Source organism: Mytilus galloprovincialis, chromosome 7 (assembly GCF_965363235.1).
Source record: "Mytilus galloprovincialis chromosome 7, xbMytGall1.hap1.1, whole genome shotgun sequence".
Classification (NCBI taxonomy): Eukaryota; Metazoa; Mollusca; class Bivalvia; order Mytilida; family Mytilidae; genus Mytilus; species Mytilus galloprovincialis.
In genome coordinates, this window is record NC_134844.1 from 77,634,998 (window position 1) to 77,756,026 (window position 121,029).

A 121,029-nucleotide genomic window follows, 5' to 3' on the forward strand; every position below is an offset into this window, starting at 1 on the left:
TTATAAACAAACTTCTGAATATCATAAACAATTATGTTTATTTGTAACTTGTGCCAATTAGTAGTAAATGGATATTAGTCTCAAACGATTATTTGATCTAGGACTCACCTGACAAGACTAAGCATACGATTTGATTATCCCTTTTTTCATTCTTCATGATTCAGTATGTTATTGTTGTGTACTAACTACTAAGCAGATTATATATAAAAAAAAAAAAAAAACAGGACGGTGTAAAGTGACATCCTCCTTGAAGTAGTTTTTTCAGCATACTGATTTTTATTTAAAACAAGAAACAAAAATAATATAGTCAAATGCGCAAATTTTAACGGGTATAAATTTAAGCTCCTCTTTTAAATGATATGTATACACTTATGCATTAAAATAACATATAACAAGCAATGAACTATATAGCGGTCATGTTTAAATTAAATCTTACCAATAAAAGTGATTGCTTGTTTGGCCACTCCTTCCATTTCTGGCCTGTTGAAAACGAAGATGTCCATACTTTCGATACAAAAGAGGCAAAATATGGAAACAGAACTATTAACAGAGTAACCGATCTCCTGCAAATATATATATAAATATAATAATCATAGTAGCAGTGCAAAAACAATAATAAGCTTTAATTTACACTAGTACATTTTCGTAATTATTGACGATTAACGATCGCAATGTGATCCAACATTATTACATCGACGGTGAAACCATAATATTTGATTTATAAATATCCTTAGGAATATTTGTTTACTTAATTTGAGTTTGACCAACAATAACTTTCCTACTTTGTTCGCCCAATCTAATACAATTATTTTTGCAAAAAGTAAAATAATCCTGGTATCTATGATAAGTTTATTTACAACCACTGGGTGGATGCCACTGCTGGTGGAGATTTATTTCCCCGAGGGTATCAGAAGCCCGGTAGTCAGTTCTGTGTTGACTTGAATTGTAATTGATATGTTCATAATTATGAATTTACCGCTCACAAAATTTAGAATTTTTGAAATACTAAGGCTTTTCTACCTCAGGAATAGATAACCTTAGCTGTATTTGGCAAAACTGTTAGGAATTGATGGTCCTCAATGCTCTTCAATTTCGTACTTCATTTGACTTTTTAACATTTTTTTATTCGAGCGACACTGATGAGTCTTCTTATGAAGACGAAACGCGCGTCTGTCGTAAATATAAAATTCTAATCCTGGTATCTATGATGAGTTTATTTATAAATAACTATGGAATGAAATGAAAATTCCAGACGGAAAGTCCTTTATTATGGTAAAATCAAAGCCCAAACACATCAAACGAATTGAAAACAATTGGCATGTTCCTGTTTTAGTACAGTTATTCCCTTATATAGAACATGATTACTGAACATGGTTTTATATTACAAATGTCCAACACTGTAGTGTAAACCTAAATTGGTCTTTTTTATCTTCATAATAATTTTAGAGCCTTACCATTCATTGTTTGATTGCAATTCCTTTTGACTAAATAATAAAACTAAGGATCCCTGGTGAACACAGAAGACAATACAAATCAGGCTGAACAGAATACATTGAAGTAATATTTTAAAGCTCATCCTTGTACCTAAAAATATATTCATTGAGTATTATATGACAATTCAATGTAGACTGCTAGAGACACACAGAAATAGATAAACATGCATACTAGTAGATATTTTTAAAACAGTTTGTTTAACTTCAATCATATGCATGCACTAACGCTTGAGAAATTTTACAATTTAAAAACAAACTCAGCATGATTATGATAAAAAAAAAAAAAACACCAGCAAAACGAACCTGTTTGGAATGTCGGCTCAATCTGATAATTCGAGTTTAGAATTCAAAGAACATGATTCAGTAACGGCGTTTGAAATGAAGTTGTCAAATTGTAGGCCTGGGTAATTATTTTTTTCTGATTTTTTTTCGAATTCTTCAAATCGTCATTAATTTTTCGCTCATTTTTTTGTTTTCTATTACACATGGAGGTATGTGTTGTTTTAATTGAGCAGATTGAAAATGTTCTTAGTTTAATGATTCTTCAAGTTAAACGATTTGCCTGTTGATTATTTCAAGATTAGTTTGTAACGTTTCCCATTATAATAAACAAATCATCACTCACTTGTTATTGCATACTACATGTATGCAAGTGTAATTTAGAGCATATAGATAATTGTTTGCAATGTAAGCAACACAAAATCACATATGGTTGATCAGTATTGATGATCAATATTTATGATATCTTACTGACAGCAAAACAAATGCTGGTTGTATATTATAATAGATACTGAAATTAACAACATATGCTAACATATTTGATCACAAACATACATGTAGTTTTGTATCTATAAAACATATAGCATAATTTTAATTTCGTATTTCGGATTCTTTAATAACCAATAACATTTTGGCTGTTATAATGCTTTTAGGATTAACACTCAGACGGGCCAAAATATGTTTAGGTTTTTCTAGCGTGGTCAAGTAAAAATACAACTCACCAATATATAAAGCTTTGTTATTTGATGTGATTTATGGATTATTTGACAAAACCTAGACATGTTGCGTGACGTCTGTGTTTTAACATCTAGAAATGAGTTTTATATTACATTTCAAATGAAATCCAATAATTGTTTTAAAAAAATGTACAAAACAAATTTATTCATATTTGATATCTTGACAATACGATATATGTAGATTGTATTATAATGTGAAATGTTAATTTTTATTTTATTTTTAACTAGTCAGTATATAAATGTGTATTTCTTTTCAGACAGACAGACGTTACTGCCTATAATTAAACTATATCAACATATTAAACAATTTTTTCCATAAACTTGTCTTATATTTTACTAAAATGAATTATTCAGCACTTTTTGCATTATACATATTCAATTTTTTTACCAAATTGGGAATCAAATTCATCAGATGAAATATTTTGTTGTTTTAAAGGCACATCTTCTTCCTGCAGTAATGTAGACGTGTATTATAATATTTCAAACCATTAATCTCCAAAAATTTTATCATTTTTGTAGTTATCGATTCTGTATTTTGTAAAATGATGTTTGTCTTTTTTGCATTTTTCATTTAACATATCTCCGATATCCTTTGCTGATGTATGTTAATGGATATAAAATTACTACAACCTAGTTAATAATCTTTGTAGATCATATCGTTTGTATCTATAAAAAATATATATTAACGAAAACATTGCAAGAAAATAATCATTGACTACGCCATATGAAATACAAAGGATAAGTTTGGCAGAAATTTGGCTTTAATCGACTTATGTACATACATACCATCATTATCTTTTGGCCAGTAAATTATTTATCATTTTTATTCGAATATCTTTCAATATCATAGTTTTATTTGTATTTGTAATGATTTATTCTTGATGGATGTGCCGAGAATAGAAACATTCGATTTGAAACATAATTACTCTAAATCAACCAAATTACTTCCATAATGCCAATTAAAATACGTGACGCAAGAGCTGACCGGATCGTAGAATAAAACAAAGAAAAATAAGTTTTTTTTTTTAAAAAATCCACCAAATGATCGAATTGACGCACAAGATGACCACTTACACTAAATAGAATTATTTTAAGGACGATATTAAATATAATTCGAAATAACCGTGACGTGACATACCCAAAAACACCACTTTTTGTGTATTACGAGAGTGTCGTTTTATCATTTTGATCACTTTAGATAAATTGATAATTAAAAGACTTCAGTTTGTCAATCCTACTTTCAATAATTTTATCAATATTTTACAGGATGACAATCCAAATGTGTAAACTAATTATACAATAGATATAAGGATTCATATAAAACACGTGAAGGTTTTGACCATGTCTTTTATCTTTATGACTGGTATTTGCTTCTCCGCTGCAGCAGAAATCAGCCAAAAGCCTTATATCGTAAGTAACACTTTTATCTTTATTTTGTGGAGTTGTTTCCTTGGTTTGAAACATTTTATATTTTATCGATTATGTTTCTTTGTTTTGATGTTTACACACATTTTGATAATGCGTCAATTAGTAAAACGGCAACACATTGGAGTGTTTTTGGTAAGCTGTTGTGTCAATGTGTAGATTGAACCATTTATATAACATGACATTTTTCTTTACACACGCTGTTTTTGTTCCATCCTAGCTATCTGATGAATTTAACATTAAGATGATATTGTTCATTTGTCTATGTTTTCATACAGACGATGATATATTGATCCGAACTCTACATCGATTTTTGGACGTCATCACGCGACTTTTGTGTGTAAAAAAGAAATCGGACCTGGTCAACCGGAATATCTCTGAAATCAAACATATTTACCGGAAGACACGTAGATTTATAATTTCAAGCAGTCTCAAACTATAAACAGAGCATGTGTTAAGCAACCACTTCCTAAAAAATATTTCAAAGAATCGGGAAATACTTACACGTATCCACTTTTACCTACATTTTCAACTTGAGTAGCATAAGCATTTTCATTAGTCTCTAAAGAAGCAATTATGTCGGCAAGAAACATGAACAATTTCGTTTTGTTATCATCTACACAGAGAAAACTTCTCCAAACCCTTGGCATTCTACCAAAACCAACAACTTTCCGTCTAGCACCAGTACTTTGCCTTTTGTTTTCGTCCCAGCCATTAAATAATTAATTTAGTAAACAACAAATCGATGTCTACTCTTGGATACTTATCGAAGGAAGATTTATGTAAGGCAGTATGATATCATTTACATAATCATCAAATAGGTTTGCCCCAAGTGGTCGCAATAAATTAACCACTGCTGCCCCACTAACGATAAATGCGTCAGAATTTGAATCAGTTGATGGCAAATCGCAGAATGTTTCAAGTATACCAATTTCCTGCGATTTAATACCACATCCTGACACATAGACGGAGGAGCAGTTTGGTTTTAATGGCTAAAGAAGAAATAAAAAATCTAGAAAATATATCGCAATCAGTGTTCAGGTTGTACATTTTGTTCTAAAGCTTTGTTTTTTGACAAAGAAATTTCTAGTTTCATTTGACGGCTCTTATATGGAAATGTTTTTTTTTCTTCATCTGGTTAAAAAAAGCAGATTCTCTTTCGTTTTCTATTTGCTTCAAAAGATCGTGCTGTTCGGACCCAATATCTTGGAGTTTATATACATATCTTACCTACTTCTGAATCAAAAATATCCTTAAAAGAGTAAATTTTGTACAAATCTGACGAATCTTCTAGAAATGGATTATCAAACTTGTTCATCACTTTAGAAAGCCTTTAAAGTTTTTCGAGGAAATCCTTTTGTGTTTTCGTCGAGTCTTCATGAGGTCGTTCTTCTGTTGTAGAAGGACTCAAACCACTAAATCTTTCAAATTCATCTACCAGTCTACTGACTTCTGGTCCAGCTACCATCTATCGTCTCGAAGGGATCTTCGATTAAACGTATGGTACCATCATCGCCGTTTACGACTTATTATTCTGTGTTTGTGTCTGATCAATTGTAATATAAGAAATCAACTAGCTGGTCTTACGTACAGTAAAAATACCATTTGCAAAATGCATTTCCATATGTGGGGGATGTTGTTGAATGGAAGCCATATCTTTGAGATGGATGGGTATCCATCGAGCATGATTTACACGACGAAGACCAACATTGGTATCATGCTTGATAAGGACTGTTTGTAAATTATGATATCTGACTCGTGAAATGAGCGTACTACCGAAGGAACATGAAGTTCTTTATTCTCAATTAAACACCAGACATTAAACTGTGGTCGATATGACTCTCTTTCCTTACACCCGTTGATCACAGTCATACTTGAACGTCACAGAGTCATGAACTATATGTTCTGTGTTAACGCTTTCATAACGGCTGGCATTATCAATTCAAGCAAACCACATATGCAGTTATCTGATGCGCGTGTCTATTCCTAATTACATTTGAACATACATGAAAAGCATCTGCTATTCTAGGTGTTGCAATATCGGCTTCAGGTGGAACACATGTCTATCCACTATCACGCGATATATCACTCAGAATTTTTAAATAGTCACCAAAGGCTCCAGGATTATAATTTAATACGCCAGACGCGCGTTTCGTCTACATAATACTTATCAGTGACGCTCATATCAAAACAGCTATAAAAGTTAAACAAGTACAAAGTTAAAGAGCATTGAGAAACCAAGATTCCAAAAAGTTGTGCCAAATACGGGTAAGGTAATCTACTCCTGGGATAAGAAAATCCTTAATTTTTGGAAAAATTAAAAGTTTGGTAAACAGGAAATTTGAAGCAACACTTTATACCCGAACAGAACCTAGATGCTTAGAGGAATGAATGACGATCAAGACATGTTTAAGAAATTTAAATTCTAATTTGTTAGATGAACTACGATTTCCATCATTGTGCCCTTGCAGTGCGTGTAATTCGTTCTTTATTAATAAATAGTTTGTGCATGCACAAAATTGTTAAACGCATGTGTATCATAACCTTAAAAAATGTCACCAAACAAATTCATAACATCATTAAAAATTCAAAAGCGCTTAGCAAATAATAAATAATTCATATGTTTGTGTGTGATTTTTGTAACATTTTCACGCATACGCAAACAAAGAACATGTCAAATAATTTTAAGTATAAAAGTCACATGTAAAGAAGGTATCCACCAAACCTGGTAATATTTTTTACTCAGAGAAGGTAAAAGAAAACGTTTTCCAGAAAAGTAAGTATTTCAATCTGGAAAAAATCAGCCATTTTAGAAAAGGTGGTGGCCATCTTGAAAAAATGAAATGTTCTTATGGCCAGCAGTTTTTTCTTAAAAAATATATTATAATGATGCTTCATGCTAATTTTCATGCTTGTATCATCATTTGCACAATGCCCTTGATTTTGCTTGCTAATATCTTCCACTATCGTTGGTTGTATGAAGGTCATTTGTTCGTTTTCTTGTTTGAAGATATATTTTATTTATGTAGTTTCTGACATCAAATAACTTAATATAGTCGGTATTTGTTTTGCTCAATTATAAGAACCCTATTGATATATATAAAAAGTTTTAAAAAAAATACCGTACTCCGAGAAATTCAAAACGGAAAGTCTCTAATCAAATGGCAAAATCAAAAGCTCAAACACATCACACTAATGTACAACAACGGTCATATTCCTGAAATGTAACAAGCATTTTCGTAACTAGAACAAGGTTGATAAGATCTGGTTTTATAGCTAGCTAAACCTCTAAGTTGAATGACAGTTGCATAAAAATCCATTCTATTGACAACGATGTGCAAACAAAGCAAACAGTAATAATAGTTAAAAATATCAAAAAAGGGGTACAGCAGTCAACATTGCTTAACTATCTAAATTACTTAAATTATAATAAACTATAAAACTTAATGGGCGCAGCCATTTTATGAGCATAACATAGCATATAGACTGGAGAGTATTGCTAATCCTGATATGTTGATATGTTCGCCCGTTATATTTTGGAATTAGAGATTTCGGGCAGTCTGCATTATACAAAAGGCCAAATACATTATTTTTCTTACCTCTAACGGAACTGAGATGTCTTTTAAACGCTAGAAGGAAACACGTATGTTAAAGTGCAAAATTGATAGGCATGGGAGATAAGTACAAATTTCGCTAAGAAAAGCAACGCGACTCTATATTCTTTGGACCAAACATTATGTTCTTATAACTTGTTTTTAATTCTAGCAAGGGTTTGTTAGATAAATCAACTTTCTAAAGTCTGTATCTCGATAAAGGCTATTATTATCGCCTATGGGGAAAATAATGGTTTATTTTAATCTATAAAAACACTCAAATATGTAAACAAACATTGACACAATAATACAATGACGGGATGTACAAGTACAGAGCAAGTCATCCATCATACAAAGAAACACAAAAAGAGATATAGAAAAACCATATAAGCAAAAATAAGATATAACGATTATCGTTGAAAATAACGTAGTGACGGGATGTATAAGTACAGGGCCACGTCATATGTAATAAGGAAAAAAAAAGAAAACAAAAAGCATATAGACAGAGCATATTAGCAAAAATGAATAACATAACATACATATTTTGGTAAAGAACGTTTTGTACGTGTACATTGAAAGAACCCTCAGATGCATAATGTATGTATTTGTAATATTTACAATTACTTAATATCTACTTCTACATATAGGTTATTACAATGGACATTTCGAAACTGCAGAAGGCTTGTCAGTTGCGATTGTATTTGGAAGTTACACATATGGAGCTGCTTTATACCCATCGGATGCATGGATATTGGTAACGGGTCCTGTCTACTTGTTTTTTATTCCATTTATGTATATTTTATTACCCCTCTACGCAATCTGTAACATTGTGGATCAATCACGGGGTAAAAGTGATAAGGTAAGTAGTGACTGTTTGATAAAAATTGAATATGAGACATATTTCAAAATTTTTAAGTCTGACAAAAAAGATATGTTATAAAATTGAGAATGGAAATTGGGAATGTGTCAAAGAGACAACAACCCAACAATAGAACAGACAACAGCAGAAAGTCACCAAGAGGTCTTATGATTGTCAACAAGGCAACTATCTAACAGATACAAAATTCAGTTGATAAAAGCAACTTTAGTCTTCGTAGATATTATTAAGCAATAACAAAAATGCATCAAGATCTATAAAAGGCAATATACGACAAAGAAAAATTGACAACTAGATATTCGCTAAAATGATAACATGGAAATGATACAAACAGCAATCAACCACAGCCACTGAATCATAAACATGACAACATCTAGGGGAAATAATAATACAGGCAATCAGCTATGTTTTATTATAGAACAACTTAGAAACATATTTGACATTGTTGTATTTCCTCCTTGTTATAAACCACATATTCATATGAAAACCGACTATATTGGATCTTTAAATGCTTATTATTATACAACATTTTCTTCAGCAACCAAACATCCAACAGAACACGCAGAATGAAGCTGAATCGCAACAAGGTACATTACAAAATATCACTTTAAAATATAATTAATCACTAAAACTAACAGTAATTGCATATGAACTATATCCTGTTGTTTCATTTGTATTCCTGCTTGTCTGCTTTGCTGTACTTTTAATTATTCATTCCATTTATGTAATCCCTATTTATAAAATCAGAAGTAGATATTGGCTAAAGTTTGACATAGAAATTTCAATAACGTGTATTCTATACTGACACACAAATATAGTATAAAATACACTTTACTTGATGTTTGAATCACTCAAGTGCAATTTTGCTGTATTAGCCATCCAGAATGATAATGACATCTGTAATGTTGCAAAATGCTTTATCTATTGCACCTGTAAACCATCTAACTGGAACCAATTACAATGTATATATGCTATTGCTTTTTTTTTTAAATTAATGTACACCGTGTTAAACCTTATAACCTGATATATAATACATTTTGTTGATACGGGCGGGATATTGAAATAAGCATATGCAAAAGTAAAATAACAGAAATACCGAACTCAGTAAAAAATTCTAAAAAGAAAGTCCCTAGGCTAGTAGCAAAATCAGTAGATCAAATACACCATACGAATAGATTGCAACTGTCATATTCTGTACTTGGTACAGGCATTTTCGTATGTAAAAAATGGTGCATTAAGCCTGGTTTTATAGCTAGCTAAACATGTCGCTAGTATGACAGTCGCATACAATTCTATTATATTGACAATGATGTGTGAACAAACAAGCAGATATAATGGGTAAGAATGTCAAAATTAGGGGTACATGATATTCCCTATATATATTGCTTACATTTAATTCTTTTTTGAGGAATTTGATAACAAAATAAGTTAGAATCATATGTTACACATTACTGGAAAGACAATTTCTACGAGAATAGCGATCTCGCTTCTTTTTGCGCAAAGTATTATGGTGTAAACATATTGTCATTCAAAGACATCTCTCATCAAACGGTGACAACTGTTTATAAAATAGATTTGATCTTTTTTACCTCTGAATAAAAAGAACTCGTACGTTGCCGATCAGATTTGAATGTCTCATAGAGAAAATCATTTTTGTTACACGTCTAACAACTCCGAAACTAACTATCTTAAATTACTACTGTATGGAAGTTAAAAAAAATTCGGACATTCGTTTTGTTAATACAATGTATTATCTATATATGATCAAACATCGTTCAATGGACTTTTTATTGAAATCGTCCATGTAATATAGCATTTGGATGTTGAATGCATAGGAATGTTTGCTTGTATTTCAAACCTGCGACGTAACGATATATCTATAATACTAAAATTACGAGGTCCAATTTGTCAGCCGTCATCACGTAAAAACGACGAATCAAAGAATTCAACTTTATATACAACTAATATAGTACAAAGGTGTAGATATAAAATTACACCACTCCAGGCCCTTTTGTTTTCCACGTAATTGATATTGCCAATAATTAGGAAGTTCCGGGTCGAGTCCGGTACCGATACCAATAGTATAATCACCTGTTACCTTTTACCTTATCTGTACGTTCCGCATCTGACAGGCGCACCACCAAACGGTGTATTCAGGATTAATATGCTATATACACGGGTCATAATCACAGGGTTGACACTACTAAATTGTCAAATTGTTACCTATTGTAGTATTTTAATCCGTAAGACTTTCTAAGATAACAATACGAATACTAAAAATCTGAACTAAAAATAAGTTTCAATTTGTTAGCGGGCATGACGTAAAACAGCGAATCAAAGAATTCAACTTTATTTATAACTGATATAGGACAATGCTGTTGATTAAAAAATACTCCATTCCAGGACCTTTTGTTTTCCAAATAATTAATATTACCAATAATTGATAAGTTCCAGTTCGACGGGTTCAAACAGAAAGATTTGAAAGCAGAGAAAATTGTGTATCTTATAATCGGCATGTATTTATCAGATGACAGTACTAATACTAAGATAAGGCTTGCGCATAGTTATATACTTTAATTCAGTCACGGACCCGCGTTATCATGGGTGTGTTCTAGTTGAAATGAAAACGATATCATGATGTGCCTTGGATATTCATGCCGTCAATGAATATTTACTTTTATAAATTGTGACTTGAATGTAGAGTTTTCTCATGGGTACTCATACAACATCTTCTTATATATATTCATATTTATAAACTAGTTGTATATATTGCAATTTCATCTTTTTCTTGTTTTTTATATTTTATTCAAACAATTGGAAACATTGTAGCAAACCATTTTTTTGTAGCTGAAACAACTTTTCTTAGTAGTTTGAGAACATCATCGCTCAATTTGAGTGACTTCAACCTAGATGAATTCAATTTCTGGGAAGGACTTGTGTTCAACGTTGTAGGATCGTCGGTACCAAATCGATTATCAAACGAAGACATAAAAATAGGATTGAAATTATTCAGAAAGAAGGCGTTAGTATTCGTTCTTAGTGCTTATCTGATGTGCATGGTTGCACTAAAAGGATTTTATGCCTTTCCAATGCATATTTTTGATAGTAAATCCATGTATTGCATTGTAATGGGAGTTATGCTAGGGTTACCACCCCTGATTCAAATATCAGGTAGTACTGTGTACAGAATTGGTGATATTTTAAATCGTATATGTCGATGGATAAATAACATAACGTGATTATGATTATAAATACATAATAATACAAAAATGTATATAGCAGTACGATTGATATTATGTAGTAAATAATAATAATACAATAATGTTTATAGCAGTACGATTGATATTCTGGAGTCAATATTTGTAATAAAATTATATGTATATAGCGATACGATTGATATTATGTAGTCAATATCAAATCAGTTAGGGTGTTAATGTTACTGCATGTTGACCTTTAAGAGTTAGTTGAAAGATGCCCTTAGAACAATTAGGCTAATAAGTCGAAAACAAACTGATAAATTACATAAATTATGCCGTTAGTTTCTCGTTTGAATTGTTTACATTGTCATTTCATAGCTGACTATACTGTATAGGCTTTGTTGAAGACCGTACGGTGACCTATGTGTCATTTGGTCTCTTCGGGAGAGTGGTCTCATTAGCAATCATACCACATCTTCTTTTTTATATTGATTCCGTTGCAAAAAAAAAACCAACTGAAACCCGACTTAAAGACAAAACAGTTCACGAAACACAACATTAAAAAACTATAGACTGAGCTTCATTCATATTGAGATTACAAATCCTCGAGGGTGTCATCAGCTCAGTACTGACATGATTTAACAAACTTTACTAAAATTGTCCGTTTATAAAAAATAAAAATAAAAAGTAAAATCACAAAAATACTGAACTCAGAGGAGAATCCAATCGGAAAGTCCATAATCACATGACAAAATCAAATGACAAAACACATAAAAAAACGAATGGACAAGAACTGTCATATTCCTGACTTGTTTATAAATTTTAAAATTATTAAGAAACTAAAGTTTCAACTCCCTCAGGCAAAGTTGGCTTTAGATGAATTTGGCTATATATTTTATGTATTTTTGACATATAGGTCAACAACGGTTTCGGTTCTTATACATCTTTAGATTTCAAATGTTTGACTTTTGGCGTTCCTGATGAAGGTAAATCCAGAAAAGCGCTTCGGCCGCAAGAAATTATTAAACGTGTCGTTTTCAATTTTTTTCCATCTTTCTCGAAAACTTCTTAATAAGTATCAGTTACTTTTACTAGAGGTGCACATATATATTCAAAATATGAACGACTACAAACTACATTCAGTGGTTGTCCTCTGCAGACCGATAAACGAGTACTTTAAATAGGACCAGTTTACTGTTGCGATTCGTGAAGGGAATGCAAATACTAAAGAGTTTTTTACACATAATATGAAGATTTTGATGCAAAATTAGATAGGAGCAATGTGGTTTGACTGTCAATGAGACAATTTTCAATAAATTACTGTGAACAGCAACACCTATAGGTAACCGTTAGGCTTTCGCCACAGATCATGTGAGCTTGCTCGATATTTGAAATAATAAAGACAGCATAGATATAAGCAACAGTAGTATACCGATGTTTGAAATCACAAATCGATCGAGGGAAAACAAATCCGGGTAGCAAACTTAATCCGAGGGAGACACATCAACTATAAGAGGAAAACAACAGAAACTAAAAAACAAACATGCAATTAATCTATAAGTCGCGGATGTTAAAAAACACACATGAATTCAACATTTAGATTATCGTTCGGCACTGCAAACGTCATATTCTGCTTCGCACCTGAAATGAAACTTACGATAATAATAAACCTTATAAAATCATTTTAAAAACTCCCGCCATTACCACTAGATGATTTTAAACACATGAGAATCGTCATAACAGATCAATATTTACCTCTTGTTTATCTTCCTGTTACATGGTAGGAAGAAATGAAAATGTTTACTTCTTATATTACAAATTTAACAGTGTGAATTAGTATGCATGGTATGAAATAATATTTATTTTGATCACCACATAAGATATTATATTTCGATTATTGTTATGAGTGTTTTAAAGCTGAAATGAAAGGGCGACAATCGTGACTCAAAATCAACTTGTTACTTATAAATGTACCTATGCTGTTTAGTGGAAAATTGATTAAATTGACGACATCTAGTTAGAGGATGTGCTTTTGTAATGGACATATTAAAAGAACATATATCAATCTATGTTATGAATTGATAGAAAGGCGTATTTGGTTTAAAAACAAAGTAACACTTGACACATTATATACTCCTTATATATATTTAGTACGTATGCTATGTAATTGTATATAATTTGTTATCTTGGTGTAATCAGGGGTGCACAGAGTTTCACACCGTTCTTGAAAATTCATACACCCTGAGGTGCAGCCGAATGGGTGTATGAATTTTAAACAAGGGTGTAAAATTTCGTACACCCCCAATTACAGCAAGATAATAAATTTATTACTGATGAACATTTTTTCAACGTCGATGTTGCTGCCCATTGTCAAATATTTGTTTTCTTTATATTATGGGAAATTCAGAAATTTTATTGTTGTTTTGAATATTCGGGGGGAAAATTATAAATATTTTTTCTTTCAATTTTTGACCTCAAATTTTTTTTAAAACATTTTTTTGTTGTTGTTTACATTTAGGAAAAATTATATTTGTTTAAATTGTTTCGCAAAATTGTATTTATCCTGGGGTTAACAAGGGTGGGATGTTATTTACACCGGGGTAATTAACCAATAAGATTGCCGGATTTCTGCTGCATAAGAAATAAGTATATTAACCAATAGAGGTAGTTATATTATAATAAACATATTTATAGATTTTCTTCTGTTGAAATAAGAAATTCAGGTTTGCAATGGAGGGGCGACAATCCTGGCTGAATTAAAACTAGTTAAATGTCATCTTGATTAGTGGTCACAAAATTGAAATCTGTTGACTTTTTCGTGCTAATTAATGCTTTTAAATGGTGTTATTTTGTAATCTACATTAGAAAATATATCGTTATCTCGAATGAACTTACTCTGAACCTTTACAGGAATTTTCATCAAGATAACAAAACTAAATGAATCGTGGCTAATGAATATTTTTTTTAGTCTTCAAAAAAACCTTTGAGTGTCGATAAATAACATAATGCACATTAAAAAGAAACACGTAGAGTTTGGTCTTAATTATTTAAACCTTTGAAAACGCGTGGGAGGGCTGGGCTGTATCTGTTCAGTCATGCTTGAGACTAACATAAACAATCAAACTAAACAAATGTGTTATTCCAGTCATGCACTAAGAGCTAACCATGAAGGAGGTACATCCCTTACTTCAAAGGATTTACTAGTGTCATTTCTTATCTTTGTGAAAAAATCTTTCAGCTCTTTGGTCAGGTTGTTGTCTCTTTAATCGGGTTGTTGTCTTTTTGGTCGGGTTGTTGTCTCTTTGGCACATTCCACATGACCATTCTCAATTGTATTTCGTAAAACATTATTAGACTGCAATCTAAAAAATATGTTGGACTCAAGTTTTTTCCTGTACAGAACCCGCTAGTTACACCATTTTCAGTGAATTCTAATGTTCAGATTCGTTTTTTCCCGGATTTTTTATCAATACAGCAGAGACCATATTTCCGATATGTAAATTATGTGTATATATAAGTAATAATGATACTAAAAATAATCAAATCAAAATATTCGGTAATCAAAATAAAAAATCATAAAATAAAGTAAAAAAACAAAACATCAATATATTTGTATTATTTTCTAATTTTATTGCTGGAAAAAGTCAATGAAATAGTTGAATGCCTGAAGAACATTGCGAAAATCAAAAGACAGATCTTAAGACATTTATACCTACGAAGGAGTTAGAAAAAAGAAGTTTCAAACAAAGTACAATCCATGAACATATGTAATCCATGTCCGAAACTGCAGATTTTAAAGAAACAAATCTCATGAATCTGTCGTATCAATAATACCGCCATCAAGTTTCATCACCGAGACTCAAAGTTTAGAGGAGTTTTTAATTGAGACAAAACCATGTGATATTGTCTTCACAAAGATGGATTACAAACAAGCACAAATGGTGCTTCAGCACAGGTAATCAAGGTCAGTTGAACATACCAATCTAAATTAGATATCACTTTAGATAATACGGGATTCTACAAATGGGGTTGTTGCATGTTACCCGATGGTAGATTTGCATTTACGGAGACCTTAAACAATCTTGTCAGAGTATTTAACATTGACGGATCAATAGATTTTGAAGTGGTAACAAAATATAGGGCATTCGATATAGCATACATCAATGAAGACAACACACTAGCTGTAACATCAGGTACTATGGGAAGGTGCATTACCATTATAGAACTACAGAACAAACAAATTAAGAAAGAAATATATGATGATTCACATTATCACGGTTTAGCAGTAATGGACCACCAATTCATCTGCTCGGTAGATAAAGACGGAATACAGAGGTTTAATCCTAACGACAACTCAAACAGCGTTATAGTCCAACAGGAATTTCCTACAATGTGTTACATTGCTACATTTGATGACAAAATATACCACACAAATAACAAAACCAACTCCGTTATATGTTTTGATTTACATGGCACCGTGCAATGGACATTTGAGAAGGAAAGTGTTCTAAAAAGACCGTTTGGGATCTCTGTAGACAACGATGGTAAAGTATACGTGGTAGGGAGGTTATCTACCAATGTAATAGTCATATCTTCTAATGGACAATACTACAAAGAAATACTTACATCCAGTGAAGGTCTTTTTGAACACCTGTCTTTGTTTTATAATAGAAGTACCAATCAGTTACTGGTTGCAAATAATAACCAGAGAGCAATTTTTTTTCTTTAATTTGAATAAACACTAGTATTTATTACACTGACGTTATTATAGTTTTTGTCAAGCCTGCGACTTCTGTCGAGGAAAAATAAGACAAAGAAATATTGATAAGGCAGTGGCGACTTTGGGGAAAACGACGGCGTTAAACGTACTACTTAAAAGCTTTATATTTCAGAAGGTAGAATGCCTACTTTGTATATATATGCCTTATGTTATGAAGTTTCCGTCTGACGGATTGTGTTCATTGTCCTTGACCTCAATTGTATGGTTCATTGACAACTTCTTAATTCTTTTAATAATGAGTAATATAATAACTATACTTGGTACGTGCGTAACTTGCAACTTTTCGTGATCAATTCCATATATTAGATATTATAACCAATAGGTCTACTATATTTGGTGTATGGGATTATTGTAAGGTGTATGTGTCGAACTGTCAGGTGTCATCTGACCTTGACCAAATATTCATGGTCTAGTGGTTAAAGTTTAATTTTGGTGTTTCGGACTGCTTTTCTAATACTCTATGCAATAGGTCAACTTTATGTGTATGGAAATATTTTACGATGTGCATGCCAGTCTGAGAGGATTTATTTGACCTTGACCTCATTTGAACGATTCATTGATTAATGTTATTTTTTTCTTAAACTTTAAGCAATAAGTCCTATGTATGTTATGTATAGAATGATTTGAAGGTGTATAGGTCTGTCTTACAATTATCATCCGATCTTGACTTCATTTTCATGGTTCATTGGTCAACATACAGTTTTCATGTTTTGGTCTCTTTCTGCACCTTATGTCATCAGAAACATGCGTTTTGTGTCATCTCTTTGACAGTTGTAGAGATTTTAAATGATGTTAATAATTTTTTTTTAATATAATTCGGTATTATTCCCTAATAGCAAGTGATTATAATGGATTTTCTTGATTATAAACATTCTACAAATGTGAGCCTCGTCTTTGTTCACATGGTAGTTGTGCTCTTACATTTCCCAAGGTTACCAATCGAATTACAGAATAAGTCGGAACATTTCACTCTAGTAATATATATGCATTTAACCTTCAATTTGAAATACATTTGTTATACAAAATCAAAAGTATGCATACATAGATATTGAAATTAACACTCAATGGTTGTTAATGGTCAAAAGAGTCACCCTGATGTTGCAATAATGACCTAAACATATCACTAGTTAACCGATATTGAACTGAAACGGCAATTTTTTAAAAAAATCTGATCATTTCTTAATAAAACAAAAAATACATTTTAAGCGTTAAATATTATGCCATTTTAAGACAAGCAGAACGTATTATGAGTAAACACTTTTTTCATTAATGTTGATGAAATGATAATGATCGAGTTGATAATGATGATGTTAAAAGTCGGGAGGTAGACATGCAATCTTACATAAATGGTATTTTATCGATTTTTATAAATAAAAATCAACAGCAAGCATAAAAAGTGATTGGTGATTGTTTTTTTTTTTTTTTTTTTTTAACCCAAACGACAATGATATAGTTGCAAATTGTTCACGTATATTTACGATAACAATAAGTTAACGTTAAATCAAACAAAGGACATGCAAAGTAAACTACTATAAAAGTAATACGGAATGAAATGTAAAACATTTGTAACAACATTGAAAAATAAGGTAATTTTGAAATGAAGCATAAACCACAAGCTAATGATATATTACATGTATTAACAACCTTTTCTTAATGAAGCACAATTTCCCTTTTTCATTTTAGTTTGCATTTTCTACTTTATTCGACGATGATTTTAGTAAGTGATGAAAAGATTGTCGAGAATGTTTTATAGAATAATCGATACAAGTGTTAACTCTTCAAATGCTGCATGCAGATATGTGATGTATGTCTTCTGTATTGTGTCATTATTGTGTTTACACTGTATCGTATCTATAGCTTGTGTTTACCTAGTTACATTGTAGACATTGCTATGTTGACAATAACGAGTCAACATCGTGTTTATATTGCATAACAAGTCTATACCTTTGTGTTTACATCGTAGACATCGCGATGTTGACAATAGCGAGTCAACATTGTGTTTCTATTGAAATAAAGATCATTTCTTTCTTTATTTTATTTATTTCTACATCGTTCACACTGTAGACAATAAGATAATACCTTTCAGTTTACATCGTTTACATCGAAGCCATTGACAATATTGTTTCAATACCCTGTTTATATTGTATACCGATACTTTATGTTTACACCGTTCACATCGTCAACATCGCGATATTAACGATGTCAACGATATAAACAGCATATACGAGTTCTTATAATGTTAACTATGTTGACACAATATCGTGTTAACATTGTTACATCACGATGTAAACGATTTAAACACGATATAGTTGCTACATTGTATACATCGCGATGTTATTGATATAAACGATGAATACAGTATATAACAGTTCTTACAATGTCAACGATGTTGACACGATATCGTTTTAGCATTGTGCATATCGCATTTGTTGTTACAATGTGCACTGGACATGAATCAGTTGTTTTGTTGTTTTATTTAATTGTTAATTAAAACTCATCTGTTCAAGGGATAGGAAAAGCTTCAAATCGTACACTGAAACTGAATTTTAGTCTTAAAGGGTCATTTGGTCTTAACATCATCTGAAAAAAAATCTTAAAAATGATTAGTCTTTTTGAGAGTTTAAGCTATTGTTTTTAGATATTTCCAAATTGTAAATTTTAAATCAGAATCAGCTTAAAAGTATCATGACCTGCTTAATCGCGGAGTAACTGAAATACCCCTATCTTATGACCAGGTTCTTCTTTATTTTTTCTATGCAATGTTTTGTGTACATTATTACTGAGGGCCGATATTTGTCCCTTTTCACTCAAAAGTAAAATTCATGACCCGTTTATTACAAGACTAGTAATATAATAGAATAAAAAAGCCAACATACAGACGAAACTGCACAAACGAAGAAACCACTTTGTCAAATAGTGTTTTAATAGACATAGTCTTCTTATTTTATGACTATTATAGTCTTCTTATTTTATGACTATTGGATTATTGTCTTGAGTTCAACAAACCTTATTACAGTTTTTTTTTAAACTTTTCATCTTTTATCATCACCCTCATAGGAACAGTTTAACAAAACTAAATGTTTGTTATTTAATTATTTTAATTATTTGCTTATAAGCCTTGACAACAAAACACAATTCTAACAGTAGAAACTACTGAATATTCTTTAAAACAAAGATTATAGTTTGTTTTTAAAACACAAGTCTAAGATGCCATTATTGAAAATAAAGTATTGAATTATTGAAAGAATAATGGGGAGCTTTGATGAATAATTCATTAGGAGTTAAGTTATAAATGTCTGTGCAGCTGTGTAACGAGCACTAGACATATTGAGTGTTAAATATCGAGGCGAGAGATAAAAACGTAAGCGGACTCTTAAACACCAAGTAGACCTAAATTAAGTATTAAGTTCTGTGGTTTTATTAAGACATTCGTAAATTTTGGAAAATTTGCGATCTCAAATCAAATGGATATGATTGAGTGAAGGACATAAATTTTAACACGAAAACTAACATTCATCTCTAGATTGTTATTGAAAAACTAATAACATGTGTTGAGTGTGTTGTTTTTCGAGGGATTCTAAAATTCTGTAAATCAAAAGTTTTGTAGACTTATATAAGCATCACCTGTTAGCCAATGAACAAAAATAAACATACCTGACTGTATAGTAGAATGAAAGTTAAAGGAATTATATCAGTTTTGTTGGTTTTAATATCTCCCCTACTATATGCTGATATTGTTTCTTACATTGCCACACAGCAGTTGTATTTACAAAATTGGTTAATAGATGCAAATACAATAGTGTTGAGAAATCAAAGTTTGATTAAATGTACGTTGCAGTGCGGTATTTTGGATGAATGCATGTCTATTTTCTACCACAAAGGATCAAAGGAATGTATTGGGGTTACCATTGGTTACACATTCAAACATACCTCACTAGGATATACCAATGTTGGATGGAGTTATTTTCTTGTGCTTGATGGTAAGCTTAGTACGAAAAACTTACTTCTATTTACACTATTATTGTGTTATTTTCCAAAATTATGTTGTTGAACATTTTTGTAACTTTCGATATATATGCTGTGAAGTGGCAGATAAACACAACTGCATCTAATTGTTCTCCCAAAATATTTTAGAATTTTTCTTTGAAAAGAGCTTATTATAACAACATAAAAAGACGTAAGAGGCAAAAATAAATGGGAATATCTAAATTTAACATGTTTAAACAATAACATAAGATTCTGAAAACTGTTATCACTTTAATATTCATGTAGCATATCATGATAATTTTAAAATCTAATGTATCTAGTTGGCTCTTCAAATATGAACGGCCAGAAGAAGTTGTTATGCAAAGAAACTCATTTCTTGTTAAGTTTTAAATTGCATATTTTTATAAAGTGATATTCAATCAATGAGTATTAATCTCTATTGGATTCTGAAGAAAAACAGTCGTGCAAGAACAAATATTGAACTTCCCTTTTTTGTAACTAAAAGAAATGTTAACTTACTGCGATTTGTCATAAGGCGTCCATTGAGTTTAATGTGACAAAGTGGGTAAATAAACAAAGGTATGATCGGAATAATGTGCCTTAAAGACAACATTGAAGCATTCGATTTTTGCACCACTACATTTGTATTAAAGCCGTTTGAATACAAATATTGCCTTTTTCATTCACTCACTCGTATGACAGTTGCATTAAATTTCATTTTATTGACAACGATGCGTGAACAAAACAAACAGACATAATCGGTTAAAAAGTCAAAATTAAGGTTACAGCAGTGAACATTGTGTTATAATCTTAATCACAACAAAAACAAACAAAAAATTTAACAAAGAAGCACAAAAGAACATATCAAATTTAACAACTTCATTCATCGCTTTCTAATTTTTGTATTTTGTTTATGTTTGTTAAATCCTCTCATAAAGGATAGAAACATTTTAAGTACTGGGACTGAATGGTTTAGATTAACAAAAACTCTGACGTTGAATCGCGCGTTTGACTACTGAATGTCACCTTCACACAGGTAGAAATATAAAATAATTTAGTCGTTCCAAATATGAAAAGAATATAGTCTATAGTTATTTTAGGTACAATGTATATCCTCTGAAGAATGTAAATTAGAAGTTGTGTCCTCCTTCTAAAAAAGAGCCACGTCATTATATGTCAAAGAAACACAAACGGGCATATAGATAAAGACTACAACAAGCGAATATTAGAGACAAGAATACAAACATTATAATAGAACAATAACACAATGGCGGGATGTTTAAGTACAGAGCCACGTCATATGTATCAATGATACACAAAAAGTCACACGGACAAAGCACACCAGCAACTTGAAAGATAATACAAACAACACAATGACGGGGTGCATAAGTACAAAGCCACGTAAATTGGATATTACCACAAACAGACCAAACGGTAAAAGTAACATTAATAAAGAAAAATAAACGAACACTATAACACGTTACTAAGATGTTAAACAAAATAAAATGGCTGCACATGATTTGGAAACTAAGTGACTTGATTGGGATGCTAGACAAAATGTAGGAGTAATTTAAAGAATATTACTGGTTCTTTGTCGAATTACGTTTTGGAAGTTGCCTAGGGCAATCATGTACACTGCTTATGTTTTATTTACCATGTTTAATGTTGTGAGTATGTTTGCCTTTTTCTATAGGCCGTGGACTAGCAAGTTTGTTTTCAATGCACACTTCGTATTTTTTTCATTTTATTCAAAATCATAATGGGTTGACCCATCAACATGATCAATGAAAACGATTACTCGTTATTCAATATTCTTATAGACACTATTTTTACACTCGAGGGTAGTACGGATTCTGAAAAAAAGTACCCTTAATATAAAGAGTCTGATCTTGAAAACCTCAATTAAATGATTTGACGAAAAGAAGTACAACTATTTTTTTCTGGAACTATGCTTATTAATTACGGCCCAAGTTTCTTGTCCTGATTTTACTGAATATATTGTTACAATTTTAACAGTAATAGCAGCATTTTTGTTGTTTTAATATTTTAGTATGTGTATATGATTTATAACACATATATTTCACTCTAAAATATTGATTGGTGTAATTGTATATATATATATATGAAAAAAAATCAATCCACATTTAACCCTATTATGTTTAAATAGGTATATCTTTAGCGAAACGACAAACAATGTATGTGAATGTCTTTAAATGTTAAAGCGGTAGGCATAACATAAAACTTTATATACTGTTGATTCATTAATATTCGTTGGATACTAATTTTTCTGGAACCACGAATTTAAATGTTGAACGAATTACAAATTTTCTAAAGGAATGCATGCTTATCTCTTATGATTGACATTTTCCTAATTTCGTAGAAAGATGCCCGGATGTTACTGGTTATGTATTTAGTAAAGCATTCAACAGTTGCTATAAAGTCCATGTATATGATACTACCTTGAGGTACGATGATTACAGCCAAATATGTAAATCAGAAGGTGGAGAACTCATGAAAATTGATTCCGACGAAAAACAACAACACATTGTCATATTTCTAGGTTTGTATGTTTTCTTAAATATCGCATATGCAGTTTTGGTCAAGGTTAATATATGTTATAATTGATTCAAATAATCATTAATATTTCATTTGCAATCACCATATTGCATCGCCTATTTCGTCTGTTGAATTTTTAACATTTTTATGCTATATGTTTATAATGCAGACACAAAAACTATAGCATTTTTTAATAAGGAAAATACATTGGGTTGTAAACAATAGAAATCATACAAATATGATCGCGCACCACATATTGACATCAGTTGTTTTATTTACACAAATGTATTTCACATCATAACATTAACGGTACCAATTGCTAATTTCACAAATGTCTCTTAATTGAGTGATGCTTGGGGACAAATGTAAAAGTGCTGATAAAACCATAAAGGATCTTATGTATAGACAAACCTGTTCCCCGTTCACCGAGAAGGATAATGCTTTGTATTTTCCTATGCATTGTCTAAAAAGAGGTGGAAAGTTCAAATTTGAAGTAGACAAAAAAAAAAAACACCTCCTAGATCGATGAAAAACTGTCTTTACAAAAAAATTACCACAAATTAAAGACAGGGCACTACTATACATAGAAAACTGACGACTGATCAATACGTACCGAATAGAAAAATACGGGTGATATCAGGTGCTCCGTAAGGGTTCTACTAATCGTCTTTTGTCTGAGTAAAGATGCTGCATAAGTCGATAGGGCACTGTGTGATTTTAATAAATTCAGGTATAATAACTTGGTCAAATTACATACACGGTATAAGAGAAGCTATATTTGAGTAACTGCTTTTAATTTATAATTGAGGATTGGTCTGCTAACCAGACGTTCAATGATTTTTTTCATTAATTAAAATGAATCAATTGGCAAGTTTTTGTCTCGTACAACATAAATTATCACTGATGTTCTAACGCCTACGTGGTTATTTCCTGTCGTTTGTCTATACTTTCCGCGAGTTTTATATATTCTTGAATTTGAAAACTTCTCGAAACGCTAAAATAATTTAAAGACACGATTGGGATTTTGTAGAACGGTTTTTAAATCTGTATTATAGTTAACCACGGATACGTTTCAATTGTCAAACACAGATATCGAATGTTACCCCTTATTGCATTTTTAATGAGCATAAGTGGAGCCGGAACTGCTTATCTATCTTGAAAACACAAGTTTAACACAGATTTTGGCGGGGTTATTTGAGCTAAATTTTCAGCTTTCGTTTTTTTGGATGTTTTTTTTTTTTATCAATATGTGTACATTTTAATTGTACAGCAACCAGTCGACTTATATACACAAAAAGACATGTAAAGAGCTACATACTGTTTGCCAACAAAGACAGGTGTTTATAATATGTTTATCGGTAAAGTAATTAATCTTAATATGTTAAATTTATTATCATATGTGTGCGAATCTTTTTCAGACCAGTTTGACATTTCTCAGTGGATATTCTTCCAGGGAACCCATCTCCTGTCAGAGCCAACATGGCGATATGATGATGGTTCTGTAATATCATATTTCAACTGGTATGCATCACAACCAGATTCATCAAGACAAGACACAGCAGAATATTTGTGCATGAGAAGGTCAGACCAATATCAATGGCATGACTGTTGGAAATCAATGACAGGTGCATTCATATGTGAAATACAAATTATCTAAACTCGTGTTTTGAAATCTTTTGCAATATAAGAACTAAATTTTTAATATATAAAGGATATTTTTTCTCTCCATTATTTCTTGATGTTAACCTTTGTTTAATTACAAACATAAAATAATGATATGATATTGTGTACCAGTTACTTCTTTGACGTTTTATATATAAGGTAAGTTACTTTCCAGATGAAAGACGACATGCACGTGATATCTACATATACTGCTCATTTCAGTATAGAACAGATATAGTATTGAGAAATTATTATCTTTAGATGTGTTGTACAACCGTGATTCTCGTTGGAATTACCGACGTGCGATGAAATAATATATGTGATTTTACTTTTGATCGTTTTGTGAACCAGGATTATGTCAAAGAATGTCATTTCCTTTTTCCTAAAAAGTTTATCGGAAGATACCAAGACGTTGTTTATAAATATTCAGTATCAACTTCACAAATATTGCATGATGGTCTTGAAGTATAGATTCTAGGTACTGTCGTTTTTTATCATTTTAATAACGTGTTATATATAGTGTCCTTTGTAAATTATACAAAGTGTAAAATATTATGAAATTTTATGCGACTGTCATGCAAGTGACAGGTTTAGATAGCAATAAAATCAGGTTTTATCCACCATTTTCTACTTAGGAAAATGCCAGTAGCAAGTCAGGAATATGACAGTTGCTTTCCATGCGTTTGATGTGTTTGAGCTTTTGGTTTTGCTATTTGATGAAGGAGTTTCCGATTTGAATTTTCCTTGGAGCTCGGTATTTTTGTTATTTTACCTTTAATGTCTGTAACCGTGATCGTTTCGAACACAGTTCTTATTGAACATTGATTGACTATAAGTTTTAAAAGTAAAATAAAATCAGGTTGTTCGTCTATTCATCTGTCTGTTTGTTCTTCAGGGTAAAATTGAGAAAATTGGAAATGCGAATGTGTCAAAGAGACAACACTCAGACCAAAACGCAGAAAAAAGGCGAAGGCCACCAATTGGTTTTCAACACAGCGAGAAAATCCCGCACCCGGAGGCGTGCTTCAGCTGGGCCATAAATAAACATTATAATAGTTCGGTGAAAATGACGTCACACTAAACTCCAAAACATATAAATGAACTAAAATTAAGAAAAAAAAAAAACATACGAGACTAACAGAGGCTTCTGAATTTGGACAGGATCGAAAAAGAGACGGGGTTAAACATGTTTTGTGAGATCTCAACCCTCCTCATATACCACTAGCCATTGTAGAATAAACGAGCAAAAACGTGCCTGTTAGACCAAGCTCGTCCTAAACGTTCTGATTGTTATACATAAAGCTTAACATGTTTTTCATTTCATTTGTGTATACCTCACATAACTGAGGTCTACAAAAGACTAATCAGTGACACTCCAAACAAAAGGTTGAAAAGGCATAATAAAGTATCCACTTTATTTTGTTTATATTAAAATTGTCGATAGAAGCAAAGACTATCTCATGTTGTCTGATACATTTTTATGAGAAAAAATCGTGTTTGTCTCTCGGCAAGATGCAAGCAACGTCTTATATAAATTGTTTTGTGTTCAGGACCTCGAAGTAATGGAATTACCATATATTTTATTATGTATGCATACAGTTTCCTTTACATGACTTGGTGAAAAAATAATTAATTAAACCATCAATGGAATAATTATTTCGATGTCCGTTTTAATTTGAATTTTTAATTCTAAAATTTAAATCCAATCTTCAAATATTACAAACTGTAAGAATAGATGACAATTACTTAAATTGAAATGTAGATTAGTTGATTTTCAACGGATTTGTATTAATGCTTAGTCGGAAATGGTTTTGTTAGAACTTTTTTTTTTATTTCACTGAACATACATTTGTATTTTTTCTTTTTATATATTCGGTAGATACGGATGTTATAATTGAACATTCTTGCTAATGAAAAAAAACCAAGATTGATTAAATTTAAAAGCTATCATATGTAGTGAATGGGTCTTTAAAATAAAAGCTGCTATGATCATGATGAGTCTTTATTGCAAAATCTATTATGTTCAAAGAGATTTTTCAATATTAAGCGATGGTTTATGTAATCGTTAACCGTTAAACAAAGGAATCACAGTGGTATTTATTAATAAAACTTATTATTCGAAACATCCCATGATTGGCATTTAGCTCTGCGGCTAAGCGAAATGTTTTGTCCTAAATATGCTTCAAATAACCATAATTTTTGTCAAGCCTGCAAGTTTTGTCGCAGAATGCTCGACATACGGGTAGTGATCTGGCGGCGGTGGTGGCGTAGGCTAACTTATTTAAAGCTTTATTTTTAGAAGGTGGACGACCTGGATGCTTTATACACTACAAATAAATTCCTCATGCTACGAAGTTTCCGTCAGTCACATGTTTAATGCCCTTGGTCTCATTTTCATCGTCCAGTGACCACTTGAAAAAAAACTAAAATATTTTGTAATGTTAAATTCTCTATAATCATAAGTAAAAAGATAACTATATTTTTTTATAAGTGCATACCTTGCAAGGTCCTCGTGCCTTTCAGACAATTTTAACTTGATCTCGACCTCATTTTATGGATAAGGAAACACGGTTAAGTGTTGGTGGTCAAGTTCATATCTAAGATACTATAAGCACTAGGTCTAGTATATTTGGTGTAAGGAAGGACTGTAAGGTGTACAAGTCCAACTGGCAGGTGTACTCTGTCCTTGACCTTATTTGCATGGTTCAGTGGTCAAAGATTAGTTTTTGAGTTGTGATCTTTCTTTCTAATACTATATGCAATAGGTCATCTATATTTGGTGTATTGAAACATTTGATAATCTACATGTCAGTCGTGAAGGTTTTAGTTAACCTTGACCTCATTTTTACGGTTCATTGCTCAGTGTTTAGTTTTTGTGTTTGTGTCTGTTTTTCATAAACTATAAGCTTAGGGTCAACTATATACATGTACATACTCATTTGTTCTAAAAGGGGTGATCTGAGCCGGATCACCCCTACCAGATCACTACAGTTTGAGTTTATTTGTTATGAATGCTTTCCTTTGTTCTGTAACATTTTGGCAGGAATTTCAAATGCACTATAAAACTTATAATTAATTATACTGTAGAGACTATCTATCAAAATTCACGTAGAAAAAATCCAGTGTATATGCTGGAATTCGAACTCAAGACCTTTAGCATATCAAGCCACGACACATACCACTGCACCTGGACAACTGGATACGAACTAACAGTAATTTAACATACTTAAAGGAAGCAAGATCTTTTTATAAGTGGGTCGAGTTGGCAGACCTTTATTCAGTAGGGTTTAAACCTTTTTAGTTAATAAGTGAGTTCTCAGACTGATTGTTCAATTTGATTTTACACTTTTTCAACAGTGGGGCGAGTCGGTAAACAAGACTGGGGCGATTTGTTTTATAAAGTGGCGATATAATGTGGGCCGATTGGCAAGTGGGGCGAGTTGACATTGTTTGATATCTACTCATCGTATTCGGGGGTCAAAAAGGGTATACATTATATAATAATATATTATAAAATATATTATAATGGTTGTATGGCGTTCTAAACTAGATCTTATGAATTGTAAATGGTTTTTCGTCTAATCTAAAACAGCTGGGATGTAAAATAGTTCTCGCTACATTGAAGACCCATTGGTTGCCTTCGGCTGTTGTTTGCTCTATGGTCGGGTGGTTGTCGCTTTGACATATTCACCATTTCCTTTCTCAATTTTATCCAACTCGGACTTGGTGTGTCAGTGTACATGGTGGCCGGAGGCCAGAGGGTGATCTTACACTGACACACCGCGTCCTTGTGGGATAACTATTAAAGAAGGCGAGATATTTCAGCGTGTGCACTCTTGTTGTTTATATTAAACATATAAATCAAAATATTTGTTTGCTAGAAAATCAAGAATTCCCTTAATATAAATAAAGGCAACAGTAGTATACCGCTGTTCAAAACTCGTAAATCTATGGACAAAAAACAAAAATGGGGTAACAAACTAATACTGAGGGAAACGCATTAAATGTAAGAGGAGAACAACCACACAACATTAAAATGTAACACACACAGCAACGGACAAAGCATTAGACAAAATCCGATGAGAATAACCAATATAACATCAAAACCATGTATAGAAAAGTAATGCGGACATTTACCCAAAGGAACTAAAATGTGATGCATATCGATAAAAGATATAAAGAGCTTTACTCTAAAACGTTTAAAAACGCCACTCAAATTCGAACTTTATTTGTATTTTGTGGAATTGATCATCATGTATCAGTTTCGAATAAAGTAACCCAGCAGGCACACAACGTTGATTTAACATTGAATCAATGTTTATTTTCTATGTTGAATCAATGTTGAATTATTATTAGATTTTGCAAATTTGTATCAATGTTGAAATCCTATGTTGAATCAACGTTGATGTTCAACATTGACTCTATATAGAATAATGGTTGCTTCAACATTGTTTCAACCAATAGCTTAATTTGAATTCAAATTGAATTCAGGGTGAATACAATACTAGTATTCAACACGGAATCAAAATTGGTTTGTGGTTGTGTTCAACTGTGTTTCCATCTAAACTATAAATAAGTTTCATTCATCCGGTATTTTCTTTGGCTTGCAGTTCATAATTTTATACTGTAGCAATATTCAAGCTATTGTCTTCTCAAGGCGCTCAACATGCAAAATACCATAGCAACATTCTGCCACAGGAAACCTGATCCAATAACTGCTCTATTAGACCCAAGTTTGAAAAATAATCTCAAAACAAAATTGATTAACTTTAAATAAAGTTATTGTCTGGTTATATTTGATATGGTGTGGGCTTTAGCTCACTGTTGAAGACTGTATGGTGACCCAAAGATATATAAATAATGTTCTTTGGTTGATGGTTGTCTTGTTAACAATAGGTACAACAATAAAAAGTGTTTGGGTGCACAAAACTTTTAATAGATACCGTTGACTGCAAATTACTTGTAAAATATCAGTAATTTTCAACAATAAAACTGAGTGACCACATTCTTGTGATGAGAGCACGACTTGACCATGATAACAACTAATCAACTGCATAACAAATATGTGTGTTGAGGGCTTTCCTACGAACCATAATTTAACCAAGATTTTTTTTAACATTTAACGATATGCATATAACAACACAAATTATCATCCAAGAGAAATATTGATTTCGAAAGCACACAACCCTTAATACACAAATTTTGCTCAAAATCTATTTGAAATATCTGAGTGATCAAAATATAAACAAAGTTTGCTGTTCGGACACTTTCTACCCCATGCATTCTAATGTTTAACCACTGATTATAGAGAAATATTCAATACGATAAAATTAAAATAAATTTATTTATTAATAGTGAAAATTCAACTTCTTTTTTCTCACACCTTGTCTTTTTGGAACCCATTTTAGAAAGTTCATAGTTTTGTCAGACACTTGAATTGCTGTTCCGTGATTCCATCTAGGTCTTCATGATGACATCTACAAAATCAAAAGTTGTAACATTGTCAAGTTTAATTCTGTTCAACACATTCATAATAATATTACTTTAAAGTATAAATCAAAAGCATAAGAACCGGTGAAAACTAAAGTAAATGACAGACCAATTGCTAGAAATAAAACGCCAAAACAAGAAAACACATGAAATAAAAAGGCCATAAATGCAAAAACTTTTTACCAACCTCATATACCATTTATTTTTTTATTACCTTGTCGAAACTCTACTTCAAATTTGACAGTAAAATATTAAAGGTCCAACTTGGTGAATAATATATAGCTTCTGACCTTTCCATCCCAAATTTGTAAACAAGCCCCCCTTTTTATGCGATTAAAATTTCTTTTTACTTTTGATTCAATCATATGATTTCAAATAGTCAATGATAAAAATTCATGAGACGTTGTAAGATATCTTGGGAATGGTAACATGCTATCCTGATCCCGATCCTAAGGTAAATCCTTATATTGTCCTAAACATCCCCCTTTTTCACGTGTATAATTTCAACTTTTCAGTACAGTTTTCAGATCTTTTCATAACAACATGATATGCTCACATTTCTAAAATACGATAACGTAATCACAACAATTAATATAAATACTTACGATAAAAATGTTAAAGCTGTATACGAGATAAAAACTCTGCAGAAATCACTTGTGGTCTCGTTAATAGCGGATATTCAAACTTTGGCAACAAAAACAACTGCGCATGCGCATATCTGAATAGTCTTAAAATAGAAATGTTACAATGCCGCGAAAATTTAAATCGTTATTTAAATAGATCTATCCGTTGTTTATATTACAAGTTGTCAACCATTGTTTATGTACTGATGTATAGACGTCTTTCTCTTTAAATTGAAAAAAAAAAGAATGCAAAAAAAAGAAATGAAATGAAAACAAGATATTTGACATCAGAAGTCAAGGAAAAAGGGGGAGGGATCTTTTAAGGGGAAGGGGTTATTCACAAATATTTTATTTTATATTTACTGTATGATCCTGTATACACGCTGCTTCTATTATTATGTTTTGGGGTGGGGTGAAATTTTGGAATTTTCTATTATTTCAATATTTGGGGTGCGAAGTTCATGATTAATCAGTAATTAATGGTTATATATACACTGCGACTGTTTTATGTGTTATTTTATAATCACCACAACAATTGGTGATAAATCTACTTAATATTTTTATTAAATGTGAATATCGTTGTCAGTTTAAAAATAATTGTGATGTGTCCAATACAGTACTTCTTTTTTGACAATTCTGGTGATCCACAACTACTGGCCACGGTTTTATATATTGTTTAGCCAAAGTTGATTCAGTGTTGGTATTTCAACACAATGTTAATTCAACGTTGAAACAATGTTCCAATTTCAACGTTGCATTGTCAACGTTGAATCAATGTTGAATATTTGTTGATCATTTATAACCTAAAATCAACAAAGATTCAACGTTGATTCAACAAAGTGTGCCTGCAGGGTAAACAGTAGTATATCATATATCGCCGTTCAAAAGTCATAGATCAATTAAGAGAAAACAAATCCAGGTTACAAACTATAGCTCTCATCGACTTAAACCCATCAACTATAAGCGGAAAAAAAATGTATAAATATAAACAATGAACTGTAACAAAAACAAACATCAACATACATACATTTTGTAAAACGGACTATACGATACCAATTGACATATTCCTGACTTGGTATCAGTCATTTTGAGAAGAACAAATTGTAGGTTGAACCCAGTTTTTATGGCTAGTCAGACGTTTCGCATGTACAGCGGTGTTGACAAATACCACTAGAATGACTATAATTCGTGGGAAGACATTTGTTTGAAGCAATCTAAAAAGAGAGAATTTAGGACGTTCGTACATTTATATAAGAAGAAGGATTACACTTCTTTATCGTTTAGATAAATAATTGTGTCTTCATGCTTCGATTTAGAGTAGAGCAAGATTGCTTCAAATATTAGAACTACTATCAACAGATTTTTATAAAGACATGCAATTGTTGTGTCGTGCTATAATTGTATGAAAGTAATAAACGGATGCATTTATTACTTTTTATTCTAATAATCATAGGTATTGGAAGACAATATGTGTTATTTCATTTTCATAGTAGATATGGAAAATATAAAAAGAGAGGTAAAAAAACCACTTATGTGATTTGGCAGAATAAGCAAATCCTGCTTAACTTTATCGTGCAAGTACAACCCATTTATTATTTCTAATGCTGTCCCGGTCTGAAACATATTGAGTTTAAACATTTTCATTTCTAATAACTGTGCCTTTAAAAGTATGTATAACATTAAATCCGTCTTTTTCGGTGAATGTTGAATTTCCCCTATTAAAACATAGATTGGAAATAGGGAATATTTCAAAAAGACAACAACCCGACCAAAGGACAGACAACAGCCGAATGCCACCTATGGGTAGCATAGTATAGCGAGAAAATCAGGAACCCGGTGGCGTGCTTCAGATTCACTTACAATTCCTTCTAATTAAGAATAGGTTTTCATCTTGAAAAAACATTAACACAATAGTTTACGTTATAGATACAATGGATAAGCGTTGATAAATGAAAAACAAACCATTCGACCTCCGGACTCATGGTTTCTTTTTCAAAAATCAACGCTTATCCATTGTATCTATATCACTTAACCATGGTTTTATAGCTTCCATGTTTATTATTAAACCAGTGATTATAATAGGAAATGTAATGCTATACTTAAACTCAGCTGGGAATTTGCTTGAAAGAAATTCAAAGTTCACAATCGAAAAGTTTTCATTTAAAGTTCGACCGACTCTTTTTGTAACTACTAAATAAACCTCAAGATACAAAGCAGTATTATATGTATCTTTTGTATCCTACATTTCATGTTTGATGTGATGAATGCAGTCTAGATTGGCACCAAACGTTGAATTATTTTTATTAGAAAACATGATATATGCTAAGAAATGTGAAGCCAAATGATATTGCTGGCCTTTTCTCATTCTTTAAAAAAAGTATCTGTATTAATTCAACATCCTTATGTATAAAGAAATAAGTTGGTCGGGAGAGGAGCATGATTGGTTTACATTTACAGAGCATGGGCTAAGCGAGAAGAAGTTGAACTGGACACTTTGTCAGAATGGGTTAAATCTATCAGGTCTGGGATAAAACGTCGCATTCACAAGTTGAAAAACTGTGTGAACGATCGACCAAAGTCCGTTTTCAGAGACAAAGAGGCCATGAAATGTCTATCATCTCTTCATGATAAGTATGTTGTTGTTCCTGCGGACAAAGCTTCAAATAATATTGTCTGAATGTAAATCGTATTACTACGAGTGTCTTGTAAAAGAATTATGTATAAATGAGCACTCAGGTAATCCCACATACAAAGACATATCATTTGACAAGGATGAGATTTTAGCAAATCATAAGTCCTAACATTACATTGAACATCAAATCGGAAGACTTTTGATTTCTCAACCCTGTATACCACCATTCCCCATGTGTAATTAAAAAATCGCCTAAAAGAAATAATCCACAATGCCATTCATCATAAAAATGGTAGCATACGCTATAAATTTATTACTTTGGTATTTCATAGGGCATATTTCGTTAATAGTGACAAACAAAAAGGTAAAACATGCTACACAGAAGAACAAGTGGTCAGCATGATGGAGTTTCTTATCGACAACATATTTGTTGAGTTTGGAGGAAGACTTTTCCAACAAATTGTCGGCATTCCTATGGGAACTAACTGTGCGCCTCTTCTTGCCGACATCTTTTTATTTTAATATGAATCGGAGTTCCTTAAGACACTTGTCAAAACAAGAGGATCAAAGAAGCCAGATTATTTAATTCCACTTACAGATATATGGATGATGTTCTTTCCATAAACAATCCGAACTTTTCTGATTGGGTTCCATTAATATATCCCTCAGAACTAGAAATTAAAGAAACAATAGACACGGCTTCTTCCGCCTCATTTTTAGACTTATATCTCGAATTTGAGTAGCCATATACCAACTTCACCTGCATATGGAATATATATTTCCAAACTTTTTCGATATTCAAGAGCTTGCAGCTTCTTTTCAGACTTTGTAAAATGTCATCAGTGTCTGGGTAGAAAGTTGATTAACCAGGGGTATGTCAAAGAACGTCTCGTTCTTTTTCTAAAAAAGTTCATCGGAAGGTACCAAGACCTTGTTGATAAATATTTCGTATCAACTTCACAAATAATACGTGATGGTCTTGATGTATAGATTCTGCGTACTGATGTTGTTTATCATCTTAACAACGTGTGTTATTGTTCTTTCATTTGTCTTTGTTCTATTATTCATATTACTTTCACTGTTTGATTGTTTTATGTGATATCCATTTGGCGTGGCTCGGTACTAAAACATCCCGTCAATGTGTTTGTATTGTCTTTCATTTTTTGCTGGTGTGTTTTGTATATGCGACCTTTTGTATTTCTTTGGTTCTTATAACGTGACTCTGTACTTTAAAAGATCCCGTCAGTATGATACTGTTCTATTTTATGTCATGATATATGTCAATTTGAATTACAAAACGTCATAATTATTCAATCGCGTAGTGGAATGAAATATTTGTGGATTTTTATAAACTCTATATAACTTTGGTACTATTTTAAATCTCGGTCTGTTTCTGAAATAAATTCTTACATACTTATGATTTTTTAACCCTGTATGCTAACATTGCCTATGTGAAATTCTAAAATTGTTTGTATATACATTGAACGACAAATATCTGTGACGTTTAAACTTTTCTGACGTCAGACACGCGAATCAATGAATGTGTTTGTAGATAGGTGTTTTTGTGTTCTGTTAATTGTTCCTTTTAAAATTGTTACACGATGATGACTGCTGTACCCATATTTTGACTACTTTATTTATTATGTCTCTTTAGTTCACGAATTATTGTGAATATAACGGAATTTGATGAGACTGTCATCATAGTGAGAGGGCTAGCGCTATAAAACCAGGTCTAATCCACCGTTTTCTACATTTGAAAATGCCTGTACCAAGTCAGGAATATGACAGTTCTTGTCCATTCTTTTTTTATGTGTTTTGTTATTTGATTTTGCCATGTGATTATAGACTTTCCGATTAGATTTTCCTCGAAGTTCAGTATTTTTGTTATTTTACTTTTTACAATGCCGCTTATTTGTCAAACATCCAACACTCCAACGTAACAAAAAAATAAAAAAATAAAACCACCATAACAATGCAAGCCCCAGATTATGGCTTCATGAAAGTGATTTTTTTTAGATTTATCCATGATTGCTTAAATGTTTTTTTGAAACAAAGCAAAAAGTTAAATCACAAAACTCTAAGGAAAATTCAAAACAGAAAATCCTTAATTAAATGGCAAAATCATATCATAAAACAGATCAAACGAATGGACAACAAGTTTTATATTTCTGACTTGAAACAGGCGTTTTCAAATGTAGAAAATTATTGATTTTGTTTTGTTTTCAAATGGGCATTCATATTGTTGGGTACATTTTGATCTCTCTTGTATCTGTTGTTGGTATCAATTATTATATAATCAATTTAATCAATCAACAATGCATAACTTTTTTGTGTTGTTCTGTATTGTGTTTTGTTTTGGTGGTTTGTTTCCACAAATTTCAAGTCGTTCTGTAAGTTAGAATATATTCATGATTTTATTTTGGCCGGATTCTATGACCTTTTACGTTTACAATTATCTTAAGAATTTTATTATTGCTTTGCTTACTTCCTAAGATGCAATTACCTTGAAGAAGTATGTTGCTTCAATGATATGAGAAGAATTATTCAATAGTTTTCAAATTATCCAATGATTCGGAACATACGCGTTTTTTTTAATTACATAGTTGTTTAACAAGTCAGAGAAGTTAATTTATAGTTTTCTGTTGCATTTAATGTTGATATAATTCTATTGAAAAATTTATATTGTAGAAGAAGGTAATATAAACGAAATTTGATAATTCATTTAACAAGTTTAATGAGAATCATTTATTACTGTTTGTTTAATTGCATTAAATTAAAATCAATTTTATAAACACTTGAATTTAAATTCTCTTTCAAATTGTAATTGGTGAAAAGTTATTGCTATTATTATTACTTTTAGATTGTTATCTCACAAACATATTCATCTGTTACTACACGATTCAAAGATTGTTTAAAAGAAAATAATACACATCGCATCAAATATTCTTTAGAAATAATACAACTTTTAAATTATAAGAGGAGGAAGTTATCCATCAAAATTAGTTATTCTTGAATCTTTCAATACTTTGTTTGGTAAAATTAAAGCCTTACGTTTTACGAGAACTAATTTCTATAATTTAAAACTTGACTTCAGTGAAGTGTGTTAAATTGCTCGGTACTTTATGATTAGAGCTGACAATATACTACGTGACACGAATTCACAGTCAATGTGTCCCATTAACAAGAAATGATCTAATTGAAAGATAAGAAGAAAACATACTAATACAAAAAAAAAGAAAAATATATAGAAAAGTTTTTTTTTTCGTATGATACATAATTTTAATTAATGAAATTAACATCAATTGTTGATTTAATTGCTTCTCCTTACAATGCTTGTTGTCAAAGTACACATATTTATGAATTTTATATTTTCAGTATTGATAGGATAATGAATTCGCCGTTCCAATTTAAATTGCATTCTGAAATATTTTTTTCAAAATCAAAGACAAAACGCTGTGATTTGGCTAATAAATCCCAACACAATTTCAATTCAACCAATGACCTGACGTCGTTTTTAATTGTCTGGTTATGAAGTATAACATTACAACGAATGCATTAAAATCAATGGCACATTTGTGGAGGATACGTGAATGAGATAAATATTCTTATCAAAGTTTTTTTATTTTCTTTTACGAGTTCTTTGGAGTAAGTTTGGCCGTGATTAGGTCTTTTCACCTTTCCGTGGAAAGACCTTTATATTTTGTTCTGATTATTATTTTTTTTCTTCCGCTTTATTTTTTTTCTAGCGTAATATTGATGTTTCAAAAGATTGACAACGGTGTAACCAAATACGTCACGTTGTAAGAGTTATCTCCCAAAAAACTGTTTTTCTTGTGGCCACTCCTCCTTCGCAATGGTAAAAGATTACGACAAAATTATTTTACCAAATTGCTCGTTACATCTTCAGGATTAGGATTTTTATTATGACCGAAGCTATCCAGAGACTCCATATGAGAGTTATTCCCCCTTATATATTTGATATAGGTGATATGCGTTTCTAACTGGTTAACCATAAGTAATAGAGACCTAGGGTCTCTTGATTTAAGATCCTTGGTCCAAAAAATGAAAATGAGGTCAAGGTCAAAGGTCAAGGTCATATTCTAAATTTTTAATTTCAGCTTATTTTCAGTTATTTTCAAAAACCTTAAAAGATATCGACAAATTATTTTTATTAAATTGTTAGTTGCAACAAAAGACTAAAATTTGATTGCGAGGGTACGTTGACCTTAAATGGGAGTTTTCTCCACTTTGATATTTAGAATAATGCGTAAAGTGATGTAAATCATTATCCATACATAATACAGACCTAGGGTCTTTTGATTTGAAGACCTAGGTTTACGACCTTGAAATTGAGGTCAAGGTCATAATCAAATTCAACGTTGTAGATTTTGATCTTTGCCCTAAATTCATATTTGTACAACATAATGCCATAGGAATTGACTTTTATTGACTGAATATAAATGTTTTCATATCAAAATATATTGTTAGTGGTGGAAAGACCTTCAATTGTTCACTGAACAATTGGTTTCTAATTTTCCATTGTTTTCATCGTGTCTGAGCTAGTTGAGTTTTTTTGTTTTGTTTGTGTTTATCACGGCCGAAATAGTAGCCAACAATGTGGTGGTGGTATGCCGTAAATACTACACGGACGTTCTTAAGAATGAAATTTTAGATTTATATGCATTCATGTCCATGCGCTTCACAGAGAGTCATATAGTAAAAAAAAACATATCATAACCACATCAAACAGTACAAGGCCTCAAGTAAGAGTACTACAACTAATATTTCAGTGCTTTTAACAAGTTCCTAAACTACTATCAAAGAGCTTATCATAAGCTATTGTATAAAAATATATGAAAATAGTGGAATTAACTATTTTGGAGTGTAAAAAATTCGTTGATTATTTAGGATAAATTACGTGCTTTTGATGGTCCTTTTGATTCTGTTGACAATTTGACTTTTCTACTCTTTACACTACACTTCCACACTATCTTATCAAACAAAAGTTTTACTATTTAAATAAATGGTTGTTTGGTAAATCTGAATGCAAATATATTTGCTGCAACTCATTCAAAGCCCTTTTCTCTAATGAGAAAAGTAAATATACAAGATATACTTACTTATAAGATGATTAAAGCTGTTTTTCTCCTTGATAATATTGTTATAAATACAGTTTATCGACAGCTGTGTGTATTCCTATGACTACTAATTGCGCCGCTTTAATAGTAGACTTGTTTATGGACTGTTATGAATTGAGGTGTATGGCCAAACTCAGTAAAGACTCGTCTACATTGCATTTAATTGATAAATTCAACAATACTTACCGTTTTCTTGATGATATTGTACGTTAAATAATCAAAAGTTTTGTAAGTAAACTGCCGAAACTCACTCAAAAGAACTTACTTTAAATGAATCAAATTTAAACGGTAATAACTGTCCTTTCCTAGATCTACGTATTGCGATTTTAAACGGGAATCTCAACACTAAAATGTACGACAAAAGGGACGATTGTCGTTCCCTATTGTTGATTTTCACTTTTTGGATGGTGGTATTCCTTTGGCACCATCTTACAGTGTTTATATTTCACAACTCGTTCGCTATGCCCGAATCTGTTGTCACGGTTTTGATTTTAACTAACGTAATATATGTATATTACTAGTAAATTATTAATCTAGGGATTTTATTACCACAAGTTACTTAAAACCGTTATCAAATTCGTCCATAAATATAAAGATATGGTTTTGATGTTTGGTTGTTTACCATGCCCAGAAATTTAGAAACGAGCATGTTAAACTTATCGATATTTTAAATAATTTTATACCAAAAGGTTACCAATTCAACAACGTAATTAGATCATTGAATATTGTTTTTATTGGTATTAATATTGATTTTGTTATCAGTAAATTAAAAGCAAACTAAATATTATTGTTATATACATATACACATTCATAGAATTTGTCGTAACATGTATCTTTGCAAGGTTATGTGTTTCTCTGATTGTTTATGACGTCATTACACTAAATCCATTAGATGTTGACTGTGTTCTGAATGATAATCAAGTCTTATATGCATGACTTTTTTATTAATTGTTAGTGGCTTTGAACTAGCTGTTAATACCTGATAGTTTTCTCATATCTGTACGTAGAGTCGTTTTGTTGTAAGATATGTACAAATACCTGGCCACGTCCACTTGTATTTGTAGTATATTTATCTATCTGATGAATTAAGCCTTTTTTAACTGATTTGTTTAGTCGGTTCTTATATTGTACTGTTACACCACTGTCCCAATTTAGGGGGAGGGTTGTGTTTAAACCCGCCATATTCTGTATGTGTGCACCTGTCTCAAGTCAGGAGCCTGTAATTCAGTGGTTGTCGTTTGTTAATGTGTCACATATCTTTCAGTAGCTTATGTCCTGTTGGTTATTCAATTATGTATAGCTTTACAACAGCAAAACTGATGCTTAGTTTCAGTCCTAATTAATAAACATGCTTTAATTTCTTAATAGTCATGACATATGGATGCTTTGTTTTCTTTATAAACATGTTACGTGTCTAATGGATATCTCATCAAATTAGATTTAAAATTGAAATTTGACTATAATTCGTTGAGATTTGTACTTTAAAACACATAGTAATTGAGATATTAACATTATGATATGCTCATGAATAATTTGGATGAAGGGTTTTGAATACCAAGGGGTTTGTGTTTTTTCTATCTTCACTTACACCATTAAAAGATATATTATCAGTGTAAGATCTTTGAAAATCACAGATTGGTATAAATATTTAATTGTTGATTTTAAGTGTTTCGTATGAAGGTTAAGCAGGAGTCCACCGAGGACGCCGTTAAATATTATTTACATCTTTTGCAAATTTAAATCATCTTAAAACGACCTTCAGTATTTAATACTCCTCTTTTCGTGAACACATTTGCTATATTTTTAATGGTAGACGTACTACAGCAGTTTATAAAGATTGAACTTTTTTTATTGTATAAAATGTATATTAGCCGTATTCCGTTACTTTGGAGTGTCTTTTTTGTCAGATAAAAAGAAAAAAGTTTCATTAGCCTCTTACATATGTCGCAGTTTCCAATTTTATCTCCATCCAGAATAAACAATCCGTAGCACAATAAAGAGAAAACCTTCCATAGTATCCCCATATAATTCACTACGAACGATATGTAATAATCTTGTTAAAAAAAATAATATACTAATTAAAACCATTTCCAAAGCTGGTACAATAAGAGGATGTTTCAGAAACCATGTATTGTTTGTTTTCGAAAAAGGATAAATTGTTCTGTCAATCAAAAATTCTTTTTTCGCATAAAAATGCACCTTTATGACTCAACCATAAATCATGCCATTTATATCCATATTTCTTCTTCATACCAACGACTTCCTTCTGACCTGGCTTACCAGTTGAATCAGGTTGTGATGAATGCCAATTGAAGTAAGTAAAGATTGATCCATCATTGTATCGCCAATGCTCTTCTGCGATTAGATGCGATCCTTGAAACAGTATCCAATTTGTAACGTCAAAATGATCTACAAATATTTTACAAATATTTAGATGGATTTTTCAAAAAATTCTCGGTTCAATTGACGATTGGTATTTGGTTTTTTTTATTGATATTTGAAAGCGGGTCTGATTGTATATAAGCTGGCTTCTAAAGAACACACGACAAAATAAAATTATTACATGTCACCAAAACTCGTCCTGTTTAGAAACAGTAGGTAATTTAAGTTTAATCTGCAGAAATATAGTTTGTTTTACAGTATGAAGTGACAGATCGAGGTAACATTAAAACGTCAATGAATAGAAATCACCTCTAAACAAATCGAAGTTAAAGTTTTATACTTTGAAATTGTAACAAAAATGATGTGTCAGGAGCCCGTGAAGAATGTCAAATACTGTAAATGCTACCTAAATCTGTCACTGTAATGGACTCGCCAAATTATATTGAATTGTGTGCCTTGTGTACCTAGTGTCATTAAGTTAGAATTAGCTAATAAACTGTTTTCTGTTCACTAATGGAATTTATTTTTGTAAATTGTATATGCATTCACTGGGAATTGAACCCTTCCGTGAAATCTGTTTTGTGAGACTGAAATCAATACATCAACGAAAACTCTCGGCTACCAATGAGTTACAATTTATATATCTATTTTATATATATAAATGAACATGTTATACACATCGGTTTATAAAGGACACTCAGGCTTGTACCTTTTGGTACCGTTTGGTACCTTTATGTATACATTCCAGGCAATTGAACATGTTTGCTTAATTGACGTCATAAGAAATTTCTACGGAAACACATTGACAACGTTCTGTCCAAGGCGATATAACCCCAGTCACTGTATATTGCCAAAATATATACGGTCAATGCAATTTGACTGCGCATTTAGTATAGCTGCAGTATAATATTTAGCGTCTAAAGTAGATTTTTTTCTCGGATTGATTTACCACTATTAAGAATTAATACACAACATGTACATTATTGTTATTAACTGTTTTCGTTGGAGTTTTTCTGAAGTTCTTTTTTTCTAAAGAGGCGCCAAATTGATAACGATTTTTTGTTTCATAATAATATAGTAAAGGACTAAAACGTTAAAAAATTCTAATTAAAAAAATCTGTCAGGTGAACAACAAAAATTACGAACTCTATCAAGGTCAATGAAATGTACTTTGCAAGAGGCATTTGATACAAATAAGTACTATACCCATCCTTGACAAAATATATTTACCAAGAAATGTAACAATAACAAGTTGCTTCTCTTCGGAATCTATTCTCATCAGTTCAGCTCCTTCGAGACCACATTTTGCTTCATAGTCTGCATACTGCAGTGACGTATTTAAACCATGAATCTTATAACAACTCTGAATCATTTCACTATAGACGTAACCATTTCTGTTTGGACATCGACCTACAATTCAAAAAAAAAATGTGTTATTCAAGATGTAGAAATTAGTTATTTACAAAACAATTCAGTCGTGTTCATACTGATTTATGAATAAAAATCATTGCTTGCTATCAAGCTGACATAATAAGTTTGAAACACGAAATACATACATACATGTAGCTTTGTGTAAGTTTGTAAATGTTTTTTTTTTATTTCGCAAACAATTTTATTCTTAAGACTTACGCGAGTATTAAAACAAAAGCAATGGTTACAAATACTTCAAACAAAGATAGTCTTTTCTAAGAATATAGTTATATAGTCGTTTACAACATACCTAACTTCAGTAAGCGTGATCTCAATTTACAAAAGTCATTCATTTAAATACGAAAAGAAAAAGAGTTGATACGGCTTTATTAAATAAAAAAAAGGTAAACGAAGATACAAGTATCTAGTATGCTATATCGCAAAAATCTGAAACAGAACTTAATGATTCCAAATAGGCTGACTTTGTCGAACTCATCAAATTTTAAACAAAATCAAAGATGCAAGAATACTTTTAAGATTTCCGCTTCCAAATTCCAAATTTCTTTGTAGCAAAATTTCAGCAGCGTCTGCATATGGACTTTATATAATAAACAATTGATATTATGCAGATCTTGTATAAACTAACATGATTTCCCTGATAAAGAGTTGTTCCTCAATAGGAAGTTACTCACTAGGAAGCACATAGTATGTCGATTGATATGTTCAAATCGTCATAATCACAATTGCGACCACCTTCTTACCTTATGCGACTTATTTGTGGATCAGAATACAGGAACAACACTACGAGTACGACGAATCTACATTTTGTACTTGCCCTTCTGAAGTAAAAAGTCAAACCACAAATATACTGAACTCCGACCAAATTCAAATCACAAAGTCCCTAATCAAATGGCAAACTCGAAAGCCCAAACACATCAACAACAAAACAAACAGATATAATAGGTTAAAATGTCTCAAAAAAGGGTACAGCAGTCACCATTGTGTTATAATCTTAATCACTATAAAACAAACAAATATTTAACAAAGAAGCACAGAAAGGCATACAGACAAAGTACATCAGCAAAAATGAAAGACAAGAATACAAAAATGTACCTTAGCACAATAACAAAATGAAGGATGTATAAGTACAGAGTCCACGTCATATGTAACAAAAAGGCATCAAAAGTATATAGGCAAAGCACATGAGCAAACATGAAAGACAAAATTACAAAAATCCGCCAAAACAGACTAAATAGTAAACGTAATACCATAAAGTCAAATAACATATTACTAAAACACGTTATTAAGATGTTAAACAACATAAGTATCCAGATTCTATACTGCAAGACCATCGTGTATTAGTTGTGAAGTTGATACAGAATACTTATATCCATATATAAAAACCGGGTTTTTTTTGTGTGCTCTATCTTTTTTCTGAATGTTATATATACTGTTGATGATGTTGTTAGTCTTTTTGGGGTGTTTTTTTTTTTTTTGTTTCTTTTGTGATAATTTTTTACTTATAACTTAACATGTCCCTTAGGCTTAGGAATATCTTGCCACTCTTTTTGTCTTTTCAATTTTCAATTCTAATTATGATAATAATCCTTAATCCATCCACTGCACAATGCTATACGCATCATACACATCAATATTGAGTTGATATTCGTGTAAATCATGCACATGCTCATCATGTAAAAATATTTTAAAATCTTAAAACCATTTTTGAAATCGGTGAAATGATCCTTAAAAAACAGATTGCAAAATTGCTTTTCCCGTAGCATTTTGATCGATATGATGATTATTGCAATATTCCAAAGGTGACATGTGAAACATATAAAAAGCAATGTTTTAAGGTAGCTTATGGAGATATATTCCATTTGTTTTGTGTTGGAATAAGTGTAAATGTTAAACATGTAAGTTTTCGAGTTCCATAGAAAGAAATGTTTTTTTAAGAGAAAAAAATGAAATTAACACAATTGATTAAGAATATACCCGATGAAAACATAAGTTGCAAGTTATTACATTAAATGTCACAGAATAGTTGAAATAAAAACGTTAAAATAAGTAGATCGATAAAAAAAATAAAATAACATTGCTCGCTCGCACATTTCGAAGGTAGTTTTACAACGATACAAAAAAATATAGGATACATGCATACATGTAGGCTGATTTCTACTTTGATCTAGTTGTTGTCTCCGTGACACATTTCCCATTTCCATAATCAATGGTATGTACATGTAGCTATCGTAACAATAATGTCAATGATTATAAGTTTCTTATGATGTATTTCATGTTTTTGAATAAAAGTATGGAAAAAGTAAAAAAAAATACATATAATATTTGCAAATATATGTTATGTTTATTGTATCACCCATATGAAAATTTCGAGTGATACACTGCTTTTCCACCGTTTTGTTTTCTTTATTTTTCTTATAACTATTAGTCCGCTTTTTTTGTCATGAGACTACTGGACTTATGTTGATGAAACCGTCTAGGTATATTGAAAAGCACCATATACAGATGTACAAGGTAAATGTTTCCGTACCTATGGAAATTAAACCAAAAGTAACAAACTTATTTTGGGATTGCTCTTATTTTCTTAGTTTGCCTTAACTAAATTTAAATCATTACATTTTAATATACTGTAGTTGTGTACAGAACTTGGATGATTTTGGAACCACTACATGTATGTTGTCATGAAAACTACAACAAAAGTAAACAAAAAATAAAATTGAAAAGGCTCCAAACGTAATAAAACTAATTATAGTATAAACTGGCATGTGTGCATGTGGAATTTAGAATTGGAATTTTAAAGGTGCTGTCGTAACAATGCGAATCATGCAAGATATGACAAAACGCTCATAAAACAGGATTTCCTATATTAGAATGATCGGTCAAAACAACGATAATTTGATGGTAATACCATGTTCCCTTTAAGGGAGCCTTGTTGCATATGTAATTTAAATTTTGGAAATGGTCACACCGTTACCGTGGAAACAGCAAAAAATGTCAAAAATGTCAGAATACTCACAACAGTTAAAAATAGTTTTTTTATTGGAAAGTAAAGAGGAAACTTTGACTTCAGAATTTCCCAAATGAACGCCATCGCCTAGAAACAGCAATAACGTGAAAAATTTGAAATTCCTCGAAACTTAACAATTCTATACAGACATGATAACTGGTATATAAATATTTTGCCCTTGACTTTAGAATTTTTTAAATGTATAGGAGCGATTGCAGATATAATGACTGGTCGTTTAATATACTTGGGATCATATGGTTAAGGTGCAATCATTTGCAAAATATTCAAACATCAATAGATAGAAAATAATATAACAAGTAAAACTTATTATTATATTTGTAACATAGCCTCTTACTGTCTAAAACTAAATGATAGCTCCACCCATCACTGTGGTATCCTTTGGTAGACTTCATACCATTTACATATCCAGCACTTAATCCTTGACACTCATTAGATGTATGAGAATGTGAAACTGACATACATTCTGTCATGTGAGTACACTGCATTACACATTCTAAAATGCTCCTGTTAATTTTGAATATCACGTTCTCATTGAAATAAATGTTGTTTAGTTCAGATACATTCTCGGTAAATCCGACTTTCTTTTTACATGCAACTACTTGATATGATATCAAAATATATAGAATTTCATGCAAAAACATCATAACTTTTCCAAAATTTTTTAAGGTTATTTATCAGATACGAGCCAGTACAACTTCATGAATTGTTGATGTATAAGTGATATGTACACTTGCCGAGTGTACCTAAACATATGATATCGATATTTTCCCACAACATCCAATTATTTCTCTGCTATACTTTACATTTTAAATAACTGCTTATCAAAACATTTAGCGGAACCAACTATTATATCATGTATAGTAACAATATATTTTGCATGTATCATGTGTATATGCTTAAAATACAGGTCCAGGTAATAGTTATATTATAAATAGCTAGGGGAAATATTTTATGGTTTAATTTTGATAAAAGAAAGAAACAGAACATTTAAAAAAAATGCAACTCCAATGTATGAAAAAAATAGCTGTTAACTTATATTTTGTAATTCAAACACTCCTTGTCTGTTGTGACAAAGTCAAACTGAAGGTAATCAGTATGCCTATACTCTTAGTGATTTTAATAATGTGCATGGTTAGTTTAACATAAATAGAAACAGCCTCCAATCGAACAAATATTGGATTATAAACAGAGATGATACATTACATGTTTTTTATCTAGATTTTAAGATATAATAAAATAAAAATTTGGTGGGCAATAAATAAACTCATCATAAATACCAGGATTAAATTTTGTATTTACGCCTGACACGCGTTTCGTCTACAAAAGACTCATCAGTGACGCTCGAATCCCCTAAAAGTTAAAATAAAAAAGGCCGAATAAAGTACGAAGTTGAAGAGCATTGATGACCAAAACTCCTTAAAGTGTTGCCAAATACAGCTAAGGTAAATTCTATTTCGGAGGTAGAAAAGCTTTAGTTATTGAAAAATTCAAATTTTAGTAAACAATTAATTTATAAATATCACCATATCAATGATAATTCATGTCAGCACAGAAGTGCTAACTTCTGGGCTGGTGATTTCCTTGGATTTTCTAAAAGGACTTTTGAAAATATATGTAATACAATTCTGGAAAGAATCGAAAAATGGGGTTGGAAACAGGAAACAAGAGGGTATATTTCGCCTTTGATTTTTGTCTGATTCTAGTGTCCACGACGAGTATTTCATTGACAAAATACATGGTGCTCAGAATAAAATCATCCTGACTACCTGAAATGTTGATTTATGATTTTTGAAAAATATGTTCTAAAATCATGGAAAAAGAGCGGTTTCATGCGCAAAATATCTTTATGCAATACATGGATAAATCTATAAGGTTCTGAATATCTGACAAAAAAAGTAAAAAAACAAGGGTCACCCCCGATAAATTCATTGTGTTACATAAAATATAATTGTTTGTGCTTTCACAGAACAGACAAGTCTTATATTTCACTTGTTCTGTCCCTGTATTCCAAAATGTATCATTACAATATTATGTAACTAAATTGCCAAGTTAAAACTTAATGTCAAAATTTATTTTGTGTTTAAAAACTGACGCAGTTAAACATGTGTACTGACTTAGATATCAGGATGAAAGGTATTCTCACGGTGAGACATATTTACATTAGCAAAATAAAACAATGTGTAGTCGTCAATTATGATATTGATAAAAGGACATTATGGTAAACTACGAATAGAGCTATATTATTGCCGGTTGATAGTGATTTTCCAATATAAACTCCATATAATGCATTAATTTTGTTCAATTATTAATTTACTTAAGTCGGGTTTTATACATTTTCAATGAAATATAGCTCCAAGAGCTTTTAAGAACATTTATAACAATCATTTTATGAGAGATAGTATAACGAAGTACGGAATTCAAATGCTTCTGCTTTAGAATTCAAAGTCATCATTAAGTTATGAAAAAACAAGGTGAACCTAACATGGGAATAAGTGCTATTGATTAAGCTTTAAACCAAATTGGTTAATGTATATAGATATAGGAAGATGTGGTGTGGGTGCCAATGAGACAACTCTCCATCCAAATAACAATTTTTAAAAAAGTAACCCATTATAGGTCAATGTACGGCCTTCAACACGGAGCCTTGGCTGACACCGAACAACAAGCTATAAAGGGCCCCAAAACTACTAGACTAAGTGTAAAACCATTCAAACGGGAAAACCAACGGTTTAATCTATATAAAATAAAAAAAACGTGAAACGAGAAACACGTGTTTAGATTGAGACTTGTGTTGTCAGCAGGAACATGATCAAAGTATAGACATGTTAAAAGTACGATAATAATAAACACATGAGACCAATGAAAGTGTAAATATATCTTTGTCCCTTTTGGTTTATAATGTAGCTTTTAATCTTTTTAATAGTCTTTGTAATTAGATTATTTTTGCCTCGAGCATCCCTGAAGAGACATTGATTGTAGCAATGCGCATCTAGTGCAGAAATATTGGTACCGTTTATGTTGAAGAAATTATTGATGCAAGCTATTGTAGTTTTAACGTGGATAGGAATTATATTCATGATAATTTTTGCCCGAGCGATATTGCATTAATATTTCGATTCTGATTAGGACAATTAAGGTAATTTCTATGTTTGATTTGTATAAAAGAGGGACGAAAGATACCAGATGGACAGTCAAACTCATAGACAGTTAAACTCATAGGATTTTCAAAAAAGGGTAATACAATTATGGAAAGAATCGAAAAGTTGTGCTTGGAAACAGAGGAATAAACAAGAGGGTATATTGGCATAATGTGCATATAACTTTGGTGAATTGTTTATATTTTTTGACGTTAGCTTCCTTTCTTTGTTTTTTTAAAAGTTTTAGAATTTACTTTTCTGAGTTTATTCTTAAGAAAAGGGGGATTTTCCAGTTTTTACACTATAACTCAAAATGCTTTCAGCAGTTTTCATGAACATTTGTGAATTGTTTATAATTAGTGATGTAAGCTGCTGCCTTCAGAATTAAATTTTACATTTTACATTTCCAAATTACATGAGTTATGAGGTTTTATATATTAAAAAGGGGGGGGGGATTATCCAGTTTTGGTCAATGTTTTCAGCAATTATCATTACACTTTGTAAATTGTTTATATCTATTGATATAAGCTCCCTTTTTTATTTTCATCAATTTCTATCTAATATATATGGCATTGAGAAGTAATTGAACTTTATTTATATTTATTGTAAATGTTACGAGCGTATCATGTGCTGGTGGCTGAGCTGTTTATTAAAGGTGATATCATACTATGCACATGGTTTTTGACTATAATTTCTTAATTACATTTATGTTATTTGAATTTAAGGGATAGTTTTAATTTATATAAACAAATCCCACGTCGATGTATAATATGTACAACAATCCATCATCAACCCGCGCCAATTTGGATATAATTGAAAGACATCTAGAGGTTAATAAACAGTCTTGATCGCCATCAAAAGACAAAATAATGAAAAATATAGCGATGTTTTTAGAAGAATTATTATTACATGTATTTGTAATAATTAAACTATATCTTTTAAATTGTTTTGACTTTTAGGTTGCACCTACCATTTTAGAAAAAGTGGTATTTCATTGCGGCTAGTCTGTTAGAGGGGTATTTCATTTGCTGCAGATATGGAATCTTATTCTTATCTTAACATGAAGTCAGAATGATTTCAAAACAAATTCAATGAAGGTGGAGTACGACTGAATGGTATACATATATTATTAATCCAATGGTGATAGTATAAATAGACCCTTACAAGTCTTAGATAACATTTTGTAGTGTTGAATGTTTCTTAACTAAAATAAGGAGGTATTCACTTTTATCGTGCTTCCCCACGCCTATATCACCCTGCTCTGTTGTTGTTCATGAAGAACCTGTAGTACAAAGTATATCAATGGATTGAGATCTTTGTCTAAGTGTATTATTAAAGTGCTTTGCTTTCAGCTCAGTTCACTGTTATGCAATTCATTCTTTGTGGAATAAAGATTTGACAGACAACGATCATGTAAAAGGAATTGTCAAAGGAGTATCCATTCTATATACAATTTAAGTAATAGAGAGATAAAAGCATTTTTTTTTTTAGATTTGAACCAAATATATTTTTGTGTATTAGCCAAATTAAAAAAAAAACACAAATTTACCAAAGAATGTTACTCGCGCTACTAGCAGTTTGACACTAGGTTGTTTTGTTACACTTTATATACATCTGTATTACCAATGTTATTTCAACTGATCGGGCGGAGCTTAAACTTTAATTTGCCTCCATGTAAGAATATTTGAAGATGTATGTGATGGTGACCGTTAAAATTATAATTTATTTCTTATCACCTATCAGTGTCACCAAACTTATATACAAATGGACTGAGTATACGATACGCGACGAATAACTGGACACTTCATTGATGAGTTTATCCCGAAACACCTGTCTATAGATGGACTGAACCGGTTAAACTCCGCCCAGTCAAGTGAGATTAATCAAGTAACAGAAGTACGACATACTGACATTTATCATTCGTTTGTTTATTTTTAAATTTGTGTGAATTAACAGTTGATATTAATTACTACGTATACTTCCATATCACAGCAAAACTGCCTTACTTTATATGTATCACTTATATTTGATATTCAAAATAAGAAATAAATTAAAAAAAGAAGATTTTTGCAATACCTTTTTTCATATTGAATCCTATTTTTTTTTTAGCTTTTTATACATATAAAGTAGATGTTAATGATATTCACTTGAAATTTTATCAGATGACTTCTTTAAATTTGATGTTATGTTCATACTGGTCTAATCGTTTTTATTGCTTTGGCCAGCTTTGGAGGAGATATTTTCAAAGAATTGATAAAAAAGAATACTAGTAACACAGAAGTTTACTTTCTAGCTCATCTGCCCCAAGCATCATGTCAGGCATTGTCATTACTAAAAACTATTAATATCTCGACATTTAAACGAAATCGTTTACTTATGATTATGATGAACCCTCACAAATTAATATAAATAGAACCATACAAAAAGTAAGCAAATACATGTTCTCAGATACCATCTCCAATATAAAAAAAATCTCATTATTAAAAAAATTAACCTATTATGTGTTCCTCTCCTAGCTACAAAATGTATCCAAAATCAAAGATGTGGAACATATGCTATCATAATCATTCGGTAATTAATGCAATTAGTGTCTCTTCCATGCCCATCTTTAACATAAAAAACTAAATATCAAATTAAATCTTATTTTCTCAAACAGTAAATGTTAAATATTTTTTTTTGTGAAAAACTCTTAATCATAGATTTTCATATACACCAAAAAGAACCCACATAAACAATTCTGTATTTAATGTTATAAATGATTACAAGTTTCCACAAACATGTGACTGTATACGTCTTTTTTATTATTTCGATTTTAATTATTTTTCTATTCTTTTTTTTTAGTTTTACTTTACAAAAAAGTGGATTGATTTTGTATTTTTCGTTTAAGACTATCTTTTCATATGTTAACAACATGCTTTATATTTAACAGGATAGAAATATTGACGACAGATAAAATTTTGGAAAAATGTTTTGTGGAAATTCAAGTTTTATAAATCATTACTGACAAGAAGAGTATTGAAAAAGATTATGTTTTTTGAAAATCGTGATTTAAACAAAAATTATGCAGTTTCCAAACTGCTCTCTATAGAATTTCATAGAAAAAAACTAAACTATAATTTCGAAATAAATATATGAACTATAAAGGAAAACTAAAAGGAAAACAGTAGATTCATACCACTGCATAGATAAAAATAAATAACTTTAAGCACAAGTTTGACTTAAATTGTTAAACAAATGGCGAAAAGAAAACTGATATTATCGTGAAAAAAAAGGATGAAAAAGTTAAAAACTGGAACACATTGAAGATAAAATGATGCACAGTCGTGCATCGAAAATATGTTAAGTGAAAACAACACTTGTGAACTTTCCATTTCTATGTAGCAACATTCCTGTAACACCTGCATACGGAGTATATATCTCTAAATTGATACGATTTCCCCTTGCTGGGGTGTCCTATCATGATTTCTTTGATAGAGAGAGGGTTGCTACCCACAAGAAAGCTATTAAACCAAGAGTTCCAAATTTTACGGAGTTGGTTGACCGCTTTGGAATATCTGTTTCATAGATGATATCGGATATGTTTCTAACGTCGTAACTACAATCCTCTCCCTTTTTTATGAATGTGACCTACCGAGTTAGACCATTTACCGGGCTTGTAATAATATGAGCAACACAACAGGTGCCACGTGTGGAGCAGGTTCTGCTTACTCTTCCGGAGCACCTGAGATCGCACCCAGTTTTTGGTGGTGTTCATGTTGCTTAGTATTTAGTTTTCTATGCTGTTTTTGTGTACTATTATTTGTCAGTTTGTCTTTTTTATTTTTAGCCATGCTGTTGTCAGTTTATTTTCGATTTAGGAGTTTGACTGTTTCTCTGGTATCTTTCGTCCTTCGTTTATAACCCTTAAACGGTCCTGGAGTTTTAATTAAAGGCAAACATACGGAGTTAACAGGAGTGGCATCCGTACGTAAAGAGAGCATATTATTTAGTGATAATGAAACAAAAGCAAATATACTAAATGAACAATTTGCATCGGTTTTCTCGTCAGAACTAGGAGAAGTACCAACAAAAGGCAACAGTTCTTACTCATTCATACTAGAATGTAATGTGCAACAGGCTAGAGTTTACAAACTACTTAAAAAACCACCAACAATAATAAAGCAACTAGTCCTGACACAATACCAGGGAAACTACTGAAACTAAAAAAAGGCAAATAACAAGATCAATAGAAAGAGGCTAAAACAGGAAGAAGGCATCAACGTGTCATCCTATATCCATGTCGTCGATTTGTAGCAAGATGATGGAACATATACTGCATAGTAACATCATCATTCATCTTTGGGCTGAAAATCAACTCGGTTTCCGCAAAAATAGATATGAAGCCAGTTTGATTTTAATTTACAAGATCTAGCAGATAGACTAAACAGTGGGGATCATGTATTATGTAATGGTATACTTTCAAAAAGCATTTGACTATGTTCCACATCAAATGCAGCTACTGTGGTTTACGAGGGAATGCACTTCAATGGATAAATAGATTCCTTTCAGTGCCGAACACAACATGTTGTTTTAAATAGAAAGAAGTCAGAAACATCGAACGTTACATCTGGAGTTTCCCAAAAGGAACAGTAATGTGAACTCTTCTCTTTCTAATATTCATAAATGACCTGCTAAGTAAATTTGATGTGGAACGTTGTCAAATGCTTTTTAAAAGTCTGCCAATACGTCTAAAGCTAGATTATTCACAGATTAATGTTAACTGTACAGAAAGATATGTAAAAAGGAGGATACCATCTTAATCCAGAAAGACCCTGACAATTTACAGAAATAGGTTGTGTCTCATCCTGACAAATACGAGGTACTACGGGTAACAAACAAAAGATATCCAATTCCTTAGAACTACGTCATATACTGAAAGACATAACAGGTAGTAAAGAACACAAAATAGTTGGGCCTTAATATCAGGCACAAAAGTGGGACGAAAAATACCAGAGGGAAAGTCAAACTCATAAATCGAAAATAAACTGACATCAACATGGCTAACCAGATGCTCCGCAGGGCGTAGCTTTATACGACCGCAGAGGTTGAACCCTGAACGGTTGGGGCAAGTATGGACACAACATTCAAGCTGGATTCAGCTCTAAATTTTGATTGTGATTAAATAGTTGACACAGCATAGGTTTCTGACACAGAATGAATGTGGTCTAATGAACTTAAATTTTTTTTTACCTTTGAGCAATTCACTATGCTGTTGAATATTAATCCTCTCAAAAAAATGTTTGAAGAAATTTTCTTTTTATTTATGAAATCTGAAATGAGAAAAATTCAACCCCCCCCCCCCCCCCCCATTCCATTTTCACATCCCCCTTTCCCTTTTTCCAAAACTGATTTCAATTCAAATTTCTAATGGAGTTTGCAACAATAACTACTCATTTAAATACATCATAAAATATCAAAATGTAAAATAAAGTGCTTGTTATCACTGAATGGTAAAGATTGTTTTAAATTATCAGTTGATAGTAAAAGTGAATATAAAACCTTAAAAAAGACTTATTAAGAAGGGATATGGTTACGATACTATTGTCAGGTCATTAAAGATTGCATATTTTGGCGTTAATATTGATTCACTTATAGGGTCTTTGCATCGGAACTAAACACATTTATTTTTAATAAACCAGTTTTTGGCATGACACGGGTTATGTTCTTCTCATATTTGTTTTGATGGTATGATACTAAACCCCTCAGGGGGAGGATTGTGCCTGATATTCATATGATGAAGACATAATTTTTCAATCAGTTTAATTGAGGTTCGGAGCTGGCATGTCAGTTAACTGCTAGTAGTCTGATGTTATTTATGTATTATTGTAATTTTGTTTATTTTCTTTGGTTACACCTTCTGACATCAGACTTGGACTTCTCTTGAACTGAATTTTAATGTGCGTATTGTTATGCGTTTACTTTTCTGCATTGGCTAGAGGTATAGGGGGGAGTTTGATGAGATCTCACACACATGTTTAACCCCGCCGCATTTTTGCGCCTGTCCCAAGTCAGGAGCCTCTGGCCTTTGTTAGTCTTGTATTATTTTAACTTTAGTTTCTTGTGTATAATTTGGAGTTTAGTATGGGGTTCATTATCACTGAACCGGTATATATTTGTTTAGGGGCCAGCTGAAGAACGCCTCCGGGTGCTAGAATTTCTCGATTATTGAAGATCTGTTGGTGACCTTCTGATGGTGTCTGCTCTATGGTCGGGTTGTTGTCTCTTTGGCACATTCCCCATTTCCATTCTCAATTTTAAACATTGTATATTGTATAAAACAATGATTTAAGTTGATTCAACTACTATTCTGGACAATGAAAGATAACTCCAATTGAAAATTTCTTGTTATTGCACAATATTATGCAATTAGATATTTCTTGCTATTGCGCAATACTGTGCAATTGAAAATATTTGCTATTGAACATTACTGTGCAATTGAAGATTTCTTGCCATTGCGCAATGCTGTGCAATTGAAAATTTCTTGCTATTGCTGAATACTGTGCAATTGAAAATTTCTTGCTATTGCACAATACTTAATATAATAATTTTGGATCCTGATTTGAACCAATTTGAAAACTGGACCCATAATCAAAAATCTAAGTACATGTTTAGATTCAGCATATCAAAAAGACCAAGAATTCAGTTTTTGTTAAAATCAAACTTAGTTTAATTTTGGACCCTTTGGACTTTAATGTAGACAATTTGAAAACGGGACCAAAAATTAAGAATCTACATACACATTTAGATTTGGCATATCAAAGAACCCCAATTATTCAATTTTTGATGAAATCAAACAAACTTTAATTTTGGACCCCGATTTGGACCAACTTGAAAACTGGGCCAATAATAAAAAATCTAAGTACATTTTTAGATTTAGCATATCAAAGAACCCCAAGGATTCATTTTTTGTTAAAATCAAACCAAGTTTAATTTTGGACCCTTTGGACCTTAATGTAGACCAATTTGAAAACGGGACCAAAAATTAAGAATCTACATACACAGTTAGATTCGGAATATCAAAGAACCCCGATTATTCATTTTTTGATGAAATCAAACAAAGTTCAATTTTGGACCCTTTGGGCCCCTTATTCCTAAACTGTTGGGACCAAAACTCCCACAATTAATCCCAACCTTCATTTTGTGGTCATAAACCTTGTGTTTAAATTTCATTGATTTCTATTTACTTATACTAAAGTTATTGTGCGAAAACCAAGAATAATGCTTATTTGGGCCCTTTTTTGGCCCATAATTCCTAAACTGTTGGAACTAAAACTCCCAAAATCAATCTCAACCTTCCTTTTGTGGTCATAAACCTTGTGTCAAAATTTCATAGATTTTTATTTATTTAAACTAAAGTTATAGTGCGAAAACAAAGAAAATGCCTATTTGGGCCCTTTTTGGCCCCTAATTCCAAAAATGTTGGGACTAAAACGCCCAAAATCAATCCCAACCTTCTTTTTGTGGTCATAAATCTTGTGTTAAAATTTAATAGATTTCTATTCACTTTTACTAAAGTTAGAGTGCGAAACTAAAAGTATTCGGACGACGACGACACCGACGACGCAGACGACGACGCCAACGTGATACCAATATACGACCAAAAAATTTTCAATTTTTGCGGTCGTATAAAAATGAAAAAGACAAATAGACAAACAATAGTACACATGCCACAACATAGAAAACTAAAGAATAAACAACACGAATCCCACCAAAAACAATAGGTGTTGCTTATGTGATAACAAATCCGGTAAATAGTCTAATTCGGTAGGTCAATTCATGAAAGGGAACGGGATTGTAGTTACGACGTAAGGAACATATTCGATATCAATAACGGTTAACCAACTCGTGATTCCGTCCGTAAAATTTACGAGTTGATGATTCGAACTTCACCATCATGGAACCATTACATATGCACATTAACCAAGAAAGTGACAACATCAATTCTTTCTTGAGAGGAAATATCAGCTTCTACCAAAATGCGATCATAGCACAATGCGACACCACACTAGTAAGATCAACTATGGATTATGCTTCTTTCATTTTGGATCCAACAACTCAGAAAAAAACAATCAGACAATTAGAAACGGCTACTTTATAACCACCAGTAGATTAACCTAGATGCCAGAAGCCCTGCAATGGTTTAAAAAACAAGGATGCAGGCAGAGAATAAAGACCACCAAGCTCTACTACATAATACACCATCTAGTTGATATTCCACCGGAACACTACCTAATACCAAGAAGAGTGGCTTAACACTAAAAGAACATGACACCAGATTCCTATTACCCTACTCGAGAAACAAAACCACCAGCCATCATTTTCAATCTGTAATACGTCTATGGAATGAACAACCATCATCTGCTGTTGTCACAGCTTCAATATTGAACGGATGTTTAGACTCTTGCTTCGTGTTAGATTTTTCATTTTTAATTGTATAAAGCACCATGATGGCTTTTAACCGGATTTAAGTACATAATATGTTGGGAAGATGTTCCCTTTGGTCATGTGTAAATACAAAAATGTAGTTATTTCCGATGATACACCAGAGACGGAATGCAAATTAATGGAAGAAGAACCAAAAAAAGATTGTAGTAGATGGACTAGTTTTTCGAAGACAAAAATATTTATAAAGTAGAAATTTACTCTGCAACATAAAACTACATCGTCCAACACAAAAATAAAAACATCGCCAAAATCGAATTTATAACACATATAGAAGACAAAGAAATATACAACAAACGATATAATTTCAAATTCCTATAGATTAAAACCTAGAAAGTTCGATATGCTCACGTTTCAACTTTACTATGTAAATATACAATTCGATGTTGTAACTAAAATACAGCAGAAAAAAAATAATGTTTTGTATATTTTGTTTTTTGTTTCGGTCTAACTGAACTACGTCTAAGTTATTTGTAGCTGACGAAGCAATCAGATTCATATATCCATTTAAAGGAGATAAGTAATATAATTCTGTTACATAATTTGAATATGAGACCATGATATTTTGGGGAATTTGTTATTTAAAATATTAAGGTATGACTATTGTATTTAATTAGACATGTGGTACCTTAGAGACAGCATTTTCAGGAAAAATATGTGAAATTGATCACTATATAAATTGGAAATTAATATATGATGGCAGACTAGTCAAACAATAGATTATAAAAGACCTAATTTCATACCTAAATAAACTGATCCCATTGAGTGGAAATTCCCAGAGATCAAGTCGACAACAGATAAATAAGCTATCAATAGAATGCTCGTTATTATAAATGTAAATTGTCTGGCTGATAATGAAAATAAATTTAATTTCAAGAACAGCTTTGCACATCTAATTTTTAATTCACCTCGAAAGATTAACACTAAATTCCTAATTTCAGTTTGCATTTAAAGTAGGTCTTTTGCTCGTGTATTGTTTGATTTTAATTTATACCAGAGAGGTCTGTCCTTTGTCACCTATATTGCTACACAGATATCCAAATGAGGCATGTTGTTCACAATAAAAAAAAAGTATGCATTCTTTTTTTTCTTCAATTTTACAAACAGCAAGCTGATGATATTTTGTATATATCCAAATAAACATGAGATAAAGGCAACACTAAAATACCGTTGTATCGATTGAGAGAAAACAAATCTGGGTTACAAACTAAAACATAGGGAAACACATAAACTATACAAGAACAACAGAACAGCAGAAACAATTAAGTGCAATAACAATAAACGACAATGCAATAACAATAAACGACAATGCAATAACCATAAACGACAATGCAATAAAAATAAACGACAATGCAACATACATAGAAACGAACTATTAGATAACAACTGCCATATTCCTGAATTGGTACATTTTAAGAAAACAAAGGTATGTTGAACCTAGTGTTGTGGTTCCAATTTTTCCAAATTATAAAAATCAGAATCAGTCTAACGGTTAGTACATGTCTCGCCAAGCGCGAGGTTCGTCTGAAAAAGACAAATCAGTTACGCTCGAGTCAAAAAAAAAAAAAAAATGAAAAGACAAAACAAAGTACAAAGTTGAAGAGCATTGAGAACCAAAATTCCTAAAAGTTTTGCCAAATACGGCTAGGATAATCAAATTCCTGAGGTAGAAAAGCCCTACTATTTTAAAAACTCAAAAGTTTACGTTATGTCAGAGTTATACATTTTTAATGATCAAACAATTTAGATTTTTTTTTCATATTATGCATATTTCGTCTCGTTTAACATAGACACACCTACAAAAACTTGTTTGTTGGTAGAGACACGCAAGTTGTAAATTAACAACATAGTTTGTCTACGTGTTTTGCTTAAATGAACCATATAGATATAGCTATCATAGAGATAATAAAAATTTGCAATAAAATTGAGAATGTAAATGCGGACTGTATCAATGAGACAACAACTCGACCTAAAGGCATAAACAGCTGAAGGTGACTGGTGGTTCTGTTCTACATTACCTAGCTAGACAATCTCTCACCTAGTTACATGTACTGATTTTCCAGCCTCAGACCTCAAACTGATTGGAAGATTTTGCCGTCATCGTAGGAAAATAAAGCACAAAAACTCCCCATATGGAGTTAAGTAGCATACCATCCTACGTTATACGAGAAGAACATAACCCGTGTCATACCAACAACTGGTTTTAGAAAAAAATTGTATTGCTCGTGCACAGACTCTATGAGTGAATCAATCAAAATTTACACCAAATGATGCCAGTTTGATGACAGGACAGCGGTATCGTAACTCAATACCATCTAGATAAGTCTGTTTAAAGGTTTGGTTAACTTTGAGGTGAATGCCGACTATTTTTGCTTTGTAAAAAAATTAACCATAGAAAATTGGATGTGAAATACCTAAACCTGTTGATTTGTGTGTACGAATGATGTACTTGTATTATATATAATATGTACATGAATGATTAAACGACGACTTGAAAAATTGTTCATCAAACTATTTATGTAACAAACATATTCATAATGAAAATGATTAGGATATATATATGGTATTTGATAGCAGAAAGCGATAAAGCATTTGAAGAACCAAGTTTAGGAGCCAATTTAGTTGCTTTAGTGCTAGATGGAAGAGATGTAATAATTGTAGGCGTTGATTTGATCGATTCATAAGTCTTTTCTCTGCGTTTTGTCGAATATATTTTGTGATTTCTAGATGCAGATCTTTCATCATCGAAAATGGTTGAAGCAGGCGTAACCATGGAAATCGGGCTTGTTTGATGAGGTTTTGTTTCCGTTTTTTCCTGTTTGACATCAAATTGTATATTAAAGTGTGCAACGTTATGTTTCTTAATAGTACGTCTGGTGCCGGTTACAGTTGTTGATATAGTAGTTATTGGTAAGGAAATGATAGATGTGTGCTTCGGTGTTGAAAGCGTTGACGAAAGTGTAGAGGTAATAACTGATTTTGAATGACTAACTGCTGGATTTGAGAAAAATGTAGATGCAGTATTAGAATTACCGTTTCCCCCTGCAAATGTAGTATTGTATGCTTTGGTAGTAGTAACGACATTTGAATTGATACTTCCGATATCCGTTACGTTTTTCCGTTTAAAATTTACTTCTTCGTTAGATGATTTAACATTACAATTTACAATTGACGTTTGTACAGTTGTAACGTAATCTATATCACCGGATGAATTAAAACCATCATCTATACCGACGGGTGAAAGTAAATCCTCATTTATAACTGATGTTTCATCATTTGTAACACTGGAAGTTGAATTATCTGACGTGATGCTATATATCGTAGGAAGCTTACTTGTACCATCTTTTGTCTGTATCCCTAACTCGGTTGAGGTTTTCAAATAATTCTTTTCTCCAGGAGATGTAAAATGTTCGGATAATATACTGTGTAGTAGAGTTGATTGTTTTATTTCTGATATAATCTGAGTTTTGACCTTTGTTTCAAGTGTAGTTTGGTCAAAACTTTCTTCTTTTTTGGACTTTGTAATTTTAATATTTTTCTCAAAAAATGGAGCACTCGTGATTTCTTGTGTATGTTCCAAGCTTGTTGTAACTTTCGTAGATGTTTTGGTGTCTCTCAATAGTTCATTTTTCGTCCCTATAGGTGTTGTGTTACTGTTGGAAGGACTATTACTAGTGTCATCGTTCTTGTTTCTTCCTAACGTGGCGGTCAATTTGAAATTTCCCAATTTCTCAGAAGACGTAAAATGTTCGTATGGGTGATTTGGAGTAACAGTTGATTGTTTGATTTCTGATCTAGTCTGAGTTTCAACGTTTGTTTCGAATGTAGTTTGATCAAAGCTTTCTTCATTTTCGGATTTTTTAATTTCAGTATTTTGCTCTAAAAATGGAACAATCGTGTTTTCTTGTGTATGTTCCAAGCTTGTTGTAACTCTTATGGGTGTCTTGGTGTCGCTAAATAATTCAATATTCGTTCCCATTGGTGTCGTTTTACTACTGGAAGGACTATTACTCGTGTCATCCTTCTTGTGTCTTTCTAACGTGGCGGTAAATTTGAAATTACCCATTTCTCCAGAAGACGTGAAGTGTTCGTATGGTAGATTTGGAAGTACAGTTGATTGTTTGATTTCTGATCTAGTCTGAGTTTCAACGTTTGTTTCGAATGTAGTTTGATCAAAGATTTCTTCATTTTCGGATTTTTTAATTTCAGTATTTTGCTCTAAAAATGGAATAATCGTGTTTTCTTGTGTATGTTCCAAGCTTGTTGTAACTCTTATGGGTGTCTTGGTGTCGCTAAATAATTCAATATTCGTTCCCATTGGTGTCGTTTTACTACTGGAAGGACTATTACTCGTGTCATCCTTCTTGTGTCTTTCTAACGTGGCGGTAAATTTGAAATTACCCATTTCTCCAGAAGACGTGAAGTGTTCGTATGGTAGATTTGGAAGTACAGTTGATTGTATTTCCGATCTATTTAGTAGTTCGACGTTTGTTTTGAATGTGGTTTGATCAATGATTTCTTCATTACCGAATATTTTATTTTTAGTATTTTGCTCTAAAAATGAAACACTTGTTTCGTGCTGTGTGTGTTCAAAACTTGTTGTTTCTACCATGGATGGTTTGATGTTGCTCAAAAGTACATTATGCGTCCCCATGGGTGTGGTGTTGTAACTGGAAAGCATAGTCATCGTATCATCGTTCTTATTTATTACTAACGTTGCTATGGTTTTAAAATTTCCCTTTTCTTCAGAAGACGTGACTTGTTTGGGTAATGTACTTGGTAGTAGAGATGATTTTGTTATTTCCCATTTAGTTTGAATTTCTTTGTTTATTTCGAGTGTAGTTTGCTTAAAGTGTTCTTCATTTTCGGAATTTTTTACTTTTCTTTCTTGTTCCGAAAATGGAACACTTGAATCATCTGGTGCTTCTTCAAAGTTTGTAGTAACTCCTATGGACTTCTTGGTTGGAAATTCGCTAAATGATTCCATATTCGAATATCTTGTCGTCTCAATAGGGTTGTTACTATCAGTGAAAGGCTTATTAATCGCAGCGTCGTTCGGGTTTCTTACAAACGTGTCTTTAGATTTAATACTTGTCCTTTCACCAGAAAATGTGACAGTTTCTAACAATGTACTGGTAACTCCAAGTTTAGTCGATTCTGTCATTTTGGTTTTTGTCGTAGTTTCAATGATTGTTGCTGGGGTAGTTGGACTAACATTTTGTACATTTTTGTTCTTTTGTTGCTTCAAATCTGTAACAGTCATATTTGGTTGTGCAACAAACGGGTCCTGAGTTGGCACGATGTTAGTTTTTCGTAACGAGTCATCCGTCAAAAAGAGCGTCGTTATCTCATTTAGTTTGTTGAAAGCATGTACATTGGTTGTTGAGATTGTGGGCTTGATAATTTTTACATTTGATGTCGACTTAAGATCAGTTTTGGACATTGTGGACCTTTCACTGATATTGTTTGTATTGTGTGGATGACTTTTGGAATACGGTGTACGAGCTGTTGATATTGTTGAATTATTATTTTTTCCTTGTTTGTCATTATTATGGTGCTGATCAGGCGCTAGTGGGATAAATACTTTGTTAGTTGCATGTGCAGTTTCTAATGAAACGTTTGGTGTATTTACACTGGACAATGGTGACTCTGTCTTCCCCTTCTTTGATATTTTATCTATTCCATCCTTGAAAGTAGAAGTAGGTCGGATTGGCATTCCATTCAGATTTGCTGTATGTGTTGTAGTAGTTTGATAAGATTTTGTGCTCACTATATAATAAAAATAATAAAATTAAGCAACTATAAATATCGTATCATGTTTATTATTGAGACATGCAAATACTTAATGTGTGCCATGTGTATGAATCAGACATGACATCACGTAAATTATAGTAAGTTTATGACTGATATTAAACAATACTTTCTTTATTTTATGTGTATTATTAAAACATGAAAATAATTAAACCTATATTATGTTTTTGATTAATACGTGACGATTATAAATAAGGCTCCGTGTTTAAGGCCGTACATTGACCTATAATGGTTTATTTTTTTTTTTAAATTGATATTTGGATGGAGAGTTGTCTCATTGGCACTCACACCACATCTTCCTATATCTAATTACGTTATGTTTATGACTAGGATATGATACTATTCACAATTAAGGAATGACTGTAATATTTTTTCCATCTATGAAGAAATTTATAACATAAACTAGAGGCTCTAAAGAGCCTGTGTCGCCCACCTTGGTCTATGTGAATATTAAAGGAAGCAGATGGATTCATGACAAAATTGTGTTTTGATGATGGTGATGTGTTTGTACATCTTACTTTACTGAACATTCTTGCTGCTTAAAATTATCTCGATCTATAATGAACTTGGCCCATTAGTTTCAGTGGAAAATGTTAGTAAAAATTTACAAATTTTATGAAAATTGTTAAAAATTGACTATAAAGAACAATAACTCCTAAGGGGGTCAATTGACCATTTCGGTCATGTTGACTTATTTGTAAATCTTACTTTGCTGAACATTATTGTTGTTTACAGTTTATCTCTATCAAAAATAATATTCAAGATAATGACCAAAAACAGCAAAATTTCCTAAAAACTAACAATTCAGGGTCAGCAACCCAACAACGGGTTGTCCGATTCATCTAAAAATTTCAGAGCAGATAAATGTTGACCTGATAAACAATTTTACCCCTGTCAGATTTGTTCTAAATGTTTTGGGTTTTGAGTTATAAGCCAAAAACTGCATTTTACCCCATGTTTTATTTTTAGCCATGGTGGCCATCTTGGTTTGATGGCCGGGTCACCGGACACATTTTTCAAACAACTAACCCAAAAGATGATTGTGGCCAAGTTTGGATTAATTTGGCCAAGTAGTTTCAGAGGAGAAGATTTTTCTAAAATATTACTAAGATTTACGAAAAATGGTTAAAAATTGACTATTAAGGGCAATAACCCCTAAAGGGGTCAACTGACCATTTCAGTCATGTTGACTTATTTGTAAATCTTACTTTGCTGAACATTATTGCTGTTTACTGTTTATCTCTTTCTATAATAATATTCAAGACAATAACCAAAAACAGCAAAATTTCCTTAAAATTGCTAATTCAGGGGCAGCAACCCAATAACGGGTTATCCGATTCATCTGAAAATTTCAGGGCAGATAGACCTTCACCTGTTTAACAATTCTACCACATGTCAGATTTGCTCTAAATGCTTTGGTTTTTGAGTTATAAGCCAAAAACTGCATTTTACCCCTATGTTCTATTTTTAGCCATGGCGGCCATCTTGGATGGTTGGCCGGGTCACCGGACACATTTTTTAAACTAGATACCCTAATGATGATTGTGGCCAAGTTTGGTTTAATTTGGCCCAGTAGTTTCAGAGGAGAAGATTTTTGTAAAAGTTAACGACGACGACGGACGACGGACGACGGACGACGGACGCCGGACGCCAAGTGATGAGAAAAGCTCACTTGGCCTTTTAGGCCAGGTGAGCTAAAAATGTGATGCACACTGAATAACGTGCGTAGCGGGTTTTTTAACAGTATGCACAACATTTTTTATGTTATCTCGAATAGACTGACAAAATATTACTGTAACAGTTATTTCTTATAATTTAATTCTAAATTCAATTTTTTAAACCGGCCTAATTCATAAAAAATTTTGATGAACATGGTCACATGACACAATTGTGTCTATGATATGATAAACAAAACGACGTCAGCCAATTAGAAGACGCGTTACATCATAAATTAAATTATTATGTTATGTTCATGATTCTGGTATTCATCGTAATGTTTTAAAATCTAAAGATATGATGGATACTTATGTTATGTTTATGATTAACACACAAATGCACTAAACTTATGTCATGTTTATGAATATCACAAGACTGTACTGACTTTATGTTATGTTTATGATTAGGACATGACGATACAAATCTCATGTAATGTTTATAATACGGACATGACAGTACCAAACTTATCTTAATATGTTTATAATTGACACATGGCGTTACAAATTTTAGTTATTAAACACTGACGATACTAAACTTGTGCTATGTTATTGATTTATGAATGACGATACCAAACATATCTTATGTTACAGCGGATTTCATTGAGTGTGTAGCCAACGGTAATATCTTTGGTTAGCATGCTTGTTAGCTAAACCGTGAAGTCATTGTTAGGTTAGGTAAACTACCCTACTTTAAGAGTAGACTAGTGCGACGGAAAACAATCTATATGTCTGTTGGACTATGCTACGGTACTTCGATAGGAGGGTAGTATACCTGACCGTATAATGACTTCACTGTTCAGCTGACTAGCAAGCTAACCAAAGATATTACCGTTGGCTACACACTCAATGAAATCGGCTGTTATGATAAAAACAAATCTGTACTAAACATATGTTTTATCTATGATTAAGACATGACGATACTAATCTAATGGTAAATATCATACAATGTAATGTCGAAAACACAATGTAGCTATTTGACCGCACATGGCTTTAATCATTTGTTATTCCTTAACAACTGCTAAAGTATAAAAAAAACTGCTGGATAGAATAATTTCCATATTGCTAAACAAATTTCACATACAATATATATAACTATCTTATTGGATTATTTTGAAACGCCAAAAGAAATCAATTTCACATGTTCACTTTTTTATATAACAGAGAAGTGAATTGTATTAATTTTGTGTCTTGAAAACAGTTCATAATTTTCCAAGTATTTGTTCTGCTAGCCAAAAGAATAGTGCTGTTAGTATTTGTACGTCTATCCGGAACAATAACACTGTGAATATTTGTCCGGATACCCAAATTATCAGTGGTGGGATTTTTTTTTAAGCTATCCACTTGAATATTGATGCATTCAGGTGTCATGATAAACCAACAATTATAATGGTTAGTGTTTTCATTATAGCTTTGTGTAACAGATTATTACATAATTATTCTGAATATTGCTTTTTTGTAAAACAAAATATCATGTAATGTCCATAACCCTCAATAGACATGCTAGAGACCAAATCACATAAATCTATTACAAACATCAAAAATCTATTACAAACCAGAAAAATATTAACAACATTGGTTTTGAAAAGAACCATTTTGTGAGAATGACGGAAGAGGAATAAGAAGAAAGAGAACTGGGCAAACCAATAATTCTCCAAAATTTGTATGGGGTACTTAAATGAATTATTTATTTTATTTACATAGGATTCTTTCCTGATTAACGGAAGAGGAACTCAGGAGCCTGTAATTCAGTGGTTGTCGTTTGTTTATGTACGTGTAACATATTTGTTTTTCGTCCATTTTTTTTTTACATAAATGAGGCCGTTAGTTTCTCGATTGAATTGTTTTACATTGTCTTATCGGGGCCTTTTATAGCTGACTATGCGGTATGGGCTTTGCTCGTTGTTGAAGGCTGTACGGTGACCTATAATTGTTAATGTCTGTGTCATTTTGGTCTTTTGTGGATAGTTGTCTCATTGGCAATCATACCACATCCTCTTTTCTATAACACAGAAAAATTGATAAATTTAGTGTTGATTATATCTTAAATATTTTATTCAATAACTACTTTCCTTTACAATACATCATTAGGAAACGATAACAAAAAGGGAGAGGTGCAATTCAATGTTAATTTACCGTTAAAACATATTGATAAATTTTTAAAAACGACTGAAAACAAATTTCTTTCAGATTTTGGTTTTATAAAATTTATTAATTGAAAGCATGAACATATGAGATAGTTTACCGTTATATGTAAGGACCGAAAATGTGAAAAGAATAAAACTGTGAAATTTCGATCTCGAATGTCACGAAAGTCTAGGGACACTATATTAGGTGTTTGATTTATTTTATATTCCCTGAATTTGATTAATATGCTGAATACATACATTGTCCCAACTTATACATACTAAATCCAAAATAATTGTATTTGTAAAAAAAACCAATACTTTCGATCCTTTGTTATCTAACTAAATAATTTAGATTATAAAATATCATGATTTGCAGTTATATTGTCCATGAATGTGTTGAAGAGAGATAAACAGACAAAACTCATTTTAATTAATGTACTCAATTAAAGTTAATATGTTCTCATTTAAAAAAAAAATTAATCATGTTTATTCATAGTGGATTGGGAAACAAGTTTTGCAACTTATAGTAATCCCTTTCCACTGTTCGGGTGCGAGTGATGCCTTGTAGCGGCATTAGCCTGCTCTTTTTCGAAATCTACAAGGGTGTCTTTAACGTGCAAGACGCAAGAGATATAGCTCTCTCTTAACACGGGTCAGCCATGATTTATCGTCCCCTTCCGACGGACTATCATCATTTCCTCGAGACCATACTCGCAAATTGTACTCATTTTAAGTTAATATGTACTAATTTTAAATTAATATCATTTTAAGTATTGTATTCGTTTTAAATAATGTACTCACCAACCTCTCCTGCACTCTGTAGGAATTTTGAGCAGACGAACAAAATGGCTACACAGTTCCATAAGCCTACAACCTGTTGGAAAATAATGATAAGAAATACGTAAAATAACATTATTGATAATAGACAGTGAAAAACTTCGTGCAATTTACGAAAATCGGTCAAGATAAAATATTATAAAGATAAAGTTTTCGAAGCGGCTTTTTAAGTTCTTTCTATTTTGTAATAATATATGATATTTAAAGGAATTTTATTATTGTGTAAAGTTTGACACTCTTCAAAATCTAAGAATTCACAAATTTCAAATCTTAAGTACTCTATGCTCAAAGCCATTGAACTACTGGCACTTCAATTCACTTGGTTAAGATCAAAAGTACCATGAATAAGTCCAAAACAATGCACTGTTATAACATTAAAGGTACCAATCCTACTGCACCAGATGCACATTTTGCCAATAAAAGTCTTTTCAGATATTTTGGAGGCCACTATATGTTCTACATCTATGTCCTCATAAGCACTATCAGTTCTAACTATTTTACCCGTGTACGATTTAGGAACCCAAAAATGCCGGCATGGGTTTATTTCATATGTGTATGAAAGATTGGACAGGGGAGAGCATATTTCACATTTCCTTACCAATTACTCCCACTACTCTTCATTGTCTTCCCCTAAAATGTAATTTCCTTACTCCCACTTCCTGCCTTATATGTTCTCCAAAAAGAAAAGGCCTGAGAATACAGTTGTGTCGACGTCGTATTGCACTTCTTTTAGACAAATAAGGCAAATAAAAAAAAATCGCTCCTGCTCTATCCAAAAAAGTTTTCTACAGTGAAGTATACTTCATATGATGAAGACATACTTTTTCAATCAGTTTAATTGAGGTCTGGAGCTGATTGCGTCAGTAAATGCCAGTAGTCCCTGTTAATTTTGTTTAGTTTCTTTTGTTACCTATTCTGGCATCGGACTCGGATTTCTCTTAAACTGAGTTTTACTATGCGTATTGTTGTGCGTTTGTTTTTTTCTACATTGGCTAGAGGTATGAAAGGGGTGGAGAAATCTCAAAAAACATGTTTAATCACTGCGCATTTTGCACCTGTCCTAAGTCAGGAGCCTTTTGTCTTTGTTAGTATTGTATGATTTTTAATTTAAGTTTCTTCTGTATAATTCGGAGTTTAGTATGACGTCGATCATCAATGAAATAGTAACAGATATATTTGTTCAGGGGCCAGCTGAAGGACTCCTCCGAGTGCGGGAGTTTCTCGCTGCATTGAAAACCCATTGGTGGCCTTCATCTGTTGTAAACTCTATGATCGGGTTATTCTCCCCTTGACACATTCGCCATTTCCATTCTCAATGTTACAATGTATACTACTTTTGGACAAATTATTAGAAATTATAGAAAAGTTTATCGGCTCTAACTCAAAATATGGATAATTTTATTTTAAAGGGGTCAGTTATTCAGTTTGACAGCTTCAGGCATACTAATTTTTGACCTTTCAAACTGGATCAAAACGGTACTTTATCTAAAAATTCAGGACCAAATGTTTAAAGTTTATTTGTATATAAATTCTTCCCACTCTTACAATTTTATGCGTTAAATATAAATGAATAAATGGGGGAAAATGTATGAAAAAATGCAGGTATTACACTGCTCACACTAGGGACTGTATTTGTAGACAACGAAAGGCAAAGAACGATAACTGTGTCCCGGGACCAAAGTCGCTCAATTGTTTCTAAGGATATGCTTTTTTTTCACTCATCCTTTTCCTCCGGTTTCCGCGAGACCTCAGTTCCGCCATTCCCATAATCAATCCCCTCTAACAAGTATCGAGAATGTGTTAATTGATTGTGGCCGACAGGAACTTCTTTGTCTTAGAAGGGAGTTAACTCTGTAAACTGCATTTTCGTTTTCTTATCTAAAAATGTGTCTTAAAAAAAAAAATTAAGACAATCGAACTTAAAAATGATACAACACATGTAATTGCAAAAGAAAGAAAAAATGTTTTAAAACTACGATATTTTTTCGTGTTTGCATTTGTTGAATCTATTAATTACTTTTCTAACATTCTTGAAAATGTAAGCTTGGTATATTGTATAGACACTTGTTGAGAACCTATCTTAACCTCCACTAATCGTAAATCAGTCAGTATTAGTGTGTATTGATTCAACCCAACGTACCGTTTTTTTTTACTTTTTAAATAAATGCCTATGCAACTTTTTTTTTTTTTTTTTTTTTTTTTTTTATTATTCTTCAATTGCAAGATTTCGTATAAATTTATTGAGATACCTTATATATAAATACTTCCTAAACCGAAATAATATATCGGATTATCTTAATAAAATATCTTAACATAAGGTTTATAATATAGTGTTATTAACTGGATGCTTCTGTATTGGCACTGGTATAGAATCAGGGTTTGCTGTGTTGGCATCCGTAGGGTCGAAGGCCAATACAGCTGTCCGAGAATCTATACAAGTGTCAATACAGAAATAGCCAGTTTATAACGCTTTTATTGAATAATCCAACTTTTTTAATACAAACTTGTTCTGAATTCTGTATTGCATACATCAAATGTGAATATAGGGCTAATATTTCCAATACGGACTGGCAATGATGCTAATATATAGGGCCAGTATTTCCAATAAGGACTGGCAATGATGTGAATATAGGGCCAATATTTCCAATACGGACTGGCAATGAATCCTGAATTACATGCACAATTTATGTGTACATGTAATTCAGGATTCATTACCAGTCCGTATTGGAAATATTGGACCGGGCCGAAAAGCAATATAGATCATGTGATTTATATGACCAGGACGACGTCATCAGTATGACACATGCCGTTCTGGTAGTATTAGGGCTGTTTTAAACCAATAATCCTATTGTTGAATAACATATATTATAATAAACTATATGAGATTTCTTGACAATGGAATAAATGTGAAACTCACGGGCAAATCGTGCAGACAGAACTACTGCGGGAAAACGTATTTCGCCCAGTTAATAAGGGGCAGAAATATTTGCCATAGATATGATCCGATGGTTAAAGAGACAAGTATCTATCAGACAATAGTTGACGAGAGTTTACGCAACTGAATGTCATCGTACGGCCTTCCATACATGTACATATTGTATTACAGTGCTCTTTAAAATTATCCGGCTTGACAAAATTTAAAACAATTCAAACAACCAATCGGACACCTATCCATAGCCAGGGTTTTCCTGCCCGAATGGATAAATTCAAAGAATATCACTGTGGGGTAACTAGAAATAACCCATGTATATCGCTTCCTTACTCAGCAGTCACAAAATAGTAAAGAAGAGGGAATGATATCAACTCTTATCGTCATTCCCTTCGCCTATATATCCCTGCATTGTTTGTACCACGGCTTTGTGACATAAGCAGACATCATTAACGACATCACCATGAATAAACGTAATCAGCGACGTTACAATGTGTGAGGGGAGACGTTATCAAGCTTTTTTCCGTCATGTTAAAACAGTCTAAGCGAGGTGGTGGTAGGAAGCGGCGGGAAATATCAGTAATAGAACAATAAACAGATTATCTGTTGATCGATATAATATTTTTGCTCGTTTGCCGCTTCATTCTCCAAAAAGGTGCGCAGTGGGGCTTGCGCGGTAGAGATTTTACAGAATCAATGTTGTATCTTAATATATACAATATATATCTAAATTCATATAGCTTGTCAACATGTGCTACCTGAAGTCCCTCCTCACAAGGAGAACAAAAACAAAACGGAAGAAAATATAATTAGAGTTAAATGTTTATGTACCACTGTGTGGCACTTGAGAATTGTAACGAATTTTATGAAAAAGGAATGGGTTAAAAATATCCTGTTAGATTTTTAGTACATAATAAATTGTGCTTTTAGATACAATAATATTTTATGTTAATTTTGACAATACGTATCTGTAGAAAATAAATGACAAATTGAGTTATAAACTAAAAAATAATTTTTTAAATGCATTTCACATAGTATCAAAGTGCTCTTGTCTCTTATTTTTGACTGCCATTTTTTTTTTTATCTAAATTGTAAAGTCAATATGTTTTATTTTATTCATTTTGACTAAGATTTAATAAGAAAAAAGTTAAATCTCGCTCAGGATATTGAAAAATTCCATGGTTATAAAATTCAGTGGGTAAGATTTGAATTCACTTGTTTTCACGGACACAAAAATCAAGAATCATTATTATACATGTTCCGGACCATATGAGTATTTGGACCATATGCGTATAGTCATGACCATATGGGTTTATACTCATATGGTCCGACCGTACGCGTATGGTCGGGGTAATTAACAATCTGTTACAGTTTACTTTTAATACTTCTAAAGTCTTCATATGGTATGACCGTTCATTAAAAAGACGCTATCATATAGGTAATAATTTATATTATAATAAAAAAAATAGCTAAATAAAAATTAGAAGTTTCGCATAGTTAATTTTACTTACTTGTCAAAATTATAATAAACAAATTTTATAATATGAATATCAAGAAAGATAAACTTAAAGTAAACATTAAATTCTAGCTCAATATAAAATTAAGAAGATGTTCCTATTGAAAATGATAAGAGAGAGTAAAGCTTACACCGTGTCATGTATAAAAACAAAATATTTTTTTTAACTTTTAAATTCTAACGGTATTGTTTCTTCGTTTTTGATGACACATTAACCGCGAGAAAATGTGAATACGATATGAAGGAAACGAATGCTGCAAATAGATTTTTGAATAAACAGTCTCAATGTAAAAATAAGATAGAATAAAATTCATTTTTTAAAGATACAATTAGCATTTTTTATAATACTGCACAAAAATACTCACGCTTGCCATCGTTCAAGTTTACAGACTATGGTTTTAAAATTACTAAACAATATCAATTTTATATAAATGTTCGAATACGCGGAAAAGGATTTTAAACAATTTTATGCTACCAATTGATAAGGTTACATTTTCCTTGTTAGATATTTATCTTCTATGCAAACTTATCCGATGGCCAAGTGCATATTATTTTAATCCCTTTATAACGAGTTCCAAAGTGCATGTACTTAAAAGTACAATTATGTCTGACGTTAAATCGTATAAACAAGTATGCTGGTAATTGGTTTCTTCCTTCTGACATTTTCGGTATTTTTAAGATTTCTTGTATTCATTTCCTTTTAAACACTATGGTTGCGCTAATATAAGTCGAAAAAACTAAATATAACATTCATAATCTCTATACAAAAAGAAATGAAAAATAATTCGCTTTGAGAACAGTTACTTTTGAATCAAAGTACTGACTAACTGTTTACTCCCAATCTGATTATATAAACATATGATTACTTACTAATGTATGGTAAACAATTTCATCTCCTTCTTGACCCTATGAAGCAACATGCACTTAGTTGTTAAAACACGTTCAATGTCAAACATTACAGTTTTATGAATTTTCTTTTTTGAAACAATCAGTTAGGTTCTATTGTGGACATTGGGTTGAAAAGTAAGAAAGGTACGAGGAACCCTATAAAGTCAGCATAAATAATAAACTGGTTCTCTGTCCTTTATCTGTTTGGCTCTGACATACCCGTATGATGCAAGGGAGAGGACTATCCTACATAATTATATAAGTGAAAGTTTGCATCTGATCGTACGTGACTGTGTATAAGACAGTCAAACAGATATTCTCCTCGCACGTGTCTTCCTACTATTATAAGTGGTTTGAATAGACTGTTTTAACAAAGAGATGATTTATAGTATCCTATTATTGTTCGCTAAGCTAAGTTAGTGGTGGAAACAAGAAATAATAAAAAGGGGGGCGCGTAGTAACATGTGTCTCTGGATAGTGGGGAGGGGTCATACCTAATTATTCACTCATATGTATTCGATATGAAAACAATGGACATGTGAATCCCAAATCTTTGGTTGTACAGGTATATTTATTGACTAGAACTACAACGGTAAAACGAAAACGGAAGGTTACAAGTTTATGTTTCATGCAAATCATCTAGTCTTGTAAGTGAATTGGCCGTTTCAGAATCTAAAGGACTAATTTCATTGTTTGTACCCAAAAATAAGAATAACGTCACGACATTGGTTGAATATCCATTGTTTTGGACGTTTTCAACAAATCACGACGTTTTGGTGTACACTTTTGAAAATATTACCCAGTGTGCATTAGATTCTGAAACGGCGAATTGGATGCATGTATACCACAACCATTTTGCCTAAACCAAAAATATATAATAAAATTATATAACAAAATTATACAATTAGGTAACGTGCCACCATTTACGAAAATCTATAGATCATAAGTATAAACTGTTTGAGACAGAATTTTCCTATAATTTGCCAAAATTAAGATTTTACTATACTTTTTTCAAAAATATAATAAAAAGTATAGGTCACCGTGTTATTTTTTAAGTTATAAGTCGTTGAAAATTGCCTAAATTTGGTTAGTTTGTTCATGAAAAACCCAATTAGTGTGCATAAAAAAATTCTATGGGATAGAATTTTGAAATAAATTGTGAGAAGATAGGTTTCATAATATGTTTTAAGAAAATAAACAGAAAACATGGTGTCACAGAACTTGTTTACTTGTTACAAGTAAAAATAAAAAAAATCTCTATTAGCCCAGTATAAATTTTGTACTAAAAGAGTTATCTCCTCTTAAATGGCTCATTTGAAAAAAAAATGATTTTAAAAACACATTTTTTTTATATTTTTTAAAATATGAATAATATAATAAAATACAAAGTTTATTTATATAAAAAAAAACCAGTTTAATCATTAAATTGCAACTCTGTCTCAAAATTTGCAGATTTGGGCAAAAAACTTGACCAGTTTTGTACTGTGATCGTCCAATCCAAGATGGCGGTATACCATGAATCTACCTTACAATTTTGTACAAGAGATGACCTCATTTTGTGTGTTGCTTCTCTTCCTTCCACAATAAACTAATCATCATGCCTCTATGTCCTCTAGGTACCATGCATAGTCACATTTGTCACCCATTCTTATGATTATTCAGTTTGGGTAATTTTTTGAGAAAACGAAAATAAAGGCGTTCGGATATTGTTTCTGTCATCGACCGACTTTTAAGTCATAGACAAGACTTCCTGTTTTAAACGTACCCATATTTTTCATAAGTACTCAGAGACAGGACAATTATTAAAGAAATAATTCTTTCATGACATGCTCTATGCTCATTTTAACATGGGTAGGGGTACATGTATTAAATGTTTACAAATATAATGCCTACCCATGTTAAATGAGCATAGAGCATGGCATGATAGAATCTAATAGGAATATTTTGAACTTTTGTACTTTGAAGCGGACCTATAGCAGACGCTCGAAATGTCGCCATTTTCATTTGATGAACAAAAACGTCTTACAAAAACCAGCAGTTTATCAATAAAAAAGAACAGAAACATTTAAACTTACTTTTAGAATGTTTTTATTAATTTCCTATCGTGCAACACCAACAAAAATGTCCATTTTGATCTCTGGCGTTGTTCAAAATTCATCTGACGTTGCAATTTCAATTTCAATTGTGACGTCAATCTTATCGCGTGCAGTCCATGTTCTATTTTGAATTAGAACATGGCTTTGTACCCAAAGCTAAAGAAGAACGTCGTATTAGAATTTCGCGTTAATCTGTGGCATACTAAATTATAATCTCGGTACATTTGATAACTTTTTACACCACTGGGTTGATGCCACTGCTGGTGGACGTTTCGGCCCGAAGGTATCACCAGCCCAGTAGTCAACATTTCGGTGTTGACATGAATATCAATAATGTGGTCATTTTTAGAAATTTCCTGTTTACAAAACTTTGAATTTTTCGAAAAACTAATGATTTTCTTATCCCAGGCATATATTACCTTTAAGTTAGCCGTATTTAGCACAACTTTTTTTAAATTTTGGATCCTCCTTGCTCTTTAACTTTGCACTTGTTTGGCTTTATAAATATGTTGATATGAGCGTCACTGGTGAGTCTTATGTAGACGAAACGCGACGGCGTACTAAATTATAATCCTGGCACCTTTGATAACTATTATCTGCATGTATACTATGATTATACTACTATAATAATACATGTATATATAGAGACTCTCTATATGCAGTGATCGCCGTGGAGAAGGAACTAGGAATTGATAGATGATAGCAAACACACTTTATTTATCAAAATTAAATCAAATAATAATTTTATTGGTGTAAATTCCTATACAGAATTGATACCAGCTGACATTTACAAAATACAAATACAAAAATAGACAACAATTAACAAATTTTATTTTTTTATACAAATAAGGCTGTTAGTTTCCTCGTTTGAATTGTTTCACATTGTCATATTGGGGCCATTTATAGCTGACTATGCGGTATGGGCTTTGCTCATTGTTGAAGGCCGTACGGTGACTTATAGTTTTTAATGTATGTGTCATTTTGGTCTCTTGTGGATAGTTGTCTCATTGGCAATCATACCACATCTTCTTTTTTTTTATATATAAAAACAAGTATACAGAGACATATTTCCAATGAGAAGAGACACATATTTAATATATACATTGCGTGGAATGTGCTATTCATACTCTGTTATGTATCGTAGTATAACTACGTATGTAAAATGTACATAATGTAGTATACAGAAACGCAAAAATAATGGAATTTGACTGAAAACAAAATAAATAACGGACTTTGGAGAAAAGGGAGAGTGCTTTGAAAAATTGTACTGTCTCCAAGTATCTATGACTTTTGATACCTTTTCTGAAATTCTCCAGACATAAAATCTTTTAAAAAAAAATCATCCTTCAATAGTTAACATACTTTCAACTAAGCTCTAGATGCCCGCAATTTTGCAGGTATGTTCTAGTATATTTTTTAGTACATTCTGGTGGCTCTCACAATATATTTACACTTTCAATTAAAAACAAATCTCGAAAATCGAAGTTGTCTTACATGTTTGCTCTCAAGTTTGAATTCGTATGTAAAAAGTACAAGATGTTTTTTAGAAAAAAAGGCAATTCCTTTGATGGGAAGATATACAAATACATATGACATTTGTTTAGCGATTTGCCAGTTATTTTTATATATATTTTTTATTGTTTATACGGCAGGGGATATCGAAATAAATACAGGTCCAACGCCCGACTCATCAGATAACTGCTTGCATAATGATAGTTCAACTGATATGTTGGATTTTCATCGACGTTATAAAGATCTTTTGACTTTTTCATGTTTAAATATACAAAACCTTCTCCCTAAAAAATCAATAGTTGAAGCTGAGCTGGGGGACAGGGACATAATCTTACTTACCGAAACATGGCTTAAGTCCGATATTGCTGAAAGCCAATAAAAATTAGATAATTTTAAAACTCCATATCGAAAAGATCGGGATGGTGACAAAATTGGTGGTGGGTCCTAGTTTATGTAAAAGAAAATATACCCCCTTTCAGTTTGCTAGTAAATAAATATATAGAAGACGATAATGAAAAATCAAACGCATTTAATCTCTTCTTTTGTAAGCAAGCGACCGTTGATGATTCTAAAGCGTCTTTTCCTAATACCCCCCTGTCCGATGATATACCAATCTTAAACAATATTATAATAACCGAAGAGGAAGTGTTTGATTACTTGTCTACATTAAATATCACTAAAGCGACGGACCCTGGTGAAATTAGCGGTAGTCTTCTGAAGTATGCTGCTCGAGAGTTAAGTAGGCCCCTGGCTAAGCTATTCAATAAATCTTTAGCAAGCGTTATACAAGTTTTCAAAAGTGCTGATAGAGAACTGGTGTCAAACTATAGGCCGATATCACTTTTGTCTATCATTGTTAAAAGTATGGAACGTTGTGTTTTTTAACCAATTCTTTAACTTTTTGACAAAAATTTATATAATGACAAGTAATTACAACTTTAAAAAAAATGCAGGACAACATTTTTCATCCCCCCCCCCCCCCCATAAAAATCAAATGGTAGCTCCCTTAGTGACGATGCTCGGAGTATTTATGAGGTCGCTTTCGTTAGTATGGTATTTTATGAAATTTTATGCGACTGATGACAATTGTTATCCATTCGTTTGATATGTTTGAGCTTTTGATTTTGCCATTTGAATACGGCCTTTCCGTTTTTAATTTTCCTCGGAGTTCGGTATTTTTGTTATTTTACTTTTATTAGCACTTTCTTGAAGCTTTTTATTAACTAATTTGATATGATAATTGTTTTCCAGCTTAATTTTAATAATTTTCATATACATTTTTGTGTCCCTTTTCTACCCTTTTTCCCCTTTCTCCTGCCCCTTCTCTCTTTTCTCCCGCCCCCTCTTCTTTCTCTCACCCCCTCTCTCCCTGTCTCCCTTTACCCTGTCCGCCCCCTCATATATGGATATTGATTTTGTTTAGTATACCTGTTTTTTTTTACATGTTTGTCTTTATTCTAAGTTTTGTTCACATATCATAATTCAATTTGACAGATGAAAAATAAGCCATATCGAGTAAAAGTCAGTGGGTCAGCAAATTATCACAAACAGTTCACCGACATAGAAACAGGTCCCAGGTAAGGGGAGTGCTGGCGCCTTCAAACTAGTTTAACCCCGCCACGTTCTATATGTGCCTGTCCTAAATCAGGAGCCTGTAATTCAGTGGATGAGGTTTGTTGCTGGACAAAATGTATATCATATTTGTTTTTCGTTCATTATTTTGTACATCAATCAGGTCGTTAATTTCTCGTTTCAATTGTTTTACATTTGAAATTTCGGGGCCTTTTATAGCTGACTATGCGGTATGAGTTTAACTTATTGTTGAAAGACGTACGGTGACCTATAATTGTTAATTTTTGGGTCATTTGGTCTCTTGTGAAGAGTTGTTTTATTGTCAATCATACCACATCTTCTTATTTTTATATAGACTAGAAGATGCCCGCGAAATCGCGGTACAATTGGGCAAGTGTTGAAACAAAGAGTGTGGACACAGTAATAAGGTGGACACAGTAAGTATTTAGACACGGTTACTGCATTTAATTCTATTGAAAATGAGGAACATAATGCAAAAGACCCCATTCATCTCGGTTGGAAAATAAAGATATTAAATACCCTAGTAAAAAAAGTGTGGCTAAGTGTGATTTTCAGTAGTTATTTACTCTTAACAAATGTTTAACTTAATAACCTTATGAGCTACGTAAAATGCGTTGACATTATCGAAGGGATCAAAATTTGGATTTCGTGGGCAGTACGTCGACTGAGCATGCGCGAAAGCGTATCAGACACGGATCGATAACGGTCTCCGAATTTGGATATTTTCTCGAAAATTGCCGTTTTCTGTGGAAAAAAAGATTGTTTCCAAGACAAATTTAGGAAGTAAAAAACACTACATTTATATGTCATATCACAAATATTTCTGACTTTGTATGGTTTCAGAGGAGTGGCGGCTCAATGAAATCGGTCTCTTCCTTTAGTAGCATAGAAATCTATTTCCTATTAATTTTGCAAAATTGAAAATTCAAAACCTTACCTTTTTAATTATCCCTTTTGCTGTTTTCTTCTTTAAACCGCCAATGTATTCATACGTGTAAAACATATTTTCACATTGGTTGTATTTTAATAACGTGATTTTTCAGTAGAATTTGCTTTGCGAAGTAAACACGATAAGTTGTAGATCTGAAAGATACTGAAGGGACATTCATACTCATAAGGCCGTGTCTGTTTTTTTCTTTGTTTTGCGTCAACTGATTCTGAGAAAACCTACCAGACAGCAAGGAAAAAAAACACACACAAAGAAAATAACACAAGAGTCTGCTTAAGTTCTGGACTGATTAACAGTGACTTTAGATCAATACTGTCATATCTAAGTGAAAGAGCAAACATGACAAACAGGAAATTTAGCAATGTACAAACTTGATATGACTATATTCTGAGAAATGGCCTTGGTATTTCAAACATTTCCCATTTATACTGAAGCCTTTGAGAAGAGACATGTTTTGATCTGAGATGTGTCATGTTGTATTAAAACCTAATATGTATAATCAATAATTCCCTGTATCAAATCAATAATGCTTTAAGCATGAATTATCTCCCATTTGCAGAGTTATCTTCCTATAATTGGAATACTTTATGTAAACTTTTTGGCAATATATTAATATTTTGTTCTGCATACTTTTTTTTTCAGAAAATAAACTAATGAAATTATGTTTTATATCTTAATATCTTGTGGAATTAAAAATGTACATACTAATTTATCCTATCTTATCAGACAGTAGATATCATTTAAAGAAATTTATTAGAAATATTTGCAAAAACTACTATTTTTCATTTAAAAAAGTATAAAAATTTATTTCAATTATAAAATAAGATAACTGTGCAAATGGGAGGTAACTCTTGCTTCAAGCAAGTAAGGAACGCCTACTGTAAGGGACCGTTCAATATTTATCAGATGGATGGGCCGGTGCATTATTTATATTGATTCATTAAAAAAGTTAATGCCCATCCTTTTAAATTCTGAAAAAAAGTCCTTGCCCATCTAAAAAAATCTATAAAAAAAGTCCTTGCCCCTCTAAAGCTTAAAACAATAAAAAAATTTAAAGTTCTTTTTCTATTTGAAAGTTTGCAGGTTTATGTCTTGAAATCAAAGAATAGACTTTGGTGTAAATACAAAATTTAAAATGTGCTAGTTAATTCCATTTATATATAAATATTTAAGTGTGTATCAGAACCATACATTTTATTGTTTTTAAAAGCAGCGTGAATATACATGTATATATTTGATTTTATATTTGCAGCCTCAGATAAATATTGATTTAAAATAAAGGAAATAATTTAAACTAAGGGACAATAACTCTTGGACTAGTAAAAATATTATCATATGCTGAATTACTAATTATTGTCTTAATAACACAGCATGTTAAATATAATTCAAATACCAATGTCCCTTTATCTAATCTTTCAAAAAAGAAATTATGGTCTTTTTAAGCAATTTAGGCAGACATATTTTTGACTTTGATGCACCCTTTTTCACCTATTAATTAATTCCGTACATTTGACAGTAAAACACCAAACAACCTGGCATTCTGTAAGATTAATATATAAATGAGATAGCTGTAGAGTTATATGAAGATCTAAATTGATTTGAAAAAGTAATAAAAAAGTTTAAAGATGACTATCCAATGATTTGGCCTAGACTGAAAATTTAAACTTTTTTTAACCTTTTTATTAAATCCATAAGAATGACACCAATTCACCAAACTACCAAACAACCTGGTATTCTGTAAGATCAATATATAAATGAAATAACTATAGAGTTTCATGGAAATCCATGTTAATTTGAAAAAGTTATAAAAAAAAATTAAAGATGACTTTCTGGATTTAGCCTAGACTGAAAATTTTAGTTTTTTTAACCTTTCTATTAAATCCATAGAATGACAGCAATTCACCAAACTACCAAACAACCTGGTATTCTGTAAGATCAATATATAAATGAAATAACTATAGAGTTTCATGGAAATCCATGTTGATTTGAAAAAGTTATAAAAAAAATTAAAGATGACTATCTGGATTTAGCCAAAACTGAAAATTTTAGCTTTTTTTAACCTATTTATTAAATCCATAGAATGACAGCAATAAGCCAAACTACCAAACAACCTGGTATTTTATAAGATCAATATATAAATGAAATAATTGTAGAGTTTTATGAAAATGCCAGTTGATCTGAAAAAGTAATGAAAAAAATTAAAGATGACTATCTGGATTTAGCCAAAACTGAAAATTTTAGCTTTTTTTTTAACCTATTTATTAAATCCATAGAATGACAGCAGTTCACCAAACTACCAAACAACCTGGTATTCTGTAAGATCAATATATAAATGAAATAATTGTAGAGTTTTATGAAAATGCCAGTTGATCTGAAAAAGTTATGAAAAAAATTAAAGATGACTATCTGGATTTAGCCAAAACTGAAAATTTTAGCTTTTTTTAACCTATTTATTAAATCCATAGAATGACAGCAATTCACCAAACTACCAAACAACCTGGTATTCTGTAAGATCAATATATAAATGAAATAATTGTAAAGTTTTATGAAAATCCATCTTGATTTGAAAAAGTTTATAAAAAAATTTAAAGATGACTATCTGGATTTGGCCTAAACTGAAAATTATTGTTGAGACCATGTCCCTTATGTTTTTTGTGCCTGCAAAAGGAATTTCCTCCACACCGATAAAATTGAAAGCAAATATTTTTCAAATAAAATAAGTTCTAGCCCATCCACTATATATATTAAAAAAAGTTCTCGCCCATCCAAATATTTCCACAAAAAAAGTGCTTGCCCCGCCCCATTTTGCACCGGCCCATCCATCTGATAAATATTGAACGGTCCCTAAGACCTGTACCAAGGAAGAACCATTACAAACGATCTCGTTCGCCGGCACATTTATACTGGCCATTTCTGCTGTCACATGTATCGAAGTCAAGATCGCTTAAACGCTTTAAATAAGGAGCGTACTTGTTATTTAAAGCGCAAAATAGATTTGAGTATAAGAATACACAAAAACACGGCTGGAAAAACCCGGAAAATACGGATTTTCTACTGACGAACAAAAAAAAGTTTGTGTTTGTTTTTGACACAAATTGGCCGAAAACCTACCCGCACGCGGACGCAAAACAAATAAAAAAACAACTATGGCCTAAGCCAAAGATAAACTGACAACGCCATGGCAAAAAAGAAATGGCCAAAAGACAAACAACAATACACAAAACACAACATAGAAAAAAAAGACTATGTATCACGAATCCAACCAAAAACCGGGGGTGATGGCAGGTGCTTCCTAAGGCTAAGCAGATCCTGCTCCACATATGGCCCCGTCGTTAAAAAGAGAATTTGAATAACACCTACCTTAACCATGTTAACGTAACTTGTACTCAATATTTTGACAAATGTGTTACTAAATTGAACAAGAGGCTCTGAAGAACATGTGTCGCTCACCTATGTCTATGTACCTCTTCAACAATAGACAGTCTCCGACATTAGGGACTAGAATAGAAATCAAGAAAAAAATTCGTGTCTTGCTGATCATTTTTGCAATATATCATAGATTTCAGATATTAGGCAAAACCGCAAGATATTGGTAAACATCGTCATTAAAGGGCAATAACTCCGGAAAGAAGTCGTTTGATGATTTCGACTATGCAGACTTATTTGTAGATCTTGTCTTGCTGATCATGTTTTGCTATTTAAAGTATCTTTTTTTTATTTATTTTTCAAGATAACGGGCACACATTTTTAAAGATGGTAAAATTTGTCATTTAAAGGCAAAAAGTCCGAAAAGAAGTCGTCTGATAATTTCGACTATGCAGACTTATTTGTAGATCTTGTCTTGCTGATCATGTTTTGCTATTTAAAGTATCTCTTTATCTTTATTTATATTTTTTCAAGATACCGGACACACATTTTTTAAAAGATGGTAAAATTTGTCATTTAAAGGCAATAATTCTTATGAAAAGTCATCTGACGATTTTGATGTAAATAGACAATTATAGGGAGATCAACTTATTCTGAACATTTCTGCCAAAGTCAGATTTACTCTTTTTATAGCGGTTTCAAGTTAAGAGACAAAACATGCATTTTACTCCTATATTCTATTGTTAGCCGTGGCGGCCATGTTGGATGACAAGCGGAGTCTTCGGACACATTATAAATCTAGATGCCATACTGATGATTGTGGACAAAATTGGTTAAATATGGCCAGGTAGTTTCAGAGGATACGATTTTTTAAAAGTTAACGACGGACGACGGACGCCAAGTGACTAGAAAAGCTCATTTGGCCCTTTTGGTATTTTGTCTGTCAACTAACTACACTCAAACTAGCGAACATTCAAGCTAGCGACTGATTAAAATTACAATAAAAAACTAGGCTAGCGAGCTGTAAGGGAAAACCACAAATTTGATACTATATAAATTATCAGAACATTTTAAGCGACCAATATGATATGTATCGATTTTTAACGTTAGGCCACTGATGTATACATAAAGTTAATAGGTTGGTTAATCGATATATAATGGTCTGGCAAATATTTGATGCATATTCAAGATGAGACAAAATTAACATTTTGTTTAATACGCTAGGTTGTCCTCCAAGAAAGGTAGCCTGGAAAGAAGATTGTAAAATTTGACAATGTGCTGTGCAATCAAACTACGTACAGTGATCGTTTCCGTTCCGGAACTAGAGTAGTATGCGGACCCGTATGCGGATCGAAGCTGGAACTGACGGGGAGTTTACTGTGCAATGGGTCTCATACAGACCCCTTAACGAATTATAGGAATGACCATATTTCTTTATCCGGGTCAACGCATTTAGGTCAGGTTAGATACGGAAAGTGCATTACGAGGACTTCTAAGATAAACAAATAGATTAATTTTTCAATGAACTAAAACTCAGTAATATAGTTTAGTTTATTGAATAAATGCACATTTATACCCCAATGGGGTTGAAGGCATACATAAATCAACACAATACACCATACAAAAAGAACAACAAAAGAACAAAACATTATACATATATGTATCTATCATGCAGTTGTTGAGTCCACCCTCCTCAGTGGCAATGACTTTTTAACAAAATATATCTTTCACACAAGAAAAAACATCAATCTGGTGTTTGTTATTTATATTTTGCAAAAGATTTATTTGCTATTTGATTTATATAATTATCAACCTAAATCGTTCAGCATTTTTGGAAGTAGATCAACAATAACAGTCAATAGTAGGTCACTGTGACTTACATGTCTAGCTTCATTTACATTGATGACTTACTCGAGTTCTATCTCAGGAACTATAAGTTAAAGAATTAACTAAACTTGAGTAATACATTAAAAAGAACATAACACGCTTAAGACTTACACAAAACATTAGACAGTATAAAAGACCACACCAACAAACACCTTCCCAAAGACATTGAGTGAGAATAACACATCCTGGTCTAGACAGCATTAATAAGCTCGTTAAATGAACGAAACATTGGGTTAAATTTTGCCAGTTGTATGTGCGCACAAACCCTCCCTTACCTTTGATATATGCAGTGTAAAGAGAAGTTTTGCAACCAGATAAAATTTGGTCACTGATCTACTGTTCATGTTTTATTTACTTTAGTTAAAGAAACGTCCATGTTAATATCTACACGATTTCTGGTAAACGTCTATTACAAGGTATGTTCCAAATATGCTGATACATCATAATAATGAGGGTCTTTATTTGGGACCTTTTATTTCTTTATTCTTTAATTGTTCTATCCATTTCTATCTATCCTTTATCTATTTTGCCAATCATTCTCTATTCTGTATATTTCAGGATTTTTTTATTTGTCTTTTTTTCTCGATTCTTTTTGTGTCTTTTATTCTCTCTTCTGTAAACGCCATCCAGACCCGTATTCATTTACAAACAAACATGCTCGTTGTGTGTCGCTTTACTTCCCTGTGTAGTTTATCCATAAATAAAACCAATAAAAATGGTGATGAATTAAAAAAATATTTTTTTCTATTTTCATACATTGTAATTTTCTCTATTATAACTTTTCGTGGGGACTGCCTATTGCAACAAAACCCGATATGACCTTTCTTTAGTTTCATCAATTATATATTTTCTTCATTATATTTTTTTACAGACTGAAATAAAAAAAACATTTAAAAAATGCAGTAAACGTACGAGACTAACCCTATGACTTACATGTTGTTTTATATAACAAAAAAAATAAATGCATGGTCATAAACAAAAAAAAAAGTAATTTTTAAAAGAGCATGGAACATTTGTTTAATCTCACGAAACTATTACTGCGAACAACTTTTAACGAAAAAGCAACAACCTATGTCAGATTGTTTGGACTGTTTAACGTTTTCTTATGCAATTTAAAGTTCATATTAATTTATAACAATTTCAAAGTTACTTTGCGTGTTGTTCCACTTTTGTACATGAGTGGTAATCCCCACCTCTTCCGCATGTTCAAGTTACCGATTATTGTCGGTTCAAAATATTTACACATACAAAAAAAATAAAAATGTAGTTTTTTAACGAACGCAATCTATGAACACTGGACACTTTTAATTTGCAAAACACTCATTTGCAAATCCGCCGCCGCCTCAAACAAGAGCTACAATATCATGTATATAACCAAAATATGCAGAATTACATGGGATTCAATAATTTCATTGGTTTTCTACAGTTACTTTCATATTTATTTTGCAATTTGAATTATAAAAACATGGGATTTTCAATATCCCATGGGACAGGGCAAAATCCCATGGGATTTACCATTATCCCATGGGATTTTGGTTAAATCCCATGGGATTTTTTTTTGTCCCATGGGATTATTGTAGTCCCATGGGATATTTGTTGTCCCATGGGACAAAAAAAATCCCATGGGATTTTTATTATCCCATGGGATTTTTAATATCCCATGGGACAAATTAAAATCCTATGGGATTCTAATTGTAAATATATAGATATAAATAAACAGTAATGTGTATGTTACAATGTATTCTATTTGGTAGTAAATTATTATAAGATGAATCTTTTTAATTGAATATCTTTTTTTCTTGGGAAATGTTAATTTAGCATATTGTTCTTTAACTGTTCAAAACTAAACTTTTAAACAACAAAGCAGATAATGTAAGTACATGTATCAATATATGTTTATTCATGAATTATAGAATACTTTCTTGAAACACAATTATTTGCCATTTGAAATAAAAAAAAAAAACTCTATTGTTAGGCTTAACATACTAGTAGCTATTTAAAGTAAATCTATTTTTTTCACAATATCCCTCAACACAAAACATTAATAGTTTCTTATCATCCAGCATTGTTTGATGGTATAGTCCACTTTTTGGACATTCAGCACAGAACTTTGACATTATTGTGGTTTCAATATTTTTTTGAATTTAAAAGAACTTCAAATCATTGACTGAGTGATGAAAATAATAACTGATCCAACTTTTTTCTTTGAATTTATTCTGGTCTTGTTTCTATGTTTTCTCCATTTATTTTAGGTGGTGAATTTCAATCCTTCTGAAAAAGAACCAATAAAATCTAAAGTAATGGATTATACAAAATTGTTTTCATACATGTAGCAATAATATGATTTTCAATAAAAATAGCTATGCGGTATGGATTTTACTGATTGTTAAAGGTTGTCCAGTGTCATCAGTTGCTAACGGCCTACATCCTTTTGTCTCTGATGGAGGGTTGTCAAATTAGCAATATACCACATCTTCCTATTCTAATACCATATAACAATCAATTAATTTATTCTTTATAAAATTTGGGTATTTTCCCAAGTTATATACATAATATATATATATATACTGTAAATTCGGAATTAATGCAAGTTTTTTTTTATTGCGAAAAATGCAACGGAGTTGTAAACGCAATAATTTAAACTCGTATTATGAAATATTTTATATGGATTAACCAGGATTTTTCAAAATCGTAAAATTTAAAATCGCATTTAAGTCTAAAATGACAGAATCGCAATAATAAATGCACGCAATAATTTATGAATTTTACAGTATAAAGATCAATGTTAAAACTTTAGACAACTATAATAACATTCCATTATTCACAAGAATTTGCAATATATTATACAAAATGCAGACAACAGAAACAATATTTCTTTAAGCTTTTGAAGTTCAGACAGATTTCAATTTGTGTTTTATTTCAATGAAAAAATACCTTGAACATATTGGAAATTATAACATTGATACAAACAAAATATGTATGTTTTATCCTTTTTTTTTTGTGTTGTTGGCTTGCTGTCTCATTTTAATATACATTTAAACATACATCAATAATCTTCTTCTTTATTAAAAGTAAAAATGGGATATTTTTGATTTTGATATCCCAAAACATTATAGTTCTATCACATAACTTATTACCAAGTTCAAAAACACCAATGTGTTTGATATTAATTCTAAGACATGTATAAATGTTCCAGACCATATCAGTATTCGGATCTTACTTTTATGGTCCAGAACTTACAGTCCCACCATATGTGTACAGTCAGACCATTTAAGTATACTTGTACTGTCTGGTACCAGCTCAACCAAACCTGTGTTTTTATTTTAACTGCAATTAAACTTTTTGTATTAATCTATTAAAGATTTCAGTTATGTTGATCTGTACTGTACATTTGTTTGTAATAAACTTGACCAACTTCTTAAAATTTGGCAGACTGTATGCGTACAGTCCAAATACTTGTTTGTTCTGGAACATAAACATGATTAACAAGCATTTGGCAGGATGTCATGCTAAAATCCCATTAATATTAGTACTAAATTTTGAGTATATACATGTAAATCCACAAGTTACTTACTGAAATTCATGGTGAACACTCACCAAAAACTTACAATTTAGAGGAAAAACTGGAAAGATGAATGCACTAACACTATCAAAACAGAGCATAAAACTTACCGAAAAACAAGATGTTTTACATTTATCCAGGAGCAGGATAATTGAAAATTTGTTTTTTTCTTTCTCTGCTGTCCATCATATAACCTTTGAATTCATTCATGCAAAATATGAAAATCTGCAAAGGTAAGACCTAGAACCTCAACTTATCCACATTTTGAATTTTGAACTGCATACTTGTCCTTTTCATCTTGCTGACAACCTAAACATAAAAAAATGATAAAAACATAATTCTAGATTGAATTTGTGTTTTTATTTTTGTTGGTACATGTACAAACAATTTTCCCAACTTTAAAACGAAAACATCATCACCAAAGAGGAGGTCATACTAACCTCCGAAATATTTAAACAAACCGAAATTATTACTTGATTAAGATCTTGTCGTAAATTAATGGCATAGATACTCTTATTTTTGAAAACTTGATGTCTATTGCATACTTATATTCCTTTGTACGAGAGTATGCATATTAAGATGGACTCCATGGACTTTAATGTAAGCATGATTAATTTTACAGTCACTGACAGTTTTTCAGCTCTATGTGTACATTTTGAGAGAATCTTGCAATACTGTATATTCTGATATTCCGAACTTATTGTGAGGTTTTTATTAATACAACTGAAAGCTGTATCTCGTTTTCATTTCTGATACATATTTATGAGCTGAAGACCAGTGCCGAATTTTTCTCACTGCATTGAAGACCCATAGGTGACCTTCGGCCGTTGTCTGCTCTTTGATTGGGTTGTTGTCTCTTTGTCAAATTCCCAGTTTCCACTTCCCATTTTATATCATGTATGCTGATTTTTATTAAATTACAATATTCATTCATGCAATTTTGTCTATTATTGAAAATACGATAAGCAAAAATAAATGCACAAAAAATTTAACATTGTTATATATATGTAAAAGACTTTTTTTTAAATTCAAAACAGTTGCCTACACTGTTAATTTCCTTGTTTGATTTCATATTTTTAAAGCCTTTATAGCTAGCTAGATGGTATGCCGGGGCGGATCCAGCCATTTTAAAAAGGGGGGTTCCCAACCCAAGACAAAGGGGATGATCCTATATTCATTTGATTTGTTTTATTGTCTCATACAAGAATGTATATGGTTTGACGGTGGGGATCAGGGATCCTGAAATTTTTTCACCTAACCACTGGATGACAGGGGATCTCAACTATTTAAAAAGTTTCTCAAACATGTGGGGGTGGGGGTGAACCCCATGGACTCTCCCTATATTTCCTTTGATTTGTTTTATTGTTCTATACAAGAATATATAAATATGGTTTAGGGGTGGGGATCTTGACCGTTTACAAGTTTTCAAACTAGAGGGGGTGGGACTTCACTTTTATTTTATTTCATTATTAATTTTATTGTCCCCGACAAGAATATATATGGTTTAGGGGTGGGGATCTGGATCGTTCACAAGATAATAGCACATTCTCAAATTGAACAGAGTGGGGTAACCCCCAAAGACCTCCTTTTAATTTCATTTGATTTGTTTTATCGCCCCATTCAAGAATATATATTGTTTAGGGATGGGGATCTGGACCGTTTACAAGATAATAGCATATTCTCCAATTGAAAGGGGTGGGGATTACCTCCCATGGACTCACCCTCCCTTCTTTCTTCCCCCCGAAATACCTTTTAATAAGCCCCAATGCACAGATAGTTCACAGTATTTTTCCTTGATTTACACTAAAGAATATACACTATACAGGTGTAATTTTTTTTTTAAAAGATAATACAACTGAAGACCACCATGACCACAGTGGTGGATCCAGAATTTTTCATAAGCGGGGCCCACCGACTGCCTAAGAGGGGCCTGCTCCTGCCATGACTTAGTGATTCCATTATCCATATATAATCAACCAATTCTTTTCCCAAACAGGGGGCCCTGAACTCTTGATTCCCCCTTTTTTATCCTCATTTCAATCACCCTGATATAAATTTAGTTTTATCACTTACAATAGGAATGGTTTGAATTCCCCAATAATTCTTATATACCATTAATATCAACATATTTCATTTTTGATAAATGAAAGGCAAAAGTTTTCTATGGGTAGAAATGGATAGTGGGAAGCTTTCAGATTCACACCATGCCGGTGGCTGTGTTCAAAGTGCTGGGTTTTTATGACCCTCGTTGTTTGCGGACTAACTATTTAGGCCAGTGGTGGATAATAGTGTGCGTGCATTAATCTTCTATACCTTCTTAATCAATATATTCAAATACTGACGGCAAGTGTTGTAATGATGTATCAATGTCTTTTTGAAATCACCGTGCTATTTACATGTGGGATCGAGAATGCAGGGGAAGGAAACTTGTCAATTATGTTTATTTCTAAGCCAAAATAAAATGAGCCGCCGTAAAATTAACCTTGGGTAATAACAGTGCATGTAAGGCTCGTCTCGGAGGGGTGTCTTTTTTTCTGTCTTCTTTTTATGCCCCACCTACGATAGTAGAGGGGCATTATGTTTTCTGGTCTGTGCCTCCGTTCGTTCGTCCGTTCGTTCGTCCTGTTTCAGGTTAAAGTTTTTGGTCGAGGTAGTTTTTGATGAAGTTGAAGTCCAATCAACCTGAAACTTAGTATATATGTTCCTTATGGTATGATCTTTCTAATTTTAATGTCAAATTAGAGTTCTTACCCCAATTTCACGGTCCACTGAACATAGAAAATGATAGTGCGAGTGGGGCATCCGTGTACTGGGGACACATTCTTGTTTTAGTTATATTTTTAATAACTTACACTTTTTTCCATTATTCTCTTTCTTTCACTATTCTTTATTCCTTTTTTTTCTTTGTCCTTTGTTCTCTATTCTGTTAATTTTTTTGAAAATTTGAGTTGTAAATTTTCCTAAAAAGTACTTATTTCCGTTCATCTATTATGGGTATAAACTAAACTGAACAAGAAAAGTATTAGTAAACAGACAGAAAGTCCGACGTTGAATTAATTATTTTACAATTAATTGTTTAAATATATATATGAGAGAATGTTTTAGGCGAATTTTCTTTAATTACAGATAAATGTATGTTCAGGAAATGATTTATTCTTCGGGTACGTCTAAACAACCGCTCAGGACCTCCTGAGTGCACTCAGGACATACAAAGTGCACTCAGGACCCATTACCGTAATCATATCTGCACACATGATGGATGTTTATAATACGCTTCTTATTTTAGAGTTAAATTTTGATAGAAGTTGAAATCGCAGGGGCGGATCCAGCCATTTTAAAAGGGGGGGGGGGTCCTAACCAAGGGCAAAAAAAGGGGGGTTCAACTACATGTCCCCATTCAAATGCATTGATCGGCCAAAAAAAGGGGGGGTCCAACCCCCCCGGAACCCCCCTCCCCCCTCTGGATCCGCGCCTGAATCGAACTTACAAATGGAAGTTTTTAACGACCTTGACTGGCTATACAGCCCTTGCACGGTCGGTTGAATCGAACTTAGATAGATATGTTAATTCTTATAAAATAATGAGGGCACGTGTCACTGATTACACAACTACTGAGCCATGAATTATCCAATCAACAAAATTGATTGGATTATCTTTATTGTTTTTTAGGAATTGTATTGTTTAGTTCAGTTTTACCTTTAACATGAATTTGCATATAGAAAAAATAAAACATATATCTCATTCGATGTGCTTTTTCAGTTTATTTTTCATGATGACGGGTAAATTAATTTGTTGTGTTTTGCAGTTCACGAATAAAGAAAATTATTTTATAGTTGCGTTTTTTTTTCTGTAACAAGTTCGATTTTTGTTTTTCAGTGTGATTCTTTTCTCTATCTCTCTCTCTAAATCAAGTTTTTAAACAAACACAATGTTGACTGAATATCAAATTTTATTACATTTGATTTCTTTATTCTCAACAAACCATTATACAAGAGAAGACAATTATGTACAATATTCAGTTTAACCTTAACGGAAATCTGTGCACGAAGACTTAGTCGTGGTTTGAACGGATTTCGTGTCAATAAACTGTCTTCGAAATAGTCTTTCTTTGTTAATGTTTGTGTCATTTTGGTCTTTTGTGGATAGTTGTCTCATTAGCAATCATACCACATCTTCTTTTTTAAAATTTCTCGCTACTACAATCTAACTTACATATTTTTTAGAAATAATTATACCCAAAATATCATAATTTTCATAAAAACGGAGACGAAAACGGAGACAAGTTCATTTTCAGAATTTATTTTCGCATTGAAATTCGTTTCAGGCTTGTGAAACTGGACAAAACGACTTTAATTGGAGAAAAAAAACTTAATAAAAACGGATTTCTTAAAATATTCGTATAACTCAAAAATAAAATTCCTGGACAAGTTCGATAAAAATGAGAAATAACATCTAACTACATGTATATGAGTTTGATTGTTTGAAAAGTACGGCTTTTACCGTTTAGAACGGATTCCATATACAAAACTTTAATTAATATAAATTCTTTTAAAGTATGAACATTTATAATTATTTCCCTTTTCAAACTCGTGCAAAGAATTAATTACTGGTCCAGGACATGATAATAAAATTAAGAATAAAACTTAAAAATTTATGGAACGAAATTTTAATAAAAGACGAAAATCTTAAAACATCGTGATATTCATTCTAGACGTCACAATATTACTTCCCGCATGGTCACACTGTACTAACAACACAATGTATAAAACAACAATAAAGATAATTCAATTAATTTTGTTGATTGGATAATTCATGGCTCAGTAGTTGTGTAATCAGTGACACGTGCCCTTATTATTTTCTAAGAATTACAAATTCTACCAAATTTAACTCTAAAATAAGAAGCGTATAAAGAATATATGCATCCATCCTGTGTGCGATGACTATAAAGGGTCCTGAGTGCACTTCGTATGTCATGAGTGCAATCAGGAGGTCCTTCAAGCGGTGTTTAGACGTACCGTTATTCTTCTGGAAGCTTCAATTTTTTCTTATCAATAACTTTTACACAAGGAGACATTTTTTTTTGACAGCATGAACCCCAGTTAATGAGCAAACACAAATTAAGAAAAAAAATCGTTTACAATTAAATTTTATAGAAGGAAAAAAGGGGGAGGGGGTAATAAACAAATTTTATTTACGCACACATACTTTTAAACAGATTTGCATATGTAAGCTCTCTATAGTTAATGTTAAATTATTTCAGGAGTTTTGAAAAAAAGAATATTATATACAGTTTAATTTCGACTAAAATAGTGATTCTTTTTATAGATTTGGTACCTCAGTTTCGACTCAACATTTCATTTTGAATTGTTAGATGGCAAACTCTTTAGGCGAATATTGTATCTGTTCTTTATTTAATTATGGTGATATTGGCGATAATATTCATTATAACAAGGCCTTGTACAAATCCTTGATTATAGAATGTTTGGTAATATAAAAAGACGAAAGTAGACAAACCCTAATTATGCAGGGTTTCACAAGTTGATCTCCAAGCGGCCCACATTTAACATATAATAAGATCTATATTTTTCAACGTTTTCAAAATGAAATAACTTGAATTGAAAATTTCCCAACTGTGAAAATTTGTTATTTCTAAACGTCTTTTATTATTATTTCGGAAAAAAAAATTATTTAGCATATTCATATATTTTCATAATTTTTTCCGCAAAACCTTTTTTTTTGCAAAGTTTACTTCTATATGTTTTTAACCATCACCAGCGACTTATTCTCTGCCATCACCAATTAGTCCTAATTATTAAAGATCAATTGCCCAAATTCAAATGATGATTGGTATATCGTATTGAATATGACCATCGGTCATCCGTGACGTATCCCAAATAACGACGCATGCCGATAGATAGATCATAGTTTATTAATTAGCGTCTCGCAATTTAAATTTCATCAAGGGGACTTAATTAAACCAGTTACTATACAAATCTTGAAAAAACGATGTACATGTACTTTTTAATATTTTTAAAACAAATTACGAAAACGTTTAGTGTAAAAATCACCGAATATAAATGTTTCTTTCTTGCAGGTTTTGGCATTTGTAAATAACATTAACGTTTTGGAATTCTGATGCAAAAGACAGTCGATTCAAACTGAAATAACTTCTTTAAAGATGGTTTGATTTTTTCAGAGACACATATATTATATATGTCTCAATACATGTATTATATGTCTCTGATTTTATCAAAACAAAAATTACAAAATTATAAAATATGTTAGTTATCGAATGTATACCCTGAACTCTTACTATTATATATACATGTCCTAAGTTACTTAATGTCCTGTGTGCAACCAGGAGATCCTGAACGGTTTTTAAACGTACCATTATTTTATATGCATATATTCAAAGCTGTTCTTAATTATATGCATACTAGGTATCAGTGGCGGATCCAGGGGGAGGGTTTCGGGGGTTGGAACCACCCCTTTTTTTGAACGATCAATGTATTTGAATGGGGACATATGGTTGGAACCACCCCCTCCCCCTTTTGTCCTGGGTTGAGACCCCCTTCTTTTCAAATGGCTGGCTCCGCCGCAGAGGTATATTTATATATATATGTGTGTACCAGCCCCCCTCCTAAATCTTGGGAAACAAATGGTAGATTATATAGGGAATCACGGAAGCATGACTGGACGTGACCCCTCTAAGGCAGTCAATGAGTCCCCACTTATGAAAATTTCTGGATCAACCATTGCTTAGTTCTAGTTATCTTAGGTCCTAGTGTGAAATAATGCCAATAGGTCTTTTAAAACACATCTTTATTCATACATGTATATATACGTTTTCTCACGGATTTGTTCATGCAATATTGGAATTATGTTTACTCAATGCGCAATTACTGAAGTTTATATTTGCTACTTTTCTTCTTAATTTCATATAATTTTCTTTTTTATTTTTTTCTTCGAAAAATTAGTGGTGTTGAAATAGGGAATGGACACAGATACCTTATCACATTTAACCAAAGAAATGTTGTATAATGTCATCAATCTGTATTACACGTAGACAGGATGTTCTCTAGAAAACTATACGTTATACACACACGAGAATACACGCACTGTCGTAATGGAAAATTACTGTATGTTATAGTTACCTGTAATCAGCTTTGCAACACCATGTCATGACAGTTCAAAAAGATTTTCTTCAAATCAAATTGGAATATTCATTTTTTCTGTAAAATTTAAAACTTTAAAAAGTAAGACTTTGACAAAATTATGAAATAGAAAGAATTGAACAATTTAAAATCGTATTTTAACAAAGATTTAGATATAATTTTACAACGATCCTTAAAAAATAACCAAACAAACGTTGAATCAAACGATATGAACCTACGCAGTTTTATATTAAAATACTGACACACACCAGTTTGCCATCTCAGTATGCAAGGCAAGGGTGCTTGGTGAGGTGCTGGAACTTGATGTACATGTATCATTAAGTTAATACAGTTCTGTTAGTATTGACTGCCTTTTTACAGAGACTTTCTATTCTTACTGTTATCAGTTAGTATAGACGGTTCCTGGCTTAGAATGATTCTCTGCTCAGCAAATAGTGCGTAATTAGCATTTGAATCAAATTTCTTGTAGAAGTAAAAAACACAAATTAATGTATTTGACAACTTTATTCAGGAGCACAGTCTATATTATCCGGCGTAAATAACTTCGAGATTTATGTGGAAGTGTACTCTGCTGCTCGATCTATGCTAATCGATGTTCCAGTATATTTCATATTTATATTTATTCGTGAGGCCTCGTCATCGTTTATATTCACTAAAAGCACAGTCGCCTAAATATTTTATATGGCGAAAAAATTGCGAAAATTGGGGGAATAATATATTTTTAGTAGCATTATTATTTTAGAATCTTAAGAGGTTGCTTGCAAATTTAACTCTAAAATGAGAAGTGTATGACGATCTATAACGAATATATACATCCATCATGTGTGCAGATACGACGGCGACTATATAGGGTCTGCCATGAGTGCACTTTGTATGCCCTGCATGTGTGCACCCAGGAGGTCCTCCTGAGCGGTGTTTAGACGTACCGGGAAAATCTGATCTGATTCAGGATCAATTCATCGGTTACACTCCCCTGTCACCAGTGATTCTTTTTTGCTGACATTCTGAAAAAGTATTGTGTAGTCCCTGTGTAAGTGTTGACTCTCAACTTGCACATGTGATTTTTTAACACTCCCTGGACTTCTGCAAAAACAGAAAGTCACAGGACATTCCGACAAAAAGTCACAGGACAAAAAGTCAAACACATGTCAAACTCAGGCATAAAGTAACAATTAAAGTTAATAGGACAAAAAGTCACAAACAATTTGTTGACAATTGATTGAATATAAATGAAAAAAGATTTTGAAATATCTTCTTTTTATTACATATATTCATTTTTAATTTTAGGAAATTGTTCATAATATAAAAAAGAAGATGTGGTATGATTGCCAATGAGACAACTGTCCACAAGAGACCAAAATGACACAGACATTAACAACTAGAGGTCTTTACGGCCTTCAACCATAAGCCAATATAAAGAAGGTATGGTATGATTGCCAATGAGACAACTGTCCACAAGAGACCAAAATGACACAGACATTAACAACCATAGGTCACCAAACAGCCTTCAACAATGAGCAAAGCCCGAGGTAAAGCCCATACCGCATAGTCAGCTGTAAAAGGCAATCATACTATATCTTTTTTTTTATATTTACATGTTAAAAAATGCATGCAAATGTAATCAAAAGCTGCACACAAACGTAATGATTTTTGTGCGCAAATGTAATGGTAATGTGCGCAAACCTAATGCACTGATTTATTTGTTTTTAATAAATTTTAATTTAAAGTTGCTACATCATGTTCATGTATAAAACTTCAAGAAAAATACAAAAAGAGTGTTTTCTTGTTCAAAGAAAAATAATCTCAAAACTAAATTGTGACTTTTTGTCCTGTGACAGTGTGTGACTTTTTGACTGTGACTTTCTGTCCTGCATTCAGATTGAATAGGGGAGTTTGGTTGACCCCGCCTCCCTCTATCTGAGACTACTATCTCAGTGATGAGCTTTATGTTTCATGTACAAATGTATTGTGCTTGTCATATATATGTATGTCGGATAAAAGCTCTACAGACCTTTAATATGTTGTATTGTTATATGTATAACCGACAATAAATAAATAGCCCCTAACAAGTAAGAATTAGGTTACTTCTTTTTGTTTTGACATCTTGCATGGGTTTTTATAGCCCCGTATTAAAATTATGCCCCCACTTTAAAAAAGGGGGGGTATACTGTTTTACCCCTGTCTGTCCATCCATCCTTGCGTCAGTCAGTCCGTCATGTCCGTCCGATGAATATTTTTCTTCCCATTTTCCTTAGGAACTACAATAGAAGGATTTCTGAAATTTGGTTTCAGGGTTAAATAAGTCAGCTATACCGTGTGATGCATTTTCAGATTCATCACTCGACAACTTCCTGTTTTCCCAACACTTGTATGATTTTACACATGATAGCCAAGTTGAAAGTTGAAAACTAACAACCTAATTTATGTACAAAAAAATTGAAAAACAGATATGTTACACATAAACAAACGACAATCACTGAATTATCCGATCCTGACTTGGAACAGGCACAACCATAACAAATTGGCAGGGTATAAGGAACTTTGAAAATATTTAGTTTTTGTGGTTTGGTCAATTTTTCGGATACTGTAAGCAATAAGGCCCCTTTATTTAGTGAATGAAATAATTGTAAGATGCACTTAGCTGTCTGTCATATTTTATATGAACTTGACCTCATTTTCATGCATGGTTCATTGGTCAATGAAACACTGCATTGTTTTGTCAGTTTATCATATGTTTAAAGTTACAGGTAGATTATATTTGGTAGATATGAAACAATTGTAAGGTGTGCATGTCTGAATGGCAGATTCATATATAAACCATGACCGCATTTTATTGTTCTTTGGTCAATGATAAGTTTTCTTGGTTTTGTCATTTTATCAGGCCACATTTAAAAGAATGTCTGTTTCCCCTCCCCGGGTCTACCCTTTGTAAACAGACCAGGAAGGCAGGTTTTTTTTAGCTCACCTGACCTGACAAAAATCTTCTCCTCTGAAACTACTTGGCCAAATTCTACCAAACTTGGCCACAATCATCCTTGGGGTATCTAGTATAAAAAATGTGTGGCCTGACCTGTCAAACCAACCAAGATGGCCGCCATGGCTAAAAATAGAACATAGGGGTAAAATGCAGTTTTTGGCTTATAACTCAAAAACCAAAGCATTTAGAGCAAATCTGACATGGGGTAAAATTGTTGATCAGGTCAAGATCTATCTGCCCTGAAATTTTCAGACGAATCGGACAACCTGTTGATGGGTTGCTGCCTGTGAAATGGTTATTTTAAGGAAATTTTGCAGTTTTTGGTTATTATCTTGAATACTATTATAGATAGAGATAAACTGTAAAAGCAATAATGTTCAGCAAAGTAAGACCTACAAATAAGTCAACATGATCAAAATTGTCAGTCGACCCCTTAAGGAGTTATTGCCCTTTATAGTCAATTTTTAACAACTTTTCATAATTTTTTGTAACTTTTTTAAAAATCTTCTTCTCTTTGCCAAATTTAACCAAACTTGGCCACAATTATCATTGTGGTTTGTAGTTTAAAATATGTGTCCGATGACTCAGCCTACCAAACAAAATGGCCGACATGGCTAAAATTAGAACATAGTGGTAAAATGCAGGTTTTGCTTTATATCTTTGAAACTAAGACATTTAGGGCAAATCTTTCAAGATTTAAATGTTCATCAGAATAAGATATATCCCCTCACAAATTTTCAGTTGAATTGGACAACCTGTTGTTGGGTTGCTGCCCTAAAATTGGTGATTTTAAGGTAATTTTGCAGTTTTTGGTTATTATCTTGAATACTATTATAGATAGAGATAAACTGTAGACAGCAATAATGTTCAGCAAAGTAAGATCTACAAATAAGTCAGCATGATCAAAATTGTTAGAGGACCCCTTAAGGAGTTATTGCCCCTTATAGTCCATATTGAACAACTTTTCGTCATTTTTGTAACTTGTATAAAAATCATTTCTAAAACTACTTGGCCAAATTTAACCAAACTTGGCCACAATCATAATACTAGGGTATCTATTTAAAAAAAAGTGTCTAATGACCCCGCCTACCAATGAAGATGGCCGACATCAGTAAACACATTAACAGGTGAGCGACACAGGCTCTTGAGAGCCTCTAGTTTTTTTTAACTGGATGTGATTGTCATAGCATGGTCACATGAATGGTTTGACTTGTCCAGTCCAGGCCACTTATCAGTTGTTTGTGCTCAATTTGAGTGTATTTATTTAGATTATCAATCCTTCTGCTTTCAAGCACTTTCCAAAAATGGAAACAAATTATTTTCAGGAAAAAAATAATTTCGATTTTTTTGTGGAAAATAATTTTTTGACCCGGGCGCTTATTTTTGACCCGTGTGGGGGGAGGGGAAACAAACATATTTTTAATTTTGGCCTTAGATTTTTTAAGCATAGGTCTACTTGTTGTATGGAATGACTACAAGGTATCATATAAAAAAAGATGTCTGCCTGCCAAGGTTAATTTTACTGTGACCTCATATTCATAGAATAATGATAATATTCATGATATTGAACAGCAAGAATGATGAGTAAGTTGATGTTATATACAAATAAGACAAAATTTTCAGTTGCCTACTAATTATGTAATACATGTAGTAGTTATTTTTGTCATTAAATGATGTTTACCCTTTTATGTGTAGGGCAAGAACATGAAAGATAAAGGGGGAAACTATAAACAGAAGAAATTATCAACAAAATAAGATTTACAGAGGTCAACAAAGCCTAAATGGTAAGTCCACTGTTATAAATTTTTTTGTCCTTGAATAATAATTAAATATTTATTAAAATAAGATGTGGTATGATGAAAGAGAAAACTATCCATCAGAGTTCAATTTAGTGGATGTAAGCATTGTAATTACTTATTAGAGGCCATTGATGACCTGTAAGTAATGAGAAAACCCATACCCTATACATGTTATAGTAATCTATAAAAGTCAACACTAACCAAATTTGAAACAGAGCATCAATTCAAACGTCAAATATACCAGACTAATTTATAAAAACAAAAAATTATGAAAAATAAAAATGACGGGTATGAACCAACATCAACCACTGAACTATGTACAAGCTCCTGATATTAGACAGGTATAATATGGCTGGGTTGATATAAAAATAAGAAACACTTAGCAGTCTGATTTCCAATGAGACATTTCTCCAATAGAGATCAAATGACATTTAAGGAGGCTCTAGGGTATAACAATTTCAGAAAAATGTTTTAATACTTTTTTTTCATAACTCAATTTATTTATATCTTTATCATTATACATTATATGGTACACCAAATCATCCAAAACAATCAATTCGGTTTGGCCCCAGATGACTTTTAAAATGCATATATCATTGAAAAAGCTCCAAATTATCTCCCTTTGGTGCAAAAAAGCCATTTTTTGGCATTAAAAATGTAATATCTTATTTAACTCATCGGTGGCCTATATTTTTTATTATAATTTTAAATAAGCTGTACTTTAACTAAACTATTATAAAATTTAAGCGATTTCTGTAATTTAGTACTTGAATATTTAAATGAAAGTTTATCATATTAATCATAAACATGATAAAATAGCCATTTTATTGATCTCTTCACTGATAATATTTGAGTTTGTGTATTTGTAGGTCAGAAATCTGGATTTTCATGGTCATCATTCACAGATCAATACTGAACGGAAAACTTAAAGCTGATATTTTTCTCCATAGTGCGACTTTTTTATTAATTTGAAATGGAACATGTTTTTTCCTACATTTATTTGAAAGAGGAAATTTCAACATGATGACTATAAACAAAAAGGAGTCATATCATCACGATCATTGATGCACAAGAACTTGATCATATAAATACAACAATGTAATTATCAATTGAAAGATGGAACGAATGAACAAGATATTAGAATGTTGTTGTCCAAATAAACTTGCTTTGTCTTCTCATTTGAATCTCTCCATTCAATAAAGATGTACAGAGGAAGATCTTTGAAGAACAGATTGAAAAAATGTTTTGTCTAAGAATTGCAGGAATATTCTAGTGAATGAAATTATTTATTGACTTCACTCTTATATAGTGGACTGAATAATTGTACATAGCAAGCTGTGAATAAAGAAAGCAAAAACTTTAACAAAAAGTGTTTATATTATAAATTTGCAATTATAAGCATACTATTATGTACACCACAAAGTTATATATAATTCAAATTGTTTGCCTATACAAGTATTGCAATGAACCTATAACAAAGAAAATCTTACCTCATGAAAAGAGTGAACTATTCAGTCAGAATATGAAATATTTTTTCAGTTCTATTTTTCATAATAGAATAAACAAGACAAAGATTTCAAAACAATATTTCTTTATTTATTTAGAAATTTCATCATTTTGTTTCAGTGAAAGGACTTTATTCTTTGACTGTAAAATATTATTATTATACATTCCAAAATAAGAATAATATTTATTGTCATTAAAACAAATAAAAAACATGTTTGTGACAAAATTTAAAAAAAATTATATATATGTATATATAAAAAATATAAAAAAAACTCGTATACATTTAAAACATTTTACTACCAAACAGCATTCATTGTAACATACACATAACTTTATATTTATATATATATATTTATAATTTTAATCCCATAGGATTTTATTTTGTCCCATGGGATATTAAAAATCCCATGGGATAATTATAGTCCCATGGGATTTTTTTTGTCCCATGGGACAACAAATATCCCATGGGACTACAATAATCCCATGGGACCAAAAAAAATCCCATGGGATAATGGTAAATCCCATGGGATTTTGCCCTGTCCCATGGGATATTGAAAATCCCATGTTTTTATAATTCAAATTGCAAAATAAATATGAAAGTAACAGTATAAAACCAATGAAATTATTGAATCCCATGTAATTCCGTACATTTTGGTTATATACATGATATTGTAGCTCTTGTTTGAGGCGGCGGCGGATTTGCAAATGAGTGTTTTGCAAATTAAAAGTGTCCAGTGTTTATGTATTACTGGTAAATTATTAAACAAGGGATATCGTTACCATAAATTACTTAAAACCTTTACTAAATTTTTCCATAGATATAAAGATTTGGTTAAAGATTTCAAATGGGATAGCACATCCTCATTTTTACGGAAATGTTGTTAACCGTGCCCGGAAATTTAGAAATGATCCATGTAAACTTGTCGCTCCTTTAAATAAACTTATTCTAAAAGGTTACCTATTCAACACTGTAATAAGATCATTGAATATTGTTTTTATTGGTATAAATATTGATTTTGTTATCAGTAAATTAAAAGGTAACTAAATATTACTAACATGTTATATACATATACACATTTATGGATCTACAATCTGTCGATACCTGTAACTTGGCATTACACAAGGTCCTGTTTTTCTCTGGCTGTTTATGACGTCTTTACACCAAATCCATTGGATGTTGGATGTGTACGGATTGATAGTTTAGTCTTAGATGCATGATTTTTTTTTGTTAGCTGTTAGTGGCTTTGAAATAGCTGTCAGATAACTGCGAGTACCCTCAGATCTGTTCATAAATTGTGTCTTTTTGTGTCGGGATGTATAAGTACCCGGCCACGTCCACTTGTATTTTTGTCCATCTGATGAGTTAAGCCTTTTTCAACTGATTTTTATAGTTCGTTCTTATGTTGTACTGTTATACCACTGTACCAGGTTAGGGGAGGGTTGGGATCCCGCTAACATGTTTAAACCCGCCACATTATTTATGTATGTGCCTGTCCCAAGTCAGGAGCCTGTAATTCAGTGGTTGTCGTTTGTTTATGTGTTACATATTTGTTTTTTTTTCCATTTTTTTTTTAGATAAATAAGGCCGTTAGTTTTCTCGTTTGAATTGTTTTACATTGTCTTATCGGGGCCTTTTATAGCTGACTATGCGGTATGGGCTTTGCTCATTGTTGAAGGCCGTACGGTGACCTATAGTTGTTAATGTCTGTGTCATTTTGGTCTCTTGTGGACAGTTGTCTCATTGGAAATCATACCACATCTTTTTTTTTTTTATATTATATACAATATATAGAGAAAAATCTCAAGTGACGAATGGCCACATTCTGTTTTGTACATGTAATAAATATAAAGTTTAATTAAAAAAAAAAAATAAGTGAATAAGCAGAACAAATAGTTGATCTTATCTATTTTCAGATAATTTACTTCCAGTGGTATATTTAAATTGGATGTAACTGTGAAATGAGTATCAATATTAATCAAATGTCCGAAAATATCAAAATTTTGACACGAGGCTTAGAACCTTACGAGACTTAGGGCGAGGTCCTTCTTCGTGCCTATGTCACTCACCTAAGTAAACGGGCATCTTCCACAATGGACATTCCCCAACGACAGAAATACAGTATATTTAGTTGTATTGCTGATCATTTTTTCTGTTAAAGTCTCCCTCTACTTTCTTTAATGTTTGCTCAAAATACATAAAAATGTTTAAAAAAAATAGTCATTAAAAGACAAACACTCCAACAAGTTTTACTTTAAGGTAGATTTTGTCTTGTTGATCATATTTGCTTATTTTAACTAACTATTTTATAATTTTTAAGATATATTAACGCCAAAAACAAACAAAAATTGTAAAAAAAATCGTAGATAGGGCAAACACTCCATAAAGAATCGTTTGACAATTTCAGCAGTTTTACTTCAAAGGTAGATCTGGGTAAGGAGTCGACTGACAATTTTGGCCTTTGATTTATATTAAACCTTTTCAACAACTTTCGACACCGACTATTGACACCTATTTAGATTAAAAAACGTATTTCAAACACATATGAATATCTCTCTCTTTCATATATAATATTCTTATTACATGTATTTAGACGACATTTCACCAAGTTGAATTTATAAATTTCACATCGTGATCTGCTTTATTTCTTTTTAAAATATATGATTGTGAATATTTAGATATGCGAGTCTGTCAACGATGATTGTTCCACATGCCAATAGCGATTAATTCGTTTTTGTAATGCTATTTATCAAATTTGCTGAAGGAACATTGTAATAGAACTGTCCATTCGTCCGGTATAATTTGTGTTTCTCAACCGATCGTCACGTCACGTGGAGTGCACATTCAAGGAAGGAGTAAAAGGCTATCAATTTCAAAGGTCAAAGGAACAGGCCACATCGAAATATTTAGTTCCGCTTCAAAATATGTGTACCCAAACTCCGAAACAGCGGTTACGTCCTCTTTACTACGCTACGTTTATAGTTTTACTGTTTCGGAGTTTGCTGTGTACCACGTCAAAGTTGAGGTATCCCCCTAATGAATTGGAAATATTAACGGTTAGTATCATTTTTTTCTTCGCCAGATGCGAGTTTTGACAATCGATGTCTCATCAGTGATGCTCGAGGCCAAAATATTTGAAAATATAGAAAAATATTCCATCAGTGCCTTATATCTCACCAGAGCTTGTTGTCATTGCAGATTCTTTTTGGACAGTGTCGCACTTCTGACTCAAACAGGGCTTACTTACTGTTGCCGTGTTGGTCATTGGTACATCTTTGTCACAACATAATTTTATATTTACAATTTGGTATTTTGACATTATGGTTCGCCATCATATTTGATTCCTTTTTAGTCGATCAAAGATCGCTATTTTTTTTTCTTTTTTAGTGGGTGTGGTGGGGTTAAGATGAGGGTCTTTAACCAAATGCAGATCATCATCTACAGCATTTAGTTGCTGGGCAACAGGTCAAGCGATTACGCCGTTAGACGAAAATATGAAAATACAGATTCGAAAATTGAATTGCTTTGTCACTGAATATCGAATTCAAGTTGAACATCAAACTTCTAAATCCTAAGGGATTATAAATCCCATAGGATATTAAAATCATATAGGATATTATAAATATCCTACGGGATTATGACTTTTTCCTATAGGATTTCCTAAGGGAAAAAAATATCCTATTGGATATTGACACTAATTTCACTCGTACTGCCGAACGGGGAGAGACATATCAATTTTTATTTAAATTGCTTTACCTATGGGTATGGGTATATTATTGCCAAGTTTGATAATTCTACCTTAAAAAAAAATTGTGGTTCCAATTTTTCACTTACGAGAAGTGCAAATTAATCCGAGAACATGTTTTTATAAATTGTGACTTGGATGGTGTGTTGTATCATTGGCACTCATACATGTACCACATCTTCCTATATCTATTAAGAAGCTAAGCGGGCATCATTTCCATAGAAATGCCCAAACGAGGACATAGCTCATAAGAGCACTGGCGGTAAGGTGAAGTAATTGTTCTTCTTTTAATGTACCCTTGACATTTTCAGACACACCTTGGTATAATTCTGAAAGTCATAACATAGACTTTAATTTTCCTGCAGCAGATATGGCATTCCCTATATTGAGTTCAGAGCTAAACTCTATATTTCATATACCTTGGCCCCACTGTGTCTGAATTGTAAGGTGTCACAATATCTAGTTAGTTCTGGAGTTTAGCAGTTTGGTAAGCATCAGAGACAATCTTGGGTAAAAGTGATCGGTATATGTAGAGGGTGTGCTACATGAGGAAGGCTTTTTCTTATGGAAGAACAGATCATCACTAACAATCGTTATCAATGAACTGACAGCAAGTTCAAATTCTAATTTTTCAGTTACTGTTTTACCTAATTGCACAGGTGTTGACTTCAATAAGTACTTGGTAACGCATGGATAAATGATTACTCACATTAATTAGCACAACTTAAAACACTGTCAACACTGTAGTTTTCTGTTTTTTTTTTAAATGTTTTTCTTTTACACAAAAAAACTGTTTTCACATCCAAACTACAAGGAAGAAACTGAGAGCGAAATCGTATAAAAGTGTCAGGTTGTGAGTATACATGTCGATCAGTTTGATCACATATATGGATTTCTGTTGTTTCTAATTTAAATTTCCCCAAGGGTGATTGGGGAAACGAAATGTGGTCACTTGGTTAAATCCGATGCCTCGTGTAAAGAGAGTGCCACGTTCTTTGCACGTTAAGAACCCTTGCAACAACTCTTTGTTGCAATGGAAAATTTCTGTCCAAATCCAACATACCATCAGTTTCCAGTGACAGTCCAAAATTTCCCGACCATCATCCCGAGTGGCCTCTATTATGACAAGACATACCTATTGTTTTTATTGTTAACTTGTTCTCGTCCTGAACATGCATGAAATATTTGCCACTGGACGTTAAGCAACCAACAATCAATCAATCAATCTAATTTAAAGACGCAACAATTTTGCCTTCTGGTGCAAGTCTCATAACATCACTGATGATTCTCCCAAGGAAAGCAGAATATCAAGAGAAGTTGGTTGTAGCATCACCTTGTCACACACCAAATTTCTGCGAAACTTCAAAAGTTCGTTTTCCCCGACCCCTTGCATGCATATTAATTGCTCTGAGGTTAAACATTGACATACAATGTATTTTAACAAAATATCAACTATAGTCATTATATCCGGAAAAACCTCTTATCCGAAGGATAAAGAAAAAATTGTATAAACAAAAATATAACTTATTCACAGAAAATACACGATAGAACTACTATATATATTCAAATTACTAAAAAATAAATTAACTTCTACAAAATCTACATAATCACATCGAAACGATCAAATTCATTGTGAAGGAAAAAATAAATGGTGGAGCTGATTGACGGATGGGAAATTTCCGTAATCAAAAAAGGTACAAATTATTTTTGAGTTTTTGACAAAATTGTTTGGAATTTGCCCAACAAAGTTTGCATGCAGTATCGCAATAATACGTTTTGTCCTCTTAAATTTCAAATACTGTTTTTGAATCATATGTTTTCTCGTTTTCAAAGAAAAATGCGTTAAATTTCTATCCAAAAAACAGCCAACTTTAAGTTTGAAAGTTTTACTTGGAGATGATATTATATTTATGTCTTCATCATTCCGATGATCCTTGATGATATGTGCATAGAAAATATTTACGAAAATAGCTGGAAATTTGACCAAAAAATATATTTTCGGATTTTAAGGTAACTACCCAAAACCGTAAATTGAGGGGAACCTCCATTAAAGGGATAAAATACAAAAATGTGACCATAGAAACTTTTTATGACCAGACGGAAATTAAAATATAGATATTATTTTATCTTTCAAAACAATTTGCAGCCGTGTGTTATTCCGGACCATCAAACTCGTTAACTAAGCGTCTTTTCGATGTCAGTTGCAGTACTAAAACTATAGCAGTTATATTAGAAAAGTATCGCATTCCTAAATTTTTGATATTAAAAAATCATCACTATGATATTATCAGATTATTACATGGCATTTTTCATATCGCATGTATTATCAGCCCTAGGTTCAAAATCAGCCCAAGAGCTGCATGGGTCGAGGGCTGATATTGACCGAGGGCTGATAATACATGCGATATGAAAAATGACATGTTATGATCTTTTTATCATATGCTTCAACAGTAGAGAAAAATAACAGATTCATATATTGATCCTTCTACGTGGTTCCCGAAAATATGTTGAAAGAGTAAAAAGTTCACGGACGTCGGACCCAAAATTTGATACATTCAATATGAAATCTTTCTAGCATATGCCTCAACAGAGAAAAAAAAACCACACATTTTAATATGGACGAATCGACAAAAAAATAATTCAACAATATACATAATGAAAACTGTTTGGAAAAGTCAACTTTTTAAAGTAACTTTCTAAATTATGTTTAAGAAAAACTTAAAAAATGCATTTATTTAATATTTTTTTGTTTTTTTGTTTGTTTTTTAAAATTTAATTTAATCAATTTTCACAATATATTTTCCAGTACTCAAAAAATTGTTTTGTACACTACTTTGTAATGTTTTTCACTGAAACGTAGCATTGGGGTGTATTTTCCGGAATTTGCCGAGTATCACCGGAATGCCATGTGATAACGTTACGGAAAGGCATGTGATAACAATCGAAGCATGTGATAAACTTTTCATATCAGCCCGCTAAGCAACAATTCGAAAAATATGGAAAATACTTTAATTTAATGCTATTATCATACGGTAAAAATCATATGTTATTTAGTCTAAGTATATGATAAAAGACAAATATCGCATTGATATAATAAAACATAGCAGTATCTTTGACTTATAGGTGATTTTGGCTTAGCAAACAACTGAATTCATCTCAATTGCATTTATTCAACAATTCAATTTTCTCGTTTAAATACACCTTGCTTGTTATTACATAAAATAATTCATGGAAATTATACAAGTATGTCGTGTTAAATGTCACCCTGTTTTAAGAAAGAGTCATAACTTTATACCGAGAAATCTGCCTTTCTTCGTACAAATGCTAACATTCGTCTGAAATTTCCCACAATGCAACTCGTTGATATAAGACAATATCGCACGTTGATATAAGAAAAGTTTTTTATCGAATCGCTTCTTTCATAGACTGAGTTATATCTCACCTGTCGTAGTCGTTCTCAACTGTAGGTATAGACAATTGCTGAAAAGGTCTATTAAGGAGATCTTGTTCAGTGGTGTAGTTGGTTCATTTTTACGTGTACGCCCGAACTTTGGCGAGGGATATGAGGGGTGCCAACCGCTCAATGTCAAAGCACCTGTTGGTAGTGGTTTCGAAAGGGACGAAGCCCCCGAAAGCTATCGAGAATGAGATACCATAATGATTCCTGTCAGTAAAAAATCATTGATAACAACATACTTTTGAATCTAAATGTTTTTTTTTTGTTTTTTTTGGTTAAATTTTGTAATATGTTAACTTATTCATCGTGTTAAACTGGAAGCTAGCCTAATGGTCATTGGTTTTAGAGAAAACGTCCAAACCAATATTACTTTTAAATAAGTTTAAATGGTGTCGTGAGTGAACATATAATCAACAAAAGCACCTTTTAATGAACACGAAAAAAAAAATATTTCTAAGAGGTGCAATATAAAAAAATTCTGGAACATCTAGGATTTCTTCCACAAAAATTGAATCAATGTATCATTCCTTTAAAGGGATTTAAAAAAAAATGTTCTTTTGATATTTTTTTCTTGATCTGAAATATTTCACGACAATCTATGAAGGTTTATAAATTGATCCTGTAAAACAATAGAGTCCGGCTATCTGTCTATCAGAAAAGAACCGAAAAATGAACGAAAACAAATGCTTTTAAAATTTTAGCTTTAGACATTAGTTATAGAAAAAGCTTCTTCGACATTTTCATAAATTTCGATGAAGGTTCGACAAGTAGAAGAAATAACAAAATGCAAGCCCAAACTGCGACCACTTATAAAATTGCAGAAAGAAATACATGTTATCCTTAAAATGCGGGAAAATTAAAGATATAATTGTATTATTATATTGCTCTGAATACTCTTTTGATCATAAACAGTTTATGTACAACTTTCGTAAAATTTCACAGAGAGTCATTTAAAAGAATTTATCCACATTCGGAACCTAAATATTGACGCCGCTTTGTCTCGCTTTTGGGACATAAATCACAGGCTCGACAAAAATACAAACAGCATATCGAATTTGAGCAGATAGTGAATTGCTTTAAATATAAGAAAAGAAGGTCGAATTCATAGTGGATTCAGACTTTTACAAAAGATTCGAACAAATATGTTAAATGATCTATTTGAGTAAATTTAGTCCCTTTTTATTCAAAATTACAATCCATTAAAAAAAGAAGCACAAGGCTGATGTGCTTTTGATCAGATTTTCATATTCTATGTCGATTATTTGTTTTATTTTCAAAATTCAAGTGTACGCCCGGGCGTTTTGACGTAAACGTAGCTACGCGCATGTTGTTTTGTTGATCATCATTGCTTTTTTAAGTTTCTATATATCTATATATTGAATTTTGAAGATATAAGGTAAAACGCAAAAAAATAAAATTGGTAAGACTCGGCATTAAAAGACAACAACTCGAATAAAGAGTTTTATCGGTCGTCCCACTGTCTATATCACTCTGTTCAGCTCTTAATATTATTCCGTATCATGTCTTTGTGACGTCAAATACGTTGACCCGGCCTTAATAACTTTGACCCGGACATATCAGCGACGTCATAATGTTTGAACCGACGTTAATAACTTTGACCCGAACTTATCAAGTCATCTTTTGTGTGCTGGTGAAACAAAGAAAACACTTCTGAAACACGCAAATATAGCCCGATAAATCGATTATCAGATTATCTGCATATTGATATTGTAAAATATCAGCTGCTTGACATTATATGAAGGCTTTTTGATCTCGTTCGCTACGCTCACTCGACAAAAAGCTTCATATTATGTCTCGCAACTGATATTTTACGATATCAACATGCATATAACCTGATAATCGGTACGTATGACGATTTCAGCAGTTTTACTTGAAGGTACATATTGTCTTGCCGATCGATCCTTTTTGCGGTTTAAATATTTTCTCTATCTATCGCGTTTTCAAGGAAAAAATCGTCATTTAAGGGCGATAACTTCTATGTGAAGTCGTCTGACATTTTTCATGAAAATAGACATTAATCAATTCACCAACATTCCAACTGACTCCATTTTCAGAAAACGAAATCTGTAACAAACATAAACTTTTAGCCACCGCTTTACAAGCAGAGCCAAACACAATGAAAGTCCCAACTATGTATTGGCTTCCGAAGCTACACAAAACCCCTTACAAATATAGATTTATTTCGTCTTCAAGCCATTGTTCAACTACTAAATTGTCTATTCTTCTTACCAGCACACTTGGTACAATTAAAAACCTGATAATAAATTGTTCAAATAAGGCCTTCGAAAATAGTGGAATAAATTACTTTTGGAGGGTCAAGAACTCGTTGGAAGTACTTGATAAATTGCATGCTTATATTGGTGATTTTGAATCTGTTCAAAGTTTTGATTTTTCTACCCTGTATACCACATTGCCTCACATTCTCATTAAGAAAAAATTCACACACCTAATTAAATGGGCATTCAAAAAATCAGAATGTGAATATATATGTTCAAACTCTTTTAGGTCATTTTTTAGTAGCAATAAACAAAAAAACAACTATGTTAATTGGACATGCTTTGATACTATATATGCCCTTGAATTTTTACTAGATAACATTTTTGTTCGCTTTGGGGATTCCGTATATCGTCAGATAATCGGAATTCCAATGGGGACTAACTGTGCACCACTTATTGCGGACCTGTTTTTGTATTGTTACAAGTTACAATTTATAAGAAGAATAAGCAAAGACCCATCGAAACAACATCTGATAAACAAATTTAATAATACTTTTAGATATTTGGATGATATTTTGGCTCTCAATAATGACGACTTCAGTATGTATAGTAATGAAATTTATCCTGTTGAACTTACTTTAAATAAAGCTAATACTAACAATGACCACTGCCCTTTTCTCAATCTTGATATCTATATCACTAATGGAAAGCTGAATACTAAAATTTATGATAAAAGGGATGATTTTTCATTTCCTATCGTTAATTATCCGTTTTAAGATGGTGACGTTCCGTTGTCACCATCTTACGGTGTTTATATATCTCAACTTGTACGATTCGCTCGTGTATGTAACAATGTTTTAGATTTTAACGAGAGAAATTTATGTATTACTGAAAAATTATTACACCAGGGTTTTCGATATCACAAACTAGTCAAAACATTTACTAAATTTTATCATCGGTATAAAGACATCATTCGTAAAGATAGCTCAACATGCAGACTTCTAATACGTTCAGGTATTTCACATCCAATTTTTTATGGAAATATTCTTTATAAAGCACAAAGGTGTCAGTATTCACCTCAGAAACTTACAAAACCTTTGAATAGACTTATTAAGAAGGGATATAATTACGATACTGTTGTCAAGTCATTAAAGATTGCATATTTTGGCGTTAATATTGAGTCACTGATAAGGTCTTTGCATCGGAACTAAACACATTTATTCTAAAAACAGTTGTTGGCATGACACGGGTTATGTTCTTCTCATATATGTTATAATGGTATGATACTAAACCCCTAACGGGAAGGATTGTGCCTGATGTTCATATGGGACAACATCCCTAATGCGCCTCGAAATGAGGAACTAATGCGCCTCGAAATGAGGAACTCAAAAGTCACGTGTAAAGAAAAAATCTCTGTGTAGTGATATTGGACATGTTTCTATTTTTAACAAATGACTGAACTTAATTATTTGTGGTGATTAGGAAAGTAGAGGAACATAGAATAAATGTGTAAAAACTATGGAGCTATTGAATGTGTTCAAAGTATTAAATTTTCAAAGAACTTATTGTGTTAAAAAGGGGATATTTTACCACAAGGAGCCGCATCACAAAAGGATGTTCGGGGTTTGCTAATTTACGGAAAAAGTAATCTCACTTCGTACCCCGAAAATTTAACCACATATGTGAAAATGTCACAGCTTCGAAACGAGCTATCATACATATCCAAGTTTACGATATGGACTGAGCTACAGGAAAAAACGTTACCATTACCGCCTATGTAAAAACAATTAAAGATATTGAGCCATATGATGAAATCATAATCTTTCAGTCAGTTTAATTGAAGTCTGGAGCTGGCATGTCAGTTAACTGCTGGTAGTCTGTTGTTATTTATGTATTATTGTCATTTTGTTTATTTTCTTTGGTTACATCTTCTGACATCAGACTCGAACTTCTCTTGAACTGAATTTTAATGTGCGTATTGTTATGCGTTTACTTTTCTACATTGGTTAGAGGTATAGGGGGAGGGTTGAGATCTCACAAACATGTTTAACCCCGCCGCATTTTTGCGCCTGTCCCAAGTCAGGAGCCTCTGGCCTTTGTTAGTCTTGTATTATTTTAATTTTAGTTTCTTGTGTACAATTTGGAAATTAGTATGGCGTTCATTATCACTGGACTAGTATATATTTGTTCAGGGGCCAGCTGAAGGACGCCTCCGGGTGCGGGAATTTCTCGCTACATTGAAGACCTGTTGGTGACCCTCTGCTGTTGTTTTTTATTTGGTCGGGTTGTTGTCTCTTTGACACATTCCCCATTTCCATTCTCAATTTTATTAGGTAGATCTCATGGCGGCGATGTTGATTTGCAAGTGGAGTCAATGGACAAATTAAAAAAAATATATATACTCAAATTATGATTGTGACCAAGTTTGATTTAATTTAATTTTACCTAGTACTTTCAGAGGAGGAAATGTTTCTAAAGGTTAACGGATGACGACGACGATTGACGTAAGGATTCACTTTGTCCTTTGGGTCTGATGAGCAAAAAATATAGTTTTTTTTCTGAGAACATTGTTTTGAAAACGAGCACTGCAATGACCTGGAAAATGGCAACACAAATGTATTACTTACTTTTAGTCACTTCATGTAAATGAACTCTTGATTCCTTGATTCTAAAAAAAGATGATTTGACATAAACTTGAAATTATACAAACTATTTCTATATTTAAGAAATAAGTACAGCAGGAAGCCTTCCAGATCAAATATCATAAATAAATTTTGAACTATTTAAAAAATATTCATTGTGATCGTTTGCACATTTAACAATTGATCAAATGATTTTCACCTTTTTTAAACGGATCAATTTGTCGATATTACAAATATTCAGTAATATGATCGTTTATTTTTATTTTTGTATAACATTGATTTCCATTATAGTATTGGGTTTATCAAGCAAGCTAGAGAACTTCTGAATCATATCCAAAAATTAAATAGTTGGTTTAATTTAAGATTTAAATTATTTAATTAGCAAAACAGTGAAATTTATATTTTACACCTCAGTTATCACACTGGTTCAAACTAGATTTTCGTTAGTATAAACTCTTGCATTAAATTTACTCACTATATTATTTTTCGCTCTTTTTATTGGATATAAACTTTTCCTTTGTTGTTAATTGTTTATTTATACTATTGCAAAGTGTTTTCTTTACATATTTGAATTTGATATTACGTTGAAATTCAATTGTACGGAGATTGGAAAAGCGATGCTTACAAGAGATATTTAAAATTTTCATTAGATGATAAGATTTCAGTAGCAGAAAAGAAGACGGTACATATTGCAGATGTTTTATTATAAATTTTTACAGGGAATTTCTTTGAAAAAAGGGCGACCATTGTGTCAGCGTCTGTACCTAAATATGTTAGTGGAATAGATGGGTGTACAACTCAGACCTATCCTGGTGCCACTATTGGTCGTCTTACTGAGTTAATTTCATCTGGAAAAGTAGATTTAATTTCATTAGATTTCGTTATAGTTAATGTTGGTACTAATAATATTTCTTCGTCTCAATCCGTAGATACTATTATGTCATATTTCGGAGATTTAATTCACAAGTTAAAAAAGATGACATTTGCTAAGTTGATATTTACTTCTATTCTTCCTAGACCAGTTGATCACATGAAAACTGGAGCTAAAGTTAATAAAGTTAATACTGAGTTAAAAAGATTGTGTAAAAGAAATAATTTATTATATTGTAATTTGTATAGGAGTTTCTTACTCGACAATATTCCAGATTCTTCCTTATTTGCTCCAAGAGATGGGCTTCTGAAGCCTTCATTTAAATTTTGCTGGTACAGAACTTTTCAGAAAAAAGAAAATCAATATTATTACAAAATGTAAGCATCAGAGTATAAATTGTAATGTGTTACAATTGTGTTTTTTATTTACTTTATAAATGTATATTGTTTACTATAATTATTCTTTTTTCTCTTTTCAGAGAACTTGCATCCTGAATATGATGCTGGTTTTCCTCTAACTACTCAAGATCTACATATATTTTGAGTTGGTTTGCTGTTTTGTCCTTTCGTTATCTATACACATTTTGAAAGGATGGAGCTTATTTGAAGTGAGAAAAAAGAGTGATGATAGTATATCTTTAATTTTTTTTTAGCGGCCTTGCAGGCTTGGCGGATGTTTGCCAAAAAATTTGGTTATATATCTATGTTTATGTATTTTCATTTGTGTATTTAACTATTTATGATATATTGAATTTTGTAATATATTGAAAAAATATTTATATCAGGCAATACAAATTATACCTATTGACTTCCTTTTATTTCACCCACTTGATAATTGGTTTAATTTAAGATTTAAATTATTTAATTAGCAAAACAGTGAAATTTATATTTTACACCTCAGTTATCACACTGGTTCAAACTAGATTTTCGTTAGTATAAACTCTTGCATTAAATTTACTCACTATATTATTTTTCGCTCTTTTTATTGGATATAAACTTTTCCTTTGTTGTTAATTGTTTATCTATACTATTGCAAAGTGTTTTCTTTACAATTTTGAATTTGATATTACGCTGAAATTACACACCCTCCCTCCCTCTTAATTTTTTTTTCCTTTTATAAATTTATAGCGGCGGATGTTTGCCAAAAAGTTTGGTTATATATCTATGTTTATGTATTTTCATTTGTGTATTAAATTATTTATGATATATTGTATTTTGTATATATTGAAAAAATATTTATATCAGGCAATACAAATTATACCTATTGACTTCCTTTTATTTCACCCACTTGATAATTGATTTAGTATTTTGACAAAAATGTACCTGCACCAGAACTGTCAATTCCAAAACACAGTTTGATTTTAACATATTTTTGTTTTCATCCTGAATTCCGCATGTTTATTTCAGTGGTAAAACACTGGACACTTTAAATTTGCAAAACACTCATTTGCAAATCCGCCGCCGCCTCAAACAAGAGCTACAATGTCATGAATATAACCAAAATGTGCGGAATTACATGGGATTCAATAATTTCATTGGTTTTCTACTGTTACTATTATATTTATTTTGCTATTTGATTTATAAAAACATGGGATTTTCAATATCCCATGGGATTGACCATTATCCCATGGGATTTTGGTAAAATCCCATGGGATTTTTTTTTATCCCATGGGATAATTGTAGTCCCATGGGATATTTGTTGTCCCATGGGACAAAAAAAATCCCATGGGACTTTAATTATTCAATGGGATTTTTTATATCCCATGGGACAAAATAAAATCCTATGGGATTAAATTATAAATATATAGATATAAATATACAGTAATGTAAATGTAACAATGAATGCTGTTTGGTAGTAAAATGTTTTAAAAGTATGCAAGGTTTTTATATTTATTAAATATACATGTACATATATTTATTTTTTTTTTCATTTTGTCACAAACATGTTTTTAATTTGTTTATATGACAATAAAGATAATTCTTATTTTGGAATGTATAATAATATTTACAGTCAAAGAGTAAAGTCCTTTAACTGAAACAAAATGATGAAATGTCTAAATAAATGAAAAAATATTGTTTTGAAATCTTTGTCTTGTTTATTCTACTATGAAAAATAGAACTGAAAAAAATATTCCATATTCTGACTGAATTGTTTACTCTTTTCACGAGGTGAGGTTTTCTTTGTTATAGTTTCATTGCAATACATGAATATGCAAACAATTTGAATTATATACATTTGAGGTGTACATAATGGTATGCTTATATTTGCAAATTTATAATATAAACACTTTCTGTAAAAGTTTTTTTTTCCCCAACTTGCTATGTACAATTATTCAGTCCACTATATAAGAGTCAAGTCAATAAATTATTTCATCCACCAGAATATTCCTGCAATTCTTAGACAAAACATTTTTTCAATCTGTTCTTCAAAGATCTTCCTCGTACATCTTTATTGGGTGGAGCAATTCAAATGAGAAGACAAAGCAAGTTTATTTGGACAACATACTAATATTTTGTTCATTCGTTCCTTCTTTCAATTGATAATTACATTGTTGCATTTATATGATCAAGTTCTTGTGCATCTATGATCGTGATGATATGACTCCTATTTGTTTATAGTCATTATGTTGAAATTTCCCTTTTCTAATAAATGTAGGAAAAAACACGTTCCATTTCAAATTAATAAAAAAAGTTGCACTATGAAGAAAAATATCAACTTTAAGTTTTCTGTTCAGTATTGATCTGTTGTATGATGACCATGAAAACCGAGATGTCTGACCTACAAATACACAAAACTCAAAAATTATCAGTGAAGAGAGCAATACAATGGCTATGTTATCATGTTTATGAACATTATGATAAACTTTCATTTGAATATATATTCATTGTTAGTACTTTTATTTCAGTAATTTGTGTCTATGATTTACATATTATTGGTTGTTGTTTGGTTCCGTGTTGCAGTCTTTTGAATTAAGCCCATTGCAACAAATGTTTACAATTTGTTCAAATGCTGTGCTGTTATTAAAACCACTGTCCGGTATAGGGTTTGCTCATTGTCAAAGGCTGTACAATGAACTATTTTTGTTAAATAAAGGCAGCTTGCAGGTCTAAATCAAATTTTTTTCTTAATATATGATTTCGCTATATTTTTCTATAAATGAACTTTATCTTATACTTAATAGAAAAATAAAAAAAATTAAAATGGGGTCACCGTTCATTTACGCTCTCAATCTGCCTTCGAAAGAAACATACATTTTTGTAAACTTAAGGTACTTTTTTTTCTGTTGAACTAATACATGTAATAGGAGAAATAGAGGTAATATCGAAAATAAAACAAGAATGTGTCCTCAGTACACGAATGCCCCACTCGCACTATCATTTTCTATGTTCAGTGGACCGTGAAATTGGGGTAAAATCTCTAATTTGGCATTAAAATTAGAAAGATCATATCATAGGGAACATGTGTACCAAGTTTGAAGTCGATTGGACTTCAACTTCATCAAAAACTACCTCGACCAAAAACTTTAACCTGAAGCGGGACAGACGGACGAACGAACGAACGGACGAACGAACGAACGGACGCACAGACCAGAAAACATAATGCCTCTCTACTATCGTAGTTGGGGCATAAAAAGAACTAAATTACAGAAATTGCTTATATTTTATAATAGTTTAGTTTAAGTACAGCTTATTTGAAAATGATAATAAACAAGAATGTGTCCAAAGAACACTGATGCCCCACTCGCACTATCATTTTCCATGTTCAATGAACTGTAAATTTGGTAAAAAATCTAATTTGGAATTAAATTTAGAAAGATCATACCATAGGGAACATGTGATCTAAGTTTCAAGTGGATTGGACTACAACTTCATCAAAAACTACCTTGACCAAAAACTTTAACCTGAAACTCCCACTTTCATTTTCTATGTTCAGTGGACCGTGAAATTGGGGTCAAAAGTCTAATTTGGCTTTAAAATTAGAAAGATCATATCATAAGCAACATGTGTACTAAGTTTTGAAGTTGATTGAACTTCAGCTTCATCATAAACTACCTTGACCAAAAACTTTAACCTGAAGCGGGACAGACGGACGGACGAACGGACGGTTGAACGAACAAACAGACCAGAAAACCTAATGCTCCTTTACTATCGTAGGTGGGGCATAAAAACATAGGTCACCAATGAGTTAAAAAAGATATTACAATTCTAATGCCAAAAAATGGCATTTTTGCACCAAAGGGAGATAATTTTGAGCTTTTTCAATGATATATATATATACATTTTAAAAGTCATCTTGGGCCAAAACGAATTGATTGTTTTGAATGCTTTGTGTACCATATGATAACATGGATAAAGTAACAACTAATAAAGTTATAAATAAAATGAGTTATGAAAAAAAAAATATTTTAAATATTTTTCTGAAATTTGTATACCCTAGAGCCTCCTTAAATGTCATTTGATCTCTATTGGAGAAAAGTCTCATTGGAAATCAGACTGCTAAGTGCTTCTTACTTTTATATCAACACAGCCATATTATACCTGTCCAATATCAGGAGCTTGTACATAGTTCAGTGGTTGAAGTTGGTTCATATCGGTCATTTTTGTTTTTCATAATTTTTTGTTTTTATAAATTAGTCTGGTATATTTGAAGTTTGAATTGATGCTTTGTTTCAAATTTTGTCAGTGTTGTCTTTTATAGATTACTATCACATGTATAGGGTATGGGTTTTCTCATTACTTACAGGTCATCAATGGCCTCTAATAAGTAATTACAATGCTTACATCCACTAAATTGAATTCTGTTGGCTAGTTTTCTCATTCATCATACATTGTCATACCACATCTTATTTTAATAAATATTTGATCATTATGACCAAAACTTTTATAACAGTGGACATACCATTTAGGCTTTGTTGACCTCTGTAAATCTATGTTTGTTGATAATTTCTTCTGTTTAAAGTTTCCCTTTATCTTTAATGTTCTTGCCCTACACATAAAAGGGTAAACATTATCATTTAATAAACTAAAAACAAAAATAACTACTTTTACATAATTAGTAGGCAACTGAAAATTTTGCCTCATTTGTATATACCGTACCATCAACTTGCTCATCATTCTTGCTGTTTAATATTATCATTATTCTATGAAAATGAGGTCACAGTAAAATTAACCTTGGCAGACATACATCTTATTTTTATATGATACCTTGTAGTCATTCCGTACAACAACAAGTAGACCTATGCTTATGCATGTTATAATATCTGATAAAATGACAAAACCAAGAAAACTTATCATTAACCAAAGAACCATAAAATGCAGTCATGGTTATATAAATCTGCCAGACAGACATGCACACCTTACAATTGTTATATATCCACCAAATTTAATCTACCTGTAACTTTAAACATATGATAAACTGACAAAACTATGCAGTGTTTCATTGACCAATGAACCATGAAAATGAGGTCAAGGTCATATAAAATATGGCAGACAGACATGTGCATCTTACAATCATTCCATTCACTAAATAAAGGGGCCTTATTACTTACAGTATCCGGAAAATAGACCAAACCACAAAAAATAAACATTTTCAAAGTTCCTTATACCCTGCCCAATTAAGAGATAACTGTATTGTATTTGAAGCTTTGCGGACGTCCATCGGTAGTTTTACTGTCGCAAATTTAGTTTACCTGGCGACGCGTAGCGGAGACAGGTAAACGGGTATTTGCGACAGTAAAACTACAGAGTTCGCGAAATATTTTTAGCCATGGTGGTCCTTGAAGAAAATCTGCTGGTCCTCACTATTAATCTATTGAAAAATACTAAAATTGTGTCAGTCCTATGCAAGATTTTGGAGGTGAAATCCTGAGGACTGACACTTTTCGCAAACTCTGAAACTACCGATGGACGTCCGCAAAGCTTCAAATACAATACAGTTATCTCTATTCTAATGCAAAAAAAGTTTATAATTAAATTTTGATCATTATTTCAGTGTAAAATCTTCAATATAGAAATTTCCGCGAAAAGAAGTTATCTTCTTTGGTCCCTACACTAGGTGACGTCATAGGTATGCTTCCGTCGTGCAATGTGTCGTGCAAACATAAACACCAGGCGTTTTCGGGCTTCTGTGCCGCTTCAAAATGTAATAAAATTTGATAAAAAGAAGATTTTTATGTGCAACATGTGAGTATTTTGGCTAATTATTGTAGAAATTACATGTCAATACATTCAGCAATTCAAAATGTCGGCTTCCTTAGTTACAGACAAGGAGATAGAGAATTTTACGCTTACTGTCATCCAATCAGAACCATTGATACAAAATAATTGCATTAGAATTTGTCATGGATGTGCCTGTTCCAAGTCAGGATCCTATAATTCAGTGATTGTCGTTTGTTTATGTTTAACATATCTGTTTTTCCATTTTTTGCACATTAATTAGGTTGTCAGTTTTCTCGTTTGAATTGTCATTACTGGACCTTTTATAGCTGACTAGGCAGTATGGGTTTTGTTCATTGTTGAAGGCTGTATGGTGACCTTGTGTTGTTAATTTCTGTTTCATTTGGTCCATTTTTTATATTGTCCAATGTACATGATGTATTATGAAAATAAAGTAAGATGACATATGCACCTAGTTGACCTTTTGCTAATTTGAAAATAAGACAGTAGAAAAACTGGCAAAAAAAAAAGTAACATTAAGCAATGAACCATAAAAATGAGGTCAAAATTGAATAAAAGTAAAAACATGCCAGACTAACATGTACATCCCTAAAAATGTTCATACAACAAATATACTTGACATGTTGCATACAATATTAGAAAACCTGACCAAAACACAAAAAATTAACAATAACCACTGAACCATGAAAACAAGGTCCAGGTCAAATGAAACTTGCCAGTTGGACATGTATGCA

General features: G+C 31.9%; 5 long non-coding RNA genes across 5 annotated transcripts; 2 read left to right on the top strand and 3 right to left on the bottom strand.

Annotated features, from left to right (window-relative positions):
• Positions 1-13,367: 13,367 nt before the first annotated feature.
• LOC143081973 (uncharacterized) lies at positions 13,368-24,646 on the top strand. The gene is made up of 4 exons (XR_012980187.1): positions 13,368-13,446; positions 20,263-20,361; positions 22,749-22,928; positions 24,343-24,646. It is a non-coding gene; the product is annotated as an uncharacterized LOC143081973 (long non-coding RNA).
• A 15,859-nt stretch (positions 24,647-40,505) lies between these two features.
• Positions 40,506-45,777, bottom strand: LOC143081974 (uncharacterized). Its single transcript, XR_012980188.1, has 3 exons — positions 45,642-45,777; positions 42,082-42,261; positions 40,506-40,878 (listed from the first exon to the last, which is right to left on the bottom strand). It is a non-coding gene; the product is annotated as an uncharacterized LOC143081974 (long non-coding RNA).
• A 14,681-nt stretch (positions 45,778-60,458) lies between these two features.
• LOC143083714 (uncharacterized) lies at positions 60,459-72,305 on the bottom strand. Its single transcript, XR_012980851.1, has 3 exons — positions 72,225-72,305; positions 67,379-67,451; positions 60,459-62,694 (listed from the first exon to the last, which is right to left on the bottom strand). It is a non-coding gene; the product is annotated as an uncharacterized LOC143083714 (long non-coding RNA).
• Positions 72,306-86,130: 13,825 nt separating this feature from the next.
• Positions 86,131-90,598, bottom strand: LOC143083715 (uncharacterized). The gene is made up of 3 exons (XR_012980852.1): positions 90,026-90,598; positions 87,823-88,021; positions 86,131-86,421 (listed from the first exon to the last, which is right to left on the bottom strand). It is a non-coding gene; the product is annotated as an uncharacterized LOC143083715 (long non-coding RNA).
• Positions 90,599-95,820: 5,222 nt separating this feature from the next.
• Positions 95,821-101,032, top strand: LOC143083716 (uncharacterized). The gene is made up of 3 exons (XR_012980853.1): positions 95,821-95,917; positions 99,560-99,648; positions 100,533-101,032. It is a non-coding gene; the product is annotated as an uncharacterized LOC143083716 (long non-coding RNA).
• Positions 101,033-121,029: the final 19,997 nt, after the last annotated feature.